The sequence below is a fragment of the Xiphias gladius genome, chromosome 10 (assembly GCF_016859285.1).
Source record: "Xiphias gladius isolate SHS-SW01 ecotype Sanya breed wild chromosome 10, ASM1685928v1, whole genome shotgun sequence".
Taxonomy (NCBI): Eukaryota; Metazoa; Chordata; class Actinopteri; order Istiophoriformes; family Xiphiidae; genus Xiphias; species Xiphias gladius.
Window position 1 is genome coordinate 11,811,533 of NC_053409.1, and position 125,605 is coordinate 11,937,137.

The 125,605-nt window shown below is 42.0% G+C and overlaps 3 protein-coding genes across 3 annotated transcripts; all 3 read right to left on the bottom strand.

Moving 5' to 3' along the window:
- Nucleotides 1-5,316: 5,316 nt before the first annotated feature.
- Nucleotides 5,317-19,480, bottom strand: lin52 (lin-52 DREAM MuvB core complex component). The gene is made up of 6 exons (XM_040138217.1): nt 19,367-19,480; nt 14,984-15,058; nt 14,850-14,887; nt 14,644-14,710; nt 14,348-14,431; nt 5,317-5,743 (listed from the first exon to the last, which is right to left on the bottom strand). The coding sequence occupies exons 1-6, from the start codon at nt 19,383-19,385 to the stop codon at nt 5,688-5,690; spliced, it is 339 nt and encodes a 112-aa protein (XP_039994151.1). The 5' UTR covers nt 19,386-19,480; the 3' UTR covers nt 5,317-5,687.
- A 911-nt stretch (nt 19,481-20,391) lies between these two features.
- pomt2 (protein-O-mannosyltransferase 2) lies at nt 20,392-27,808 on the bottom strand. Its single transcript, XM_040138221.1, has 21 exons — nt 26,985-27,808; nt 26,809-26,893; nt 26,634-26,738; nt 26,377-26,485; nt 25,938-26,046; nt 25,314-25,473; nt 25,108-25,214; nt 24,900-24,982; nt 24,458-24,567; nt 24,279-24,345; nt 24,104-24,164; nt 23,906-23,984; nt 23,531-23,682; nt 23,337-23,428; nt 23,160-23,236; nt 22,996-23,067; nt 22,840-22,899; nt 22,645-22,750; nt 22,400-22,540; nt 21,995-22,106; nt 20,392-21,124 (listed from the first exon to the last, which is right to left on the bottom strand). Exons 1-21 carry the CDS (start codon nt 27,293-27,295, stop codon nt 21,019-21,021), a joined length of 2,304 nt encoding a protein of 767 aa, XP_039994155.1. The 5' UTR covers nt 27,296-27,808; the 3' UTR covers nt 20,392-21,018.
- Nucleotides 27,809-31,058: 3,250 nt separating this feature from the next.
- On the bottom strand, nt 31,059-109,792 carry LOC120795847 (latent-transforming growth factor beta-binding protein 2-like). The gene is made up of 41 exons (XM_040138053.1): nt 108,965-109,792; nt 106,074-106,147; nt 95,275-95,545; nt 78,732-78,997; nt 77,525-77,749; nt 74,384-74,590; nt 72,763-73,046; nt 71,480-71,582; nt 63,025-63,099; nt 59,119-59,241; nt 58,858-59,022; nt 57,072-57,428; nt 56,211-56,230; nt 55,919-55,955; nt 55,370-55,444; nt 54,401-54,526; nt 53,787-53,915; nt 53,454-53,573; nt 53,023-53,142; nt 50,158-50,277; nt 49,845-49,967; nt 49,606-49,731; nt 49,367-49,492; nt 49,042-49,167; nt 48,730-48,855; nt 48,089-48,214; nt 47,024-47,149; nt 46,635-46,754; nt 46,358-46,483; nt 44,462-44,584; nt 43,754-43,882; nt 37,925-38,053; nt 37,050-37,184; nt 35,753-35,956; nt 35,562-35,654; nt 35,097-35,225; nt 34,673-34,813; nt 33,964-34,137; nt 33,566-33,844; nt 32,987-33,136; nt 31,059-31,416 (listed from the first exon to the last, which is right to left on the bottom strand). Exons 1-41 carry the CDS (start codon nt 109,432-109,434, stop codon nt 31,241-31,243), a joined length of 6,354 nt encoding a protein of 2,117 aa, XP_039993987.1. The 5' UTR covers nt 109,435-109,792; the 3' UTR covers nt 31,059-31,240.
- Between the last annotated feature and the right edge of the window lie 15,813 nt (nt 109,793-125,605).

Consider the following 125,605-nt stretch of genomic DNA (forward strand, 5'->3'; position numbering starts at 1 on the left):
AACAAGTCGGGCCTCATTAAACCCGCCTCTTACTCCCCGTTGAAACGCTGCGGGTTTAGAAAATTACCCCGTCCTCCCAGAATAAATCAGTATGTGTTACCTCTCGCTGAACGGTTCCCACACAAAGCCAGCTCTGATCCCCCTGCCCAACCGCTGGCTCACACGAATGGATAATTGATCTCCAGATGCCACGGGAGACTCGTCGCACGCGAAATCAAAGGCCCTCCCAAAGACGACAGCTGGACGCCACGGAGCCGCTCTGCGCTGCGCGGTCCTGTGCGGCTCTGATCCCACAGCGGCGGCGGCGGCAGCGGCGGCGGCAGGACAGTGCAGACTGGAGAGCAGATGAAATCGCAGGGACATTTCCTCGGAGGAGATGGGAAATGATACAGAATGTGGGCCAAAAGAGGGAGACTAATAAATAGGCTAATCAACGGACTTGTTTTTTTTAAATTAACAATTATGATTTTACATACTGATAGGCCTACTACTACTAATACTACTATTAATAATAATACTAATAAAAATACAAATAATAACCTGCACTCAAGTCATACGAGCAATATGCTGGTTTATGGCTCATGATGACTGGTATAGGATAATTATATAGGGCTCAATACATTAACATTGGTTAAATTCATGCAGAAAACTGAAAATATCTTTAGGTCAGGAAGTTGATGAGAGGCGCGGGTTTATTTAGATTTTGAATATCGTTCGTGGCATTTTTGTATTTGAATTTTGAGCTGGGGACTGTTTCGGATGTAAGCCCAATTAAAAAAACATCTATCTATCTATCTATCTATCTATCTATCTATCTATCTATCTATCTATCTATCTGTCTATCTATCTATGGATTTGGTTCCTTTGTGACTTAGTTGCAGAAAAAAAGAGAAACGCGTTTATTTTTGTTCGTGATTATTTTAATAACTATTTATTTTAAGAATAAAGATGCAGGCCAAGGCCATTCATTCTTCTTGGTCTTGCAGATAACGAGAGCGCTGAGGGTAAAAAAGAAAACAAGAAAAAGAGAATAATCTCCCCATCATAAAGCTAATTTTACATATTTGTGCTAAAAATTAAAATTCGTTAAATGGTATAAATGTGTGCTCTCGTCCTTACTGCCTTTCGGTATCGTTTTTACATTGGCACGGATTTGTTTGGAAATCATGTGTGAACAAAGTCAGGATTGGCCCCACGCCAGTGTCCAGCGCGGCTTCCGGTCGACTCACCTCGCCCACCTGCCATGCACGGGCATCCCGAAAGTGACGGCGCGGCGACAACGCGTCGAGGCCACGCGGGGAAACTGAAACGACGAACCGACACGCGCGCATCATGCCAGTGACAGGGCAGGGCGCGGAGAACCGGAGGGGACGTGAGGCACAACGTGACCTAAGTGGCTTTGAACTTGAGCTACATGAGTTGGGGCCGCCACCCTGTGCCAAGCCGACGGGCCGAGCCTCGACGGATCCGCCGCGCAAAGTCATATTTTATATCAACACAGTGCGAAGCGAGCTGCTGATTAAGAAGCAGGAAAACGTCGCTGCTGCAATTAGCGGTTGGCCGGTTGAAACTAATTAGGGCCTATTTAGTGGAAATTCTATTAATGAAGGAATCAATGTTATTAGGATATGCTAATGACACGTCAGCCTGTTGGGATCCGGTCATTTATTAACACGGAAGGGTGTGAGTCAGGACGACTGACCCGTCAATTACAGGCAAGTCGCTGCCGCTCCCACTGCATCATCACTCCTGCGTCAATCCCTACAGGCTCCTTCCTCTTTTCTTTTTTTCTTTTTTTGTTTTTGTTTTTGTTTGTTTGTTGATAGTGCCACACTTTCTCCTCTCTGCATGGCTTTTAATAATCCACCTCCTACGAAAAACGGCTGCATGCTGATTTACATGCAGGAGAGAGGCTGCCTAATAAGGCTCTAGATTAAGGCAAGATTTAGTTCAGTCATTCGTGTAGATTTGGTTGCCCATCAAAGACACGCAGGATCTGACGGCTGCAGATTAAAAAGCAAACAGCTGTTGGAAATTTTTTTGTTTATCTGCCCCCCCCAGCCCCGCCCTCTCCGATCCCCCTACACCCTCTTCTCCTTCACTCCTCCCGTTCCTGCCGTGGCAATTTTTTTACTTTTATTTTTTTCATTTCATTTTATTTTTTTTATGCTTAATGCTGAATTGGGAGCGAGGTTTCCTCAAACCTTTGCGGTTGCGCGTTAAAGCGCGCATTTTTGAACGGGCAGGTGACGAACTGACCCGGTCTGCAACCTTCAAACAGGAGTTGTCTGTCGGCTGCGGGTCCAACACGGACAAGCAGCTGAAGGCAAAACCCGCCCACTATCGTGAATATCATAACCTGCCGGTGTGAGCGGTAAAGCCCGAAATGCGTTTGTGGTAATGAAGGAACAGGGCGGCCTGTTCGTTTGCAGAGCCGGAAACATAACGGGAGGCTCTAACTGATCCCCAGCGGATCGACCGTCGACTTCTATTCACCTGACAGTGCTGCGTCCGGTTTCCCTTCCCTTCCTTAATGGATGACAGGGGCGTAAAACTATTCATCTGGTTGTTGTTTTTTCGAAACACAAACAGACTAACGAGCTATTCTGCCCCCTTCCACAACGACGGGACGCTAGACCCTTTACGCAAAGACGCCGGCGCGATCGGGTCTGCGCAGTGCCGAGTCAAGCCCGGGACCCGCGGTGTTGAAAAGGGGTGCGGGCAACTCGATGACAGCACACATGTAGAGCCGAGTCAGGGGGAAGAACTGAAGCACAGCCAGAGCCTCTGCTTTCCCAAAGCCCTCGCGGGGCGTGATGTGATTGCCCCCCCCCCCTCCCGTACCGAGAGAGTTTGCAAGCCCCGCAGCTTTTCTCATGGCTCCTCCACAATGGCATGTTTGGAAGCTGCCCGTCGGCATTGCTTAATTAGGCGAGGAGTTGATTAATTTGTACTAATTGACAGCTAATTTAAGGACTCAGGGCTCATCGGATTGACGTTTGCAGGGGCACGGAGGCTACGCGAGGTCGCGGCAACGCACCGCGGATGGACGTATGTATGGATGTATGGATTGGTAGCTGGCTGCATGAGCTCTGATCCCTGATCCCTGATCCGACTCCCCTCCCCTCCCCTCCCCTCCTCTCTGTCTGTCCATACGGAAGACCGGCTCTGCGGGGACTGACCCGTGTCTTGAAGAGGCCGCTTGGCTGGAGGGCGGCTGCGGGTGACGGGGTAGCCACCAGTGCGTGCACCATACTGGGGATGTCAGGTCGCTTGCCACGTCAACGCTCAGCGGACTGATCAATGTTCATCAGTCGGCGTCAACAAGTGTCCACATGCAACCGGTGCCGATGACAGCAGGGTCAGCCCCGGGATCGGATGCTTCCTAAAACCCCAAATTAACGCATTTTATAAGGAATTTACGTGCAGCTGGTGGCCTCCATACTCCGATAACACTCTCTGACAAGGAATGTAACTAAGTAGAAAGAAACAATCCAAGTTTGGTTGCATTTATGTGAGAGTGGTAGTTACTTTAAAATTTCAGATTAATTTTAAGATTTTATAGAAAACCTGGTGAGCTTTTACAATATGATGGATCGTAATAGATTAAACCCAACAGTATATTTGATACTTAAAGAAGCTCGACCTCGACCAACTGCAGCAGTAAAATGCAACCTACACATGCATCACTATTAATCAAACAAAGATCGCCTATAAGATCAACTACTAACACTCACAAGACCATTTTCCTGCACAATGAGTTCTTTGGCACAATTTGCTAATGATACTGATATCTCTTAAACAGTATCACAGCAGGGTTTTACTTGTAAAGAAGTATGTTTAGTCTTAAGTTTCTATTTTTATTTACCCAAAGAATCTGAATAACCCATGTTTTTACAAAACGAGACCACTCGGGTTGCCAGGTTTGATGTCGTTCATCCTCTCTCTTTGGTAATAATAATTAAAAAATGTTTGCACTGCATTAATACATTCAGAGGGGGTTGTCACTTTCTAATAGACCATCAGGTCTGCAGTTACAGATGTTAGTCATTAATATCCTTTTTTTTTTTTCTTTTAAAACAGGAATCCATAACTGCAGCACTTAAGTTTCCTCCACATACTCTGCAACTCGTTTCCAGAGGATAAAGGTGACAAAGCAAGTGTCAAGTTACAACCTAGAAATACTTTACAAAGGGTGCCTTAATAGAAAGTGGTACTTACCATGGTCTGGGAGTTTTACTAGGTCTAGTTAAGTCATTCATTTGCAACTACCAGTACTTGATCGCGTGACAGCATACAAACCTTTACGGCTATCAGAAAGTATTCTAATTGCCCATATTGTTGTATACAGCTCACTTTCGGTTGGCTGAACCTTCTTCGCAGTTGGATTACACATTGCGCTGTAAAACACTCGCTCCATCCACAGCTATTATTGATCGGGCGCTTTCTGCCCACCCCCCCCCCCCCAACAAAATCCACCATCTTTATGCCCAAAATTCCTGTCTCCCTGTCGCAGGACTGTCCGGGCAGCGCACACACGCGCGCGCGCACACACACACACACACACACACACACACACACACACACACACACACACACACACACGCAGAGGTAGCCACTGTTCCTGAAGGCTGCAGAATTGTGTAAATAAATCCATATTTTCTCGGAGGGGTGAGCCAGGGTCCGCGTGAGAGGCAGGGGGTTGAAGCCACTGGGGCAATGGCGGCCTCTGTCCGTGTGAATCGGAAAGGCGCGCTTAGGGGCTTATTAGCGGCCTGGGGAGAAGTGTAACTTGTTGAGAGTGAGCGACCAGAGCCTCAGCGACATCTCCAGCCGAGAACAGTCCGAGGCATTGTCTCACCTAATTATGGCGGATGGACTTCTTTTTGTTTCCCATTCGGCATGCCTGTCTGATTCCCTTTTTGCCTGGCCGCTAGCTCCGACAACGCTGAAGTGTGCTAATTAGAAAAGAAATGGTCCTAGTAATTATGTCAACTCTCATTAAAGGCGATGACAATGAGCAATATTATTTTTACGCAATGTTTTGTGTAGGGGACCCTGCTTCCAATGCTCATTAAATGGAAAACATGCCCCGGTAGCCGGGAAAGCACTCTCACGTCGGGGCTCCTTACATGTCCACAGCCGGGGAGGTGCTGGACTTTGTGGAATGGCGGAGGCATGAAGTTATGGCCCTAATTAAAAGTTGAACAGCCTCTAAAAACTGTTGCATCACCAAAGGTAGCTGCTTTGGCTGAAAAAAAAAACTTAATCGCTTCAAGGGGTCTCCATAAATGAAAAGGCAATCATCTTCTCCTTTTAAAACTTTATTATACAACCTCACAAATTGCAAAAAATGTAAATCATGTTTAAAATACACATAAGAATAAATAGAGAACATTTAATCGAGGCAGGGCTACAAGCTACAGAGAATCTCCGTGAAAAGTACCTCAATCTTTTTAAGTTTTCTGTGGGTGGAGGACAACAGGTGCACTGAGGAGCTTGGAGAGAAGACCTCAGCTGTGTGAGTGAGCATTTTGCTCCAGTTTGAACTCAAAAGTCTTTCAACTTTGCTGCGGAGGTCTGAACATATTCTGAGTAGACTGCTAAACGAATAGATCAGATTCAGCTTGAAATCCTAAATCTCTTGTCCCTTGGGGAAAAAAAAAGGAAAGAAAAAAAAAGATTTGTCACTTCTTGGGTCTCTCCAAGATGTTCAGGAATTTCCCCCTGGTCATTTCCCTCGCTGGAAAACAAGAAGACACAACATCACATATTTAACATAAACCACTGCACAGGCCAAGAGACCAGTTTTAATCACTATCAGACTTGTAAGAGACCAAGACTCCGGTTTGCTTTACCATCTTCCAAAAATCTTTGACAAGTTGGTAAAATCGGACCAAAGCTGTCAGTCTTACACAACATTTGCCTGCAGCGCCAACCACTTCTGAACTGTTGTTTAGTTATGCAGAGCATGTATTTAATATCTGCAGCATCACACTGGGAGGTAATTTATACAAACATCTGTTCATTCAGGACATGGAAAAGAACACAGAATGGAGACGTAGCTAGTAAAGAGTCTTGTGATTTGCTTGATTGCTGTCTCAATTTAGTGAGGCACAAGTATTCAGACCTACGCATGCATGAAAGTGTGTGTTTGTGTGTATGCACTTCACCAAGATGAGAGAAAATAGCAAAATATCAAGATGTCTCTCTTAACCTGAATTTGTGATTAAGGAATATGGCCATTTATAAAATAAGTGACAGATGATTCACCTAAGCAGTAACTAAAACTAAACAGTAAATATAACAACTTTTTTTAAATTGTCATTGCCAATTTTCCTCAAGTTCCAACAATTTTATTACTTCAAACTTAAAAAAAAAAAAAAACAAAAAACAAACATTCTAATAAAATGATTTGAGGGAGGAAAATCCCTTACAGCTTCCTACTCACAGTGCTGTATTGAAATTATGAGAGGGGCTCATAAATACACATTTTTGCTTTGTTTTAAAAAGGAAACAATCTGAAGGATTGGGGACCAATATGAGATGAGACGTCTCTTGGTTTTTGCATTACAATAAAATGCTAAAATTTCCATAAAAACTATTTAATTTGAATGAAATGATCAGTGAATTCATCCACATTCCACTCATTTCTTAGAAACTGTATTACTAACCCCTGTAAATTAATGTACCAATAATTATACCAAAATTACACTTACTTATTTGACATTATGGTACTGAGTGAATAGTATCTTTTTGCAAATGCCCAACATTTTACTTTTGTTCCCACACACTGTAGAATTGCAGTGACACCCCTTTGATATCGGTAAAATTGTTAACATGGGTAAACAAAACACTGAGGCAATTCCTTGCTGACGAGATGTCTGGGTGGGATCCAGTGAACTAGGTTTTTCATAAGTGTGTTAACTATGTGCCATAGACAGTCCTGAGACAGGATCGTCCCCGCTGAAGGCCCTCTGTGAAACTGGTCGTCACTGGGAGGGCAATCATTGCTGAGGCTTTTCTGTCAAAGACAAACCGTAGTGTCACTATGGAGACTGTGGGGACTTTCGTGCAGCATCATCATAAACCCCGGTGAGGCACCATCCAGGTACAGTCATTACTCTTTGTTAAAGATTAGAAGAGGTTCGGGCTCTCAGCTCCACTACAGGTTTTCTGACTCGCAAAGCTGGAATCACCTCAACAACTTGATTTGGCTTCTAACTAAACTTGCATATTACACAGATGTAGGACAACAGAGCAGCAGAGTGAGGAGTGATTGCAAATGGGCATTAAGCAGAAGGTCTTCCACCTTCACAATGCCTAGAAGAAGAATGTGATCAGGATCTCAACTGGCTGCTGTCTGCCTCTGCGCTTGCGTAAAGGGGCCCCGCCTCCCCTGCCCACGGCGGCTAATGACAAAGCCGGGGCAGTTAGTAATTTAGATGAGTCGCACAGCGTGGAATGATAATGGTGCGCCTGGGCGTGGGGGGCCACGTCACCTTGAGGTGTCCATCATCAGGTTAAAGATGATGCTAATTGGGATGGGATGGATTCATTTTGCACTTTGCTGTCTCTTCAAATCAGGCTAAACAAAGTCATCAGGGGACCCCTGGACATGCCTAGGGTGCTTCAGATCGAAATGAAGCCATCAAAATTATGAGGGGGAAAGTAATTACATTGAGATGACCCCAAAGCCGCAAGTAGATCGATGTCACTTTATTATTAGTAGCAGTTATACTAGGAATGGTAAAGGGTAGCAGTTAGTATTTTTGATTTTTAAGGTGTCATGCTTCTCTATCTCCTGTTATCCATTTCTACATGTCTTGATGAGCCCAAACTGTAAAACAGATCAAGGATAGCTGAGCCACTCCTCCTGAGACCCCTCACCACACTGAGCATCTCATTAATCACGGCTCAGTTGAGCCTCCTGCTACTCAGACAGAAAACCGTAGCATTGATATCATCACATTAAAGACCCAATTAAACATAAATCGGTGTTCAATTTATGTGTGGCCCTCTTTTTTTTTTTTTTTTTTTTTACAAAAAAAGGAAATACAGGGAAAATTGATGTGATTGGCAGGGTGAGGGTGGGGTGGGGGTGTCTTGTTTTGGTGACAGGCCCAGCCAAAATTCAAACATCAGAAAGTTATTACAGTATATGCAAGACATAGTACATAGCACATAGATAGTGGGACCACTGAAAGAGCTAAAGTAGACATTTTGACTGTGACATTTTCTAATAGTAAGAAAAGTGTGTGTTACCATTAACATTAACAACGGCTCCGAAATTCACGTGTCCCAGAAAGCTACCCCCCAAATTTTTACACTTGGCTGAGGTAGAACAGTCAGTGTATCAATATAGACAAAATGCAAAAAAGTGCCATGGAAAGAGATTTAGCAGATAATTCCTGATGTACGTGAAGCGTATGACTTAAATGTCCACTGAACCACCACTGAATAGATGAGAACCTTTGGCGTAGACATAAACATCACATTTGTGTGGAGCGATGAGGAGACTGTAACCTTCCTCAAATTAATACACAAAACAAAAAGAAATGCCACATTTCTATCACATTTTCCACCTTGTTTTCGTTTGTTTGAGGTTTGACTGGTGCTCTTCCAATCAAATGATCTAATAGTGCCCCGCTCTACTGCAATGTTTTAATTGCACCTGACTTGAGAACTCCTAATATTTGCATGTGAATGGAAGACATGCATACAATTCGCATTTGTTTTAACCGATTATCTGGAAATTTGTACAAAATTTGAATACATTTGGACGGATGGGTGGTTTGCTACAGGACAGTGAGCCAGCATGCGGCACCAAGACCCTGAAACTGGAATTCAGCCATTAATCATTTACACCTGAGACATGTCAAAATGTCTTCCGTGAAAAAGGCCTTTGCTAACAGGGAAATGTCTTGGAAAAACATGTATCAGTAAATGGTTGAGTTCAACTTTAATGCTCTAGCTTGTTACAGTGCTCCATTTATTATTAACTTTAATTTATTAAAGATTTATTTTTTCCATGAGTGATTGTATATTTTTGTAAGATAAACATAAACGGATGAGGTTAGACAGCCTCAAAAGCAAACACCCACACACTTGCACACTCACCCACACACACAGGCTTTGTCATACAACAAGGTAGATCAATACTGATTAGGGGGACTTAGAGATTTGTTTAGTTGATTAGAAAGGTCAATTACTAATTTAGCACTAAGTTAATCAGCATCTTGTTAGGACTGCCCTCCATACTAAATGACACCTTATGGATTCTGTGGGCCATTTCCTTGCCCTGTTGATTTGTTGCTATCTAATTATCATTTAGCCCTAACTGGTCTGAGATTTCATCATATTCTAACAGGGTAGTTAACTAAACAAAGCCATATTGTATTATATAAAACATCTGTACCTAAATTTGATATTCAGTGTTGCTTGACTGCAATCCCCTTTTTATCTAAGCAATTTTAAATCATTTTCATCCAGAAACAGACACGATACTGTTTATAAACAAACGGAGCTTAGCCAGGTTATCACCAGCCTGAGAGCTTATGGCATGTCGGCAGAGAAGCCTCATGGAGCAGATAACAGAGGAGCCTACTGTACCCCCAGCTCCCACATCAGGCAGATAATCCTCTGGATGTAGATTTGTGTCCGATTACTGCTGCAACAAAGGAGATTAACTTACACTGGAAGAAAAATATGCCCTATAACCTGAGGCTATTTAAAATTTTTCCTTTTTTTTATATTTTACATTTTACAATTAAACAGCAAGTAAAGCGTACACTACAGGAAATTCTGTGGTGCCACCCAAATGTTTCGGTCACTCTGTTCCACGCAGGCAAATTATTTTCATGCCAGGTGGCTTGAATGTAAATGCGAAGGAAACGCGGTGGTGTAACATCTTACTTTCCCCTTGTTTACGGTGAGTGAGCTGGGTGTCATTGTCACAGCCCACCCCCAGCCCCCACCACAACTCCCCTGTGTATAAAATGAGAGTAATCATCACTCTGCCCCCCCCCCCGGCCCGCTCGCCTCTTTAGATGGCACGCTCCCGGTGAGCCACTGGACCCCTGTTAGCTCCAAAGACAGATGACCACCTGGGTTAACTGGAGTCCTGGACCCCGGCCGTGACTGCCCCAATTCACTTTCATTAAGAGTTAAGAGGACTTATCTGACCCTCACTGCCCATCTCCAAGTGCTGCTCAGCCATTATGGGCTGTAAGCTTTATTTAATGGATTTAACATCCACTTTCACCGCCCTCCTCCCCGGGGACAAGGGAGACACAGAGGAGATGACACACACAAACACACAAGCAAAGAAACACTTGGAGGCACACACATTCAGCCTACACCCCCCTAAACACCCCCGCCTCGCAACACATACACCTGACGCTCATGTTTGTGTTCAAAATTCAATTACCCACTTATTGATACTTCACAGGGATATTTAAGATGCAGACACGAGCTGTGATTTCCCAGGGGAGCCACTGGTTCCTCTTTATGTCCCAACCGAGAGGGCCCACCCCATCTCTCCTCCTCCGCCTTCTCCAATGCATTTTCGCCTGGCTAACACACACACACACACACACACACACACACACACACACACACACACACACACACACACACACACACACACACACAAAAACAAACACATCTGCACCTCCCAACTCCTGCCCTAGCCTATGCCTGTTCAAGAGGTGTCCTTATTAATAGGCAATCAGTCAAAAATCATTCATTAAAAAGCCTAAAAGGTTTTACACTCGCACTATGATTAGCTGGGAGAGAAAATCCAATGAATTCCTAATGCCTTTATGGAAATGAGGTGTCATTTCCGATCTGCTCAGGGAGGCAGCAGGCAGGCAGAACTAAGGAGCGGTGTTTGTGTGTGTATGTGTGTGTGTGTGTGTGTGTGTGTGTGTGTTTGTGTGTGTGTGTTAAGCTCTGTCTCCCTCTTCTTTCACACTGCTCCAACACTGAACCTGTTTAAGATATGGACAAGCTCTATCAGATACAGCTGCAACCTTCTACACCGAAGGAAGGAGATACTTATGTTACCCTGCTGCAAAATCTGTGTGGAACAGCTAACAATTTTGGGCCATGACTATAAGTAGCAGCACTATTACGAAATAGCACACCCAATATTTTAAAATATAACTCTTCAGGTAGCCAATTTGAAAGACTACACAAGGTCCGAGGTTACTGAATATTAGGATGATAAAGACTGAGCTTGTGAATCATCCTTGATCCTTGTTTCACTTTCCTTCCAAGGAAGGTGCCACCTTCAAGGAAACAGACCACAACACTGCCATTCATCGCAACTATGAGCCCACAGAGCCAGAGGGAGGAGGTGAACAGACGAGCAGAGCGAGGTAGTGGAGGTGAGGAGGAGGAGGAAGGATGGTAACAGCACTGGTTGAGAGGCATCCCCTGTTCCTCATTCAGCGGCTGTCAGCTCAGGCACTTCATAACCGCCCGCCCCGTGGTCAGCCCATCCTGATGGATTGATGGAGGCACATTAGCACCAGTGGGGCCCAGTGAATGCAATCATATTCAGCAGCGGCATGCTTCTAATAGGCCGGAGATTGATCCTGAGGGCGAGGAGGAGGTGGTGGTGAACGCGGGCCCATTAGGAGCTGTCAGGGCAGGGCGACCTTCAGTCTCACCTTCACACAGGAGGATGCAACAGGGGTCAGCCTGGGTTTACACCGGGTGGCATCACGGCAGAGGAGAGGCGCTCTGTGGTGCTACACAGGCGACAGCAGGTGGTCTTACACACAGAATACACTGATTGACGCTCTTTTTACCTGAATATAAAAGTTTTTCCATTCTCATAATATGGTGACGTCACCTAAACGTTGTCTTTTTCCTGGGCTTAAAAGTGACACATTTTCTCTGATGTGTTTGTTGCTTTATCTCTGGGTGAAAAGAACAAAAAAAATTCTTATGTTACTCCGTGGGCCAGATGAGATTTCGGCATCACTAAAGATGGCAAAATGTCATGAGGTTTCACACCCACCACAATAATGGAATGGAATTTTAACACTGGTGCGGATCCTCTTTTAGGCATGATTTAAGGACCTTTATGAAGGCTTTACTCTGACATGTTTTGATATCATTTTAGAGGAGACGTTCTTGGCTTTAATTCAACATCAACTGTGAGTCTGTCTGACAAAGACACAGGTCACTTGAACTCTCAAAATCTAAATTATAGGGTAGAGTCTATATAAAAAAACTTTTCCTTATTAACAGCAAGTCCTAGCAAGACAAGTGTTGAATGGTAGTCAGTAGCCTTGAGCCCACAAGTGTGATAGAGCACCATCACCAACTCCAGCAGCCATGTTACCAGCCGTCTCAGTAGCTGCGGCCCTCCAGTGCATCCCAAAGGAGCACTCAGCTTTCAATTACCTCCAATAACAGCACTTATCAGAGTCCTCAGCTTTCCCCAGAGACTCGGGGCTTGATGCCCGTGCTCAGTGGCCCACGACAGGGGCATTCATCATGGGGCGGAGTAACAGCTGGGGCCTAAGGAAGAGGCACGCGTCAAGCCCCTGTGGGATTAGAACGGGCCAGCGTCACACAGCCGTTATTAGGGGTTCTGGTGGGGAGCGGGGCAATAAGGGGGCGTTGTGTCCTCCCTCAAATCTGTGTTAATACATGTGTACAAACATAAGTATGCCGGAGGATGTGCAGGTTGCACAATCTGCAAGAAAAAGCAAAAAACAGCACTACTACTGCTTAGGTGTAGTCTAGCCATAAGGGAATGTTGTTTCTCTAATGTCTGGTTCAGGTCCCCTTTCTCACCGCAGTAGTGTGGGTGAGTTTTCACCGCTTGATTGTGCTCTGCCCATTAACCAGCTCCCTCTTTAATGGTCCACATGTTGAAGGGGGAGGGGCAGTAAATCCTGTCCCCTGCCCTCGCTCTGCCGTGACTCTGCGGTGTCTCGTTTATGGGTAGTGAAGAGTGCACAAACATGATGAAAAAGTAGCCGAGATTTACAAGGCCTCCCCTGACAGCCAGGAAAAGGAGAAAATTAAACCAGAGAGCATTAAACAGGCACCCATTACAGGGCTGCTCCGACACCAATAATAACCGTCATTGTGTCCCGTCATCCCAAGGTACATGACATGATTGCAAAGCCTGCAGTCCTGCACCTATGACAGCTAACATCTTTATACCAGCCAGATTACATGCTTCTCTGGGTTCAGAGAAGTCGGGGAGATTAGTCACTTTTTCAACAAAATGAATTTCTGACTCGTGGTCTATGCAAATACAATATATGCTACACACTCTATAGATGCTTCCTGTAGCCTGTTAATATGTATTTACTCTTTTCTAGGCTTTCCTGACTCCTTTAGTTTGTCCATTTAGAAATTTGTGCATCATACCATCGCTGAAAATCTTAAACATTTCGCTCAATCTGGAATCAACTCCTTTGCCTAAAATTGGATGATCTCGTTAGATAATGAAAACGTTTCTACTTATGCATATCTCAAATTTTATCAAAGCCCTTCCAAATTTCATTTGGCATCATTTGACTCATATACAGGGTGTCTATATATGGAGTTGTACAAAGCAGTGCGCTCATTACAAGCCCAAAGCGCTGGAGGCCACAGTGCAACATTTCTACTGCACTTTCTCTAGATCAGGTCACTTTTCCATGACACACGGATGCTGGTTGAATTTAACTGATTTCCCTTCCATGTATATTTATTTATATATCAGATGCCGGTAAGAGGGCAGCTATACCACAATTCTTCACTGCTTGTGTGCTTTTTCACTGGAAAAAATAAATACCCATTTTTCTCTTAGGAAAATATGAGCACTTATCTACATCTGTCTAATCCACACTCCACAAGGATTATGACAATGGAGGTAGTGGGGAATGGATTAAAAACTAGATTTTGCTTCCATCAAATGCTTGAGCACTTGTTGTATGGGCTCTTGTGGGCATGCCCTTGTTTCTTACCGTTTCCAGTTTAACAAGATTGACCTAAATCCATTATTTTAAGACCTCAAGGTCAACTTATTTATACGCTTTGAAGGGAATGGAGCTGATTCTAATTTGCAAAGTTACCTTCTCTACATCTTTTCTGTCTTTGGATAAAAAAAACATAACCCAATATGCAGTCAACCTGTTTGGGTTTTGAATGTGAGAGCGCACAGGGATGCTGTGAAATCCACCAGCTAGATACAGAAAGGCTTTGAGCACCATCTAGTGGTAACATGTGACTATCATTTTAATATCAAGGCACCTTAAGGTGCAATCAACCCAATGCTTTTTATAAGTAATGTCTGTACTGTGCATTGCTCTGTTTGTGTTGCTCATGTACTTACACTCCTCTAAGCCCAGCTGGTAAGCGAGGTTCTGAAGTCCTTTGACCTTCTCCATCAGGTTGGCTGTGGTCAGACTCCCCAGCTCTACAACAGGACCCATAACGAAAGCGCTTACCTACATGTAACTAGTTTTAGCAAAAATTTTATCCCATTTGACAGGGTTATATGTTAATGCTGTTTCTGTCCACACTCACTACGATCTTCTTGTTTCACTCCAACTACTGCAGGTACACTAAAAAGGTTCCCCAAAACAACAAGTCTGTATAGAGCTGTGGTATGTATATACATGTACATACCTTTCAACATTTCAATGTCCTCAGTCTCTAGTTCAGCCATCCACTTTGGAGGTGAATTAGTGATGGGCTGTAATGTAAGACACAACAAAAGTCTCAGTAGACAACTCATGGAAGATTCATACAGCAGGCTTATATATTACAGGATGTCAAGCCTATTTAATTATCTAGTTTGTAAATCAAAGCGAGCCACAGTGAATTTAACTCACATTTTTACAAGATGCAGCAAATTCTGCAACTCCGGGCACTGTGTGAGAGATTACAGAATAATCAAGATGAAAACAACATAAATTATAATTCCATATCAACTAATGACACAAGAGCAGGGAGAATGTAAACTTACACTGTTCTGGCCAGAGGTCTGGTGACGCTCTGTCCAACTTCTCAAAACTCAGCAAAGAAGACTCAAAATCGTCACCTATCATGACACAAAACGTATTTTTGCTTTTTAACATTTTCTATGGAAAATGCATAAAGTTTGTATTTATAAACATTTCTTGGTGGTTTTGGAGGACATTTTTTGTTGTATGTATACCTCTGAACAACATAGCTGGAGGAATTATGATGAAAATGTTCTAGTGTTAAACCAATATACTTCTTAAGTAAGTACTTAGAAAAAAGTTTATTGGTTTTACACTACCTACTGAGTACTGAACTACACCTTACACAGTTACTTTCAATTTGTTTTCTATTTTTTCAGTTAATTAAATAAAAATTAACAGGTCATTAACATTTGAAAAAAGTGTAATTTTTTAATGTATTTTTGCTGCATTGGTTGTATTTATTTCTTCTCACTCCAAAAATCAACAAAATATGTAATTTGCCCAACTTTTGCTTTCAGCTGTAGGTGGCCTTTTACTTCATACTGCAAATAGGCTAAGCACTGTCGCTAAGATTTAATGTGTTACTTACAGTCCTGGTTGAAATTACTGGCATACCCTGAAATTGAAGTAAAGAATTTAGAAATACCTTCAGAAATAGATACAAATTAACCAATTTTATACAATCAGACTATTTAATAAAATGCCCAAAGTTACTGAACTACGAAAAAAAAAAAAAAAAAGCTTTCATATAGTCAAATAAAAAATGCATACATAAAATATATGCTTGGCACGGTTATTGGCACCCTCTTGATGAATTTAAATTAGTTCCTCAAACAAAATAAAGAACAAATAAAACTCACCTGTGCTTAATTTTCAGTGGTCACATGACCTGAATTAACCAATGAATGATGGTTTTGCTGCATAAAAAAGGGGCTGATTGTTTCCAGTTTCTTTTTCACAACGGCAAAGACAAGAGAGCTGTCTGAGAGCATCAGAAATGCTATTATCAAAAAACAATTCCAAAGGCTACAATCGCCAAAGATCTTGAAAATCCCTGTTTCAACAGGTCACAATGTTATCAAGAAGTTTCACAGTCATTAAACTGTTGGTAATAAAACGTGGTGTTAAGAGGAAACTCAATGAGAGAAGTCTGCAAAGGTTGATGCAGACTCTGGAAAAAACACCACGCAAGACATCTAAACAGCTTCAGGCTGACCTGGAGCAATCTGGAATGGTGGTTTCAGCTCGAAACGTATGCCACACACTAAACCAAGTAGGGCTCCATGGGAAAAGGCCAAGGAGGACACCACTATTGAAAGAAAGACACAAAAAGGCTAGACTCATGTTCTCAAAAACTTTCTTAGATAGGCCACAGGGATAATGTTCTATGAACAGTGCATCAGTTTGTTTATTGGCGACGAAATGAAGCCCATAAGAAAAAGACCACCCCACCTACAGTGAAACATGGTGGAGGTTCTATCATGCTGTAGTGCTGCTTTGCTGCCTCTGGTACTGGAGGCACCAAATGTATCAAAGGAACGATTAAATCAGGGGATTACCGAAGCATTTTAGAGAAAAATGTGTTACCCAGTGACAGAAAACTAGATTTGAGGCAAAGGTCTTGGGTCTTTTGGCAGGACAACAACCCAAAGCACCCGTGCAGCAGCATAAAAGAATGGTTGAAAAGGAAAAGATGGACTCTTTTTAAACTGGCCAGCAAATGAGTCCTGACCTAAGTCCCAGTGAAAACCTTTGGAGAGAGCTGAAATCTGCAAAAAGGACTCCTGCCAACTTAAAAGAGCTTGCATATATAGCAATGGAAGAGTGGCAGAAACTACCAGCAGACAGGTGCAAGAAGCTTCTAGATGGCTACAAGAAACATTTAGAGGCTGCCATTGTTTCCAAAGGATCTGCAAACAAATATTAGCGAAGGGTGCCAACAATTGTGTCTGGGGTACATTTTGTATTATTTCACTACTATGCGAGTTTTGTTTCTTCATTTTCTTTTGTTCAGTAACTTTGGACATTATTAAGATATTTTGATTATACAAAACTGGTTAATTTGTTTCGTTTTTTTCTGAAGATATTCTAAATTCTTTAATCAAAATTCAGGCGTGCCAATAATTTCAGCCAGGACTATATGCCTCCTGTGACTGAATTGGTGCACATCTGCAGTAAAAAAAACTACAGATGGGTGACTAAAGGCAAGACCAACATATAGTTTCTTACTAAGATGCTTAGCCACCAGTTTCTGACAGAGTCGCTTCAGTTCGTCTTGGCATTGATTCTACAAATCTCTGGAACTCTACTGGAGGGATGAACATAATTTTTCCAAAAGATATGCCTTCATTTGGTGTTTTGATGATGGTGGTGGTGGAGAGTGTTGTCTAACACATCGGTCCAAAACCTCCCATAGGTGTTCAATAGAGTTGAGATCTGGTGACTGTGAAGGCCACAGCATATGATTCACATCATTTTCAAACTCATCATACTATTCCGTGACCCCTCATGCCCGATGGAAGGGGGGCATTTTCATCCTTTTTCTCCATTAATTTTTTAGGTTTTTCCTTTAATTTGTCACCCATCTGTAACTATTTTAGTTACAAAACCAAAATAAAGCAGAAAAGCTATAAAATAATCCAGTAGTATTACTAAGTCCATTGCTTCAGATGAGAAAAAAAAGTGAATGTAGAGCAGCAGCCCTTTATGATGAAAACAGAAGTTATTGAAACATGTACATATTATACAGTACGAGAACATAACATACAATGTTTGGTCTGAAATGAAAAAAGCCACTTTCATTCAGATTTTGTTACAACATAATATTTCTTATATACTTGAATCCCTACATGTGTTGTATTACTGTAAGTTATGTCATGTATAGCACTGCAATAATTAGTTGATTAACTGATCGACAGATAATTAATTATTATTTATAATTTGATAATCAAATAATCGTTTTAATAATTTCCTACAGAAAAATGCCAACATTTGCTTATTCCAGCCAATCAGATGTCAGGATCTGATGCTTTTCTTGTCGTACATGACACTAAACTGAATATCTTTGGGTTTTGGATGGTTGGTCAGACAAAACATCTGAAGACGTCACACCTTGGGCGGTGGGAAATTATAACAGGCATTTTTTAAAAGCTTTTTTTTTTTTAAATCTCTTATAGACCAAACAATTAATCGGGAAAATATTCACAGAGTAACTGATAATAAAAATGATCATTAGTTGCAACCCGATTCATGCACTGCATGTCATATACACTATGCAAAACATAGCTACAGTATATGGTAACACATAAATATACATACAATATACAAAACCTATTAGGGGACATGTTTGTTAAACTGGCCAACATAATGGAGGGAAAATTAAATAAATATAAAGCTATATGTTCACATACATAGTTTAGAAGTTGTACTTTTAAAATATGTTTTTTTAAAAGTACAATTCGGTTAGTCACCTGGTTAGACAACTGCAGGTTAACAGGACCATGTACACTCAGTGGCCACTTTGTTACAGGTACACCTGATCAATCCACTGCAATTCAACACAACAGCTCTGCCATAAATTCTACCTTCGCGAAGTTTAAACTGTTTTTGTTGGCATTGTCGGAAATGTATAAATTCAATTAGATCCTTATTACTGAGGTCACAGTCATGGATGGTGTTGTTTTGGACCACATTAAATTAGGAGGTGTTTCTCATTTTGTATCCTCCCTAGGGGGCAGAATATTGCTAACACCCCCGGATATGATGCAGCCCAGTACAACACCACTACTAACTATGACCTCAATACTGAAACATATTAGAGCTGAAACAATTAGTAGATTAATTGATACGCTGATTGACAGAGTTTTTCAAGCCAAAAAACAAAACAAAACCAAAACCAAAAAGAAAGAACAATGTGTACAGTACACTATAGGAGAGCTTTACTGTAAAAGTGTTACAGTAAAAAAAAAAAAAAAACACGAGTGTACAATCTACAGTGACAATTACGTTGTTTGAGGCGAAGCGTGAAAAATCGAAAAACAACCGTGAGTAAAATCCATTACTAATTACTATATTGTAAAACAAAACACTGTAACTGTTACCCGTGATATAAACCGAGGTGACTGGACGCGTATGTGGTGCAGCAGCAGCAGCAGCAGCAGCAGCAGCATTTGTCTGGGTGAAGCTGTACGTTCGGTGCTGGCTCTCTGTGTCTGCTGTGCTCCGCTTTAGCCCACGGGGGAAAAACAGCACCAAACAGTAAAAATACAGCGCTAACATGTGTGTTCTGTCGCCTCGGGATGTTCGTGTCAGACGGCTTAGGAGTCGCTAACGGTTCAGTGTGCTTAATAATGTCAATTTTACAATTTATACACGGCATAGCAGGGTAAGGAATTAGAATTTACCTCCATTTGGAGACGCCATCTTCAGAATAAACACGTGACGGACGACAACCAATCGCAGCAGCCGTCCTCGGAGTTGACGTGTACCGGGGAACTTCGCAAACACGCCACCACACGGTTCACCGGGTTATTACAACTCTGGCATCAAGGTGAGGACAGAGGTAGGAATATACGGTATATACATTACGTACTAGACACTTTTCATGTTTTTTTTTTCTATCCCTGGATGGGCGGGGTCGGGTCCTAAGTTAGAGCCTTTTGGGTTGTTTTGGGGTGCCATTCAAGTTGTTTCCAGCATTAAAACTTCTGTATAATTTTAATATATTTTTTTCATGATTTTATTAGCATAATTCTACTCATTTCTGATTTTGTGGCATATCATGTAGTACTGCATCGGTCTTATTCTATTTGTTACTCCAGATTTTTGATTTCAGTGAGGCTCTCCGGGTTTAATAAGGTCTAATAAAAAATCATTTAAAAAAAGGAGACATACTTCGTGCCAGTGCACAGGAAATAGAAGCAGTTTTAATCTTAAACTGCAGACCAAGGTAATGCTTTGTTACTTGCTAAGATGAGGTAGCTGACAGTGACTGCTTGGCTGTTCCTTGGTGGGTGAAGCAACATGCTGTCCAGCTTGACATGGAGTTACCTGGTTGTAGCATGTTGGTAGCTGGTGATATTTTAGGAAAAAAAAGTCAATATAACCTGTTACGGGGGGCTGTGCTGAGTGCATCGGTGCAGGTGAAGACCCAACTCAACAAAACACAACTTATTTAAGGGTTGCCCACCTGATGATTGCAGTCTCACACTCACACACAATTCCACTTTCATACCATGTACCTTTACTTGGTATGACAGGTCAATGGCCATAGTTCATTCACTTGCTAAGTCTTGGATATTGATGAGACAATTGGAACCAAGGTGAAAACTTAAATTTTTTTTTACAAAATTATTTTAAGAATAAACACGGATGATATTAGCATAAGCAAGCACAGACTACAAGAATATCATAGTTTATTGATCACACTGAAATGAGACCACCGAGAGCACTGAGTCAGTAGTAGTCTTAGTGTCAAAACAGAAGCCAGTACCTGACAGCACTATCGGCTGAATACAATACAAAAATAACAGGCACCAAGATCAAGACAATCGCAAATGAAAATACAGCCTCTGATAGCCTATAACTATGTAACAAGTTTAAAAAAACAAACAAACAAACAAAAAATCTGATGATTAGAGAGATCAGATTTTCTTTCACTAGTTCCTTTCAGGCACTTTAGCTTATTTTTGAGACATATACAGTATGCACTAAGATCAGGATGTAGATGTGTTGTGAGTTAAGGCAGCTTGGTGATGATTATGTGTCTAGATCTTTATTCTCAAATACTCCACAACACTCTGGCTTTCATATTGCACTGATTCAAGTCTGTCTTGTCGAGCTTTCTTTATACCTACGATACTTGAAAATGTTGAAACACATAAATACTTGGACAGGTAGTATAGCAGTGTGTACAGTCAGTACCTTATGAAAATTATTTCTATATGTAAAAACTGTAAGTCCATAGGTCTTTGAGACACATGATTAATTTCAGTCCCTCATATTCGGACCAGTTGTTATATATCCTTTCACTGGTCTCATCTTTGTGCAAAGCTGACTAGAACTCCCAGGAGTCCATCCACTTCAGGCCAGCCATGGCGCTGCCCGGCTCGTGTGCCAGAGGTCCCGTCATGCCATAGGAGAGTGGATGGAACAGGTAGAAACTAATAGACAGGGAAGGGATTACAGTGATTTACACAAAGTAAAGGAAGAGCTATTAATCTTAAAAATATGTTATGAGTTCATCTAAAATAACAACGATAAAGTCTTGGCATGAGTCCCTCCGCCACTTTGGGGAGCTGTCATTTTGAATATTTAGTGACTGTAGCCTCAACTGATCTCACTGCAACAGACAAGTTGTGTTTAATGAAAGCTATAGGACTGTTGTTCAGGAATAGTTCAATGCTTTAGGAAATGTATACGCTTTCCTGCCAAGAGTTAGATGAGAAGATTGATACTACTCTCAAGTCTGACCATTAAATATGAAGCTACAACAAGGAGACAGTTAGTTTAGCTTAGCATAAAAACTGGAAGCAGGGTGAAACAGAGGTAAACGCTAAAAAGAATCCATCTCTAAAACTCACTAAAATAACATGTTATATCTTGTTTGTTATTGATCCAATGGAAATTTGATATAATGTGTTAAATAGTAGCTTTATACAGTAGGTTTCTCGTTGGCAGATTTATTTTTTTTCTTAACGTTTGGAGAGATCCAGGCAAGCTGTTTCCCTCTGCTTCCAGTCTTTGTGGTAAACTAAGCTAACTGTCTCCTTGCTGTAGCTTCAGAATGCTGCCAGCAAGGAGGCAAATAATTGTGATTCCCAAAATGTCAAACTTCCCAAGGCAAATAGAAGCAGATGTGTTTAGTGGCTTTTCAAAGGGAAAGTGGGTTTAACAAACGGTTGTATAATCACAAGAAACCTCATTAAATGCAATAGACATGACATACTGATGATATACTTTTCATGACAGCATAAGAATGAAGTACAATAAAAATTTTCCCTCACAGTAATAATAACTACTGATTGGCTCACCTGTAAAGAACAGTAAACAGAAGCACCACCTGCCCAACTCGCTGCAGCCAATCAGAGTAAGGTGGGCGGAGCAGCAAGTCAGCACTTTTCAATAGGATGTCTAGTGTGATTCCTGGGACAAAGAAACAGAATGCTTTAACCAGAACCCCATGACCACCGTGAATAAATCAGGGGTTTCCAAAGCCTCAATCCCCGGTAGCCAAAATTTGGGTTGGGGCAACAACCCAAACCCAACAAAAACTGTGGCAATCGCATTATGTGCAAGTACCTTATTACATCTCATGAAGTATCTTTGCCTCACATCTCTACCTCTGCAGCCCCCCTTCAACTCTCCCTCACAGTTTGAAAACATCTGCTCTATTTAATGAAACGAAGTAACTGGCAAAATGCAGTGGGATTTTATACCTGTTAGCATGGTGCTGAAGAGCATGGCAGGGAAGTAGTGGTGATAGTAAAGGACACGGCCCATAGTATAGAAAGGTGCATAGTGAAGCAGCCAGCCAAGGAGAAGCAGTCCTCCTCCTCTCATAAGCACATGAGAGTGCTCTGAAACACAGCGTGGAGTACAAAACATTTAGTTGATATTTTAATAATCCCTTTATTGCTACTGAAACTATGATCTAAAAAAATGCCACTATTAATAATTATACCCATTCTTTTTTGGCCCAAGGAGAAACCCCTGTGGAGGGCTACAGACGCCACTGCCACCATGATGAGGTACAATCCCAAACTGGCCAGGTTTATCCACCAGAGGACCTGAAAAAGAGTATTTAATCATAAGGGGCCTACTGTGCAAAGGTCAGACAAGAGCAACAATGGAAAACTGAGAAGAGCTTTAAACTTACAGGGTTCCCAAGCAGGTAAACACGATACTCTGTCTCATTCACTCCTGAAAACCTCAATCCCTTCACAGACATAAAGCAAGAACATTTGTAGTTAAAAATAGCATTTAATTTAAATTATCCAAAAATAAACTTTATACCAGAAAAAAATCAGTGCACCTGGTAGTTTATGGGCCAGTGCCAGGGTTTTGAGTTCATCTCATTGTCTTTGGGTTTCAAGCCACTGTTACCCTAAAACGACACATTTTAAAAAAAATTTCTATAAATAATTTCTGATAAAACATGTTCTTTAAGCACTAATGGACTTCCTCAATGTTTCTTACTCTGATCATAACAATGTGGGACTCCAGTAAGATCTCCAGAAAATGGGGCTTCAGCACAGACAGACTAATGTTGGGCACTGCCAAAACATACAAAAGGAAAAGAAAGAGGTTGGTTAATGTTTGACATAAAAAAGTATGTACAAAAATGTAGGAGCACAAGTAATGAATTCATCGTACATTTGGGATTGATATGATCTTCAATGTTCCACTGAGAACTTGGAGTTTCCTTCAAGTAGGGACTACAGGTCACCTCCACCTGTTCCCAGCCCCTGAATGGAAACAAAACCTGTAGCACGCTTAGACTGTCCACACACATAAAGAATCTTGAATAGAGGAGGAAGTTAAGTCAGAGCAGAGAAGACTAGGTCTACCACTTTGGAAGAGTCTTGCCAGAGGAGTAAAGCACGCAACCGGTAGCTCGGTGCAGAAAGCGTACTTTGCTGCGCAGCACCTTCACCAGGTCACCCTTCCGACCTCCACACACCTCCACCTGCCACAGGTCATTAGTGTCTCCTGTGCCGTTCTAGGAACAGACCGATGACACAGCGGTTTGTTAGGCTCAGGACATACAAAGATACAGTATAATGACATGCAATCACACTCTGATATGTTTTTAATGCTGAACATGTCAGTAAATAGTTTGGCATCTCCGAATGGCAGTGAAAGGTAACTTCAGCTTTACCTAGAGATTGTGCAACATGTCGTAAGTCAACTGTTGTGCTTCAGATGAGGTGGGCTTTACTCACAATGCCATAGCCTGTCACCTGGAAGTGTTTCTTGGTCAGAGGAGCCTCATGGAGGTGACTGTGTAGGTTGCGAGTTGTTCTGAAGGGACCGGAAAAAATTAACATTACAGAACACAGAAGGAGATTTCGAATAAAGTGAGATTTTATCATTTAAATTAGCTGGGATTAAGTATGACACTCCTTTGGTGTTAAACATACTCTTTGTGCTCCAATCGAATGACGTCACCATGTCGAACCAGGTCAGGGGTCCCAGATTGAGCTTAATAAAGATCAACGATAGAGAATAACAGAAAGAGGCTCATACATTGCTTCCTTATGACTTAAACCAATGTTATTGGTATCTCTTAACAGTAAATCAACCTCATCTTCTCACATTCATTATTATCCTCTTTGTGAACAAGCCACAAATTGTTGTAGTCCTTATGGAGATAGGCTGTCACCTGTAAGGAAAAAGCAAAGAACATGGTTTATTTAGAATAAATAAAATTACCACAGGTATTATCATAAATAGTTATGTTTGTGAATGTTTCACAGTTGAACCTGAAGCCTGACCTGCTGCTGCCTTGCACCCACGCCCTCTGGGTATAAGTGCCAATGAGAGTGCAAATAGCCTCCAGCAATACGGAGATTTTTCACAGTAATGGTGGAGCCATATGCAAGGTCTACATCATAAGAACAACAAGAGGACCACATCTTTAAAACACACGAAACAAGAACATTGAATGGAAAATGCTTTTTTAAACATCATTAAAAGTGGCAACTACACCCCCACAGCAGCCAATTATGGAACTGAGCATAAAAAAGAACAGTAAGCCTCAATAGTAAAACCCTGATATTTAACTTTTTGAAGCAAACGCCTCAGCCCATCTGGCTGTCATCATTACTAAGGAATGCCTACATTTCTCGTTGACCTACTTTACATTTTCTTATTAGGTTTTAAGTAAACACAGCTAAAACCGTCATGCGGTTTTATTCACACGTGTTTTAGACTCACACTCAGGCATGGACGCATTGTGTAGGTTGTTCCCGATTAGACGGGACTGAAAGGCAGAACTGAAGAAACCATCTCCCGGTCCACTGGTGAGATAAAACAATCATGATGACCCAAATAATGCAGTGGATGCATTATTGTCGTATACATGTCGTATTCTGTAAACTGAGCAGTAATCAGGCTCTCTCAGTAACAGACTAATCAGACTCACGTTTTGTTCAACACAACAAAGTGGATGGCAAATATTGTAACATAGAGGAAGAGTGGAAGCAGGATCAGCCCAATAACCCGAGCCAGGAAGTGCTTTGCAATGTCCACCTGGAGCCAGAAAACAAAGTCAGAAGAGCGGACAAACTTCAAGCATTACTAATCAACACTATCAGTTACCAGTACCATTAAAAATATGCTGTCGTTTACCAGTGAGAGGCTGAGCTCTCCCAGAAGTCCCCAGAGGTCCCAGACTGTGTTCAGTCCGACCAGGAGGATGACAAACAGACCCACAAACTTCACCCCCAAAGCCCCAGCTAGGTTTACACCAGTCAGTACCAGCCACAGCCACCAGGAGGCAGCAAAAGGCCTGGAAACAACAGCCACAATCACGTATTTACTGCTTCAAAAGATAGAGACATGACTACATTGCATATTATGCCTATGTACAACCAATTGAACACAGCAAGATTTGTTCTTATCAGTAGATACACCTATTGCTTTAGGAATTAATTAAAATTGGTGTATCACATTGTCATTATTTTTTCAAAGCAATCAGTTAATTAGTCCACAAATTTTTTTATTTTGGGGAAGAAAAAAAAAAAAAAAATCAGCGGTGTTCTATTAATACTGATGTGAAATGCAAAATAATCAAGTCGCTCAGTGAATGTGCAGCATTTTTACATGAAAATTAGTTGATGATAAACCAACTGAAATGATCAAGATATCAAACGAGTCATCCAATTAGTTATTGTTGCCCAGCCACTTGTTTCAGCACTAGACTGCACAGGACAAGATAGAGAAACTAAAATTAAAGTTCTAGCGGTGTCCTACCTTTGTCTCTGCTGGCTGAACTTGACCATGCTCAGCACTGCTGCCATGATGAAGAACATGAGTATTGGGTCTAACAGGATGTACTGGGAAATGGTGATGCAGCCGGTGTCTGTCAGGAGGGTGAAACGAAGCACAAATTCATGCTCCTTCTCACAGAAGGATAAATTCATGCTGCCAGATCTTTCAATACACTGAATGATTTGACATTAAAATAGATTTTCTTAAGATACAAGACACTTTTGATATTTTTCAAAATTGCTCTCAATTTCATAAAATTAAGCCTGTACTCCCAAAATGTATTTCATCCAAAGCTAAATGCTGTTCCTTTTATTTTTACAACAAAAACAAGGAAATTGGAAGGTACAGTAATCAGTGCATTGCAACTTTCACGTGTTCTTGAGTTGTGCAACCCTTCGAAACAATTAAGACGATTACTCACCAAATATGAGAAGACAGGCAGTGATGAGAGCAGCAGTGTGAGACTGAGACAACTCCAGCACTATGAGGTAGGCAAAGACTGGGAGAAAGGAGCCCAACACAGCACAAAACTGTAGGGCAAATGGGCAGGGCGGACACATCAGCAGCCATGATATACTGCATATTGTCGTTTTAAAACTGTAACAAGTGTATATATTCAAATTGCGTTATTAGAAAGTTAGAAAAGATTAGGTTTTTCTAGTGTGGAAAGCGGCATACCCCTCTCATCCCCCAGTAGTTGTGGTGTCCATATTTATCTCCCGGCTTTATGAAAGGAAAGGTGCCATCATAGCTGGTCAAGTAACCGGCGAGACCTATCAGCATCTAGGAGAGAGTAAAGGAGATTAATAACGGAGAGATTTCCCTGAACGAAATGGATAATATGCCGTCTCACTTTTCCAAGAGGAGGGTGGACATCAAAAAAGAAGGTCCTGTTGATGTAGTAGCTTCCCATCTTTCCAAAGTGCGTCTCATCCCAGCTGAAACACCGAATCAGTCATCATGTAACAAAGATGGCACACCTCAATGCTCAAAATCTTGTGCATATATTTACAAAGGACTTTTACTCACCACACATGAGGGGGCTCTGTTATCTTGTAGAGGCGTGTAGAGAAAGACAGCCCCACCACCAGCATCAGCAGCACTTTACTTGGAGGCTCGTTACTGAGACTTCCCCCGGCCGAAAACTGAGCAGATGTCCCATTTGAGGACAGGGTGTCATCTTCTGACGAGTGTCCAGCAGTTTGACAGTTTCTGTCCTTTGACACAGGAGTGGATGGGGTGCTGAAGGTCTTTTCTGAGGTGGGAAAGGTTTTCCTATTTCGTAGTGTTGAAGTGTCCCCTGTTTTGTTCCACTGTGTAATGCATTCTTCTTTTGCCATGAGGAAATAAAAAACCTGTAATAAAATGGCCAGACCCCCCTTCCAGGCCAGGAAAGTCCAGTCTTTTGGTAAAACTACTAAATCATACACAAATAGCTAGCGAATGAGTGATGTCTGGATGATGTGTAACCGTGCTGTCAGGGAAAATAACTACATTTAACGTAAATATTAATAAGATTTAATACTGACGCAGCGGGTATCCCAGTATTACACGTAATGTCAAAAAAGGCGAAGCTGACAGTAACTGTCTCACCTTTCCTACTCAACAAATTATCAGACATAATAGTTACAATGTCGCCAAGCTATCAGGACATTTTCAACAATAACATATTTATCCTAGCTTGCTACTTCCTAACCAGATATCCAGTCCCAGAGAATCAAAGGTAGCAAAGTGCCAGCCTTTCTCTATCGCCTCAAATGACCGTTTTATTATTCCAAGATGTACATTAGCAAAAGAAAAGCCAGAGCACGAGAGGCTGTGGCTCTAGTCCGCGAAGCACGTAGAGAGCGAAGGGGTTTCTGGGAGGTGTATTCCAATGTATTATTTATGTGGCCACGGTTATTACAAGGTAAACACATATTCCCAGAATCCTTCTGGAATAGCTCCTCGTCCCAGGTTAGCCAATGGGGGAAAAGCTATGGAAAAGCTGCTGGAAAAGCGGAGAACGTGATTGCGCCGTTCAATGTGGCCACTAGGGGGAGGTATGGTATAATAAATCATGTTTCTTTTTTAAATTTGCTTTTTTGTGTGCAATCTGAGATTCTGTTAATAGGAGGGATATTTACTGCTCCCCACTTCTGATTTATTTATATTCTAGAGGATAGACGGTATATATAAAGCCTATGGTTCATACCCGTAGTCAAATACATTTGCTCGGGTATTGTCAATACAATTTTAAAGTATATCCATTCTCTGCTGCTTAATTCTTCTACATCACTACTACTCAGAGCAATATAGAGATATTATAGAAATGTTGTACTCTTTATCCCACTACATTTATTTGGCAGTGGTTTGTAGATTAGGTTTTTACATTCAAAAGAAATTATGATTTTACGTAAGATGTGGCTTTGTTGTGCTTTAAACTACTAAATTATGTAAAATGAGCTCTGCCTTGACCAGCTACAACACTAGAATGCTGCTTTCATGCTTTTGTATCAAAAATAATACTTGGATAATCTGATAACACTAGTATTTACTAATATAAAAGCCTGAATTGGGCCATTTTGCATAATAAAAACTTTTACTTTTGTTAGTTTTGGTAGTTTACATTTGGTTTGGTGATAACGCTTCTGCACTTTTACTTCAAAATTCAGCAGAATGTTTTTACACTGTGGTATTACTACTTTTTATGTAAAGGATCTGAATACTACATCCACCACTGCCAAACAAGCACCACTGATCACAGCACAGTTACACAGCGATTTGACAGCGATCCATGTGCATACCTGCGCCAAACTATTCAAGAACTACACTGCTTGGGGTAAGAATAACATCTGATGCCTTTATTATCATTACTAGTCATAGAATACTACATACTACGAATCACAAATTTTCCTGGCAGCACTTTTCTATGTGGAACTACACGTGGAGAATGCAAGGTGTGTTGGGTGCCATTTTTCAAAGCATATCATCAAAGAGATAGACATTTTTTATGTTTTTATTTTGATGACTGATAGTGATTACAGTCAGGAGGTAAACAAAATGAATGAGCATGATATTTCCAATGACCACAGCTTTACAACAAGACATTTATCTCAAGTTATTTGTGGTTTTCAAAAGGCTTTAAATACTCAACCTTTGTCCTAAATGTTAGACTTCTGGTTCGGTTCAGGCGATGATTTGAACAGCGCAGTCAAGTACAGTGGACATCAAGTGGAAGCTTTTTTACAACTGTGGCTTTCTAGATTATGAATGCGGGTTAAGGGCATATGTCATCAACTTTAGTCATCCTCCACAGTAAGAATTGGACTTTTATGTTGGTGCAGAGCTTAAGAGAAGTTCAGTCCTTTAGACAATTAATGCCATAATTTTCTTAAACCTGAATATAAAAAGCAAAAAGGTATGAGAGTGAATTCAGGAACCAAGTGAGTAGGCTGTTACTGTCTATGATACATTCATGACAAAAGGATCCATCAGAGACGAAAAGAAATAATGTTCACAATTACTAATATTTAGCCATTAAGTTATGACGCACATAAGTGGGTGCTTGCATTTCAAAAGCATTGTCTTTGTAATGAACTTGAGGAGACGAAATGTCTGTGATAAGAACAGTGCTGCCACTTCCAAAAAATATATTTCATTGTCTGCTCCACAGGGCAGGGTATACACACAGTTCCTCTGGTACAGTGTCAGCCACTCTCCTCATACATAAAAAGATATGCTTTAAAAACATTTTTACAGACATGTATAAATCTACAAAGCTATAATGCTTGATATTTCTTACAGTTAATGTTTTATGTCAAACAAAATATTGGTTGTGCTATAATGCCTTGAGAGAATATGTAACAAAAATAATACATAGTACTAGATCTGTACAAAATAAACCAAACCTCTCCAACGAAGCCTTAGTCTTTACATGCATTCAGAGATGCACGCATGGGAATGGTCTGATGTGAGATATGGGATCCAATTGCAATGCAGTTGAATGCGAAATCTTAAGCAATAATAAGCAGTGATATTTGTGGACAATTTCAACTAACGTACCTTCTTATAGTTTCAGAATTTAGGCTAGAATGTAGCCTAGAATCATACTTCAATAAGTCTTGGTGCATTTGTTTTAAGTATAAAACAAGTTAATACTGTTAAAATTTAAAAAAAAAAGGGATCAGCAACTGAGTCCATGTTTTCCTACATCAGTGCTTGTATTAAGATTGTGAAAATGGTGTCAAACAGAAGAAGGCAGGTTATACCTATTGCACCTTTTTTTTCAAAACATTACATAGAGCATCATATACATCTACAGTCTTTCCATGTCCACATAAAGGCTGAAACTTTTAATGTGAAAGTTTGGCTGTGTTTGACTTCCCAGTTTTTGGTCCAGAGATTCTTCAACTTCAGCTTGTAGTTAATCTTGAAGTATAGAAAGGCAGCTGTGGGAAAAGTTCTGTCTTCGAATTTGTGATCTTTGTCAACCTTGGCATCCATTTAGTCCAAGGCCAAAGCTAATTACAATGACTGAGTGAGACAATATTGGTAGGAGGTTTGACAGTGATGCACAAGCTGTTTGATGAGTGACTGATTTCTTATGACATTCCTTCTTTTACAAAAGACATTTATTATCTCCCCACACTGTCTCTGAATCAATTGGTGACACAAATCAAACAAGAGGAACCGAGTATGCCCCCTGAAATAGGTTGCTTTCTTAGTTTGCAGAGGCCAGTCGTGTAGATGAAATAAATAACACAACAACAAAAAAAAAAAAAAGAAATGACAGAGAAAATAATGTGGAAAATATATCTGTATATCAAATTGCCTGGGGTTACTGAATAAAAAAAATCAGTCCACAAAAATCCCTTTAAGGCAAATGGATATCTGGTGAATACTAAATCCCATGTAATACATTCACTGCACTGTACTCCTGGTCCTCTTGAATGTGTATGAGGGGGGTATGAATATGTTCTGTGCTGAATGCGTTTGTTTGTGTGTGTGTGTGTGTGTGTGTGTGTGTGTGTGTGTGTGTGTGTGTGTGTGTGTGTGTGCGTGTGTGTGCGTGTGTGTGTGTGTGTGTGTGTGTGTGTGTGTGTGTGTGTGTGTGTGCGTGTGTGTGCGTGTGTGCGTGCGCTTTTGTATGTATGTGTTTGTATCTGTATGTAAAGAAACGAGTTTGGACGTTTCAGCGTTACTGTTGGAGGTTTAGTGCCAGGGCCCTTGGGGAAAAGGGCTGAAGGGCATGTAAGGTGACCGTTGAGGGAGCAGGAGAAGCCAGCGCTCCAACAGACACTGTCTCAGTTTCCTGTCTCCCTAAGCCCAGACTCCGGGATTGCCGGGATGCATTTGTGCGGTTGGGCAGAGGCCACGAAGCCCGGCAAACAGGTGCACTTGTACGATCCCTCTGTGTTGGTGCACTGCCCGTTCTGACACAAGGGCACCTTGTCGCTGATATCCTCACACTCGTTTATGTCTGCAGGGAAAGGAGACATGACGAGTTAGTCACCAGGGAGATTTCAAAGCTGAAACAGCTGCCTGCATCACATCTGCTGCTGATTGGCCTTATGGGTAAGAGAGGTGGGATACTGGAATGCTAAAATAATTCATACTAATGATTTCACTTTAACTGTTCTTTGGTCTTTCTTTCTTTTTCTTGTACCTGATCTAATCTTCTTAACTCCAATTTGAGCAATTTTAGTATTTTAAAGAACATTGAATTCGAGCTCCAAAGTTTATTCTTGGTCTTACAAACAGTAGTTGAGAAAACACCCTCCATTCAAGGTTCATTTAGTAGCTGTTCTGGAGCTTTGTATCATATCCCATGACCTTCATTAGCAGATGGAGTTTGGAATACTTTGAAGCTCAACTGTTCTCAGCTTCTCGAATGTGAGGCTTTGCTGCTTGTCTTTGTCTTACACTATACTAAAATGAATATTTTGGGGTTTTGGACTGTTGGTCAGCGCAAGACACTTGATTTTAGCAAAAAGCTAAAAGCCTCAGAACAGCTTCTAAATGGACCTAGAGATTAGATTTTTGAAAATGTTATACAATCTTGTGAGCAATAAACAAGTGTGTTTAATCGGTTCCATAAACGCTCAGATTTGAAGTTGCAAGGTTGTCAATGTTGCACAATACATCATCTTGTATATCGTTAATCAAACATGCTGTCATGTTGCGTGTTGGCTGGATAGGATCTGAACTTTACTTCCCTGCTATCTTGCGCACTGAAATGACGAGAGTGACGGTAAAATTAACAATGCATTGGATTACATTTCCTTTTGGCCTTCAAGAGATTTTTCTTTCCCTTTATCAGCATGGGAGGTCTGATTGTCATTTCATAGTGGTCAGTCTCAAATGACCCTTCTTCTGTTTATGTCATGTTCTGCTGGGGAAATGCAAGTGGTGATATTTATAAAGGCAGGCATGGCATGAGTTGCGTAGCTCCCACATGTTTCCACAGTGTTGGAATTCAATCACTTTCCTTGGGAAAATGTCTGGCCTTGGGGCTGAAAAGCTTGTATGCAGACAGAAGATTGTAAACATAGCATTTCATTACAACAAGACAGTCTCACTTTCTTACAAAACAAAGTACCCTTAAAAGATATAATATCTCATAATACACTGAGTGGCTAAGATTCAAGGCCTCCTTACCCTTGGCAGTGTGGGACTAGGGAATTTCAGACCAAAGGGTAACGCACAATGGTATTGAGGAGTACACCGCTTCCATTAGTTTCCCATAAAACATAACTTAATGCAAGGTTGTTAAATTTAAAGCTTATCCTTGAGCTCGATGATATACTGCATGAAGAGTTACCTCACTGAAATTAATCCAAGACCTGGCTCCAAAAGGCTTAAACCTGAAGGGAGAGTTCACTTTGGTTTGATTTCAAGACTCAACACCACATTTGAAACAAGATTAAATGAAGTGATTGATTTTCTATTGATTCTAGGAAGTCCCTGAACATTTTTTCCCTTTGTGCTCAGAGTCTCTGTGTGGGTGGTCTGCTGAGAGAGATATCAAAGATGCCGGGGAAAGAACCTACCTATGCAGGCCATCTTGTTTAGGTTAAGTTCGTAACCGTCGAAGCAGTCGCAGGTGTAGCCTTCTCGCACACGAACGCAGCGGCCGTTTTCACAACCGTTCAGGATTCCACATTCCTCTGCTTGGAGACCCTCAAAGCCTTCGTAGCGCTCTGGATTGGACACAGAAATATGTGAGAATAAACAGTGGTATTATTAAACGACAATCTTGTTCACTTATTTGCTACATTCTACAAGGAGGTTAGAGGTTGTTATGCTGTATGTAGTGTACGTCCTCAAGCTGGTGAGAACTTTCACACTTACTTTCACACTGTTGTCACATTGTCATTTGATACATTGTTTTAGTAATTTGCCATTATTCTATTGCTACTAATGAGTTTGACAACCATGTCTATCACTGGTTAACAAATGTTGGTGTTTTTTTCCGTTATGAAATGGTCGGTGGCTGAAGCTCACAGTTTGCCTGCATTTTATTTGCCAGTGCATTAGTGCACATACTATACGTTATTCACAGCTGCTCCAACTTTTGAACAAATTGGCTTTACAGTGTGTCCTTGTCTGAGGAGGATGCATATACACACCGGCATAAGAATCCACTGGTTGTGGCTGGTGCTCCGGTGGTCGTGGGACGGGGACACGGACAGGTGGCTGTTGAACGCTATAGTCATTATCGTTGAAGAGAGGAACGCTTTCGGGAATGTCATAGGGTCCTGCAGGGCTGCCATAACTGTCCCAGTATGGAGGGACAAAAGGCTCCGCAGGATCCTCTGGCCCCTCAAGGCCGTACTCATATCCTTGCCGCTCTCGCAGACTGTCTGAACCTCCTCGCCGAGGCAGGTTGCACATGATCGCATAGTCATCTGAAAACAACAGCACACAGGGAGGAGTCACATTTTGGAGATTAATAACAGTGATGCGTTGCTATAGAGACAATTATTAAACAGAGTAAGCACTGTCTTATGTGCATCCTGCTTCTCACCAGAGTCTCTCCTGGGACAGAAGGCACACTGTCCACTCCAGGCGATGCCGTACAGGCAGCAACACTCAGTATATGTGGTTCTGCGTCCCTGGAGGGGTTCCGAACACATATTGTCCCCCTCCAGACGCTGCCAGCAAATGTCCATGTGCACATCATGATCAGGCTCTAGAGTTTCTAGGAGACAGAATTTGCAGGGATTAACAAAGCGACTGAGGAAAAGAGGGCACACATCCAAACTGCCCATTGCAATCGCCCACTGCAATGAAAACTGCACAGATGCAGTTCCAAGGACTGGACTGGACCCCGCCTCCGTCCATGGAAAAGCAGCTGAACAGGCTGACAAATTCGAATATCTCATTACCAAGAATAAACTCCCCACTTCTTGTTGTTACTTTACAAAAGCATTGTTCAACCCACCCTGTTGTACTGTTCCCTCTGATTCCTCGAAGGGAACAAAAATTGACCTACACCTCACGTCTCAAATAACGATTACTTTCATTATTTATTAATCACCAGACTATTTTATTCATTCACTGATTGATTGTTTGATCTATAGAGTATCTGAAAATAGTAAAATACTGATTAGAAATTTCCAGAGCACAAATTGAAGTATTTGAATTGCTTTGTTTGTCTGAACAATCCAAATCCAAAGATACTGAATTTCCAATGATACATCTGCTGAGAAAGTGTTTGGGTGTGTGTGCCACACCTTCTGTGGTGTTGAGGCCAATGCAGCGCCGCCGTGTTATGTCCAAGACTAACGGAGGACTGCAGAAACAGTTGAAAGACCCGGCCGTGTTCACACATGCTCCATCCTCACAGGCATTTCCAAATTCACACTCATCATAATCTAAAAACACATACATGGAGAGGCACACAGACAATAATCATCAGTACTAATTCATTACATTTAAACACATTAGTTTAATTACTCAAACTAGATCATAAATGTGGTTAATAGCTCGACAACCTCTGAAGAACATTACAATGATTACTGATTCGGATTTTCTGTATGGTGGATTATACTGGTTCTGGATGCTGGATGGATGTACAGTACAGAGTACAGTTTATCTGTTATTGTTAAATGAATATTTTCAAGTGGTTAAAAAATATAAATAGATGCCATTTCTTACCCACACACTCAAGCCGGATGTTGTCATAGTAGAAGCCAGAGCGACAGTAGCAGGTATAAGTAGAAAAGAGATTTGAACACTGTCCATTCTTACAAATGTCTGATCCAAACATCTCACACTCATTTGCATCTGAGGGGAGACAGAAAGATTCACACCTCGGATAAGTGGTAACATGGAAGCTAACAACTCTGATTCCAAAAACACTGGCACCCTGCCTGAAATGTCATTCACTCCTCTTGTAAGAAGCTGTCAGGACACACTATGATTACAGTAATTAGTCAGGTATGCAGGTATCCCATTAAGCCTTGGCTAGCTATAGAGGCAGTCTTGCTAAAAGTTGCAGCAGGTAGAAGTAACACGGGCTGGCATTGCACCTTTCTGTGCCAATGTAAAGTGAATGAAGGGAAGCTTTAAAAACTCCGGGATATCATTAAAACAAGTTTGCATTTATGAAAGAAAGAGTACCTATATAAGGGTGCTGTTCTCCCATACTTTGTGTAGAGGAAACAGGCAGGGGTAATAATCCACTGCCATGAGGGCACAACTGGTTATAATCATCTGGAAAATAAGAAATGGCTTCATTAGTGAAATGCAAAAGGAGTAAAAACAAAAGGGGTCATAAAGTCTCAATACGGATCATCGGCCTCCTGTTGTACCTCTTCCTGGGAGAGGACAGGCATGGATCTCGCAGTTGTCCCCCCAGCCCGCCCCCACCGTGCAGCAACACTCCTGCTTGGTGGTGTTGCGAGACAAAACGTTGTCGCAGAAGTTGGCATCATTCAGGTTATAGTAGCACTCCTTCCTCTCCTCAGCTGAGGGAGCAGATGGAGGCACTTCAGCAGCGGGTTTCGGGTCAGTATCTGCAATAGGTGGACAAGGAAATTATTTCTTTAGCTCAGTGAGGTCAGAGGTAATGGTCAGCTACACAAAAGCAAATGTGGAGGTGGAAGGGATTTGGTAGGTCAGGAGGGCAAGTGCTCACTGATAGAAATGCTTGAACTCAGATTTCCCTATTGAGGTGGGATCACCCAGTACATAAAGTTACAGTAGATCCTAAACTTCAGTAGCACATCATCACACAGCAAAAGCGTCGAGTGGCCTCTGCTCTCGATCCGTCCATGCCTCCAGCAGGTAGTGCATTACGCTCGCCTGCCACTGCTGAGCCTGCTCATTTCTCCATAGGCATGGGCTCAGGCATTTCACCCTTAAGCTGCCGGCTTAGCCAAATGGAAACACTGGCATGTGAGTCAACACACCATTCACTCTCACATGATTGATTAACACACGTCAAAAGCAAACAGCGGAATGTGGCAAAAAGGTACACAAAGGCATAGCTGGGGTTTAGTGCCCAGGCAGAAGAAAAAACATCCCCGCTGAGGGCGCGCCGCTTAATAATGTAAATACGCCCAATTCGTGTACACATATGCCTATCAAGCGGGAGATGTGATGGTGTTTCCATGACTCCAAAGGCTCGGTCTGTCATTCTGAAATTGCAATATATTGCATATCTGTAACCTCTGCACTACAGATCATTGCAGCACGGAAGAGAGCAATGTGTCTTTAGCGCTAATTGCCAATAGCTACACCTTGTCATTGTTTGTCTTGTTGGGGAAATGGGTTTAGACTAACTAGGACCTTAGGGCATATGCTTGGCTCTACTGGAGGAGTTACTTCCTCATTTGTCAGTTACTTCCTCATTTGTCCGAGGGATTAGGCTAATACAAATTTCTGTAGGTAGCCCACCCATTCATAAGCCTAACCTATGAAACAAATAGAAGCAGCCAGGTCAAAAGATACTCTAAGAGACGTAAAGTAAGTTATGTCCACATCGTCACCCTTGTTGTTTGGATAATGAGAGACGGCTCATTAAATCAGGGAAAACTCCGTCTCCCAACGATGGGATGGAGAATTAGGTCCTGTGAGTAACTGTGAGTGCTAGTCCTGCTCTATTACCCAGGGAGCGGCACTGGCTGGTGATGGGATCAAATTCCTCATTGTCGCTGGGGCAGATGCACAGGAAGCTGCCATCAAAGTTCTCACACAGGGCCTCCCCGCACAGCGCCAAGCTCATCTCGCACTCGTTCACGTCTGAGAAAGACAGGAGAGGAGGGCGTGAGGTCAGTAAAGGATTAGGCACGTATGCACAGGAATGTGTTCAACATGGTCAAGACCAGGTCATGCAAAAGCATAGGCATGAAATAACCACCTTTGTCATTACTGAAAGAGTAATTCATATCCATGATACAGAAAAAGTTAATTTTATATATATATACGTTACTTTATTAAGTATCGTATACTCTAAATCTGTGCAATCAATCATTTTCTATGAAGGGGACACTTTCTCCCAGTGGATATCTGATAAATATAAAATGCTGACAGTTGCTCGAATCTGCTAAATACAGTAAAAGAGACCAAACATTTTTTTACACAAAACAGGTAAGTCTCATGATGTTCTATATTTTTCTTATTGTCAACAAATCCCACAAAAAGACCACAACCAACAATATGTTGGCATGATTTTTCTGTGACTCCCAAACCCATTTGTTCCTACTGAAGCTGTAAGTCTGGGTTTGGATCACAAATACACAGTACACTTTAATTTTCAAAAAAGTGGGGATAATTTCCTGAAACAGCTGGACACTGTAGTTTTTAGTAAACATTACTCAAACAGGAATAAATAGTGCTTTTGTCTGGGACTATTTTCAGCTGCAGATTAATACACACGTTGCTTGTGTGAGTATTTACGGCAGCAAGACAGTGTGTGGGACTGACTCAAAGATATTGCAATGCCCAATTTCATTGCTGTTTACTGGAGAGCAGTTACACACCAACACATCTGCTCATATCGCCGGGCAGGTTGGTGTAGCCTTGGTCACACTGGCAGCGGAATGAGCCATCCGTGTTCTCGCAGAAGCCGTGGTTCCCACAGATGGTTTCATTGACACACTCATCAATATCTGCAAGGCCAGAGCACACGGAGAGGTGAGCGCAACATTAATATTTACAGTGTCAGTCTGCACAATAGACTTTCAAACTGCCTCTGTAAACACGGCACTGCTCATTCAAAATAAACAACACTGCCATTCAGACCTTACAATAACAACGGAAATCACTTCCATCATAACATGTTAGACGCACTGTACAGATTATTAAGAGGGTTTTCAAACACCACACCACCAAACTGTGGTGTGGTGTTTGTCAATTAATTCAGGGAGACTTTCTCTCAGCATCAGCACAGGGTATTTGAATGCACTGTTGATCTGGAAAGCTGCGAGTGAAGAGTTTTTCAGTTGTGTTAATGGAGTGAGAAGTGACACTTAGGTCACGGGGATGCTGGCAAAATGTAGGAGATGGAGGAGTTTACAACATACGGCCACCATTCAGCGTTCACCCAGACACTTTACAAGCAGCTGGAGAAAGATGTCCGAGAGGTCATATTTGTTGTGAAGAGGTTTTTGACAGTGTTCTTGCAGGAACTGCTTTCCATTTTAATCGGTGAATTGGTTTGAACCCATTTAATTAGTTTGACATCGGCTGTAAGTTTCCTGACAAATTGAGACGGTCATACGAAAGGATTCTAAGCATACTGTAAGACTTGATTTTAGGCCATTAACACAACCAGTGGAGGAACGCTGCTATATGTCAGCGTATGTGGATAGAGAGAGACATAGATATTGAGACTGTCAACACTGAACCGTGTAACGGCACTTTAGATTCCCTACCACTCACTGTTTAAAGGCAACATTTGTTAGCAATTTCTGAAATACATAATTTAGTATTTCTTGGCGTCTTGAGTACAGCAGAGAGGCCAAAGACTGATACTGCTGGAAGGCAAGTCTGATTATAATTGTTTAATAAACAATCAGAGAATTTAATAATCACACTTTACTCACGTGAATTTGTCCTCTGGTCAGGTAGACTTGCCACTGGTCAGTATTAACATAACTGATTTTTTGGGATGTTACCAAATATGGTGACATAACCTAAATCTTTACTTGGTTTTTCAGTTCCACTGAACTGTATATTTAGTGAGTGCTTACTTGTTCTGAAGAATAAGTAGATATACAAAATGGCTTAATCGTCTGTTTTTAGACTTGCTGTGGTCTAGCATCTGTTCAAGATAAATGTATGAAAAATTTGTTCATCAGTTAAGGTTAGAAACCACATCTTGTTCTTTTCTGTTTAAATAAAAAAACAAAGTTATTCAAATTATTCAGCCAGTGATGTAGTCAAAGCAAGCCAGTTCTAGTATATTTTCAGCAAATCATTTAGTTGAGAATATTATGACAGACAGGCCTATCTTTTGATATGAACTGCACTGATGAAATTATACACCACTATGTTTGTTTTATCATGATAACATGATTTGATTTTTTGTTGACTTTTTAGTTTCATAACAACCCTCCATGACCATTCCATTCAAAGTTTCCATGACTAATAGTAACTCCACTGGAGTGATTACAAGTTTTAGAAAAACAGGAAGACCTATTTCAAATATGGAAAAAAACAAAACTACGGTAAAATCACAACAACTTGAAAATTTGCATTACAGTTTGATCAGTTTCGCTCAACAGCCTCAAACTTGTAAAGCTCATTCTGTATATGTCTGCTCAGTTGAGACAAAAACTCAAACCTAGTGGCACCTCAGATGTTTAAAACAAACGTATGTCCTGTCATTCACATGTTGTCTGAACCAGTTTTATTTTGCCTTTGAAAACTCATAAAAGATGTATCCATTGAAGAAAGGAGGAAGAGGGCCAGAGAAACCACAACCCATTTGACTTGAACAGAGCACTTGGCCAGGATCCCGTCCTCCCCTCCAACACAGACAACTGCTTTCTCAGGCTTTCTAGTCCTCTGTCAGTGTTCCTGTCCTGACTTGGCCACTTCTCTAACATGCCTCTGGGGTCAGAGACAGGGGCTCCCACAAGCTAATAAAACTGCAGAGACAAAATTGTCTTTGTCATTTGTAAAATCTTTCATAGGAAATGCTGAAAAGGACCAAAATTGCAAGAATAGACTTGTGGGCTCAAATGGCTGCAAGATGATAGAGGGGGAATGGATGGACACATACTGAAAACCGCCAACCCATTGGATTTGCATATTCCAGCTGAGGACTGAGATGCCGAAATAGTGTAGAAGTGGCATAGTGTTTTTGCATACGAGAAGAATATTCCCAAAGTTCTATCAATAAGGTTCTCTGGGTAGGGTGAAGGTTATTGTATTTGAGAGTTTGAGGAACATTTCCTCAAGTGTGAAGCTCTTTAGTGGAGTTAGGAATGTTGGAATGACAGCGGCCGCCAGCTGGGAGGTCTGGGAGAAAGGCGATGAAAGCTCCCTGCTAATATATGAAATAATCAGTGTCTGCAGGCAGCTTTTCATTCATGTGTAACATGGAACAAAATCTGTTGCAAACCACATGTTGTGATGAGATGCAATCAAAGTATCATCCCGGGGAGGAATGAGAGCATTGAGACCAAAACAATTTCAATGACCTTTGTTTTTCTGTGTATCTGACTGTGTATCTAGTAGTGTTTGAATGGCGGCATTACTTGACCAGCCATTTAGATCTTTCATCCAAGCAGAGAGTCAGCTTGCTCGTCACAGCACTAATGGTTTCTGGGGAAAAAATGAATAATACAAAATGAGATAACTCTACCAAGAGCTCGTCTCACACCAGCAGGATGTGGGCTCGCCTTTCTTAGTCTTTCCATGCAATAATGAGTTACGTTAGGACACATGCAGCGCTGTAAATTGCCTGAAGGGAAGAACTGAGGCAGAGAAGACGGTCAGGAGTTCAGATTAAGTGGGAGGAGCTGACGTTAAGGGTTGATCCAGGGCCAATTGTCACCTATCCCTAATGGTCTGACCCAGGAGGACCTGCTTCCTGGATCCGGTGTTGCCGTCGTTGGGGGGTGGACGGGGGTTAAGTGTGGGTTTCTGTGCCATGTGTTAATCTGGAGCACATGGTGGCCGGCAACAAGAATATAGGAAGAAGTGACTGCTGGCTCACCCTCCACAACCCACAGCTCTCCCATATTCTCAGGGCAACCCCGGGTGTGATTGGACCCATATGCAGAGGTTATTCCACACGTGAGGGGACAAAGATCAGGTGAGGTATTTGTTTTCAGTGAAGCATGTTAATGCGCTTTATCCAACATTAAATCTACGACCTCTCTTGGGTTAACCACAGTGGAGGTCAACCTATCATATCGTGTGTGTACTCCTAAGGAAAAACATCATCACGCATCTGCACAGCAGCATTAGCAATCACACACACATGGTTAAGTCTTTAGATTTCTATACATTTACAGGGGCGGGAGGTTGGCAAGAGTGTGACCGCAGACAATTTCCGCCCTTGGGCAAGTCTTATTAAAGACAAGGCATAGCTTGAGGGAATTTATGAGCATGATGGTGAATTAAAGCTAAAAACAAAAACCTGGGAATACACACATCTACACATACACACATATGATATGCTCTCTGTACAGTATCATGGCAGGGCTGAGTGTAGCCCCTCAGAGCACAGTTGCGGCTGACGAGCTGCTGCAGAAAAAACCCTATTTTTCCCTTTTGTATCATGGCCTTTAAATCTAAATTAGCGCTTTGAGCAGAGCCAAAGACAACCACTGCCCCTTCGAAGGCCGGTGAGTAAAAATAAAACAACGCCCCTCACAGAAACTGCAAATTACAGCGTCTCGCCTTTTCTTAAATATCTGATCATTTTTACAAGCAGACAAAAATGCCCTGGAGTAATTGAGCTCCCTCCCCTTGACTTTTATTGGGGTGATGGCAGCATATCCCAAACCTCCCATCTCGAGGTGAAACAAGCCACTATTGTGTGTAGTGTTGGGATTCTAAGGGTAAGAGGACTTGTTTCTAAAATTGGGGCTGTGAGTCAATGCTGAGCTTCATGAGTGTTTGTTGTGGGGTCTAGTGAAAACAGCTGGTGTTACAACATAGCAACAGGGGGAAGATGGTCAGACGTGGTCATAACTGGGCAACAATACAGACAAGTTAAACTGGGAGTTTTGGGAAACCAGACAGAACAATGTGAAGCTTTTTGAATCAGGTCCCACCTAAAGGTTTCACCATGCTCCACAGGCTATGTCAGGTAAGATATTGTGTAACAAATAGCATATAAGAATGTGGAAGTCTTTGGCCACTAATACAGTTCCCAGGGACGTATATTTAAATCACACATCAGTGTGCACAACACTGATTTGAACCTATACAAGCTGCTTAGTAGTGCTTTGACTATGAAGGAGCAGAGGTGAGCAGCTGGTTTCAATCTGGCCCTATCACACTACAGGCCCCTGCACTCTCCAGCTGGTGCCAGACAGACAACATCATAAAGTGCAGTGAGGAGGCAGCCACACGTAGCCAGGATCAGGGTGATGGAGGGGGTGGAAGTCTGATCTGTCACTGATCAGCACTGCAGCACCATATTCTTCCCCGATCTCCATCTGTTGATCGTCCAATAAAAACTCAGGGTTATGAGAATATGTGAAGCCGCACCGCACTCCGTGTGCATCTCTACAACCGTTACAGTCCCTGGTTCGTTTTCCCTAACACAAACACACGAATGAGGATGCAAAAACTCACGTTTAACTACATGCACACACACCCACACTCGCACTCACATTCACAGACAATCACCCACAAACACCCACGGCTTTCAAACTTCAGTCCAACACATCATTCCAATCTGATGCTCTCAGACTGCTTTCCCCTCTTCGCCTGTCACTCTCCAATGACTGTTTGGATCCTGTCTTAATATGGGGAAAATATTTGGCCTTTTGTTTTTGTCTCTCATAAACCCAAATTGTTGTTTTACAGCACTATGAGAACAACAAAGACAAGCAATAAAGCACTAGAAAATAAAGCGAGATAAACTCGCATCATTGTGCAACAAACCACATTAATATCTCAAGCCCAAGGTGTCTAACCCTGCCAGTAAACACACAGTAAGGCTCCATGTATTCTGGAGGTCATGGAGATGTGTCTGTTGTTGTTGGCCAGTTGTGGGTCCAGATGTAGCATTAGTAAAACCCAGCCAGGTGACTGGGCTCCTCCATAGGGGTTACAAAGCAGTAAGGGACCATATAAACTGGCCTGACAGTACTATCCCCTCTCAAAAGGAGAACGGCCGTGATCAGGTTCCACCTTGTGTCTCTGCCAGAGGCACTCCATTAGCTCCATTGTCAGGAGGATGAGACTTTTATCGGCTGCTCGACTCACACACACTGCCTCAAGTGACAGTGCACTCCTCTTTCTAAAGTGCCCCAATTTCAGGGGCCACTTTTCCTCATTTCCCCCATGGTCTCTTGCATAGGGGGGCCTCGAACAGAGGTTAGATTTTGGTTCACATCAGCCTCTTTGTGTCCGGCTGCCAAACAGATGTCATTATTAATGCACGGAGGGAGAGTCCTGAAGAGTATGTAGAGTGGTAAGTTGATTCGAGGCTACTCTCTACTCTTCCTCTCTATCCTTAACTACAGCCCAAATGGTAAATGGATTGAAATAGGGAACATATATGGTACAAGAATAGGTAAGCTCATTCTTTTGCTTCAGCCTGAAGACGGTTAGGCTCCAAATTTTTGCTTAACATACTTGTGTGTGCTAGTCTTTTAACTATATGCAGTTTAACCGCTCACCACAGTCTGTGGTGTCTTCTTCCCCGTGGCCAGGCTGGCAGCCCATAAAGCACCGGTAGGAGCCGATGGTGTTCTCGCAGCGCCAGGTACCACACACTGAGCTTCCAAACTCTTTGCACTCATCCTGGTCTGTGAACAGAGAGAGAGACCGACGTTGGTTAGTGACTGACAAACAGAGGCACGAATGCAACCACATGTGCAATTAGACACTAACACAGACACATGCACCCTGCACACACAGTATCATTCCCTCCACTGCTCCTCTGCTTCCAGTGTAATGGCTGTGCAGCAGGAGTCGTCCAGGGGGCCTGTGGTGTAGCTGTCCTCAGTAAATGCAGCAGGCAACAGGAGGGGCCAAGAACAATATTATCAAAGCAACTAAAGAACTTGTGAAGGAGCTAAAGGGAGACGTTCCAGAGGGAGAAACACCTCCTGCTCACAATGGGGTCATTCATACTTCCCCAGGGAGAGAGGGAGTGCAAGGCTCCAGCCACGTAATCCAGGCACCCCTCAGTCCTGAGATCATGGAGGAAAACCTCTAAGCCAGGCTTGGACACTTTCATTGGAGCCCAGTCCCAACTGGCTATAGATAATCAATCATAGCCAACTGGGCTATGCTGGGTACACTTAAACCTAAATGTAGCATGACGGTCAAATGGCCAACGCTGACATGTTGGTTTACTCAGAGAGGGTTTTAATCCGTCTTACCTTCACAGTCAGCCATGTCGGCGTTGAACTTGAAACCAGCCTCGCACAAGCACAAGAAAGAGCCATCAGTGTTGACACACTCGCCCCGGATGCATACATTGTCTTTACTGCATTCATCCACATCTACGGCAGCGAGAAGGGGAAAAGAGAGGCAGACAAATTAAGAGAGATAAATGGAGAGAGGTTGGGCCGAGCTTTGTTACATATTGATTATCACTAAATATCCCCATATATCCTCTGTCTTCATTAAATCCACAGGGAACACCCCTACTTTTCATACTATCACAAAAAGAATGTGTAATCAAGCGCTTGTCTGAACACGAGATGCATTGGCCATTTGGAGCAGTTATCAGTATACTGGCAAAAGGGAAACAAGGGAGAAAAAAAAAAACCTCTTCCTCAGCTTTTCAGGCTGAGAACATTTCCCTCCGACTCGTAAATATTAATAATGAATGCTATATGCTTGATTAGCTGTAGATTGGTGGATAATTGCAGCATTACAACATAACTTGTAAGGTACTTGGACCTGGGTAAAATGTGGGGGAAAGGCAGGAAAGCAGGAGAAAATTAATCAAAGCCTGACTTCCTTTTCCAGCCTTTGGTAATCATATGAATCTTTCATTGACGACAAAGTAAACACACATTTACAAATATAGGGAGAGGAAAAGAAACAATACTCCAGACTATAGGTAAACACATAAATATGCTGTGACTGGATGGCTTTGGAGTTTATTCAAGGACTTCAAAGCCTGTATTGACAGACACAGGAAGTCATGGCACAACCTGATGATTTAGATTGAGTTTAGATGTGTTTCAGTCTGCTGTCAGTCCCTAATTACGTATGTTCTGTTTTTGCTGAAAGACTGGCCCGGTTGAGGCCAAGCATCATTTTGGCCTCACCTGACTAAACCCATCTTTCATTCCTATACACTCACATACCCTCATCCTCCCTTCACCTCCCCATGCAGAGTCATGTCAGAGGGGTCTGGCTTTCATTGTGTCGGTACTGTACACACAATGGCAGACTGCAAGAAAATATACGACAACTGCTGAATTATAGGATAATTAGAGCTCAGTATTGGTTGTGGCAGGCAGCCAAAGTACCTGATGCAGCCTGGGCAGTTTGCTGAGTCTGTGGATGATGTCTAAGGCGCTCAAAGGCCAAAGCCTTAGTGGAAGAATGTACCTGTGCAAGGGGTGACCCAAGTCCTCTTAGTCACCCTCACCCATTACAGGACCATACCAGCGTCTGAACAGGGGCGTGAACCCTGAGATCCATCCCTACCTGCATCATATCATGACAGAATACTTCACTGCCAGACATCCCGCTGTTTACTTAACTTCACCTCTTACTCACAAGACCCACCAGAAATAACACTGATCCAATTCTGAAATCCTGGCCAAAGTTATTTCATGTATTTCGACAGCAAATGCTCCAGTTTGTTGAAAAGAAAAGACTTCCTCTGTTGATGATCAGGCTACATCCCCCCCCCCCCAATCACTGTGACCAGAGGGTCACTGGGTGCGGCTGGAATAACATCAAACTAATGTCCGAGCTAAGAGCGAGTGAGCTGAGACAGTTGATGAGGCTATGGCCCATTACACAGAAAGGCTCGCCTGAGCACCCATGCCAAGGGGCCCGGGCCTGGCCTCAGCACCCAGGGCAGCATGGTGAGGACACTGCCTGTCAGCCTGCCTGCACTGAATGAAGAAGCTTGCGCAAGCCAACAAGGTTACTGTAAAACGACTTTACCAATATCTGCTAAAAACCATTATTACATTACTACCAACTTTTTCCATTTTTGACTCTGCCTCACCCAGTTACACAAAACTCATAAAATCTGAAAAATGATTTCCCATTGCTATTACGGTTCATGCTGCAGTGTGTTACTGTACCTTGGCAGCCGGTCCTTCCATCGACGGTGGTATATCCATCAGGACAGATACATGAGTAGGAGCCATCAGTGTTCAGACAGTCTCCTTCTCCACAGATCCCCACGATGGTTAAACACTCATTGATATCTGTCACACACAAGCACAAACATACACAAACAGCTTTTTCAAAATGCCAACATAGGCTAAGCCACACGAAATGATTAACCACTGATGGTATATTTTATGTGTCAGATGAGCCACAGTATATTTGTGTGTGTGTATGTGTGCATGTATATACCTCTGCAGGATGTCCCATCAACCAGCTCCAGACCAGCCGGACAGGAGCAGCTATAGGAACCGATGGTGTTGGTGCACTGGCCTCCGAGACACAGGCTGGCGTCCTCACATTCATTCACATCTGTACTGACACATACACAGACGTCATCAGTATGACACATTCCCACCAGCTGTAAATCACTGGGTCTCACTTAAAGATTTACCCAATTTTTGTCATATGAATGAAGAGCTTCCAGACCGCAGTGAACATGTCAGAGAAGTCATGCATCATCTACATCAGCAAGTAATGACTTATTCTTACTATAGTGTGCTGGAACCGATGACTATAAAATGGTTTGCACAGCTATCGTAAATTTCAGTGACCACAGTGAGCCACCCACTGCACTGTACCTTCACATGAAAACCGGTTGGGTGCCACTGTAAAGCCTGGGTCACAGGCCGTGCAGGAGAAGGAGCCCTCTGTGTTGGTGCAAACACCCGTGGGGCAAACACCTGGGGTCTGGCACTCGTCAATGTCTGAGAGACAAAAGGAGAAAAGGTTAGCTATAGTCTATCATATTAAGCAAAGGGACCACTAGAGAGTCCACTTTTGGATAATTCAATCTCTTATCTGTTAAAAATTATTAATGGCTACGTGTGACTCAGCCCAACATACAGTACGCAAAGCCCTCTTTATTAGATCGCACTGACAGTGTTTTATTAAAAAGGGTGGAAAGAGAAGTATGCAGGATGGTCATTGAATCCAAAACAGCAAGCTATTACAGGTGGCGTATAATTACTGTATCTACAAACAGTCACTGGCTCGCTGTTATGTGATCATTGGAAATTCCTTGAGCCGGTGCAGATTGTATTTCTTACAGAGAAAATAGTGTGGGCCATTGTTAAGTGATTGAGACGTCTCCGTTTTGCCTTTGGGTGAACAGAATGAGTTCAACAGGGCGAGCCCGCTGCAGTACATGGAAGGCAGGGGAGTGGCTGACTTCATTTCAAATTAAGCCCTTAATATTTTCCATGGCATCAGAGACATCCATTAAAATCCTATCAGAGGCCGACTTGGACGTGGGCTTGTTTTGTAAAACTTTTTCCCAGCACAAAGACACATATCAGCGGGGGATCTTCCTCTCAGGCTAGATCCACACTTCCATTCAAAAACACACCGCAGTATACAGTATATGACTAACTGAGGCCATGTTTGAATCCATTTAAATAATCGTTTCTTTTCTGCTTCCCATGAAGTCATGACAGATCTAACCCCCCTGGATTCGTCAAAGCAGCCATTTCACTGCATTGATCTCATAAATCATGTCATGACAAATTACTGAGTACTGTAAAGATGTTCTGTAATCATGTTCTAGGTCTCTTTTACTGTGGTCTACTGTAACTTTGGTCTAATGTTCACCACAGTGACAGCTTAAACTATCCTAAGCAGGTAGGTAAATACAGATGTAGTTTTACCCTCACAGCTGTAACCGTCCTCAGTTAGTTGCAGGCCGGCTCCACAGCTCCTGCAGGAGTAAGATCCTGGCATGTTCAAGCACAGCTGGCCCGGGCACACATTAGCCACCAAGCACTCATCCACATCTGGACACAAATACACAGACACATCATAGCAAAGATTATCATCTCTGGCTTCAAATAAATAAAGCCCGCCAGTTGTAATCAGTTAGATCGGTAATCACTGGAACTAGGAATTACAAATGTCAACACCTCTGTCTTTTTAGCTGAGCGATCTGCAGGACAATCGCCTGACATCATCTTGTTCTATTTGAGGGCTGGTGTTTCATTGTGTGGAGCATGGATTAAATGAGTGGTGCCAGAGGCAGAGGGGTCCAGGATCCAGCTATGATGTGATGTCTAGAAGGAGTATTTTGGGATTTTGAGCACAGATGAAGGGACTTTTGGTCCAAGCTATCACACCTGATTCTGTTTACATACAACCTGAACCAGCTGGGGAACATGTTCAACAGAGTTGGCACATTCACCCCTAACCCCGACTTTGTTGGGTATTACAGCATGATCTGGCACGCTTGAAAAGAAGAAGCTACACACACCTGTGCTCAAGTATACAAACACAACAAAGCAGCCAAAAGCCTCACCATCACATTGTTGTCCATCCTCAGAGACTCTGAAGCCAGGTTGACAGATGATACATTTAAAGGAACCCTCTGTGTTTGTACATGTTCCCTGGGGGCATGTAGTGGGCAGTGCACACTCATCAATATCTGGCGTGAAACAACACACACTGTTAGACACTCTCTGCAGTACTGGAATGTCTCTACAGCCAAGAAAAAAAAAGATCCAAATTCATGAAGAAAGGCAAGAAGCATTTTAACTACCAGTGTTGGTTCTATGGGCCTGAATTTAAGATACATGTAGTGTCATGTTGAAGTGGTACGAAATAAACCAACCTTCACAGAGCTCCCCGTCATGTGATACTCTGTACCCTGTAGGACAGTTCTCACAGGTGTAAGAGCCTTCCGAGTTTAGACAGATCCCGTTGGCACAGGTAAAGAGGGACTGGCACTCATCAATATCTGAGTGAAACAAGTGCACACCAGCATAGATATGCTTGGACATTTCTATAAGTCTGAGTAATATATTGAGGGAATTCAGTTGCACAGCAAAGGAGTTCCAATGATAAGTTTACAAAATGACCAGATATATTGAGTACATCTTGAAATAGTTGTAACGGTATTAGTGATTTATACTGAATGAGCTGGAGACTGGATTTACCTTCACACCTCTGCCGGTCTTGAGACACTCTGTAGCCAGCCTTACACCTGGTGCAGGTATAGGATCCCTCCGTGTTGGCACACACACCACCTAGACACAAGTCACCCTGGGCACACTCATCCACATCTGAAAACAAAAAGACCAAATTCACCACAAATGGGTAGACAAATCATCACTATCTACCAACGTTTGTCAAAAAATGCAGTTTAGTGTAACTCATTGGGCGGCAGATTTCATACCTTCACATCTCAGTCCATCAACAGATGGTCCAAACCCAGGCCTGCAGGTCTGGCAAGTGTAAGAACCTGCCGTGTTGATGCAAATTCCCGCAGGGCACACATTACCAGTTGCGCACTCATTGACATCTAACAAAAAGAAATAATTTGCAGACATTATGCTGTTGTCGAGGGAGCTCCACAAGCGGAGGAGTATGCAATGATGAGTTACACCCAACAGCTCTAGATAATCCTTTGCAGACCTTCACAAGCTTTACTGTCTGAGGTGACTCGGTAACCATGGTTACAGATACATTTGTGGGTGCCGTCCAGATTGACACAGCGGCCTTGGAGACAGACTCCCGGGAGCACACACTCATCCACATCTGGAAGGAAGATACAGAGGAAAAGAAGGGGGGCCTCAAAAATAAAGACAACTGCGAGCTCTTTCTAGACTTTTTATAAACCTTCAATGGTGCCGGAGGCTTCTGTAGTAGCACTGTGGAGAACCATTCACAGAGCTGTTACTTTGATATGGGACGTTAATAATGTTCTGACCTTCTGACAGACAGTTACCTTGGCAAATGTTGTCCGGCGAGAGTTTGTAGCCTTGGAAACAGTTGCACGTATAAGAGCCCTCAGTGTTGACACACCTACCACTACCGCACAACGTTTGGTTCAAGCACTCGTTTACATCTGAGGACAGAAGGGATCAGGATAGGACACATGTATGAGAATAGGATTTTAGGTTTTATCCTGCCACAGTTACATTGTGTGATTAAACAAAGCATTGAAAAATTACATTAAAAACATTCAATAGCAACGTATCTTTTAAGAAACAATGTCCGGGTTAATCCACAAACATCACTGTTTGCAGATTTCTTAGGGACTATTTCTCTGGTAGAAAGTAGTTCTAATGGAAACTATTCATAGTAAACAGCATGCAGCGACAAAATACACATCGCTGTTAAATTTTCTACAAGTAATTTTAAAATGCTGTAAACACCACAAACAATGTCTACCTCCATTACATTAAGGCAGAGAACTCAGAAACAGATACCACCAAACTTGGAAAAAGGACGATCTGCATGGCTACTTGGTACCAAAGAAGCTCAGTAAGGAAATGTTCTTTGTAATTTGGCTGAACCAACCCTTCAACGTAAGATTAAATGTAAGATTCAAGGCTGATGATCCTTCTGGAAAAATTGAGCCTTTCGAGCAGCAAACAGCATTAAAACACAGAGAAAAAAAAAAGACCTGTATAAACTGGGGGTTGTATAAGTATATTACAGCAGTAAAGGGGAAACAAATAACAGCATAATTAGTGTACAAAATAACTGCAAACAGCAGTCATTAAATTACATCAGTGCACAGACCCAAACCTCATTCATGAAGGCCTTTTACTATTTGTGGCAGTAGCTGTCTTTTCCATTTCATGAGTCAGAAAAGTTGACCCAGGAGATATGTGGAAAACCTCATGCAGAAACAATGTTTTATAGTGGAATTTACCAAGTGTTAACAATGGCAAGTTTTTCAGGTTTCATGAAGGTGCGGAGAGAGAAATCAACTGGAGTCCGATTATGTGTGTGTAAAAGAGAGAAATTTAGACATTGAAACAGGAAGGGGAAGGGGGGAGAGGAAGGGAAAGTATTTGTCTGCAAAGGGGGTGGAGAGAGGACGTTACTGAGAGGTGATAGAAATTCTGAAACAGAGAGATCACATAATGAAAACATAGTTGAGAGTCACAGACTGGGTTTTGTTTTCCCAGCCGTGGGCACTGCCAGACGTCTGTCAGTGTGGCCTGATGCTTTGTTTCTGCAATCATCCGGCATCTCTCAGGACCTCTATGATAAGCCTTGACAACGGACTGGAGCTGTTCTCTCTATCACACCAGCAATTAGGCTTATCCACGATTCGCCCAATTGGGCCCAAACTACTGAGCTACCGTCAATTGACTGAAGCAAATACTGGAAACCCAGCGCTCATGTTGCCTGTTTTATGTGACTCCCACAGCGCCAGATGTATACTGTGGGACTGTAAGTGCTGCCTGAGTGGAAGTTGGGAGTAAAAATATTTACCTCCCATGTTATCCCCTGTTTACAGGGTTCCTCCAAGTTGCTATTTATACACCACATATTTACACGGAATGAATAATAATAGTGGACTGACAAATAGAAAGTAGCTTAAGTTGTGTTTTGTTTGAAGGCAAGGAAGTCATGAGACTTCAAACAAGGGCTTCAGTCTTCAGACTCACTGAGAAAAATAATATAAAGAATTACTAGTATAGTTAATTTCCATATTTTCCATCATCATTCAGTCTTAGGTTTTCACATTTCTGGAATCCTCACTCCAGGGGCTGAGGTTTCCAAACAAATTAGAGGGGTGCAAGGTCTTAAAGAGGGGATGTGGTAAGTAACACCAGTCAGGATGTTATGTAACAGGGACGCTTTCAGGCTGGGAGCTGCTAGCGTGTTAGCTTAAAAGCAACACAAACCGAATGTAGTTTGTAGGCCATTTGTGTATTCATTCTAATAATCTGCAGGAAGAGTTTTACAGTGAACCACGACGGCACTATGGGTGAGTGAGAGAATTTGTTTGCGTGTCGAGAACTTTTCGCAGTGGGGAAATGACCATCTGACATTCTCATACATCTCCCGTGACTGCCCCGTCCTCTCACCTAGCTCAGCAGTGGTAATAAAGCCTTGCTGGCCTCTGCCGGGCCCAAGAGTACAGTGGCCGGAGCTCTCCAACAATAATACGCTGTTTGTTCAAGGCTGTGGCCAAGAGAAAATATTTGGACTCTCCTAAATTGAAGTATTATAAACAATCTTTTTTCGGGGGCCAGTGAAATCGAAAGATCAGCAATAACACAGTGAATATGTTTAAACAATATTGGGGATATGCAGAGGCTGCTGGGTGGAGGAGCTGATATATCATACACGGAAACACAGAATGGAGAGTGAGGGTGGAGGGTTGTGCTAGGCCCACAATCACTAGGGTTTTGGACTCTCATCTGGGCCCAGTAGTGGTCCACACTGGACATAACATCCAATATAGTCTATATTGGATGTATATAAGTCTTTTGAAGCATAAAATAAAGTTTAAGTTATACAATTTGTGGGAACATCAGCAGTCAGAGTGTCCCTTTAAGCGAAAAGATCAGCTCAATTCAGTGAAACTAATTCAGTTTGTGCTGTTAGGTGAACTGTTCTGCATCACAGGCTGTCAACAGGTCTTCAAGGGCACGGCTCGTTGCCATGTTGCCTTGGTTATTTTGGTGATGCCAACCAGCAGCACCAGTTTTATCTACGGAAATGTTACCTAATGCAGGAAGCTTTTACAGTGTGAGAGCTTATTTCCATGCAGTGGTCTGAAAAACCCTTAGGGGTTTTGGTAGTTGTGGTGGTGCAGCTGCTATGATGGGGTGCGGGGTTGCCTTACCCACACATCTTTCACTGATAGGCCTGAAGCCCGGGCCGCAGGCCTGGCACTGGAAGGAGCCGAGAGTGTTGACACAGACACCGTCGGGACAGGAGCTGGGATCTCTGCACTCATCTACATCTGCTCAGGAGAGGGTGGGAAAGCACAATAATCATTTGAATTAGGTGTTACTAAAACAATGTGCACATGCATGGAAGAAAGAGGGTGTAAAGTCACAAATGCAAATACATACAAACACACAATCTCTCTGTCATGAACTGAGCATAGCTTTCTCATGGTTTTCTTCCTGGCTTCAACTATGGGAAAATTCACGTGTTTTGTTACCGGGCCACACATTAACTCCTGGCAGCAAACAAATAGGTCTGGCTAGGATTGTGCTGTTATAAGAACTTGACTGCGTGTGTAGGTGCTTGTGCGTGCATGCATGTCACCTTCGCACAGGCCTCTCCGAGACTTGGCGTAGCCACCGTTGCATTCACAGGTGTAAGATCCTTCTGTGTTGATGCATTTGCCGTTCTGGCACTTGTTGGGCATGCTGCACTCATTAATGTCTGGCAGTTTGAATGAAAACCAAGAAGAACGGAAAAGAAAGTGATTATTGTGTTCCACGGAAATAATTAGAGTGGGATGCTTTTTAAATGAACAGCGCTGACAGACAAGAACTTGCAGAGCTTTAACAGAGTTACAAAGCTAACAGCAGCTTGTGGTGGCTTTCGTTTATTGGAAACATTACATCTCTTACTGTCACTTGGGCTGTGTCTCACCTTGACAGAACTTCCTATTCTGGGTGATCACCTGGCTGTAGCCACTGTGGCACTGGCAGGTGTAGGAGCCATAGTTGTTTACGCAGCGCCCCTTCCCTTCACATGGGTCCTCGTCACACTCATTCACATCTGCGATGAGAGACAGAGAAAGAAAGTAAAGATAGAGAGGGGGACTAGAAAAGGTTGAATGGAACATCATATTGCAGTTCCATTTTAACAGCAGAGACCATACCAAGCCCTGACTTTGGAGTTACTCTACTATACAGGCATTCCTCACTGGTGAGCCAGGTGGAGCAGAGGCTCCAGCCAAGGCCTTCACTGTGAGGTAAGGGATCACAGCTCTGTGGCAGCTCTTTGCATGGCCTGTAAGCTGTTGTCAGGCATCATGGAACTGGTCAACATAAACAAACGGATCCCTTTCATTTTGGCTTGCTTCATTTCTCAAGCTTCTGTCTTGGTGCTGAAGACTTGCTTGCACTGAGATGATGATAGACAGAGCTGCCGGGGCCTCTGTTGTCAGCATGTGTATGTCTGTGTGGCCCTCCTTCTCTCTGAGTGTCCCACCATTACCCCTGTCTTACTCTTATCTCCCTCTCGTTCCTATGGTTGCTTACCAATGCAGTTGGTCTGCAGTGCACTGAGCTTGAATCCCGGCTCACACTGGCAGGTGTATCCAGTCTGCACAGGAATACATTTCCCATGACCACATATGGTGGGGGTGGTGGCACACTTGTCAACTCCTAAAAGAAAAGCCACATAGATGTGCACAGTCATTACTCAGAAAGTAGACAAGAATATTTTGGACCTAAGGTTACACAACATTACAAACACTGTAAAAAAAATAAAAAGCGCATTCCAGTAACACATGTTGTTCTCCATGGGAACCCATCTTGCTGTTTTATAGGTGGAGTCTTGGAAGAGAGGACAGGTTTTACAGCACTGTAGTGTTCTAACAGGTGGTATGGAGCACTTACAAAGGGTCGGCGAGAGACAGGTCATGCACAGTAGAGCCTGACATTAGTGTTGTTCTTGTCTTTTTCCATCCAAATGGACTGTGGTAAAACAAAGAAACTAAAATGGGCCTCTGTGTATGGCTGAGGAGGAAAAACTAAATACGGTATGTCTTTTTTTGTAATTTCTCCTAACTTTCTTAGCCTCCCCTTCGCTCTTCACCTCACTCTCTCTCAGTTTCACGCACTCTTCCCCTTTTCCTGCATTTGTCATAAATCTGGCCTCTGTCCACCCCTTCCAAGAGGCACACTCTTTCTTGGTTTCTTGCCCTCTCAACCTCTGTGCAGTGCAGCATCTTCAAGCCAGCTCGGCTTTGAGAAAAGGGGCCAAATAAAAGAATAATACAAGCTCTCCCCAACTTAACTTTTGGTCATCCTGTAAAAATGCCTCATGAGATACGCCGCTGTTTGCCAGCAGTTGACGGAGAGCATAAAAAATGAAGAGTTCAGCTTCATGCTGTTCTTGTGCATGGTTGTCCTACAGCTCCATACCCACCTGGTGATTTTAGATTTGTATCCAGTGTTTCAAAAAAGCCCCAGTGTTTAATACATGTAGTCTAATGTGTGTTTTACCTGTGGCTGAGTCTGTTTGGGTCATGTCCTTTGACTCTGGCCTCAGGTTGATGGTGGAGGAGTCTGGAGAAGTCTCTGTGAAGAGGGGTCGAGGGAGTGGGTGAGGGCAAATACAAAGAACCACTAATGTTTTGAGTAAATTATCATTTTCCACGACCATTATGATAGACAGCTTGCTTTCCCAGCCACTACTGCCTTCGCTGTAACTCACTGGGCAGCTGTATGAAAAACGATCTACTCTTTTCACCAGGCTAAAAAGAGTACAATGACCAAAATAAATCAAGCAGACTCAATGAATGCAGGCAAACTTCAGACTTTAATGTCAATATTTTCACTGACGTGAGGGCAGAGCAGACAAGGACTGAGACTGCAACTGAGTGAGCAATTTATAGAAAACAAATCACATGTCTGTGCCTGACTGAAACTACTATTGGCCCTTGCGCTTAGAGATGCTTCATAAAACCACGAGAGGAAATAAACAGCAGTGGTGAGGCACTTGTCAGGGTAGTGTTATGTGATCTATGTGAGTAAAGCCAAAAACAAAATTACCTGGATTCTTCAGTGGTGAGTCAGTCACAACAGCTGGCTAAAAAACAAGCAAATATTACTTGTCAAAAAAGGATTTTAATTATATTTTTCATTGCCATAATTATATTCATACACTATGTCTGCTTTTGTCATCATATTTAGTACTAACTAGGTGAGTGTATCTACCAAAATGTGGTCTGAATAAGTTATATAATCATAACAATCCCTCCAGCTGAGATAGCTAGAGCATATCGCTTTAAGATAAACATTTCAAAAGCATGTGCCAAGAGGTTGACAGGGAGGGAGAACTTACCGGGTTCAGAATTTCCACGTCTGCCACCATACAGAAGAGAAGAGGAAAAGTTTATCAGTAGCAAAAGTTGACTTTCTGTTCGCATTAACAAGTGCCATTACTGACTACAAATAACATACTCAAAAACCCATGTTCTCTTTAAGCAATTGACTTGCAGCTTTGGAGGTCTTTAATTCCAATAAAACAAAGCTTACAGCACATTAATCCTCTAAACCGGACAGAAAAAGATGTATCATAAAAGTAGTGCAGACTACTGGCCAAGGAAAAATGCAAAGAGAGACAAGGAAATAGATATCTCTGATAATGAAGACAAAAATCCCTAAATATTTACAGAATTGTCTGCTCATATAAATCAAAATGTCAAAGCTGTGCCAGTAAAGTATCTTACAAGCATTAACTCAGGAAGATCCATTTGCAGAAAATCCTGAGGATTTAGACGTATGTGGGCCAATGTGGATTACTTGTGTGCACTTCTGTGATGCTCACTGAGGTTTCACTTTGATGGATGGCGAACATGAATGCTCCTCTGAATATGTTCGATGTTGGAGCAAGCATTTATTTGTGGAGCTCAAAACATCCTGCTGATGTTTGGATTCTTACAAAAGAATCTAATCCATTTACATCCCGTAGGGAAAAATTCATATTGTGTAATCATTCAGCTGCCCTTCATTGTTTATGTCATGGGTTGTGGTAAAAAAATCAGGTGGTTAAGTGAATCCCATGTTTGGTGCATAATAGGATAATATGTACGGCACATTCAGCAGCAACAACTATTCATCTTTTTTACCATTCAGAGTAAACATTTATCAACCTAAAAGTCAACTTGGCAGAGCTTTCATGTACCAAGCATTTTATTCTCACCTTCCGGCTGTTTAGGTGTCTCTCTGGCTGGATGAGAGGGATGGAGAGGCTGCTGCGGAGTCAGAGGGTACTGGGGTGCTTGTGGTGTCTCAGAGTACTCAGGGTATTGGGGCACTTGTGGTGTCTGTGGGTAGATGGGGAACTGTGGTGTCTGTGGGTAGATGGGGAATTGCGGCCCACTGGGCACAAGCAGTGAAGGCTGGGAGGATGGAGGCTGAGGATAAGTGGGACTCTGCTCCTCCCATGATACTCCTGTGCTCTGCAGATCATCTTCTTCCAGCTGTCTGAGAGAAATCTGCACATCAGAGCGCGAGTACGTATATCCATGACCAGCTGGGCAGATCTCCTTGAAATGGTCTGCAGGGTAGGAAACACATCAGCAAACAATGAGCCATAGAAAACATTGCATCTGTATCATGCTCTCGGACTTCTAAAGCTAACATGTAATTCTTCATAAGTGTAATTGTGGTTCATATTTCTGTTTGATGTTGATAGCAATACCATAAGCCATCCGTGTAATACTGTTATGTCTAGCATGCTGTGCTTTAATATGTGCTGTGAATGTGGGGGTCAGGTTTCGGCTAGTGCTACAGAGCTAGCAAGCTGGCAAGCCAGTGACAGCTGTCACAGAGGGCCACCAGGGGAGGGATTTGGAGAGATTGGGGGATATCTGCAAACAAACAGACACAACCATGCCAGTTGGGGAAGTAGAGGATTATGTAATACTGACTGACCTCTGAACTCTTTGCGGTAGAGGCATGCGAGTGAGAGGCTAATGGAGGATTGGCTGGTTACTTAAAAGGAGGGAGACTGCGCCTCTTTGTGTCCGAGCCCAGCAAACCTCAGCAATGGTGAATCCATTACAAGTCAGAAGCACTGTGTCCCCTACCTGACCTGAAACCAGCAACTATACGCCAAAAGAGTCTGGAATAGAGATACAAGTAATGACAGATATGTGGTCGCTGTAAATGCTTGTGTAAATGCAGGAAATGTGGATATGATAAGCTACTGAATGATGAATTTAAAGTGGAGGGAAATTAGGCTATATATGATCAGGGGCCACATTAGAGAAGTAAATGTGGAATGAAAGTCAGTGGGCTCCTGTTACCGAGTCACAAGAAATGGGTCTGGCTGCTTTGTTCAGAACATGGCACTAACAGCTTGTCAGGACATACAAAAGCCAGCGTCCGAAATAATCAGAGGCTGTGTGTCTGTGTACTGTGTCAGTCCTGGCTGAGCAGCACCATGGAAGTCTGTGTCTGTGATATCTGATCTATGACAATCCCCATGAATCACGGGCCAGTACAGACACTCCGTGAAACCAGCCTGTTTCTCTCAGAGACTTTGAAGATTAGATCGGTATGAAAAAAAAAAAGATGACAACTACTTCCCATGTTTCACTTGGCCAAGCTATTTAGTTCTGCTGTGAAGCTTTGCCGGGCTATTAGTGGGGTTTCTCTCTGGAGGCTGGAGTGATAACACAAGACTGACTCCCACTATTATGTAGCCTCCAAAATATGAAAACTGTTATGCTTTTGGTCCTTTTCCACTCCAAACACATTTGGTTATTTTGAACTGCTTTACATGCCTGGCAGAGAACAAAACAGTGACTGACTGGCAAATATTCTTTGTCTGTGCTTTCACTACCATTGCTAGCCCTTGCATAAGATTACATGTGACGTAAGAACCAGATATGGACAGTTAAGTTTGCAGATGGATGACAAGCTAAGGCTTGAGGAGAATTTGGATACATGCAGGAGCAGTATGGGGTAACTTTTGACTGTACCTGATCCTGGCAAAGGGCAGCGATCACACCCAACACCCCAGGCCTTGCCCACTCGGCTGCAGCAGCAGATCTGCTTGGTGATGTGCTGAGCAAGCGGCAGAGAGCATGTGCCCGCTGACACTGACCGGTAGCACAATGCCCTCTGCTCAGACACAGCCTTGTCCGCTGAGAAGAGAGTTGATACCATCACGAAAACCAATGCAATACATAAGAAAATACTCAAAGCCTTAGATATAATGCGTAGTTATGAGCAACACTTACAGACACAGTGACTCCTGGCAGCATCTAACATGTAGCCCGATTTACATGTGCACCTGTAGCTTCCCTTGGTGTTGAGACATTCAGCATTCTTACAGATCCCAGGCAACAGGCACTCATTGATGTCTGTGTAACATACAATACGTCAACCATCTAGTAAATTCTGATTATGGAAATATCATGAAGTCATGTTTTTCCCCTGGCAAACATTTTTTGAACTCCTACTGAACCTATCAATCCATCTTGCTACAAGTATCAGTATCAGATTTAGTGTTCTGCATTTCACATAAAGTATACAGTGCTTTCAGGCTAACCAACCAGCAGAGATGATGTAAGGCTTTAGAAAACATTTACACCTTGAAAGGTAACAAATTATATTGCAATAGATCGTGTAGTCAAAACCACCAGCTACTGGGAGATGATGAAATACGGAAACTTTAAGGTTACACAATTTTATGAAAGCAAGGAGCAGTGACGACATGGGGGAAACATGCATAATAAATTTTACCACTGTAAGCCAGAATACAGTCAAATTCATGTGTCCTTCTGACGGCACGACATTACAAGCTCTCAGCAACCTTGACTTAAAATCTGGGCAGTCAAGCAGAGAGAGATGAAATCGCAGAATGTTTTCAGATGATCATCTTCCTCAGCATCTTTTCCATTACAGTGTCCAATAAGGTCACAGCATTCTAAGTTTACGTCAATGACTGAATGTAAAATAAGTTTTTTCCTCTGTCTGACCTGAAGTATATGCCGGAGTGATACGGTGGTCAGTGGACTTTGCGTATTGCTCCAACAGCTCCTGAGCCACTAAGCTAAATGGAGGCAAGCTGGCCTGTTTATGTGCCAGCCAGGAGCATAGGGGGACATATTTCAGGCGCTTAGTCATGCGATCACACTGGGACCAGGCGAAGTTTGTTGTTCTACCGTGTTAAACAAAGAGTACATCATTAGGTCTTTTCCCATTGCTTTGACGACTGGAACTCGACAGCCTGCCACCACAGATTTTCCCAATTCTAATTAATCTGCTCTTGTTTTGTTGTTTTGCTTCCTGCTGGAAAAAGTGAGCTTATAAAGGATTGAGGCTGATAAATTCTGTGGACTGAAGCAAATCCAGGGAATGCCTCAATGTTCCTTTTGTTGTGTAGTTTTTTTCTTCTTTTCTATCTTTTTCCCTTTATCTTTCCATTTCTCTTTACACTTTTCTACCTCTCTTAGGAAGGACTTGTTCGAAAGCTAGAGCTGGCCTTATAATGACAAAGCCTCCAGCCTCTATGTTATGTCATCGTAAACAAGCCTACGTCTCCGTTAGCAGAAGTGACCCGTTTGGATGAGTACGGATCAGGCATGTACTGTGAAGACGGTGATGCAGATCACAGATGTCAAGCCTGTATCTGCTAATATGCACACTCTAAAGACTGGAACAACAATATTGTGTGGTTTAGTTTAAGCAGCATGCTATCTGGTCAGAGTTCAGGTCAGCGTTGGGCTCAGCCTTCATCACATGGGGTCTTTAATCCATGGTTCGGTTGAGTCCCAGATTAGTGCTATTGTTACAGTCTGCTGGCGGGTTGATTGGGATTGAAACTGACTTCCATGACAACCTGTCATGACCAGCACTAATCTCAACATCTATTTTGAATTTATAAGTGGTTGCGCTCATTGACGAGTCGTCACAGTGGTAAAAACTCACGTGTCCATCAACAGCTTTTATCATGATTGTTTTTTATTGTTTAGTGATACATATTGATGACTGCAATACTTCCAAAAAGTTCCCTTAACTCTGGCTTGAGTGTCAAACAGTCTGCTGCGACCTTACTTGACCTCGCCTGCTCTTAATTTCTGGAAAAACCAAGACTCATAAACACCTGCAGAATTATTTATGGAGACTGTAAAGGAAATTGGCAACATGACTCTCTTTATTATGTATTGGCTGTTATGGCCAAAGGGAGCACATTATGACTACTTTGAAAGTCTCAAACTACACGTAACTTATGGAGCCAAAATTAATCCATCTAGAGACTGTGAATAGTGAATGCACATTCTCAAGATACAGCCAAAGCAGGCATTACTGGGAACAGTGGGTTTTCACAGGCAAATTACTACGTTATAAACCTGATATATCGGGGTCTCACCCTGTTGACCTAGGCCATATTCAATATAATAAATGTCAAATGTCAGTGTTTTAAAATTGTTTGTAACCTTTATTAAGTTGATGCAAAATGTCAAAAAAGTTGCTCCCAGCACCAGTGTATCACCCACAACAGAGACTGCGTATGCAACTATGTGGGCCTTTCATCCAACAAGCAAAGTAACAAATGGCCAATTCAGCTGACCTAATTTCTGAGAAGCAGCTTCTGAAGTTAATGAATCATCTCTGAAGTCGGAGTGCGCCGTATGGCTCTGATGAGGATCTTATCGTCTCATAGTAAGGAAGTCACTAACTGTAAGGGTCTGCCAGAGCAGTAAATCTTGCCTATTACAGAATATGAGACAAGCTCCGCTCTGTTCCATTAAAATACACTGCAAACAGCTCAGAAAAGGAGCAACAGTTTTGCAAGTTGACACCATCCTGATAATAATGACAAACTCAAAGAAAAAACAGGTTTATGCCTCAGTGGCAGTTGCTGCAAGACCTGAAATTAGAAATAATTTTTGGGAATGGCACAGCATTTTAACGGGACAGAGACTTAAGAGCGGTCCAGCAAATATTGTGGGTAACTGTCTGCTTTGCTTTTATCTAACTCAACAAACGAGCAACTGAAAGGGAGGAACATCTTGAAACAATCATAAATGAAAAGCATGAATAATAGAAAGATACATTTCCACATTTGTTGGCTAGTTAACACACTATTGGAAAATAAGTGTGTCCTTGTCCACAAGTCTTTGCATTATTAAAATATGTTTCCCAGCGCCATCATTACCTAAAAACATTAATAGGCCAATAGTGATAAGAAAACATGTTGAACTTGCTGAACCAGTGGATGAGGCTTGTTATTGATGTAATCAAAGCTGTCCATTGGAGCATTATGTTGTTACACTCCATAGGCTTCAGTAAGCATTGCCCTTTGGATTATGACACCATTAATCAAGTCACTGATGGAGCTCAAGTAGACTGTCAGAAAAGGTGCACTTTGTTTCTCAAAGTGTCAGCATCAGTTGCCCTGTTCAGAGATCAAGCTGTGCGTTTTTTCCTGTCTTTGAGCCAAGGTATATTTGTTCGTGTTGACTAATTCCGATGCTGTACACTAACACCACCAACAAAAATAAACGGTCCAAATTCTCTAGAGGAATATAGTCTACAGAGTTTAGTGGTTATTGCTTTTTGAACCTCCAGCCATCTGACATCACACCTCTGGGATGCTGCAATGAAGGAAAAGTGTATGTCCAGGAATGATCTGAGTTTGTTTTCAAATACAGATGAATGAGTGAGCTGGTCGTCATACAGCTTTTCTTCTGCTGGCACATTTAGGAATGCTGAGCAACAAACAAGTCTGCAACTAAAGCTCCCTCAAAAATACTCAGAGAGCCACTATTACCATAATCGCAGCCTACCGTACCATTCTCCACTTAGAACCCCAAAGACCAATTAGAAATGCTGCCCCAGGCGCTTATTGGCTAATGAACTCTGACCCTGGACCAAGGCTAAGTGTAGTCTTGACCTGGTTCCCATAGGGGCCAGACATACAGCAAGGAATACTTTTATAGATGTCTTCAGGGGTCCATGTATGCATGTAAACCAATGGGCAGTAAGTTTTTATCACATCCATGCCATTATAATTAATATAAGCTAGGTTTTTATTATGGATAAACTCCCTGTTAAAATTTGCAGTGGGATAAATCATATAATAATAGTCAGAAAATACTGAACTACATAGACATTTTTCAACATATTTTATAGCTTACCTTGACAGTGTGTCAGATTCATCCTTTTAAACCCTTTGGAACATTCCACTTGTCCATTTGCAATCACTGCATATGCTGCAAACAGAAAGGAAAAGCACAGCTTTAGAGGAGCAAAATGATCTTACAAGGCCATACCTCTCTGTCACAAAGCATTGCTTTCATCGCAGAGAGAGAAGAGGAGCTCAGCTTTAGGAGGGGACCATATAACTTACAGATGTGAGCATCTTGGCAAGAGGAGAAATGAGGGGACCCAGACCTAGGCCTCGAGGGACTCTAGAGTGAGTGTATGGAAATGGATCCCCATCAACCACATTTATAAGACAGCACTGCCATCCAGCAGAATGTAACGATAACACTCGACGTCATTTATAATCATATTACCTATAACTCTCCTCAACCCGCAGGGACAGATGAAGGAAGTGCTTATATTATAAATATGTTGAGGAAGTCTACATGACAGCCATGACCTTTATCATCAACCACAGTGCAAATCTACTTAAATAAGAAACTAATGCTTTAACTGTGCACACTAAGAATGACGATTAATGTATGGCTCAGAGGAAAGTGATTTGCCCAAATTGGATTGTTTTGCCAAAGCAATAAAAATCATATGGAGTGTGCTTTAGGTGTGTACATTAGAGGTTCACAGAAGTGCTACAGTAAATAACACGATGTGCTGTTAATGTCCCAGTGTAGCCATACTATCAGTGGCAGAAAACCTCATGTCATTACTCATTTGGCACCCAGTCAAGCCCCAGCATGCTCCATTAAATGTAGAGAGGGGTCAATGTGACTATCATATGGTCTCTGACGGTCTCTGTTTGTGTTTGAGTGTGTGTGTGTCTGTATCTGTGTTTGACAGAGACAAAAGAACTAGTGTGCATGAAGATCTATAGGTTTCTTAAAAGAAACAGGGTGATTATTAGTAGCAGATCTTTCCATGACATAAACTAAGATGAAGAATTTTGCTTCATATGATGTTGAAAGGAGAAAATCCAACTTCTGATTCTGGAGGGGAAAATGTGTGTTTGGGCGAGGAGAGCTCTAAAAATAACAACATGCTTATTAGTACGGAACAGTTTCTAACTGTTACAGTCAAAATAAATTACAGTCATGAATCAGACAATTTAAAGCCATGTGGAACCTTGCTGGATATAGCTTCCTAATCATGATAGCCATGATTCTGTTTTGCACTTTCAGCACATAAACACACTGGAAAAATGCTGTGTCTGTCAAGATTTAAAAACAAATATTTGGTGGCATTAAACATGTATGACACCAACAAAGTTTACTACGTCTCAGCTCAAGTGGGCTTTTCAAATTCATGAAAATGAAGAGGCATTTTACTTTTCCAAAATATGAAACAGGACTTGATTTTTTTAAATATATAATGGCAGAATTATTCTTGGTCACATTCATTTTCACTTGCATCATCATCCAAAGGGAGCAAACTCAGAGAGAAATCGTGATATCCAACGTTTCCCACTCATAGAAAACAGGAACAAATGACAGTGATGACAATCTTTGGATTTACACCATGGCCAGAAAAAATAAGATTTTACCAAGTACAGCATTTATTTAAACTCGCTGCCACAGCGACAAAGAGTTGAAAACAGAGGTGACGCATGCAAGAAACTATGGTCACAGCCTTGCCAGCAAAGAAAACACATCTCCTTGCCTGGCAGAGTGCTCTGGGAAAGGGAGAAAAGTCACACTTTGTTGGTGACCAAAACTCCAGCAAACCAGATTGCTGACTGAGTGGGAGCTCTGGTCAGATGTAAATGGCTATCTGGAAGCCTGACTGCGGGCAAGCAGGACCAGACAGGGCTACATCTCTACAACCCATCTGTCATCTTCAAGCAGATGACAGAAAGCAATAGCAAACACATAAATTGAACCCTCCAGTGTTTCAAATCCTCAGTCATTAATTTTCAATGTTGAAAACTGGAAAGAATTATGTACTGTATGGTTTGAGGTTCCAAAATCAGTGACCAGACAAAGAAGACTTCATCAGCATTCAATATGTACAATATTCCAACAAAACAATCCTGTAAATTTATGCCATCAACACAAAACCCAGCAATCAGTCATGAGTTTGTGTCATTTTCCCAGGAGTGACTGGAATGTGTGCCACATGGAGATTTTCTGGGAACAATGTCCTGGAAACTGAGTTATGTTTTGGTCCAGCTGTGACCCAGTGGACCAGGCAGGGTCAGTGTACCTGAGGGTTGACAGAGCATAAGTGGGTCAGCATGAAGGGGGCAATGGGAAATGGGGCGATACTGTGTCAAAGTGACGCCCCTGTTCCTGTCTGCCCACCTCCTCATCTTCCTCCCCACCCCCTCTAATCCCCCTCCGAAGTTTCTGAGTAATGAGCTGTTGTGGTAGGGCGGTGGGCACGCCCTCCTGTAGTGATGGGATCAGGGAAAGTCTGGCCTGAGTGACAGCAGGGCGCACATGCCAAGGGAAGCCCAGTAGGGGAGGTTCAGGAGTCTCAATAAAGCTTATTAGCAGGGAGGAGCGGACCTCTGCAGTCAGTAACAACTTCAACATGCAACTGAGAGACAGCTCATTTCAAACTCTGCTTGTCTTAAAACGTCTTGAGAGAAAAGAAAGAGATGTTGCAAAAGACTTGTGGAGATTTAAAACCTAATTAAGTAAGAAGTATTGCACTGACATTAAGCAGTGATATGAAATTGGCATGTTTCCACATTATCAGAGTATAGCTCAGTAGAGCTTTATTGTTCCCTTGGGGCAATTTGTTTGCAGTAAAGTTTAAAAACGAGCTGCTTAAACTCAGCACACAGAGGTTGATAACATCCCTCCTAAATACTGTTTGTCCTCTATTGGATGCATTTATCATAAGATGCAGAGAGTCTTGGCTGTTTGATTATCAACTAATTTTGTAATTTTGGAGCAAGGCTTGATAAATCACTGTCGTTGAGTCTTCTGTCTTAATCCTAGGCTACTGTTGCAAAAATCAGAACCAAGTCTTATGGACATTCGCCTCAAGCAAAGATGCTAAGCACCAGGGCTAAAATTCAATGATAACTAGGCCATATAATTTTAAGTATTATAAAAAAAGCCAAGAATTATGCTATCCTTTAGAGGATTTAATGATGTTTCCGTTCTCATGCTTGTTTCTACAGTTATTTGTGTAGAAAACATAGAGTGACACAGCCAGTGGCATGCAAGAGTGAGCTCAAGCTGCGCATCATTAGTGTCACCCTTGGTTACAAAGACTGTAGACCCAGACTGGTCTGTATCCACTGAGGGTACAGACAAAAACTTCCAATTGTAGTCTATCCATTTAGTCCTGTTCAACAAAAGACTTTGTCACCCTTCACTAATTTATTGTCCGTCTCCGTTCAATTGTGTTGTGCATTCCACTGGCAACTTTTCAGTAATATTTGCTCAAATTCCCTTAATTCAAATTCCTTGGAGCTTCTTGATTGGTGGTGCTGTCCTAAATCAAATCTGAATAAATCCCTTAGGTCTCTTAAACATTAAGTAAAACTGGCTCCATTGAGGGAACTTTCAATTAAAAGGACAGCTTATGCAAAATGAGAGAGAAAGTAAAGAGAGAGGGAGGCAGGAGGCTGAGAATGGAGAGAGAGTTTATAGTCAAATGGGTTCCTCAGCTGTACAGAAATCTTTCATTGCAAATTCGGTACAATCACTATGTGGACCACCCGGACCGGGGGCTGTTCTTCTAAGACGATTGAGAGGTCTGGTCCATCAATCACAGGGCTCAGAGCCCTTCACCAACTTCCCCCTGGGACCTGCCCGGGAGACAACCTCAGTGTTGGGCTTCTCTCCTTAACCGGCTGGAAAACCTGAGACCGCATGGCAGACAGGAGGGAGGAGGGATGGATGCCATCCACAGGCAGGAACAGGAGACAGTCTTCCTTCCATTCCATTGGGGGCTACTCTATAGGAAAACAACCAACACCAAAGCCAAGTCCTCCTCAGGACCCTTTCCAGCAATTTACTTTCTGAAATGCCGCCACAGGACAAACTGGTGCTGCCGAGAGAAAACCAGGAGCAAACAGAGCTCTTTAATCATCATCAAAGGTTTCAGGTCTTGTGAGTCTCTAAGACAAGGCAATGCCATCTTTTCTTGGCCTTTGAGCCAGTGCTTGATTGGAGCAAACAGTTTAAAGGAAAGTCATTTGCTTTCAAAACAGAATGTCTCCTTGGCACACGTCAAATTTGCCATTCTGGCATGTACTATATCGCATGCCCTGTATATAATGCGTCCCTGCTCGTGAAGAAAAGGCTATTGTGTCTATGTCTGTATCCTGCTGATACAGACATAGACACAAAGCCAGTATACAAGCTACTAGATATTTGCTCATCATTAACAGTCTTAGTGGTGTAGCTGTATCATATTGCTTCAACATGACCATCCCCCAGCACATGGGCATCAACAGCAAAAAGGCTTTGATAAAGATGTTATTTCCTCGTTCTGCAGCATTAAATCTTTACTCAAAACATAATTTTCATTGTTTCTATTCATGAAAGTATGCATTTTACATCTCTGTTTGCAGTTTGAAAATTTTGCTTTCAAACACATTTTGCATCAAACACATTTAAAACAGATCCACATTCCTCTATAATCTGCACTTCACTGTGGAACATTAATCACCTGGGCTGGCTCCAAAATAAGCCATGCCACGGTACAGTCCCAATAAATTCTTGCTTAACTTAGCTTGTATCCAATTAAGAAATGTAACACAAATTTCATATCATTCTGCCTCCAACTGGGATTTATTTCTACTGGTGGTTAGGTCTGCTCAGCACTAATGAGCCACACTGCTGCCCAGCTAATAGATTCCAAAGTTCTAGTTGTGAAGGGATAACTTTAAGTCAACATTAATGAATCAAATGTTGTCAAAGAGATGTGATGTCTCTCTCTAATCACAATAAAAAGCTACTGTGGAGCTGATCCAATGCATCTGTTCGTTCGCAGCTTATTTCTAAAGCAAAGTCACTGCATCTCTGTTTTTTGTTGGTCATTAGTAAGTGTTCATGTTTGATCAGCGCTAATAAAAAGCAATAAGCGCACACTTTGGCCCCTCAGTGGATGTCAGATTAAATGTTTTGGGAATAGATGGGATATTTGGAAGGGATGAGTTCATGTGGGAATATCTGGAAGTCGTGGAGCTGTTTGGGCCCCCTCCTGCTTTGCCTCATCTGCCTCTCTTGATATAAACCTCATGAAAATAAGTGTCCTTGTTACAGAGAGATGAGAGGGGGTTGGGGGAGTGAAACAGGCAGACAACTCCCACAGATAGAGGTGGAATAGAGGGCGGGGCAAAGACAGCATGAGGGCACTGACATCATGATAACCCTGATGACCCAGGTAGGTAGAGTTAGAGGAAGCCAAGGCTCCTGTGGGTGTGGCGGTTACTTTAGGCCCAGGGGACGTCTGATCTAGCTCCCTGGGAAGCTTCTCAGCATCGCAGGCAGGGAGAGTCACATAGAGGGAAGCTGCCCAGCAATGACAGATGGGGAGACATACGGCTTGTGGAATTCCATTAGCTGTGAAACGCACAGTGAGGGAGGGGCTGCCAGCAGAATTATACAGAGTTATGCCAACACTACAGTATGGGTCAGACTGAGGCCAAGCAAATGGCCTTCAGTTGTCTTAGAGAACCTCAGATTACCTTACTGAAAGAAATGTAGCCTTAAATCATCCCAGATTGCACAAACAACCCTATCATGCATCTTTACTTCTTAAGGATACATTTCATCTCACTATGCAGTGGATTCAGTTTCTGCTGTGTGCTTCTTCAATCCCTCACCTATTTCCAATTTCCCTTGGGACAAGTCACTGGTTATCCCTCATACTTGAGGACAGTTTTGATCACCGCTAAGTCAGTCTCTATCAGAAATGACAATCCTACCTCGAACTAATTTGAAATTGAAACAAAGTGCAGGGCAATTTTTTTTTAACTCCTCCTCATCATAAGAAAACATATTGAATCCCCCCCCCCCTTCACAACTTGCCCAACCTTATGGAGACTACTAGATCTAACTTATTTAACATTTACTGAAAGTTTACTGAATAATTATTGTACATTTACTCAAGTTGAATCCAAACTAATTGATACCACAGAAGTTATCGGTGTGGCTGCACTTTATTAAAATGGATGACCAAAAAGTGTAAGCCAAGTGTAAAGCTTGCAAAGAGTTTATATTCCTCAATAGTTCTTGTGCTGGAATCACCAGTTCATATAGTTCTATTTTTAGAAATCATATGAATATGGGCATGTGCACACTGGTTGGCTGAGTCTGTTGTTATCATTTCAGTATTAAATAATTGAGTTAGAATTATTTAATTTGGTGCAAATAATAGCTTTTAATATTTCTTTACAATTCATTTAAGCTAATAAGGCTACCAGGTAGAGTGCACTCAATGCATTGTGGCCAAGTAAGTTAATAACTTGCAGATTTTCTTTTTTCCACACGACCAATCGATTTGCTGATAAATAGGTACTATTTCAGTCGACCAAAATGTTCTTTGGTTGACTGCAGCCCTAGAGACGGACACACACTGGCATTCATGCCTCCATAAAGTCCTCTGTGTATAATAATAAATAATATCTTGCTATATAATGTCGTCAACTGTGTTGAAATGTGTATACATTCACAGAATTCACATAGACTGCAACAACAGCAATATATTATGAGCCTATATCAGTAGACTGAGTGAGGCTGATGCAAATATACTGACAGTAATGTGCTGAATGGACGTAGGATAGGATAATAGATTCAGATGTCTGAAGTGAATCCAGGAAGCAAAGACTAAGAATCCTGTCTGCAACAGAACCCAGTTAAACTATGGTCATAATGGCATCCTCTGTAAATGTAATTACAACAAATGAACTAGCAATGTTTTCTCTCCATCAACAGTGCATTTTGTAACCAGCTATAAACTGACCAATGGGAGCATTACACCCCTAAATTCAAACCGGGCTTTCATGACATCATTATCACATAGTCAACAAAAGACACAGGAGACTCTTTTAAAGCTATGACTTTTCTCCACACTGGCCCAACTGGCCTATTCACATTGAATAAAAAAAATAGCATAATTTTTCAGGGGCTGTTGTCTCCAGGTTGCACATCATTCCTGTCAAACACGTAAGAAAGCATTCTTGTAGGCCAGTAATGGAGGAATGCAGCTAAAAGATCTAGCCAAGTGTCTAAACTGAGAACAATAACACTCTGGAGGAATTCAAAGCATTTCTCTTATTAAAGCTTCCTCTAAGACTTCTGGGACATAGTATATGACTTCATTTTGACTTCATTTTTCCTCTCTTTCATTCTCTCTATCCTTTCTTCCCCGGCTGCGTGTGACCCTGGAAACAGGCCTACAGTATTTTGCCCCCCAAAACGACCACAAAAATGAGTGAACTGGGTATTCATTCCGTTTCTCCTGCTAACTTCAAAGGAGGGAGCAGAGGAAAACATCTGGGAGCCAAAAGAGATCGTGCCGGGGATTTAGGAAGAGCAGGAATCGGGCATGCTGAGGGAGATAGAAAGTGGGAGAGAAAAGAATGGATCGGCATCTAGGACAGAAGGAGGAGACTGAGAGGGACGATGTCTGCTTCTGATTAAGGTCCGGTCAGACATTAAACAAGGTACGAGGACTTTGAAAGCCAGTTTGATATCTGCTGGCATGGTCATAATATGATTAAGAGTGCCAGGAAATAACTGAAAGTAAATTGTCAACATGTGCCACCATACTGTAGCTGCTGCCCATGAGGCTTTAATAGCAAATCCTGGACCAGTACAGGGACGTAACCATGCCCTCCAAGAGCTGTGAGGCTCTGTGAAGGGTGTCCTCAGTCAAAGGTGTCAGCACCCACCGTACCAACCACCTTGCTACTATTTCTCATTCCTACCACAGCTCTGGTTGAGTTGTTCATTTCCTCACTCTTTCTAGGCCACGTTAGCTCATTCTGCCCTCATGGTGGATGGCACCCCTGCCAAACTCTCATCTTCATGCTAAATGTGTTTTTATTTGCTTTCCGGTTTTCGTTTTACTGAAGAGCAAACAGCTTAATTTTTACAACTGGGTGAACAGGAACTCACACAACCTACTCAAAGGAGTTTAGGAATCTAATGATGACTGCTATGTGCTAATCAACATCAGTAATCTCTATTGTTTAAGTCTGTGATAAATGCTGTAAAAATCCACATAACATAAATATCTGCAGCTAAGGAATATAACAGGCATCACTGACTAAACACCTTAGTCTGGCTGTTTTGAACAAATGTGTATAACAGCTCAAGAACACCAAGAGATCAACATACCAATAGCATGACAGAAAATAATACCAACAGAATTAGACCAGATTAGAAATAGATTAGATTTAAGTATGTAATGGAACAGAGCAGGACAAAAAATTGGTCAGATATGATGGCTTTAGTCAGTAGGGCTTACCTGGTTTGGTTGGACACTTTTGGCACTTGTTTAGACCCCAGGAGGCGCCAACACTTCCACAGCAATCATCCTGTTTGGTTAGGCCAGGCAGAGGCTTGCCACACTACAACAACACACATCTGTGTTAAATCTAAGAAATTAGGTTTGAGAAAGAGTGTTACATGTTTGTGCATTGCATGCTTTTTTGTGTGCAAATGTGTATTCGTAGACAAGGGCCGAATTCATAAGTTTGTTCGTGTCAGAGTGTGCCTGTATACCTCATCTATGAGGACAGAGTGAACTAGACACATCTGAGACTAGTTACTTGGAGGAGGACGTAACACTGAACCTCAGGATCAACTATGAACTTACTGGCATGCCTCCTTAAAGCATTTGGCTAATTGTGAAGACCTTACTTATTGGGTTTTTAGCCAATTGAAATTTCTGAAACTAAAGAGGCAACAGAGACGACATTCTTCTGCGGAACACCAAACTGGCATACTGGCAGGAGAAGAGGAAAAACTGCAAGCTAAAGCTTTTGTTCACTTCTTGTCTGGGGCAGTTCCGTTGGGGTTCTGAAAAATCACTATGACTGGAAGGTTTAATTTCAAGCTCTCATTCTATGAAACCAGAGTAGTGAAAGGAGCTGCAGTTCAGGCCACACAAACTTGTTCAAGGAATAATGCTGGCAAAAACAGCTCTACTGCAGATCATTGTGTTGTTGCGACTGCAGAGTCAGACATAACACCTTATCATAGCCAAGCAGACAGATGCTGTATTAAGAGTATTAAGCCTTTGATTAGCCAAGCTCACGCACTGCCACTTTAGTCCTTCCCATTCCCAACTTCTTTTAGCCTTCCAATACATGTCTGTTGGGACATCCATACATTATCTTGTACAATAAATCTGCGGTACGTGCCATACCTGGTACCATACAGACCATGAAAGTCTGCCTGTTTGAGCCACAAACAGAAGGACCAGTGGGGCTGGATTTCAAATTTAACCTTCGGCTTCTGAAAGCATCCTAACTCATAAAATGCCTCTGTTGGGGAACTGTTGGAACATGAGATGACCAGTGTGGTCAGAGCTCATAAATCCTGGACATTACATAAATCATTCTCACAGGCCCACCTCCTGTTTGACACAGAGAAGTTGAGTGGATGTGAACATATTGATACCTGTGATAAAACAACACTTTCTGCCACTGGTTTAAACAACTACGATGCATCAGAACACACCAGGTGGCTTAAATCAGCTTGTGATGACAGTGTACGTGTGTGTGCTTTAAAGACTTAGCACAATACCTGTCCATCAACTGTTTCCTGAAAGCATCTTCCCACATGTCCGTTCTGACGGTTGTGCACTCTGGAGTGGCCATTTCCATTCTCATTGATGTGTGAGTGCCTGCTGCTGTGCTCATTGGTAGGTTCATGTCCATTTCCAGGCTGGGACCGTTGCTGGACAGAGTGAGCCCCCTCTGTGGTGGCCAGTCTCTGCCCTGGCTGGACCCGGGCTACTTGGTGGATCTGGACCTCGGCCTCTGGAGGGTGCTGTATGTGGACGTTCACCAGGGATGGGTGGAGAGACACTGGACAGGGAGAGCCACACAGTTTATACAATACAGCGGATAGTTTATAGTTTCAAATTTTGAATAATGTAGGTGGAAGCATCCTCAGCCAAGGGATAAAAGCTGTATATACATACTGCAGTTTGCGAGCTATCAGCTAACATGCTGCACAAACGTATTCAACACAAACCAAGTTTGCTTCATCACCAAGTTATGAAATCTACATGGGGAATTCCCGGCAGTGAAGACACTAGTAAGATACTACAAAACAACAACAACACAGAGTTTTGGATTCTTTGGTTTAAATCAAATCGTCTTAAAGACCAAAAACAGATTTGTTTCGGAGCTGAGGACATGTTGCAATGAGGAGAATGAGCTCTTTTGTCCTACTGACAGGGGAAGCATCTATCTTCAGAGAGTGCCAGGGTTTTTTCCCAGAATCCTGACCCACTCTCATGAATCATAGTCTCACAGACTATGATTCAGGGAGGCGTCAGGGAGAGTCCAAGGAGAAGAAATAGACCTTATCAAGAACCCTTGACATAAAACTGCCTCTGTGTATATATAAAGCATGCACAGGCTAATTTCTTTGTGGTGACATGACAATGCAGACATTGGACTCATGTCATTTAATAATGATTATTCATGTAATTTTTTTCAAAATAGACGATGGAAGATATTTGAATGGAATTTAAATGATCTAAGACAGAGCTTCTGCTTCTACTTACTGTAGGCAGAGTGCGATGCTGAGCGAGTCGTGAGGAGGAAATAAAAAAAAATGATACCAGGAGAGATGGAAAGCGACCAAATCATTCTCTTTTATATTCCTTCTTATAGTTTCATGATGTTGCCTTGCTCTGTTTCTAATATTCACTTCTGTTTGATAAAATCAGCATTGTGTCAACAATATGAGGACTTCCACTGAGTCATTCATTACTTGTTCTGCTCAAAATAGTGTCTGACCTTCACTGCTGGCCCATGGCAGAGTGCAACACAGTGAACAGAATTGAAAATCAAGGAGTACACTCGTTTGCATTTGAAAGAAGGAGGAAAAGTGGAGCAATTGGCAAAAAATAAAGGCCTCGTCACACCAACATTTTAAGAATTGAATTTTCGTGGCAAAGTCGCGGGGGGGAATTTTTTGTGTTGCCGTCAACTGACCAATAGCAAGCCGTTTTGATAGTTCTGACTGTGCTGTGTTGCACCTTCCACTTTTTAACCCTCCTCTGTCAGAGTATAAGCTACTCCACCAAAGAGGAATGGCTTGGAGACAAGAGTCGAGAAGCTAAAGTCGATGTGAGAAAAGCTTGCTAACTGTTAGTTGGCAAGCTTAGTCGGTCACAGTGCTGAATGATTACCTTGCTGGTTAGACAGTGGCAGTGTGTACATGGAGTGGGAGGGGGATTTTGGTCCCTGATGGCTGGCATCCTTGTGGCTGTGAGGGGTGGGTCTGGCAGGAGTTGGCGCTGGCAGATGACAAAACTTCCCTGTTGAGTTTGATGGACACCAACACAGGTCCCTGCCGATGCATCGGCCTCCATTAAGACAGGGGATCTGACAGAAGACTGAATGGAAGAAGAAAGGAGAAAGAGAGGGATGGATGTGACAGAGGCAAAGAGAAAAAGATGAAGAGGTTATTACAAGTGAGAGATTGGTTAGAGAACACGACACGCCACATTTAATTGCATTGATTGCAACTCATACACAAGGATCCAGTAATAAGAAACAGGAGTAGTCCATAAAGGAAGGGCATGTGCTGAGGCTTCATTTGAATGAGGTTTGTTTGTAAACGGTTAGCAATGGTCATGCTGTTCTATACTTAAGCACTACCAGACACCTAATTCCAGATGATGTAAGTTTCAACTTTTTTCCTGAGGGCAGAGCCGTGGCACTGCCCCTCATACTGCACCTCCTTCATCGCCATGTTTTGCCTCCCATCAGTAATTACATACTCCTGTGCAGGGTGATGAGCGATGATTCATCCTGTAATAATTCGGAGAAAATAACAAGTGCATGCATATCTTTATGGAAGACTTGCTGGGCTAGCAGTAGGAAAAGAAATGAGAAATTAACAAACTATCAAATATTGTACAACATTTCAAAGGAGGGCAACTGGCTCTTAACTATGTTAGTATATTGAATCCCAAAATGTGCTCAGTCAGCACGTTGATTTATAGTTTGCAATTTACCATGGAGAGAAAAAGAGGAAAGGTCAGAACAGGCCAGATGGTGTTTGACAGTACTGCTTTCACAGTCTTTTCATTGGTCTTATCTTTTGGTATAACGGATAGGTACCAGCTTAGCACCCTTACATACCTGGGCCTGCTCCCATCTACAGATTCAGTCTGACCTGACCTCTCCTAACTCAAAACATCAAAGACTATCGAATGAAAAAAACCTATCCAACCGTGACGAATAAGAAAAGAACCGTTCTGGGGCACACAGGATAAAAAAGTTAAGCACTGCACTTTTCCGGCTTGGCAATATAGTACACCACAAATATGAGGACTGTTTTACAAGACAGTTGGCGATATGAATGGCCCACATACTATGAGATAAAAGTTGATGCTGGTGATTGAAACATGCTGTGAGCTGCATCCTCTCTGTCTCAGTGGGACAGACAATAACACTGCTGGACAGTCTCAATGGCATGTAGGGAATGAGCTCCCTGTCACATAGCATTAACAACAGTGTGATTGGATGAGGAAGAGAGGGAGGGATGGAATAAGAATAGAAGAGTAACAGATAGGGAATGAAAGCGATTAGAGAGGAGAATGTTAACAGAATAGATTGAAAACAGAAAAGACACAGGGATTGAAGAGAAAGAGGCAATAAAGATGTGGAAAGGCAGACAGAGAGTCCAGGAGGGGTCCTGCGTTGGTGTCCAGACACACAGGAAGGCCTCCTGTGATTAGACATGCTGGCTAAATTATCAGCTCAAGGAGGCTATTAAATCCCCTCAATGTGGGATGCAAGTCTGCACTACACAGGTCAGTCCCACCCCAGCATGGGGCAGGAACTATTCTTAGACAACAGCCTACTGTCGTCTCTGCACTCCACGCTCCCTGTCTGCCTATCTGTCTGTCTATTTAATAACCTCTAACAACCAAATAGACACACACACACACACACACACACACACACACACACACACACACACACACACACACACACACAGACACACTTCTCACTCAATAAACAGACTTCTACCCAATCCAATATTAGGCTTTAAAGTAATTGTTGTACACAGGGTGCGTATCAAGGGAGCCTGTTATAATTATCCAGCCAGATTTTACTTCACTGTGTAGGAACATAACAACAGCATGAGATAACTGTTTGCTGTCCACTTGACATTCCTCAAAGAACACGCACACCCAAGCATTAACAGGATGCAAATGGAAAGCAATATCTTTTTAATGCACTACTCAACACATACCTTATCAAAATAATGGGAGATTTCTATAGAATAAAAATGGGGCATAAAAACAAACTGCTGCTCGGGAAAAAGTGGAGGTGCCAGGAATGTAATCTCGTGAAAGGCCACTGCCAGGATGCTGAAGTGTTTGGAATATCCATCCACGCTCCAAAACCCCATTAATGGGTACATAAATCTGCAACATCAACCTGTTTATGTATTCATAAGTCAGCTAGGTCCTCCCCATAGAGCCTTGTGCACTATGGATGGTTGCATGTTTGAGTGTGTATTCATATGAATTGTGACTTGTACGTGTATGTGTGTGGTATGTGCACCCTTCACCTCTAGTCCACAAGTAGTAATTAGTCTGAGCCTTGGTTCGACCCTTATAACTGATGCGAAAACTAAGAAACATGAAGGGGTATGACCCTCCCTTTGGCATGGACTGCCCCCTCCCTTCCCATAGACACTCCTGTGTGAATTTGGAGCAAAGCCCCCCGGATAAATGGCAGGTTTAATGTAATCCCTATAAAATCCTGTTCCTGCTGCTACTCTTTCTCTCTTTCTGCCTCTCCCTCTCCTCTTTCATTTGTTCCTTCTCTCACAGGGAGCACGTTAAATGGTTAACAGTGGGGCCAGCCGCGAGGTGTAAACCGCAGAGATGGGGCTAAGTGTTGGGAGCGTGGGACCACTGCATGTGTGTGTAAGCGAGGGGAGATTAGTCCCCTTTTACAGAGCCTGCTTTTAATCTGCTCTACCCTCGTCTCTCCTGCTTTCTCCTTCTACTTCTTTTTGACAGTGAGAGTTTTTAGTGTAGCTCTCAGCTTTAATCTCCAGCACTCTACCTCCTCTCTGAGCTTGGTATTCAGAACAGACAGCATGCCACTGGGAACCCATTTAGTCATGCTCACCCCATATAAAAGGAATGAGAAACTAGGATGGAGACACAGGGGAATTGCATGAGAATCAGAAAGTAAGCAAGACAGACAGCAGGAGGGAGGAAAAGAGAAATTAAGGGACAAAAAGAAGCAGATGAGAAAGATCAGCATTAATGACAATCAGAGGGCCTGGAGTTGACACTCACAAAGTCTGAAGCCCTGGTTCTTTGGCTGTTGCTGCTGCTGCTGCTGTTGCTGCTGCTGCTGCTGCTGCTGCTTCTGCTGCTGCTGCTGCGAAGTCTCGCTGTAGACCGTGGTGATGTCTCCCTTCTCACAGCTGTTGTAGCAGCGCCCGCTGCTGCACATCCTGCGGCACAGCATAGGCGTGAAGATGATCTTAATGCGGTCCAGGTTGGAGGTAAGGTTGGCCCCTGGAAAACAGACACACACCTGGTTGAGAAGGAGCAGCAGCAGAGACAGGCTAGAGACGAGCTGCATCCTTTCTCCGTCAGCCTCACTGTGACACACTCCCCGTCTGGGCAAAGGGAGGTTTATAAGTGAGTGAGGGTGTGTGCTGACGGCTGGCCAGTGGCACGTTGCAGTTGAACAAGCGATGTGCCACAGGCCAGCAAATGGGGGAGAGGATACTATTAGGTATTGGGCTAGCCTCCAAGCCCTGTATCTTTGGGAGAAGGTGTTTTAGATGTGTGTATTTGTGAAGGAGACGAAGAGAGCGTGAGTGCAAGTGAACATTGTGTAATGGTGGGAAGCTGTTCAACAGCCGTTGCCCTGGTACAGGCCTGAAAAACAAGAGAAGCAGACAGCTGTGTACGCTCGATAGTGGAACAGAGTAAGATGAAATACTGAAAGGAGAATAAAAATTGGGGAAGACAAGATCACAATTCTTTTTGTTGTGGGTAGAGGCACCAGTGTCCAGTGCCTGACATGTCCGAGAGGTGACAGTGCAGATTCCCAAAGATATCTAAGCATGTAACTGTGCGAACAACAAGAACGAACACACCGCCCATTGTCCTCTCCAACAATTACGTGCTTGCCGACCAGTAGCACATACACACACATGCTCACATACTGCGTGCAGCTTTGATATCAAACATCATGTTTGGTGTGATGCAGACCACAGAAGGAGTGGCGTGGGTGGACAATGGGGGAAGGGAACTGCTGCCTGGGATGCGGCCAATTTTTGTCTTTGCGGCTAATGTTCCATTTAGCGATGACACCATAGGATGTGTATGTATGTATCTTAGCCTCTGTGGATTGAGCCAGGATGGGCCTCTGTTTGTTTTGACGTGGCTAGGGAGAGTGGAAATGCTAAGTATGCATGTAAAGTGAGAACTGATAAAAGTTTTATGATATTCATTTGTGCAATAGATATGTTTAGTTTTTTGTCCTTACCAGCTGGTAATAGTGCATTGTTGAACTGTCCGTGTAGCTGGCTGACGCTGGCAGGCCTGTGAGTGTTAAAGGAGTGCACATTTCTTTGTCCATTTCTGTTTCCATGCCAGTTCCTGTGCTCATTGCTGTGGCCGTTACCGTAGCCATTTCCACCGGGTAGAGCGTTGGAGGTGATAGGCCCAGAGGATGATGGGTAACGTTTCACAGTGCGGGAGGTCCCTGTCTGCTGAGGGGAGGAGTCAGGGGGTCCCCGTCTCACTTGGGTCCTGTCAATCACATCATCACAAGACCATAAACATATGACCTCAGACAAAAGCTAATGTCCTGCACATATATACACTCACAAAGATACTCCCATCAGCAATGTATGTGCATCACCGTGAAATCCATTTAAGCATGGTCAATGTGTGCAACAGAAAATAATATCCCTAAGAGACAAACATGCTGTCTTAGGTCATAGCTTTGCTTAATTGATTTTATAGATAAGACAAAATGATTTGGAAATAATTTTGTTTTAATTAAATTAATGATACCATATCATTCTTTAAGCTTACAGGGTTTCTCGACTAACATCTGCTCTAAGAGCCATGACCCTCACTAATTAATGAAAGATTCTGTGTGACATTAAAGACACTTCGCAAGAGAAGATTTTTCATCACTGATTAACAAAAAATAAAGGCAACCAAAGGGAATAAAACTCACAGGTTTGTGTGGGTGTGTATGTGTGTCTGAGCGTGGCTGGTCTGTTTGCCTCGGAGAAGAGTGTGTCATTAAACACATTAGATCTTTCCTTCAGGACTACAAAACCTCTCCATCACCTATGTGTCTGCTTGACTAGATTGTGAACTCCCTGCTCTGTCTGACTGTGGCAAACCAGGGAGCAACATCCTGAGCGTTGCACTGGGTTGATGGAAGTATTAAAACTAGGGTCGAAGAACAAAGCTCGACCAGAGCTGCAAGGGGCACGTTTTTACCGGTGAGCATTTGATTTGTGTCAATTACTGAGCCTGTGTTGCGCGACCTGGAAGCTGAGCTCATGTGAGCGACCAGGGGGAGGTCCATGCCTCTCAGACAGACAGGCAGCAGGCTTTCCTTGGCTCTGGAGGTCTAAGAAAGCTCAGGGGAGTGCTGGGATTCAGCCCTGCAAAAAAAATTCTGGATCCAACTGATCTGCCCTGACAGACAGTCAGCAGAGCAAGACAAAGATGAACCATGTCAGGTAGATCAGAAGAACAGTTCTACAAAGCACACCTGTTGCCCTGTAATGTAGTTGAGGCTGTAATCAAAACCCAAATGAGGATATAAACCATGCGTTAACATTTATTACATGTGGTTTTTAGCCACACACCAGGTACTTATACACTGAATCAGCTCTGCCGAATCACAGACACACAACAGTGATAAGGCAAATAAACAAACCTGTGCCTGCTACTCAAAAATGCATACATGTACACACACTTGCATATACAAAAACACACACACTCCCCGTCCCAGCTGTGCTAGATGTAGCACAAGCCTATGCATGTTTCTTTATTCACAGTACAAACCACATTCCTGCTGCCAAGGGGAATGGGACACTAAATGAGAAGGGGAAAAAAGAAGACAAACGTTTGATAATGGTCTCTGACATCATCTTTTTGAAAGACCACAGCCAGCACCTATAGCTGACAGCTGCTGACCCAGATCATGAATCTCAAGGGCCCCGGGATGAGATGTGTCACAGGGAAACAAGAGGGGTAAGGACAGACAGGAGGTGGCTAACCTAGCTACACCGTCCACTCCAATTTATGATTGGGTTTTTCCATTGCTAACATTGACACCTGGCGTGCAAGCATCCTGCCTCGCTTCCTTGGTTTAGCCAGATGTTGCTCTTTCTGTCTCTCTGACTTTCAATGGCAAAGTAACTTCCTCCCAGCATGAGCTCAGCACTGCCCTGTCCGCCTGCAGATCAGGGGGTGACGAGGGCAAGCACGACTCACTCTGCACGTTTGATGTCATCATTAGAAACTTCAAGGCCCCAGCAAGCCAAGGAGGAACCATTCCCCCGCCTTGTTCCGGGTGACTTGAAAGCTATTTTAAAGACCTCTGCCAAGATTACATGGAGCGTGGTTTGAACAGACAGAAGACAAAATTGTTTTGGGTATCAAATTATGGCCATACAGTTTTAAATAAATCACTGATGGGGCTGATAAGAACGCTGCTGAATGAGCATATGGTGTAGACATGAGGCAAATAAAAATGATGAGAAAAATATATTGAATTTACAAAATGTTTCTTTTCTTTTGAGTCCATATTGCTGACGCTGTTCACTGCTAATTGAAAGCTTATATTTAAAAGTTGTAAGTTCAGCAGTCCTTAGTATTACAGTAGTTATGATCACTGGACTCTGCAGTTTTCCTTAGCTCTACAGAGCTACATTGGTATCAATCTTCAGATCTAACTCTTGGAAATAAAGTGAATAAGCGTATTTGTAAACATTTTTAACAATTCATTTAATTAAATACAATAACAATGGCCAAAGACAAAGCAGTATGGGCATACATGATTTTGAAAGCACGAGGCCAAATCATGTTTTATTATTTAGACACCCTTAATTATTTAGACACTTGGATTACATTAGGGAGATTCACTTGCATACAGTGTGACGCTTGACTTGGTTCAATACATGACATGTATTATATGATGTTCAGAACATGTGCTCAATAATTATGCTCACAGAGAAACAGTTCTTGTGTGCTGATAAATCTCAGTCCAAACACTTGATCAAAGCATCAGTTTATATTTTATATCAAAGGAGGTCTCCAACTAAGACAGAAAGCCATTGGCGCTGTCCAATTTCACTCATCATTATTAATTTCACATACTGAAAGCAATTAGGAATAAACCGCATCACATTTGAGGAAATTACGAATCAAAGTAATGGCCAAGAGTCTACACTGTGCCTGAAACTTCCAACGCATTGCATAAGTATTACTTGGAACTCTGTTGCTACATATCTTTGAACTCATGGCAGCATTACAACATATGAATATTAGTTTTCATGAAGGCATGACAGGCAGCATGAATGGCAGTTCCAGAAGGCCTCTTGATCCAGATGAGTTGGAGAGGAGGCAGTTTTGGAGCACAAACAGCATATAGTCAGGCACTGTGAAAACACAAGCCAGGACCAAGAACTGGAGGACAGTCAAAAAGTCTACAAACCCTCTGATCTCTCAGCTTCTGCCGATGCCTTACATAAACCATGTTGTTAATAGAACCCGATGAATAACACTGCCAAGCAAAACAGTAGGTACACTTTTGATGAAAGTGAAGGGGGGTTTACATGGAGAAATTCAGTTATGTGGCTATTTTTAAGTGCCAGGAAACCCCCCGTAATGGGGGCTTGGAAAAAAACACTTCCCATCATCCCAGTGGTGACTATGTTGTTTCTGTAAGTTGCCCACTGGGCAACTGGAGCCTCTTAGATAGACGGGGAAATTCTGAATTTATCTCATGATCCTGTTCACCCTAAACATTCACACACACACTCACACACACACATACATGCAGTGACCCAGATCCCTTGGAATTGTTTACATCTTAAACCATCTCTGTAGCCCACTCAGCATGACGAGGCCAGAACAGTGTTTATGTGAAGCACTGCGCAGTAACGTATGGGCCACAGCTGATTCATTCACTAACAGTTCAGTCTCCGAGGTGCTTTCATTATCTGTCTCTATAAATCTCTATATTTGTCAGTTTATGTATTTCAGACAGAGTACCTAGTTTGTCTGGGCTTAGGATACCAAGTAGGTTGGAAAGAGGGTCAGGTTTGTGATATTAAATGGTTTTTCACAGGCCCTCTCAGCACTTGAAGCTCAGCACAAGTCTACCTTGGCAAAGCTCATTTTTCATTTTGATTTGTTTGAGAATACCAAACTCCAAATCCACATCTAATGGCTTGGATTGTTGGCTTATGGCAGCTAATGCAGAAAATAGACTGATATGAAGAGCTCGTCTGGTTGTTGGATGGAGCCATTTGGCTTTGAACAGACTGTCTAAACAAGACAGTCTGACAGCAGGCAGAAATGCCAGGCATGAGCATCCCAGTCTGGGTCACACCGCACAACTCAATAGCTCCCAGTTTTGTCACTTTGTTCCTTCATAGATCTCTTTGTGTTGGACTGGACAAGACCTCCAAAGTGATGAGTGGCAAACCTCTGGATCCATCAGTAGGTTTACAACAAGTCAACACAAGACTCTCTTCATCCTGCTAAAGAAATTCAAGTCATTATTCTTTTTATTTAAACAAAATGTTTAATGGTTCCATTTACCTCTTTCCAACATGGCGTGTCAGCCAAAAACCCTTATTACATAAGAACTGCACATAATTAGGGCAATTTGAAAGCTACTTGGTAAATGGGAAACTAAATGACGGTCATCAAAAACCAAGTGTAAATCAAAGTTTACACACATTCATCCCATTCAGAGAAAGCGTTAAAGACTATTGTTCATTTCAAAGTTTGCCCTTAAATATGCAGATCATCAGTCTTACTGGAAGGGACAGCAGAAATCTAAAAAAATTGTGAAAACAGCAGCTGAACAATGAAAACTTTGTACGGCTCAACCACTGCAAACACCATTGGCAACAAAGGAAGAGAAGATTTACGAGTGTATTTGGGACATGCACTTTTGCAGTCAGAGAAGTAGCACTGAGAGCTTTACAGAGCACCGGTCAAAGGGTACAAACAGTTTTTGGATACAACAAATGTTGGCCCTATTCCAAAGCTTTTAAGTGGTATATCAACAGTTACGAGATTTGGATTCAGATGTTTTGTGATGAAACAAATAAACCATGCACCCCAATGAGTTTCCAAAAACGCTATATTGTTCAGGGGAGGCAATGTTAAAATTGGAAACACCTTGAAATTGACTGCTCTTCGTTTTAAATTTGAGAATGTCAAGAGAGAGATGTTTTTCAGCAAAAGGCTCTACAACAGATGGTGCTTCATATTTCACAGACTAAAGCTTGCAGACAAGGAAGGAGAGGGCCGCCTGTTGAAACTAGTCCCAGGGGGTGTTATTCAAGAACATTAGCAAAGACATACACACTTGACTCTTGTTCATTTTTTGCTATTCAAAGCCCAATATTGTTATGAATCTCTGTGACGTCCGACTCATTAACTACAATGTAGCTAAAAAAAAGGAAAATATTCCAGATTAAAAAGATGCTATCATAGGTAAACTAGGATTTCTGTTCCAAGTATTAATTTTTTGCTTCAGAATTTGATTTAGCAAAAAGTCTGCTTTTATATCTGATATTTGATAAGAAAATCAATTACTAATTGGGAATTTTTAGGTTGATTTTGTTTTTTAATTTGAGAAAACAGGCCTGTTTTTCCATGTTTGATCTAACTCTCAGGTCTCACAGGCAAAGAGGGGAAAAGTTTAATTCATTATTTGGTCTGTTTTAACAACCTCGGTTTATTTTATGAGCTAAAAGAAGTCTCCTAGGGCTGAGAAAGAATCAAGTCTTTCTTACCTACCCAGTCAGTGCACCAAACCTTCTGTACCACCAGTGGTCAAACCCCACTGTGGTCCCACATCTCATTCCTCAGGCTTTATGCAGAACGCGCTCATCCATTCATCATTTGCCACTGAAGTCCCTATGTGTTTCTTTCAATAAAATCCTGAGGTTTGATCCTTAGTATGCACCAATACATATAATATCCAAACCCATCTTCATTATATTGTTGTTGTGTACTCCTCGTAGCAACAAACCCATGCAATGGCCTGGTGGTAAAGTTTGAGTTCATTGGAAATTCAAAAACAACTCAACATGAGCCTCTGTCACATTAAAGTCTTACCCTAAATACCCTAAATTACAGCTTTTTGTGGATGTTTAATCTCTGGTAATAAATGTTTTAAACAGAGTCGTGGCTTTTCTCACAGCTTGTTTTGCAAGATCTTCTTGGTGCTGAACATTGTTTTAGGGGAATAGTTTTACTCTTCTGGAAATACACTTATTAATTTTCTTGCTCAGAGTTAGACGAAAAGATTGATACCACTCTCTTTTCTTTACACATGAAGCTACAGCCAGCAGCCAGTTATCTTAGCTTAGCATAAAGACTGGGAACAGGGGGAATAAGCTAGCCTGCCTCTGTTCATAGGTAACAAAATCCACATACCAGCACCTCTATAGCTCACTAGCTGACATGTTAAATCATGTTTGTTTAATCAGTGCAAAAACCAAAGTGTGAAAACATCATGTAGTAATTTAACAGATTTATGTACCAGACTATTTCTCAGCCAGGACTAGTAACTTCCTAGAGTATCTGCTAGTTATTTGGCAAGAAAAATAGTCAAGAACATAACTGCTCATAAAACAGCCAATTGACATTTTTACACTTCATTTTGTGATGAAAGATTAAACAAACATGAAATAATGTGCACATTAGTAAGCTTTAGGGCTGGTATACTTGCTGTTTCCCCCGTTTCAATCTGTGCTAAACAACTGCTGGTTTCAGCTACATATTTACTGCACATACATGAGAGTGGTATCAATCTTCTCATCTAACTCGCAGCAAGAAAGAATATAAGAATAAAAATCCAAAATGTTTAACTCTTCCTCTTGAGTGATTGCATTATATACCACTGGTTAGATTTCAGAGGAAAAAAATCAAAGTGCCACATAGTAGAATGTTATGTTTATTCATATGCATAGTATAGAGGTGCACAACCTAAGCTATGTTTACACATAAGAGAGAGAATAAGATGCAGAAAAAAATGACTGTAAGGCTGGCAATCGATCACCACCACAAAACCAGCGGTGAATGGGTGAAATAAAAAAATATGTGTAGGCACAGTGACAACAAAAAACAGATTTTACTCTGGAAAAATTAATAATGAATGAATAATGCCAAAATAGTCAGAATACAGGAAAAAAAAAACTAAATGAGGAAATTCTGACTGAATGCACCTTGGAAATTTAATTTAACATTGCCAGTAGTGCCAGTAGTCCCATATGTATCCCATATGATAAACAAGGAATAACAGGAAAACACCTGGTCACAGAAACATGTGCAGCATTTTAATGATAAGCTCCTTTCTCCTGAAACAAGTTCTTCATACGTGGCTGCATAAGGCCAAACATCAGTGAGCAATTAAGGCCCAGTCTTTCTTTGATAAAATCTCTAGTCATTATGACTTGGATAATTGTGGGTCCTGGCAGAATATTCCCTCTTGTGAAAATCTGGGTGTGTCTGAGGGCTTATCGCACCAGCCACGGAGGCTGGATTAAGTCATGTTCTCTCTGTCTGGACGGCCTTCCAGGAATCCCGCTAGTAGCAGCCAGTGCCTGGGTGAAATGAATTACAGTGGGGTTGGATTGATTCAGAAAGCTTTTTTTTCTCTCTCCCCAGAGGATGAGGTTTATATTAGTGCAACAACTGGGCCTAGTGCACCCTGGAACGCAGAAAAGGTTCTTGAGAAATTTATTTAGCAAAAGACTGTTATTTGGATCAGCCAAAGTGCTACACAGACAAATGAAGAGATGAAGTTCCACTTAAATTTATAGGTATTACTTCCCACAATGCCAGCATGAAAATAGATTTTCTGTGAATTTAACCTCATTGAGGTTTTCAGATACAACATGATCAAAACATGATTGCTGCAGTCTACTCAATCAAAGGCCAAAAACTATGAAATAAACAGTTTCCTTTTCATCTCCAGGGGGGCAGTAGCAGTGGCAACCTGTAGTTTTCACCTCAGCATTTATAAAGTGGGTTTTTCAAGTTATAAGGAATCAAGAAAGGCCTGATTCTGGATGGAAGCAAAGGAGTGTGGTTGCTGTGGTTCAGGGGCCAGAATCAAAATGTCCTGAGACATGGGGCGCTGAGAAGCCATTCAGTACTTTCCAGTTTATTGTAGTTGCTCTGATCATTCACTTAGTAAAATGCCGCAAAACAGGTCAGCAGGAAGAGCCATTACAAAGTGTTGACTGAGACTATGCCTACACTGGTCAGTGTCATATGTCAGACTGCTTTGACTATTAGCCAAAGAGGGTTTCCACCAAGAGAGGTGATTAAGGAAATTTTTGAACAGACCTGTAACATTGGTTTGAAAAGCAATTAAAACTTTAGCAGAGGTTCACAGAGAACACAAGGGGAAAATGCAGACAGGAAGACCAACACAAAGTTGAGTTTTGATGTCTAGATGTAAAAGAAGAAATGGGAACTTGAGCATGTTGGATTTGTATGTTTGGCCCCTTTGGTGGTCTGCTCCACCGCTCAGTCCCACAAGAACCACATCCTGACATGGGAATAAAGTAACTGGTCCCGTGCACTAATTGCTAATTCATACTTTCAACACCTTGCCCAATATCTGGGAGATGAGTCTGAGTGATGCTGTCTCCATCTGCCTCAGCTCTGGAGCTGAGGCTGTCTCCATCTGCCTCAGCTCCGGAGCTGGAGGCTGAACTGCACTCTTGGATACGCGTCTGTCTTCCTATAACTGCCGTACAGTATTTGTCTCTCTGACAGCTGCATCTGCACAGGCCTGCTTGATGAGATGGATTTGGCTACGGACGCTGAGCCTGCTGGCACTGCAGCACTGAGAGTGTGTTTCGGGTGTGAGTTGTGATGGAGAGAGAGAAAGACATATCTGTCCCACGCTGAGTGCTAAGTTCTCTATGGTCCTTTGTTCCCTCTGGCTTAGCAGGAAGCCAAACACTCATGGGACTCGTTTGGCTCTGTGTTTGTAGAAAGAAAAAACACCAACTCTTCCTGGCCTGGCTCGTTCAATATTGTTGTGTGTTTAGCTCCCTCTCATTTGAAAATCTACACTACATTTAGACACACATTTTAACAACATATGCTGAATCAATCTTGGTTAATTTCTACCGTTATTTGCTCTACAAAATTTAACATTTCATTTTCCTGGCTTTTCCAGCATGTAGAGAGTTCACCTGAGGACAAGGTGGCCTCCACAGCTGAGTCTGCACTCTGCCATGCTCTTCTTAAACCCTTAGTAGCAGAGGTACACAATGCCCACTCCAACATCACAAAACCACGGCAGAGGATGTCCAGCCATGCTCCGGAAAGCCCTATCCCATTCATATCACAAGTCAAAATGCTCACCAGGGACCAGGGTCAGGGCAAAGGTCAAGTTTGTGGCACCAGCACGCCAAGACAAACACGCCCGCAACCCACAAGCAGAGAGCCAGTTAACCTGACCCCGTTCAAGTTCATTCCCAGTCTATCCACACAGGGATACAAATCACAGCTCTGGACACATGGTCATATGCCTGGTTTAGAATAGAGATAGAGTCCTATTCATGTGAGAGCAACACATATAACCTGTGGGAATTAACGCTGCACTTCACTCCTCAGCTTTATTTTAGCCCATGACTCCCCATCTGCAGGCTTCCTCTGTTTCTGCAGAGGCCAAAAAAGGACACATAAGGATGACTCTGTACATGTCCTCTTTGAGCAGCAAAGCAGACTGCCAGGTAGCATAGTAGGAAAACCTTCCCAGGCTGAATGTTTAGATATATATTTTAGTTCTAAAAAACCCTTATCTGATCAAAGTTGAAGGCATCAAGAGTTTTTATGAGATGGAAAGCTACTGTGGGATCTGGGCTACTCTTAATTTATTATCCTCTCAACTGAGTTATGAGAAACTTGTTGAGCGAATTTCCAGTCCCACCTTTCAAGCTCTGCATTTCTGTATTACTTGGAACCTCAATTCTTCAGTGAGCGTTACAACCCAGAACAGTGGTGATAATAGTAAAACAATATTTCGATACAGGTGCTGAGGTCACCGAGAGGATTTTGACAGAGGCTCCCCGTCAGCACTGGTCGTGTGGTTTGTCTGGAGCGGGAGTGAAAGCAAGCAGTGATCCATGATTAACATGGAGAACTCCCACTATGACCACAGTTTCCTCTGAGAAACAGCTGTGTGGCTATGTGCAAAGCCTTGAGTCAACAAGCCACATAACCACCAGTCCTATTAGTCACCAGGCAAACAGTAGCGCTGATATAAGCATAACAAATAATGCAGAGAAAGCTGTATGCATGACTGGTTTAGAGATCTTTTGCTCCATGTTAATGGGTGTTTTTGTTTTTCTTCAGGATGTTACTGGGTGTGACCAAATTTGTAATCATCCCCGAAGCAAATCACTTTGCAAAACTGTACAGAACAGTTACTTTCAGTAATGGGCCAAGAAATTGATGCACTGAAATTAAATTTGAAACATTTTAAATAAGAACCAGTGGTGATAAATAGGGATACACTGATTCGGATACTGACTCAGATATCTGCCAATTCCAACTACCTTATTGTAAGTAAAAGTTTTAAAATACACCGTCCCACCCGTGAGGCACTTTGGCTTTGGTAGCTCCAATTTTGGTGTGTTTTGGTTTGTACTGGACTCAATGTATACACAACCTTTATAAATGATCTGCTTTTTGAAAGCTCTAAGTCTCCTGATTCTATATGTGCAAAGCATTTTTGGATCACCATATCACTGCAATCACTGTTGATGCGGAATTTTTATGCCAAAAATTTATATATATATACATCTTGATCCTGTGTACTAGATCATTGCATTCCTACTGTGGAATGATATTTATATTAGGCACGTAAAAAATATGTATCCTTCGTGATAGTGACAGTTTATCAACATACTTTCTGTACCAAATATTGTATTGTATCATATCATCCAATATCATATCGTATAAGTATCATATCCATATCATATTGTATATTGTACTGTACTATATATCACAGTGTGCTGTATGGTATATGATATCTTAATGTATCAAAACATATAGTATCAGATCACAGTGGATCAAATTTCATTGTACTGCAATCAGAATCAATACATAATTGCCTCACATAAAGGAAGGTTATTTTCCTATTTTTTTGCGACAAATTGGTATATTTACTGTACATTATGTCTAAGAAGCACTTTGGCACACTAATTGGCTGGCAGTGTCTTACGCTTAGCTGCCGGGATTTCACACTAAAACAGCACTGTGTTAAAAAAAACATAACGGGCTACAGTTGCCGGCACATGTTATTTCAAGTCCTGGTGTTCTCTCAGGTGATGTCGCATTGGATTGTGGCAAAAGTTGAGCTAGGTTTTACTTTTTTGTCAAAAAAACCCCTGCATTTCAGTGGCCTTATTTAAAATGAATTAAGTGGCCTTGTTTTATCACACAGCGCTATTGTCTGTCTGAACGCAGCCTTAGAAAAGGTTGATAGTGACTATCATTACCTTTTCCAGATGTGATATCACACTGAGGGGTAGTTCAGATTAGCTTGTTTAAATGGTGCAATTTCCTTATATCAAAGAGTTGGTGAAGCAATGAAGAACCCCACCTTTAGCAGACCGTGAATAACAGCTCTAACTACAAACTCCATGCTGAGGACTAGACAACGCCTGTTCTCAATAATGCACCGAAGATAGAGGAGTCCAGTTAATCAGTTAGTCATTAAATCCATTGTATGTTTAAGCTCTAGTTCAAAGACTATGGCAACATGAACTGCATCACTGTACAGCTCTGTTATACAGGTAGTTGCTGCCAGCTGTCCTGACTTTAATTGTGTCACAGAGACCAGGGAGAGATTGGCGGGATGACCTGCATACTGCACACACATCCTGTTCTGCCCTGCTCTGTTTCCTGCAGAGGACTGATGTAAGAGAATGACAGGGGTGTGACGCTGATATGAAGGACTCATAGGAGGTGATGAATATATATATATTTATATATATCCTCTATGTATCACAGTTCTAGCTGTGCTAGGAGTGTTCACCACTGGCCCTGACCTTCATACTGGGAGCTGATGGACCAGCTGTGATCTACAGGATCTCGTGCTGACAGGGACAAGCCTTTCACTACTGCTGAGCACATCGCTGACAGGAAACGCTGGGTTACAGTGAAGGAGGAAACAGCTACATGTTTGCCAGCTGCATATAGGATGTACTTATTTCAATTTTTACAGTTTTAACCCAACAGAACAGGCAGCTGAGACATTTAGGACAAAGTGGAAAGGGTCAGAGGAAAGGTGGAAGACTGGAGACAGGAATACAAGAGGGAGTTGGGTATGGAGTTGTGTTCAGATGTCTCACAATTTTCACTGAAAAGGAGGCTCCTTATATGTTTTGTCCATCCCACTAAGTCTTTTATCCAAGGGTGTCACAAGGCTGTGATAAATGTGCTGGATTCATTGAGTAGGGCTATTTATGAAAAGTTTATTGTCTAAAATAACATTTCACAATGGAGGTGTGCCTGGACAGGGCTGACAACATGTCTACCATCATTAGATTTTGACAGAGAGAAATTACAGCTTTAACAAGCTAAACTTTTGGATGTGCAGATTTGTTACTGTAGATATGAACATAGATATACAGCAAGCATTACAAACGTGTGTTCAGACAGAATGTGCTGTGACTTGGGCACTAATAGTTATCAAGTCGCACGGACTTGTGCCAGCTATGGCATGGATGCATCACCACAAAATAAAAAATATTTCAATTTAAGTGAAAATTTCGCACTTATCCCTGGGCTTTGTTTCGCAACTTAAACAACAGGGCACATTTTATACATGCCTGGTTGTTCGTTGCATTATGTTAAGTGTTTGATTTACACTGGCTTTTGGGGGACAGATGGATGGTTCTGTTGTTGCAAACAGCAAACCAAAACATGTACTGTGGCTGTTAGGCTAGGCCTTTATATTGTAGCTTATATACACAATTTACTTTAAGTTGTAAGGGAAGCTTATTCTATGTTCCGTGTTCTGAAGGTGATAAATGTGTCTTAAAAAAACGGGTTATTTATCAACTTTTTGAGACACCCCCAAACTCAGACTTTTGTTGCTTCCTGGGAGCTAAAGTCTCTTTTGGAGGAGCCAAGCCCCACATGGCTACCCTGTAATTTGAACATAAATTATGTTGCTAGCTAGCTTACAGCTAATGTCTGTACGGTGAGTACAAGCTTGTTTTGGGTGAATAAACAGAGACAACACAAAAAGTCAAATTTGCACAAAAAAATCTATGAAAGTGACGCGACTCAGGGACTTGCTGGCTAGCATGCTAACTTCAGTAGAAGAAAAGAAGTTATAGAAATAGAAGCTAAACAAGAGTTAACACTGACGTTGCTTTCACTGCTGAAGACAGCTCTTGGCAAGTAAAGAAATGAACTCACACCTTTCCTCTGGACTGGTAAGTAAACAGCTGGTAATGCTAAAGTTGGCTATGTAGCAATAGCAAATATTTACATATAGCACCTTTAAACCCTAAGGAATTCTGAATTCCATTGGTATGCTATTGGGTAAGCACAGAAAATATGGCTACTGCAAACGAAGTCTATAATGATTTGATGCATTCAAATGTTGCTCAAGTCAACAATTTCAGTAATTAAAAACACCTACTATTAAAGCCTTGCCAAAGAAAAGACAGCTTCTCTAATCAAGTGTTTACGCAATGATTCTTTTGCTGGTAACCATGGAGACAACAGGAAAATGTCGGAATACTCAACATGTGGTTATTGAGTGAATAGTTTTAAACACTTTCTCTTTAACAGAGTAACCAGACTGCAAAATCTCTTTTAGTTGCTCAATGCCTCATCAAAGAAGCCTGTGTCTAGTCACACAAATTTTAAGTGCTGGCCAGCTAAAAATTGAGTTAAGTATCATCTTTACTGAGATAATGACAACCCCCTTAAAATCAACCGCAGACACTACAGTCTCCCTTTCTGTCGCCTGCTGACATGCAGAGAGTGGGGTTTCATAGCTGTGAACCAGAGCTGACTGGACAGTGAGAAGTAAGGCAGGTATGGACAGCAGAAAGTAAATTATTCTAGACTTTAAACTGGTCAGCAACTTTCCCTTGTTCAACTGAACAAACTGCTTTCTCTGATTGATTATATCTATTATCATTAGTTTTGTTCTGTCCCTCCTTGTCTGTCTCATTCCTTCCCTACACTATTTCTTGTTCTTGGCGCCACTTGACAGGCTGGGTCGGTGACAGGGTGCTCCTGACATAATAAGCCAAGCCTGCTCCAAGAAAGACATATATAGTACCTCACACCTTCTCTAGTAGGGAAAAATGAAAGGAGACTGGCTGGGTGCTGCATGTACGGCCTTTGCTCCCTCAAGTGGGGGCAAGACCAACATGATCTGGTTGAGCCTGAGCGTCTATGCTCCCCAACTCTTCTTCTTATTCCTTACTTGAGCCTTGGCACTGGTCTTGTCTCTCTATCTGACTCTCACTCCCTGTGACCTCACATTGCTCGTGCTTTCCTGGCTTTGGAAACAGTCAGTCAAACCTCAGCCTGATATATGAAACCGAGACTAGCATCCACCACTTCTCCAGGGGGAACACTGTTCCAACCCTAAAAGATCGTTCTGGGACGAGAGAATGCAGAACATTTGCAGCAGTTCGCAAGTGCTGAGCTTTAAATGTGCATTACACAAGCATTCAAATAGCTTCCTGGAAGTACCAATGAAAGAGAGTCAAGTATTCAAACAATTCTTTGACTAATGTATAAATGAATACATTTTAAAATTTTGGCATAAATTTTTACTCTGTGCTAAGATTTCAGGGAACTCTGTCAACTAGTAATTGGATTAGTCTGAGCTGTGTGCTTGGAAAATTTGCACTGCAGCAGCGGAAAATGGCTCATCTTGAACTTAACAGCACTTCTTACAAGCAGTTAGTTATCTTCAGTAGAAACATGATGGTGAAAATGGTCATAGTTTGTGACTCAAGAACACTGTCTGCTTCTTACAGTGTTGAACCTGTAGCCTTGGGTCTTTCTATTTGTCCCAGATGTGACTCAGGACGCAAAAATGTCCTGTGACTCAAGGACAAGGAAAACATATGCATAGCAACTTCGCACTCTACAGAGGTCTTGTATGGATTAGAAAAATTAATTCCATTACACCAGTAAAACTACAAAATGTCACAAGACCCAGGAGCACCATAAAAGTCAGATGTAAATGAGAATGTTTAAGTGGTTTGGTGAAGAGAAATTACCCAGATGACAAACTGGCTAAAAATTGAGTGATGACCTCAGTGCCCAAACAAATTATGGCACTTTAACCAACTGTGAGCGGATTAGAAAAGCACTGGGCCTGAGTCCAAACTGGAGCACAATTTGACAAGATAAGTCTGGACCTGTAAGCAATAATGATCCATCAAAATATTCCCGGAAACAATTACTCCCTTTCAACATTCTTGATCAAGAATAAGGTTGTAGCCATGGCAGAGTGATTAATCAAACCATAAAGTTATTTCCAACAAGATTGGAACTAAAACAGTCATATGTTCAAGCCAAAAAACTATTAAGCCTGTCTGATTAACAGTCTTTGGAGAATTTACTGAACGCATTGAAAGAGGCCTTAGTCTGAGCAATTACTAGCTGGATACATTATAGTGACAGTTATTCCAACAAATCAAAGAACAAACTGAAAGGGTCGAAGAGAAGAAAATATAATCTTCCTGCTCTATTTTCGTAACAAATAGCATGGGTTAATACCTCTGTCTGGTAAATCATGTTATATTTTCCTATATTTTTCAGATTTACGTAATACATTTTCAGGCATGGCAGTAAATGGCAGCGAAAGCTTGCTTGCTTTACTTAGTATTTTTTTTTACTTAAAGTACATTAAAGATTTAACATATGAACCCAGTCATCTGGTTTGATTTATTGCAACGATAAACACAGCCAGCATTGAATAGGAGTGTAATGAACTACTGTTTTTTCAAGAGCCTTTAAAAAATTGATCATAGGGTAGTGTGTCAATTTGTTTCTGCGAACTTGCTTGTATGACAATAACGGTAGCTAAAACTAATATCTCTCTGTGGAAAAACCCAAGATACCATATGTTCTCCACATTAAAATCAATTTTTAATATGCTCTGAAAAAGCCCAACTATCAAAATAAAGAATGAGACTCTGTGTGAAAGTCAGTCGGTAAATTAAGACTTCTACTTTTATTCAACCCCACTTTGTTGACGTATAAATAGGAATGGTTTGCAGAGAGTTATGAAACAAAAGCTGTGAAAGTGAATTAATTGCCCCATTAGTTACCTAGCTAACAAGCTTGCTAACTGACAGTTAACGCTTGCATTAGTTAACTGACAAGCCAGCTAACTCTGGCTTTTTTTCCCTCGTTAATATCTCTTAATTGAATGAATGTTATAAGCGTTATCGCTCAGATAATTTACAGTCATGAGAACAATGCCTGGGGGAGTAAACGGCACAGCATGGAGAAAATAGAAAGAAGCTCAGAGAACTATTGTAACTGACCGGTGCTAGTCAGTCAGCGCTTGCTAGTGTGTTATCCATTAGCTTGCTAACTACCACAGTTCACAAACTACCTCTACAAGTAGTCTCTCCATCGTTTCTTTCTGGTATGGCTAGGCAATAACTTCTGTTCATTTTTTTTTTTTTTGCTTATTTGTTGTTGTTTTTTTTACCCATTCTTATTTGGCATAGCTGTGGGGCTCTTTCTGGCTATAGTGTGAGGAGGTAGGGAAGCACAGTTGCATCACTTACACAGTGTGGACAGGCTGTCTGGTGGTTGCAGGTCGTGGGGTCTGGACCTTGGTGGTATCGATGACCTGCCTTTCTGAGGGCCTTCTCCATGGCTGGTCTTTCCGGAAAGGGTTGGTGCCGGGCTGAACACGCCTCAGGGCGCCTCCGTCGCGGACGTACACCTGCTCTGGAGCCACCTCCTCACATCGGGGCCCCTGGAAGCCTGAGCGACACACACAGGTATGTGGCCGGCTGCAGGAGCCACGGTTTTGGCAGGGAGGCTGGCAGTCAGCTGAAGAGAGAGCACAGATGGAGATCAAGCTTTCAGCAGGTCATGTTAGAGCATGTGCCCCCTTGTATGAAGGAGCAGTAGCAGGAAGAGCTGCTACTGCTCCTTCATGGCTTTCCCTGATCTCAACACTGGGGCTCACTTTAAATTGATTCAGTCAAGGGGCCATTAGTTTCACTTCTCGACCTTTATTGTCTCTTTTTTTTCAGCAGAGAGCCTGGAGGGGCTGTAATGTTCAATTTATCTTGAGTCTTTAACTGCCCTGTGTAGTATAAATGTATATGATTACTTACATTAAATCCTTTTCCAACTTCAAACTGAAAAAGCCTCAGCTTCAGGTTCATGGCTCAGTTTGGTGCCGCTGGCATTTCTACATGAAGTGATTTCCTAAAAATACCTTTCGTCAATTATCTAGAATCCAGTGTTTGCTTTCACTGTAACACAGGCAGCTTAAAAAGGTAATAAAAGTAAGAGGTCATAAAAAAATGAGCAAATGGGAAAAACTGCAAATAGCTGTAGAGCTGTATCTTTTATTTGAAAAACAAGCTGAATCTGAAGGGGCTTACTGTACTTAAAAGATAAATTTGTGCATAATATTTATCAATAGTCTGCAAATGCACAGTGCTGAGGTCATTTCATGGTCATGGAAAAATAATCTGTGTCACTCTACCAGCCCACCCCACACCCTCCCATCACACTCCAGATACTTGAAGTACTGAAAGACCTGTGGCATGCAATTTAAAGTAAACAAGCTCTCGATCTTGTGACACAAATGTATGTAGTAGACGGCACTTGAGGATTTATGATATTGTCCTCAAACAGTAAATCAGGCCACTGGTCTGTGGTGGCTAAAACAAACAGCGGCACTCTGTCAACAGGGCTCTGGAATGCTATTGACACAGATGCTGTGGACACTGAGAGATCGCAGGCAGGAACGCTGCCACGGCTCTTGGCAGTGAGGAGTGCTGGCAGTCCACAAGGGCCCCACTGGGTGTGAACAGCGCTCTACCTGCTGCACACTTCCTGTTATTGCGATATTTCTCACAATCCAGGGCCACCTAATGTTTCTTTAAGTCTTGGGTGAAAGCACAGTGGACCCCAAAAATGCTGTTCCTGATGAAATGAGCTCAAAACTGAGCTCAGTTAAAGAAGGAAACATGATAGCACTTTGTAAAAACTGTCACATCAGACTTTAATTTCCATAGAATTATTCCCACACAGTGAGCCAAATTAAGCTCTGTATTTTTGTTTTGCCAGATCATGATGTATGTTAATTGAAAGACCACTGCATTACGCATTGGCAGCCTGTGGTATGATGAGAAAAACCAACAAAGTGAGAATTTAGTATCAGACAATCACCACTCTCTTCTTTTTTATGGTAAAAAAAAAAATGTATTTAGACCAACTAATTCACTCAAGCATTTCATTTTAACTACCCTGAGGAAAATGTCGACCCTTTTTTGATGAAGCATACACATTTAGATAAATGTGGTTGTGGACGTGTATAACAATTTTCCATCATGGGATAAAATAGGAATTGCCAGAGCTCTGTTTGGCAAGGAGTTAAATACACCATCTCACTAAAGTACAGGCTGGCTGGGTGCCATCCCCTTGTCCGGAGTCTGTTTAACCTCAAGTTTGGGGATGAAGCAGTGGATCAAATAGGCCAAAGATTCCAGTGACATTATGCTGCAGGGGGAGAACTTGGTAATGTGTGAAACTGCATTCTTCAAATAAACCATCTGAATTAAAATGAGAAACAGAGTGGGGCAGAAAAATAACCCAATAAATGGTGCTTCATGGCTGGCTTACAGTGGGATATGTGTTCACTCGAGTAACGTGTGACCCGTTTGCAGCTGTGAGGCACAGAATTGACACCAGACAAACACGTCCCCTGCGCTGACCAGAGAGTTGGCAGGTCAGTGACTTTGGGCCTGACATGTGCCCCACATGAAGCCTCTTGCATAGCTGCGGTATACAGTGTCACTGCCTCTCTGTGTTGTCTCATAGCCCTGCCTCTGGACTGAACACATTGTCGCAGTAATTGCTGTCGTACAGATTTGTCTTTCACATCATTAAAACTAATTGCCTCGCATTCCACCCATTTCACAAATATGTGCAGCAATTATTACTTTGCGAGAGTAATAATAAAATGAGAATCCATTGGAAATAAAAGAGGAGAAATGGCAAACATTCCTGGCATTGCCACTTCAGCCTTAATTATGGCTGAGATAGACTGGCCAAGTTTTGGGAGATTGTGTCCAGATCCAGTCATCTGAAAAGAGGAGACTATTAGACTGTTGTTGGCAGCTCTGAACCTTCCAAACAAACATGCTGATCCAGACAAATCAATATGAAACAATGTGTAACAAAACACATTATTAATATGGAGACATTTGGAGATTTTCTGGGGGCTTAGCTAAAATATCTTCAACTTCATACTGAAGTGAGTTGGATGTCTTCAAATCCTCTCAAACTTCAGCTACATGAGGCTACTCATTGAGAAAGTCTAAGGGGATCTTTACTGCTCAAGTAACATCTCTAAAGAAATGCCCAACAGCTATGGTAAATGCAAATATCCATCCTTCTTCAAATAGCATTCACTCGGGGTTAAAGAAGCACTTTTCAAATAATATAAGTTATTCCTACTGTCAAAGTTCTTAGTTGGCTTTTAGGCGATCACACAGGAATTCTGTCCATATATTAAAAGCAACCAGGGGGTCCTTATTGAGTTAAGTATTGTTAATAATTTCTCTAGTGGGTTACTGTTACCTTTTATAAGCTTAGGTTTGCATGAGCGTGTATATCCAAGGAAAATTGCCATTCCTGTCCCCCCTCCATTGGACTCTCTTTTCCAACTTAGCACTCATTTCCAGTCCATTACAATCCACCAGATTCTCCTTTCCCTAGTAATACAACCCAACAAATCTTTATAGTCCTTTCAGTCAGCAAAAGGCAATTTGAGACCAATAGCTGAGATGTAGACAAATCTCCTCACTTTACATAGGTCAATAGTGCTAACAGAGGAAACCTGACATTTCTGAAAATAATATCTATAATGAAAGCATAATCGTTATAATCTTGGGAAGGACTCTCTACAGGCTGAGGACCATTATGAGATTTAGAGGCTGAGAGCTGCTCCGGAGATTAGAATTTAGTAAATATGACAAAAGGGTGGACTGAAGGCCCTTTCAAACCCTGCAAAAAGAGAGAGGAAGCTAGGAAATAAGAGTGAAAGGAAAAATGGCATTAAGTTAGGTTGGAGAAACTTACCTCTGATTGGCTGTTGCATTGTGCTCATCTCTGAATGTATTCTAGTAGATAGTAACAATTTTCATACCATATGTAGAATGTGTGTGTGCTTGTACATGCATGTAGATGCAATGCTTGTGAAGCCTTGAATGTGCAGTTTAAAATAGGTTCTAAAAATGGTTGCAACTTTGCACAAAACTGCACAATCAGAGACAACTGTAAATCTCTTGTGACGGAGTATGTGGTCTGGGAAACCTCCTGTGATGACAGCAGGAGCCTCTCTGTAGGAGTCACCACAGAACCTAACAGATCTCATGAAATAGGTCAAGTGTTTAAGATTGTGGGAGGCAGCGGGGAGAGACAAGCTTAAGAATTTGCCTCTCATCCGGACTCACTATCCACTGAAGAAGTAAGAATTGGTCTATTGAGCAGTTAATACAATTGCCTCTCAATGCTAATCATTTCAAGTGAGTGTTAATCTCTTTACAACATGTGATTTCCACATGGTTGCCAGTGTAAGTGCTATCATTTCAGGCTTGCCAAACACTAACTTTGCTGTCTACAACCAAACTGATGTTAGTGTAACTCTGCATGCTTTCATTAAAAGTTCAGAATCACACTTCTCTATCGTTCTTATCAGAGGCAGAAGGGAGGGAGCCTGACACTGTTTGACTGATCCTTTATTTTCTCTTTGTGGTAAATATTACCAGGGTAATACTTCAACAAATTAAGGTGCCTCTGTTAATGATGCACATTTTTTAAACAGACTGTGGGTTTTTCGGTCCAATACAGTAGTTGAGCTTTTTTTCTCCTCACCCACCTCAGCTCTTATGGGGGATTGTGTTAACCTACATCTGACCAATGACACTGTGTACATTACATTTAGCCATGTTATACCGTGCCTCCACTGCACCCCTCAGCTGCTAATGAGCCTCATGCTGGGGCGCTCTGTGGAGGATATCTGGATTCGGGGGACGTGCACCCACAACTTGTAAAGCTGACTCTGTGAGACGTGGTGACCAAAAATCCACAAACCCTCCTCCTGAGGGATCACATCCCAACAACTTCCATATGGTCTTAAAGCAGGAGGGTGCTATGATATATGGTTGGCTATGGGCTGCCCTAACAACACTGTGGCCTCAGTGATTGTGTGTGACTGAAGGAGAGGGTTGCTTGTTGTTAATGTTGCTCTGTAAGTCAATAAAGCCCAGTCTTGCTGTTTTTGGGCTTTCCACTGAGAGATCTGCGAGAGCATGTGTACTTTTTTGCATCATGATGCCATAAAAAAAAAGAGAGAGAGGCAAACAAGTGTTCTTAAAGAATGCTTTTGAATGCCACATTTTTGTCTATGGTAGTAATTAGAAAAACATGTGGCACAGGAGGCCAAAACTAGATTCAATTGCAACCTACAGACACAACAGCTGGAGTGGAGAAAGTTGCACTGCTGGTTTTGGGAGACAAACTGAGAGCGAGCTGTCCAGCATCTATGTTAATGAAGAGGTTTGGGACGATGGGGTGTGTATTGATTACAGGATCTGTCTAATGGGCCATAACTGTCTACAGGGCTGCCAATGGAGTGTTGTGCCCCTGAACTGTGAACTATGCAGCCCTCACAAATCCACACATACAGACAGCCAAAGAGCCCTCTGTCTGTGTTGCAGTAATTCCAACCCCAGCTCAATGGCGTCACTAGAAACACCAGCATATTAAAAACCTCCTCCTGTTCTTGTAAAACAGAGTACTCCGCTCAGGAGGCTTGGTTCTCATCAGTTTTTTTTCACCCTTTGGGAGAATAAAGTTTCTTTCTTTTTCATTTTTGTAATTCAAATGCTTCAGTGCTTCAGAATAATTGCAAATGTATGATTTAATTAGGGCGATATTACTCTTGCTCATTATAAAATTCATTTTCATCAAATAAACTGAGGAGTAAACTCTCAGCTCTGCTGCTGCCTATAACATGCTGTAGATTAAGTACTGCACACAGGATACTTGACTGATCATATCTACAGTAACTATGCTGAAAAACAAATGCATTTAGCAGTGCTATTCAGCAGGAAAGTCCAGGTGACTCAGTGGATCGTGATGCGCACTGTATCACGCGCTTGGCTCTGTCTCGGGATCCCTAGCTGCATATACTATCCCGTGAAGTGTATATTCTGTGACAAACCTTTAACAGTGCAGTTCAAACATTGGTTAAGCACAATAAATCTCTTCTGCAAATGAAAACATACTACATGTGGCTTCTTGAAGTTTAGCATGAGTGCAGAGAACAAATCTTACTGTAAGATCAGGTCCACTATATTTGAATATTCAGCTGTGTGTAACAAAAAGCAAACTGAGAAGGCTTGTATCCGTTAGGTGAAGTTGGTGAACTTGCATTTTCGGGTACTGTTTTGGAGATCAGAAAATGTTAACACATGTAGGTCCTTGATACTTTACCAGCTGCTTCACACATGTTTAAAGAAAAGAAGAGCATCAAATGCGTTTCACACACAAAATCAGGTTTAATTCTAAAGGGAAACTGTGATAAATGACTCAACGAATACTGTAAAAAAAGGTTGTTTTTATACTGCGAGTATAACTTCATTCATTAATTCACATAAAACCTACATTGTAATGGCGTTGAAGTTCCTGAGAATTGCATTTCCTCTCTTGGATTTTAAATGAGCTTTCACTAAATCCAATCAAACAATGTTATCTGTGTAGAATGACATAACAATAAAAATGTTGAACAGCTAAGTCAAGTTTTTAACATCACTTACATGGCTCTCAATGTGTTCACGCTACAGGGCTTTAATCCTGCTCAAACTACACTGGAGACATGATGGTATAAAGAATCATGCTACATTGTACATTTTTGTTTACAAAGACAGGAATAGTTGTCTTGTGATGGCAGAGGTAAACAAGAGTGAGAGAAAGACTTTCTGCTTGAGGAGTTATTTTAGGGTTGGGATGGGGCCCTGAGTGGCACAGCAGGCCAAAGAAAGCTGGAAGGCAATCAAAAAGAAACTCCTCTCCACCACGTTTCACTCTGTCAATCACCAACTGCTTAAGAGACTGAAAATAACTTTATTCCTCCATGTGAGTGATGTACCTTTCATCTGCACTCTCTAAGACAGCAACAGGTTTAAATCAAGGGCCATGTGTATGCTTTTTTGGGGGGAGTCGTGCTCTCAGAATTGGCTGTACTTGCAGCATGCTGCCATATGTAGTGCATGCTTTCCCAAAAACATTGTGATGTATAGCGTGGTGAAATGGATTCAGCTGCAGAGTCAAAAAGCTTGCACGTTAGGGAGCACTATGAGCTCAGGTAAAATGTAAAGCCAGTTTCTGCCTTTGCTGCAGGGAGTCTTTCCCCAGTCTTTCCCTGTCCCGAAGTATTATATATTGTCCCATACATTCACTCTGTGTGTGGTAGACCATGCCATTAATCCAATTACTAAAACAGCCACGTCAACTGGAGAAGCCAGGGCAACATGACATAACTCTGATGCATAGTGACCCTACCTGTGGTACGCCAACACCTAGCACTCCTTTTTAACCATGCTAGCGGGAATCTTTTTCCACCACTTTGGTCAAGAATGAAATATCTCAGCAGCCATTGAATAAAATGCTATGAAAAGTTCTACAGACATTTGTGGTCCCCAGGGGATGAATCCTAAAGACATTTCCACTAGCACCATCATGGGGTTGATATTTTTGATATTTAATGACATAACTATTGGAGGGATTTCCCTAAAGTTTGGTACAGACCTTCATGTCCCCCTCAAGATGAATTGTAATAACTTTGGCACTCCCTTAACTTTTCCTCTATTGCCACCATCTGGTCAAAATTTCAGTTTGCCAAATACTTTGGATTATGAGCAAATACATAACCCTCCAGCCTCAGCCATACTTTGTGTTTAGTGCTAAATAGCAAACATTGCCATGCTAACAAGCTAAACTAAGATAATGAACATGGTAAACATTATACCTGCTAATCATCAGCATGTCAACATTGTCATTGTGCGCATGTTAGCATGCTGATGATAGCATTTACCTCATAGCACCATTGTGTCCAGAGTAAGTACAGCCTCACAGAGCTGCTAGCACGGCTATAGACTCTTAATCTTGTTGTAAAACTAGTAGGTATAGCTACACTACTCCCACCTTACCAAGGACTCAAGTAACTCAGACTAACAGTGTGTGTCCTACCTGGTAACCTATTGAGGACTCCAATTACAGCCAGGTTTGAATGAAACCCACATTCAAGAGTGCAAAGTTAAGAGTGAAGCTTCTAACAGCAGATACAAAGGAGAAGAGAGGCATTAGAAGTTAGTATTATAAAGGTTTTTTTCCAAGAAATGTTGTGAATCAAAACAGTAATTCTACACTGATACAAGACATCTAATTGAGGGCTACTGTATTTATCATAAAACATGCCAGCAATTCAAAAGTCCATCCTAATTCCACAGCTAAGTAACTTACTATTTTGTAAACAGATTTATGTGGTCATTCCCAGTACAAACAACAGCAATAGTACAAATTTTTCTGAATCAACATGCTGTTTTCTGTTTTTGGCAATTACTGTTTAGGCAGGTGTACAAAATCCCCATGGCTAACTATTACTGGCATATTTTATAAATGATCTGTTGTTGATGTGTTTGTGTAGCATTGTTTTAAATTGGTGAGAGATTCCAAGAAAAACATTAGAAAATTTTATTTGGAAATTTGACAGTGACCTGGCGATCTGCAGTGTTGACAGTTACAGTAATGCAGCTGACAGTCTTGTCTTATAACTCAGGCAGGACTGCTGCTGGGCTGTTTCTAGGCGAGGCTGCAATAGGGCCTCCCTGTGCTCTTCATCTAAGGAACAATACTTTTGATGAACAGATGTGAATTTCAACACAGTGGGGGAATAAATATAAGTGCTGTCCCACAAACAAGATGCTCCATTCATCTCAACAGGAGCTTCGATCCTGCTTGCAAGTAAACAGATGGAAATACAGCCAAGCTCACACCTGGCCTTACTTAACCAACCAACCACAACACACACACCTTTGGTTCTTGGCCACCATGAATAAAATCAGCATTAGTTAAATAAAACCTCAGTTGTAAAAACTTATTAAGTTTTGCCTCTAATTACAGCGGTTAAATTGACTAGAAGAAAAATAAACATGACGCAGCAGTGGAAATACAATGTCCTTAATGGATCAAAGCTCACACAACACTGGCTATTTTCTGCTTTCGGAATTTGCTTTAATACACAAACAGGTTTGCTAACCATCCATCCTGAAGTCGAAAACTGAGACAGTCAGCACCAAACCTGCCAGGACATGGGCAGGACCAAGTCTTCAGAGAGCCTCCAACCAGCAGACCCAGGGAGACCCAGACGTAGACCTTTTTACAAAAACATTTCTAAAGAGATGTAGGCGCACTCCCGGGACAACTAGTGATCCAACTCCTGTAATATATTTGTTCTGAGCTCAACCCAATTGAACAAGGAGGAACTGTTAGGAAGCCATAACTCTAGACATCCAATCCAGCCTCGCGGGTGAAGCCTGCAGCTGACACTTTTAATATTAGACGTTACTTCAATCCCTTCAGCGAGAATTTCCTAGACGCAGTTCAGCTACGATATGTTTTTACTTATGTTCACAGCCGACAGGTTTGTTCCTTTTCTTTTCCCCACTATGAACATGTTTTCTCATACTGCCATCTCCTAATAAAGCAGCCAGGGTCTCAGGCGGCGACGGAATAAAGACAGCCGGAGCCTGTTTTCTTCCACGGAGGTCTTCTACGTGGGGGCTTCCAGTCCCAGCTCAAGTCTGGGGCTCTTGTGTTGGCACCCTGCCTGCCATGGGGCTTCACTCAGCTGATGATAGCATAGCCTCCAGTCAGACCTGGGTGAGGGCCAAGCTGTAAGAGGGTCCAGATGGAAGGACAGACCCTTGGCCTGCTCAGATTCACTGACTTGTTTAACATAGGCGCGTTAGAATGGACCTGTTACTTTCTGGCAGATTATAAGTATTTACTCTTTTAATTTGGGTAACTGCAGCTCCATGTTAGATGTAATTTACACCTTGGTAACTGTGCCTTTAGCTGGGACTTGGGAAAAAAATGGAAGGTGGCTTTGCACTGTGCAGGAGGGAAGGAGATCTAATGAGGAGGCTGCTGTGGCCAGTCAGCTTGTTGTGTAATCGACTGCCTGAAATGTGTGTGAAATGTGTGTGCGTGTGTGTGTGTGTGTGTGTGTGTGTGTGTGTGTGTGTCTGTGTGTGTCTGTGTGTGTGAGGAAGATTACAGAAGAAACAGAGAAAACAGTAAACAAGTCAAAAGAAGTATGTAGCTGCTAGCTAGTTAGATAGATAGATAGATAGACAGAGAATGAGAGATAGAGCTTAAGTCGCTATGTTAGTGAAGAAATGTCACTTGCCATGTGGGTTTTACTTCACTTGTAAAATTTAAAGATAACTTTTTCAAAAAACAGACAAACAAACAAAAAAAACTCCAGTTCCAACCTGTTATTTCAGTCTGCGGCCAACAATGGTGGTCATAAACGTGAAATTGACACATGACATACAATGAGTAAAGCTTGTGTAGCCATTTCTATTTTAAGCTCAGCCTCTTTATCAAGAACTGGTCTAAAAAAAAGGTTTGTTGTGATGGTCTAAATACAAGTTAAAGACAGAAACATCAATGTTATGATGAAAAGTAACAATTTTAACCCGTCTCTGTCAGTACTGAGTTTAAAGACGTGGACTAATATTATTTCACAGCCAGGGTATTCTACTGCACTTTTACTTATCTGGCTGTTAGGATATCTAATACTGCTGTGGTCAAGTAAAAGAAGGAGCAGTTCCACCCATAATTAAGGGTTTGTGTCAAAAAAAAGTCAAAGTGCTTGTAATTTCCACCTGAGGATCTTAGATGAAAAAAAAAAGGCAAACACCACATGATGAACATTGACCATGGGGGCCATAACACCCTAGGAAAACTTTCATAAAGCAATTCCACTTGACGGGATAGTTATTAGTATCCGTTTACTGCATTGTTTTCCAGTCTGTGTGCATAAGATTGTAAAGCCTCTCTGTCTGCAAAGTTTTCTATCTCAAAAAGCTCTAATATACTATACATAATGCTTGTCAGTGTTTTTGTGTGCTGTTTCTAGACTTCACAAAGATGTATGACCTTGGTTGCCAAGCAATAAAATTGTTATCTTTAGTAGCTTAATGAAAGGATATTCATGCAAATGACTTTTATTTAAAATTTACATAGGACAATTAAGTTTTTTCCTTACCTTTTATGCAGCGGTTGGTTCCTGGTGCCAAAGCCCAGCCAGAGCAGCACTGCTGACCTCCACAGACATTCGGCCTGGACAAAGGAAGACATATAGAAAAACCATTGGGAATTAAGACACTGACAGCACTGTTTCAAGTATACATTAATATATAGATCTTCTTAATAATCCATAGCGCAATAACAGTGAGTGTGGAAGGCCTCAGACCTTTGCATGACAAACACATCTGACTGCAAAGGCTGTTATAGTTTCAGATTATCCTGATGTGGCTGTCCAATTGATATGAACACCTATGAGATTACGCTATAATTGCATTTTATTTGATAAAAATTTCAGGGCAAGTCACGAAACTCTATCTGAATGTGGACCCACAAGTCCCTCACTCTGTTATGCGAGAGTCCAGAGTGAAAACAAATACAGATTTATCTGAGCCTTGAAGGGATTAGACACACGGGACATGAAAAGCACCCTGCATCTTCTATAAATCACTGAGCAAATGAGAGATGACAAGTTTTAAACAGTTATAACTGGATTCTTTGCACTCTTTAATCCTCACTTGCAGTGCAGGCCAATTTTTGCAGCAAGAAAGATGAAAAGGCACCAGACCGCAAGAGCAACTTCGGGGCAACAGTCAACACGCTGGCAAGGATCTGTGCCCCGTCATCTTTTCACAAGATATTACAGTAAGTGGATGTCTGACTCATGGTGATTTGAGAAGATAACGGGGATTGACTCATTGACCTCAGTCGGATTGCGCTCATTAGATACTGCAAGCATAACTGAGGCGTCACAGGGATAACATGCAGTTGTTTGGGCCCTCTGGCAGGCTTAGCTTTGTCATAAATCAAACACATCAGGCCAGGCCCATGCCAAAGTAATCAGTCATCACATTCAAATTCCATCATGGGATATGCTGTATGACTGTAACGGAGAACTTTATACAACATAATCAGGATCATGCCCCAGGTTAAAATATATATAACACTGTGTTCACACCTTGTTATAATTTTATATAAACCTCAACATAAGGAGATGGAGATTATTTCACCACTGAGCTATCTGAATCAGTCAAACGTCTGACAGGTGCACTGAAAACAGAAGGAGAGTCACACTGAGTCAACTTGAATGTAAAGGAGAGTTAAGTGAACCCAGCACGGCCAGTGCCGCGGGGTACACTAAATGAGTAAACTGAGTGGGAATTCCAAGAGGAAATGTGTCATGAAAGCACTTTCTCTAACAAGCAGCAGATGATTCATCTGAAGCTAATGAATCAAAGTGTTAAAATCACCGTGCAGAGCACTATAAGGTAATGTTCCCGCAGATTTATGTAATACTACTTTTATGCTTCTTTAAAACTCAAAGAACCCTATTCATTTAACATTGAAATATGTTGTTTTGGCAGTGTCAAGCAAGGCATTTGCCCCATGCTGCAATAAAGCATGTTGGATGTAATAGAACAGGCAGTTATTTTCTTTATGCACTACTTTAAATAGACAGCACCTCAATTCATCACTGCAGCTGTCTGAGTGACGGATATGTTGAGAAATGTTGTTTTTAATGTGTGATAGATCAGGGCCTGTCGGTGGTACATGGTATAACTCATTTATTCCATGGACAGAGTCAGTAAAATGCACGTATAAGTACTAGACAAGATCCCTGTCCATCACTTCTCTTGCATTTTAAGCGGTGAGTGTCACTTTTCAGGGTCCTGCACCACAAAGCCATCTTTAAGGGCTAAAGTATTAAAAGCAAGCAGGATGTATTGGCCATTAGTCACTTTCTTCTTTGTTTTAGGCTTAACATAGGTCATGTATGACTAAAGATGGCAAACCAATTGGCTTAATCCTACCATTGCTTGTAAAGCGCCCCCCCCTAAATTGGCCATATAAATAATCCATTTCCTAAGAGGCCCTGTTATGACACACAAAAGAGATATTTCATTTTTATTTCACCGTCCGCAACCCAAGGTGAGCCATTCGAATTCTCCTCTGATTGTTATGTAAACTCTCTCCCCTCCAGTGTGTATTATGCTTTGTCCCTATGGAACAAAACGGACTGGATGGATGAGGGTTCGTTTAACAAAAAGAAAAGAGCTCTAATAAAGAAATAACCAACCATCCTGTTTGGACTTTAACAGAGACAAAAAATTTTGGATTTGCAGCACTGAGAGAGGGCCATTGGAGAAACAGGTGTTTTTGATCAGTAAGCAAATTTGCAAATGTTCACCAGAAAGTGCTCCAGTTAAGCCACTACAAGACATGGCCACAGGCAGCAGCACAGAACTGGGGCACACACATTGAAGTAGTCTGCAGCCACTCTCCTATTACAATTTAAATATACTGTAATGTGTAGTAATGGGAGAAAATGGGGATAATGCAATCTTGCATGAGTCTCAAAACAGTTCAAATACAGTTCATCCATTCATATACACATTTGCTGTTCATTTCAAGCATCCACTATCGGCCCAGTAATCAGTACGTTTAACCTCAGCCATTACTCCATGTCCTGCCATGACCTCGATGACAAAATATATAGATTACAGTAATTCATATGTAGTTGGAGCGCAGCTCTTTTACCCGTAGTGGATGACAGTTTCATGCACGATATCCAACGAGCTTTGTACTGATATGGAGCAACACTTTCTTGCCATTTTTCTGTGGGTTGTTAAGTTACATCATCAACTGGTTCTCCTTACAGGAAGAACGATTCTGTTTAAGCGGGCCACCGCTACTTTATAGTAAACCACATGGACTGATGAACAGTAAAATAGGTCACACACATTTCCTCAGAAGTACTGCGCACACAGTGAACTTGAATGGCTTGAACAGCTCGGCAAAGCAAGGTGAAACATTTTTATATTAGACTGTAGAACACTTTGCTGTCACTCTTACCCAACAAGTCTCCTTGTGTTGGCAGAGCTGGGCTTGCTGTTCTGCCTGCGGTTCACTCTGGTTCTGTGCTGCTGGCTGCCTGGTTGTCTGGCGGTGCGCTGCGCGCGGTGAGGCGGCGCAGAGGCATGGTCTTCCCGGGAGACGCCTGCAGCATGAGCCGGTCCTGCCCTGGATATGTGCCTGCCATCCACCTGGGAGGATGTGCCTCTGGGCAGGCGGACCAGAGTCGTAGATTGGCTGGTACCGGGAGAAGTTTCAGCGGACGGTTTGGAGGATGCACCGTCCTCTGGTCCCCTTGGCGAGTGACCTTGACGCTTAACCCGGGACTGGTGCTGGTCCCAGACCGCCCGGTCTGCCCCTGCAAAGTCTTTCCTCCCACCTGTTGGTTCCTTGTGACTGTTGCAAACTCGCATGAGTGCAACAGTCAAAACCATTAAAAAAGCAAATCCTGCACGGTCCATTTTGGGCATGCAAAGTTTTGAAACTGGCGCGTAAAAGGGCAGATCGAATTACAGTTTATCGAGAGCCGCTAAAATATAAGCAAAGTATTAAAAAATCCGCGATTACACTACAAGAGTTCAGCAAGACGGCATCCTTTCCCAAGAATGAAAAAAGCCTGGATACCTCTTCATAATGCCCAGGTAAGACTTACAAGGGATGTCAGATCAGCTTCTAACCACAGTCCAAAAGTGAAAAACTCTAAAAGCTTTTCTCCTTCCAGTGCTGAAAAAAAAAAAGTTATTTTAAGCAAACATTATTCCATCTGTTTGGGTTTATGTTAAACAAGAAAAGGGGCGCAAAGAGAGCAGCGCGTCGGCTCCAGGGCTGCTGAGGCTGTACTCCTACTCCAAGTGAGAGAGTTTGAATCGTGCTCCCATGAATATCACCACCTCCTTGGATCTGAAGTGACCGGGAATTTTTGTAGGGATTGCATGCGCTTTGCAAGAAGAAACTCCCCCTTGTCGGCGGTGTTGTTGCTTCCACTCACTGCACCGTCCATGTGCCCACACGCACTTTCTCTGCCAAGTTACATCATGTTACTGTGCGTCTTTTCTGATTCCTTTGAACAGGACTATTAAGGTTAGTAGAAGTTATACTTGACTGGCTACCACTATATCACAAAAATTGAGAGATGTTTTTCTCAAAGACTCAACAGCACTATGGCTCGATTATTTAAGCCAATGCTGGCACAGTGTGAGGACGGTGTGATTTCAATTTACAATGCTGCAGTGCGACTGGTACAGATTACAACATATTAAACAGGCATCCTGGCAATGTGTAGGCTTACATACTCACAGCTCAAACTCAAACGGAAATCTTGGAAAACTGGTCAGGTTATGTAACAAATCCCATTCATCTCCCCCTCTCATCCATGCTGCATCATCACTTTCCCTCTCACTGTCTGGAAACAACACATTACTCTTTTTCCATAAGATCTTAAACAACCCAAAGAGAGGTGACTCCCTCCTCTCATTCAGCCCACAAAGACGTAAGCCCGGGTGTCTCTCTCATAAGTGGTCCATCCAGCATCATTACCACTCACAGGACTGCCATCCAAAACACACAGCAGCAGAGAGGAAGACTGGTAGTCTGTCCATTCTCATTCTCACCATAGCTGAGATAAACAACCCTCTGAAAAGTGAGGTTTAACCAGGAAAACTTAAAAAAAAAATTTAAAAAAAAAAGAGTCACTGTATGAACACTTTTTAAAAGACAGATTGTCCTTCCACCAGACTCTTGACCTCGTCTTTTCTGTTGGCTCGTCTAGCAAATGTAAGTGGAGACTTGGACTGAGTACCACAGCTGATTACAGCTCATCTTTCAACCCATGAGAAATCTAATTAGAGAAGGAGGCTGCATTTGTCTTGTCTTATGACTGTCCAGCAGTCTCACCCCACCCCCAGGCACGCTGCCTGCATGGTGTCAATGGCACCTCTGAAACTGATCATGGGCAGTTGACCCCAACACCCTTGAGGGTGACCAGGGCGTGCACAGACAAATCCATTAGCTGCATCTGCTCATTGACCTTTGTGAGTGAGCAGCTCAAGTTCTGCTGTACTACAGCCTGTAAGAGTCTCTTAATCAGTTTCTGTATCATTTTATAAACTCCATGTTGTACGTGCGTAGAGCAGTGGTTCCCTGTCAGATGAATTGTTATTTAATACAATTACTTACATTCAAGTGAATATTCTTGCAATAATATTTTCACACAATTTTGTCAATGTGGTCAAATTTGTATTTGTACTACTTGGATTGGCAGAAGCAGGACAACAATGTACATGTATCCATTTCTGCGACTGTCTACACTCAGTTGAGATTTTATTAGAGTACATGTAGCTAAAACTAATGCAGTCTTGGATATAAGGTTCAGTTTTTGATGAAACTATAGAGAGGTGTTGATTCATCTGCATGGTGATTTTGGAGGACGCAGCTTGTGGTGCTGTTGAGCTGTATTGCGTATGTATTGTATACTGATATATACATGCTTTCTACTATTTTGTCATTTATATCAATAAGGGTAGGCGAAATAACAGAAACACCTCTCTGTATAATGCAATACAGGTCAACAGCAGCACAAAGTGAAGCCTCCAAAATGATCTCAGACGCCTCTATAAAACAGAACAAAAACTGAAAACATTGAAACCTTCATGAAGGCAGGCCTGTGGTATTAGACTGATTCAGTTTTAACTACTGTATGTGTATAAACTGGCAACTGAGTTGCCAGCTATAACTATTTCAAATATTAATTATCCATCTCTTTGAGCTAACTATTCCAAATGTTATCCATCTCCTTAAGCTAACTATTTAAACTTTTCATCCAACACCTTTAGCTAGCCAGTTCAACTGTGTACCCATAATTTAGCTATCAAGTTTAACTATTTATCCATTACTTTTAGCTCACTGTTGCTACTGTTCAGTATTTTCAGCTAACCATTTGACCTCCCTGCTCCCTTGCTAACTAGTTTTCACGCACTCAGGCGCAATATGTGGTTAATGCTGTTACAGCTGACTTAATAAGTGGATATATTTTTCACAACAAATTCTAATTTCTATCTTTTCTTAATTAGTTGACCTACTCAGCAATCTTTCACATACCCCATGCCAACTGCAGGAGTACCCTTGGGGGCACAAGTACCCCTGGTTGGGAATCATTGAGGATCTGTGGAGCAGCTCTCCATGTTATGAAATTGGGTCTTAATGTGGCCCAATTTGATACAATTTGCAGCATCTGGAGGAGCTCTAGGATAAATACCAGGAGGATGTCTCTGGCTATGAACAACGCTTTAACACAAAGAGTCCTTTGAAAACTCTGGCATGACAACCAAGCCACGCCTATCATCTTTCAAATTTAGAGCAGAAATATAACTGCATTACACCACAGAGTTTCTCACAAAGCACGGGGTCATAGTAACAATAAAAACATCCAAGTCTTGTAATTACACTGACGCAAACAGCTTGTGTGTGTGTGTGTGTGTGTGTGTGTTTGATGAAGAAAGCTAAAGGTGGATATGATTTATCTCCAGACTACTTAATGCTTTCAGTTTCTCCGCTTCCTAGATGTGTAACTGTGAGGCAAATGTTTTGAAGCTACTGAACACACATTTGATGTCTTCTGATGAATTCTATCATAGGAACAAACTCTACATTTTAACCTCTCAGCATGAATGTCCCAAGAGAGACATATTTGCATTCATTTAGTTGAGAGTGACTTCCTCGTCACTGCTGAGCGACTGAAGGGTCAGGGTTCAAGTGTACCCATTGGAAAGCCAAACAGTATCATTGCACCCAGAATGTAGGGTTCTCATTATAAGCAAGTATCAACAGTGTATTCTTAGCCTTGCCACCAGAATTTTAAGTGATCCATGTGAATCAGTCTCTGTGATGACTTTCAATGGAGAGCCCCAACAAGGAACGTCAATCTCTTTGCTAGCTACCTTTTGCCGTTTGTATCAAAGCCCTCAGCTCTCCTTCCTCTTTGCCCAGCAGCTAACATAAAAAACGTGGAAAAAGGAGGTTCATTTGGCAGAAAACCGCTTCGTAAAAACTGAAATTGTGTGCTTTGTTAATGTAGTTTTTTTTCATTGAACATGACAGCTTTTCCTTGGAAGGGATATTACAGAAGACCTCCATCGTGCTTCGTAACAGATTGAGCAGTGTACATAAAACAGGCATTCACGCAACAAGAGGAAACAGTTGAAGATAGAGCAGGATAAATGTAATGTGCTTAGGCCAAGGACTGCAGGGTCTTTCCCAGTTTGTATGAATGAAGTGCTGTCGGCTGGGTAATAGAACTAGGTCACATGGGTGCTATTTAAGACAGGCACTTCCACTTTGCCTTTCATGATATTCATTCTTGTTTTTTTATAAGGGTGTAGCAAGTACTGGCTAGAGAAAAAAAAACGAGGATTGTATGTGTATGTGCTTCAAAACCATGTTGTACATGCAAGCCTTGCAGGGCACTGTTATACATTGCTGGAGACAAAATGAAAATCTATCAACTCTATCTACACTTTCAAACTGTGGAACGAACCAGAAACATCATAAAGTTAGACAGACTTTAGCATCATTTTTCTGATGCATGTCATAGCATTGGCAATATGTCCACCCCGCATTACTACACGGATGAATGATCAGCTCATTCATTTACGGGTGTGAGTTGTTAAGTTAACAAAGGATTTAAGCTGCCTGGGATGTCAGTGCTAAAAGAAATAAAGAAAACTGTAACAAAGATTAGATTAAGTACTTCCCTTTTTTTTTGGCTTTGGTAGAGAAATCATGACATATCACATGCTAAAGCACAGGCTGTGATATAGATGGACTGCTAGCTGTAGACTAACCAGCCCGCTGCCAACTGCATCAAATGAAGTCAAGCCTGGTGTCAGAGGTCTGGAGAAACAAAAGACTAATTTCATCTTCCTATATTTTAGGCTCTGTTGATTTACTGTATGAGTCAGTGATGAGCATGGTTCTGTGAGGTTTAAGACCTGATGAGATTTAATGGATAGTTTTCTGCCTGACTTGATGGGGGCTAAATGTTTTATGGGCAAACCTTAGAAGCTTCCTTGTCATGCTCTTGATGTTCAGGGTTAGCCGGCAGGGGCTTATAGAGCAGACTAGTGTGTTTTCTGCTGGTGTAATAAACTGTGTAGTGGACAGAAAAAAAGGCAGCCATTTTAGTTATCCACTGGCACATGAACCTCTATGGAATTGGGGCCCTTAATAGCTCTGCTCTCTAAATATTAATATAGACTCTAGTTCCTGAGATAGGAATTAGAAAAAACAACAACAATATATATATATATATATATATATACATATATATATATATATATATGTGTGTGTGTGTGTGTGTGTGTGTGTGTGTGTGTGTGTGTGTGTGTGTGTGTGTATATATATATATATTTAAATATATTTCTATATATATATGTAGAAAGAAAGGCAGATGGTGCCCTCCTGTTTCCATCTATGGGCTAAATATGCAAAAAGTAAAACTCGTTGGTTTAGTTTTATCAGGGTCAGTTAGCGGACAGAACCATCTCTGCTATTTAATATTATCACCCAATATGCTGCATAAAATTGTAACCAAGATATCTGATCATGACTGTCCATTTCTCTCATTTAACCAAAAGCCAAAGATTCCTGTGGATTTAATATAATTTACAGTTGTAGTTAATCACATAAAAAATGTTTTATCCATGGCAGCCTTGGTTGGCCTTTGAGATATGCACTGGCTGAAATTTTAACTCTGGTCAGTTAGAAAATCTGCTGCTAAATACTATAAACCCTCCACTCTAGCCTTGAATTTTGTGGTGTAGTCCCTCTGTCTCTTGAAATTTGATTTAATAGTGTCTCTGATGAACAGTACACAGAATGATGTCATGCTACTGCATGATAAATACCACTAGAGCAGATTCAAAGGGTGGATCATGCTGGCAGCCGACTAGGTCAAATAAGAACTTGCAATAACTTTCCAGAAAACATACATTTTCATAAAGATGTGGGGCCTTTCAGTCATTAGCCAGATGTAGCCTAAAATATTGAGATTCACATGAAATCGATCACAGCATAAATCAATACTGACGGTAAAGTCTAAATAAGAACGGGATGGAGATTGTGCCCTCTGCGACATGCATTCTTGTACATTCTGAGTGTATAGTCGACTTGTTTTCTTTGGCTCTTTGCAGAATTCACCAAAGAAAAAGCAGAGGGTGGAGTTAATGTGTGTGATAGATCATCCTGGCTATTCAACCATAGCTTTCTGCCTCCGTCTCCTCAGTTTTCTCTCCCCTCCCTTTCAATTTTCCTGGCCCCTCAACCTCGATTCAGTGTGCCTCTCCAGCCACTGGCCCGGGCCCCATGGGCTCTCCTCCTTCTGTTCTTACTGGCTGTGACCTGGCCACAAGGCCTGCTGGACTGGCTCAGCTACTATTTGTCCTGAAGGGGTGATAGATGGCTGCTTGCCTCACAGTTTCAGTCCCCGTTCACGTTGTTTCACGGTGTCTCCACCATGGTGTCTCCACCTTGATTTTCCATGGTCGGGTGACCATGGAAAATCAAGGTCAAGTATTTTCCATATTAGCAGCTTTACCAGGAGGATAGAAATGGATATCTGCTGCAATTACCCTACATCCCCCACCCACCACAGGAGAAAAACACTGCTCCACACACTTATCTCCCAGAAGTACAAACTGATGGCTGTATTCAACACACTTTCATAACGGACAACACGAATGATGCAGAGGCAATAATAGATGGGATACTCTGGAAATTGGGGCAAAGGTGAGGCAGGAAGCTAGGAGCTCATGCCAACTGTCTGGCACCAAACTCCCAATGACTTTCAAGTAGTTAACCATCTAAATCCAATGTGTGCAATTTTCAGACATACAACTGGTGAAGGAAAGAGCACCAGTTGTATGAAGCCTCTCTGGTGTCATACTGTAAAACAATTTCACAGATTTTCAAGTTTTCTTCTTTTTATTTCTAGCTTTAATGAGCGTCGTGCTTATAAAAGTGGTTTTATTTTTGAAGCAGGACCTGTAAAAATACTGCTCACACTTATACAGGAAGCGTTATATTCTACTCACTTAACTCCTTAAATTGCCTCTACAGGGTCATTGCTATTTCAACACTTTTTCAACCAGGTATCAACAAAACAGCCTAGAATGTTAAATCATAAATAATGTTAAAATTAAAGATAAGTATGATAAACGCTCTGTACACTTGCCTTTAAATCTTAGTGTGTTTACAACACTGTCAGTTGTAACTCACTCTTGTGGAAGTTTTAAAACCTCTTGTTTTTTCTACAGGACCCACAAAATCATTTTAGGGTTTCTAGAACAAATAGCTGTGGCATAGAAACTGTGATTGTCTGACACTGAAAAACAGCTTTTTTTATTGCACCCCAAAGCTGCCTAGTCAACAGTTTGACCGCACGCACAATAAAAGCAAGATTTTCCAAATTGTCAGTTGTTTTGATATTAGACTGCAGCCTGTTGAGAAATGCAAGTTAAGGTCTGTTTACCTTTACTGCTAGGATTGGATGATGCACAAAACCCATTTTGGTCGTTGACTCACTGATGACACGTGCCTTCTGGCCTTTAACAAAACAGCTCAACAATTTGCTATGGTGTGTAGTTTGGGCCAAACTAATTGCTAGCAGTGTTTTCAAGCAGTGTTTTTTCTTCCCATATGTAGCGTTCATGTAATGTTCACATTTAACGGCTGCTGGACGGGCCTCTTGCTTGGCTAGCTCTGAGCAGAGAATCATGTGCTCTCCTCAGCAACAGTTAGGTGAATGAAAAATCTTCTTCACTGCTCCCAATTAACAGTGAAGGTCGAGCGCCAGAAAGTTATGATGCGATTTAACCCCCTGCATGAGGTAAATTTGACCTGAATAGCTTCCTATTAAGCATGATAAATTTGTTATTTTTCAATCCATTAAACATTTTCCCCATAGTCCATTTAGTCAGAACAAACCATTGGCCTGCCATAACCTACGTCCTGTTTACCGCGAGCAAGCTTCAAGGAAAAAGGAGATGACACGACAATTAGCCGAGATGACTTCAAAGTGTTTTGTGCCACAGGCTTTCGCTAATTATCAGTCACCAGTGTCGGGTGGGAATCCCTCTAGCGCGCGGGTCAATAGGGTAACATCAACAGCAGCATATAACAGAGACTAAACTTCAATCCAACTGGTGTGACAGCCATCAATGAAACCTTGTTACGGCCATGGGATCCATGGGACAGGACTGAGGGAAAGAATAGGGGTGTGAGGTTTGGGGAGGAAGCCTCTCTGACTGCACTGACCTGTCTGCAAGAGCCCCCGGGGCAGACAGACACCAAGGACCCCGACAGATGTTTGGGAAAATTGCCCCATTCATCATGGCACTTTTGTGGAATCTCTTTGAACTTCTGTCATATTTTGTGTTGACGTTTCCAGAACCAAATAAGTTCAGAGTAGACAAATAGATAGATAGATAGACAGACAGGCAGACAGTCAGACAGACAGACAGACAGACAGACAGACAAACAGACAGATAGATAGATAGATAGATCGATAGATTATTCATAACAGCATTCCAATCACTGTTAAGCAGGCCTTAGTTTCTGGATGTCTCCTGTCACAGGCCAGGTTGTAAATCACGCCCCTGAGGGAGCTATTGGGCTACATGTGTTATTGTGCAACACTGTCTACAAGCCCACAGCACTCTCAGTTTTCTCCAGTGTTCTCACACACACAAAAACAAAAAAAGGGGCATGTCAACATCAGAGTGTGAAGTCATGGCTTGGTTGAAGGGTCTCAATCAGTCCATGATGGAACTGCCTTTTCCTCCCGCTCTCCCATGTTGCAGCAGTGGGGTTTAAATCACCCAAGGCAAAGATGACAAGATGACAACAAGATGACAAAACTGTAAACAAAAAACAGTTGCAATGAAAGTGATCTCCCCTTCAGATTGCAAAATTAATTTCAGCAAAAATAAAACATGGAGGAAAAACCACAGAATTTATTTTTTGTTAACATTCCAGTTCACTGTAATGTAAAAGTATTCATATGACTCTACCCAAGCCTGCCGGTACAGCTGAGTTTTATACTCGAGCACTCCGTAGGGAGCAGGAAGAGAGGCCCCGTGTGTCCAGAGCCCCGTCTCCTGAGCAGCACTAAGCACTCAGCAGGCTTCAAGGGCGAATGTTCATTAGGGAGCCAAGTTTTAATAAGCCCGCAGACAGACATGCTGCTACACAGCCTCAAGTGCCAGAAGAAGTGAGTTTACTTATCCTGCTGATCCTCATGACTTTACATGGCATCATGAGCAACGTATCTATGTACATGACCCAACGTTCACCTACACCGTTTAATAACAGGTGAGGGAGTAGAGTAAAATATGTGAAATGTATTAGATACTTCACTAGTGGAATTGGAGTTGGATAGATGCAAGTGGATTGAGGCTGATGGGTCAAGCGATGTTTATTTCAACCTTTATTTATCAAGTAAAAGTTGACTGAGCAAAGTGCTTCACATTTACACCAGCTCCGTGCAAAACACACTCTGGGTTTTGGGCGCAGTGCCTTGCCCAGGTGTATGTAAGAAAGTGAAAGACGTGTGTAATTCCCTTGCCTTAAATTGATTCCCAGTAGGTCATGGGGTGCAAACCAGCAATTAGCTGGCACTCTCTGCCACCAGGCTTTTATATTTCTCCAACAGTTGGTTAAAGAAGTCGCAATTTAAAGATACTCCACTACAAGTAAAAGTCCTGAGGTCAAAATTTTACTGAAGAAAAAGTACGACAGTATTATCAGCACAATGTACTTAAGGTCTTAAAAGTGAAAACCACTCATGCAGCAGAATGACCGCTGTGAATGAAATATGGATCATATTCTATGAACTGTTCATAGGTTTGTGTATGGTATGTCTCTGGTAGGAATATTAGCTTAGCTTTTTCTCTCTTTCCAGTGGTAATGCCAAGCTGAACTAACCGGCTGCTTATTGTAGCTTCATATTTAACGGACAGATATGAAAATGGTATCTCTGTTTCCTAAAATAGCATGTAACTATAGTTTTCAAATGAATGTAGTAGAGCAAGTAGTACAATATCGTAAATGTAGTGAAGTATAACTATTATAAAACAGAAATACCCAAGTGAAGTACAAACAATTATCACTAAATTGTACACAACTACCATAGGCCTACTTGAGTAAATCTACTTAATTACAATCCACTGCTGTTTCTCATAAATCGTACCAGATCTGCAACCGTATCATATCTATCAACTTACTACAAAAACAGCCTTTTAATTTAAAAGAATTACACTCCACATCCAAAGATAAGAACGGGGTTGCAACAGTGGGAGCTTTGATTTATTTTCTATGACAAATGTTAAGCTGCAAGACACCAGTAATATATAATGTAATGAAACATGAAAGCACAAGAGCATATCAAGGGTGTACTTTATCACTCTGTCATTGTGGAGTGAACTGAGTATGGTAACTGATCCACTGTTATTGCAATGTCAAAGTGCTATCCGTGCAGAATGAGCACCCAGCCCCTTTTCTTCATGGATAATCTTGGCACAGTCCAGACTAATGTTTATCCGAGGAAGAGGTAAATTAAAAAATAAAAACAGGATGACAGCTGAGCAGAAAAATACTTGATGATTGACAATGACGATTATCGAGAGCTGTTAACAAAACAATAAGGTCATAAAATTGTCCTTCAACTGTTTCTACTTAAGTGTGCCAGCCCCAAGCTAAGATAACCCAGAGGAATTAGTCACAGGACTTGTATATTAAAACTTTCATGAAAGACCTTGATGTAAGTCCATTCTGCATGGGATGTTTAGCTAGATTACAGAGCAAAATTTGGCTTAAAATAATGCACACTTTGTTCTGTACCAGGTTTTGTGTTCGGGGATTGTCAAAGGCTGCAGGGGATTTCATACTGGGCAAAGGGAGAAAGGAATGGAAGGGTGTATTCACAAACAACCCAGTCTCTGTTTGTTGTTCGTAGATTGATCCAGAATATTGTAAGCCTTGCTCTGAAAATAAGAAGATTCTGTTGCATTTTGAGCAAAACATCAAAGACAGATGCAGTGAGTAATATTACCCACAAAAGGCCTGGCTAATAGCAGAGGCTGTGATGGTCAAATTCGTATTAGTCCTGCTACTTTTTCCCACCACCTTTTTGTTTTCACCTCACCGGTTGATAGTATGTGAGGAGAAATTTGGTAATCACTGGCTGGGATTGCTCGCAGAGGGATCAACCATCTGTCCACCATTTAGCATACAGAATGATTCCATGTTTGCAGCTAGCGCTCGGATCTACTTATTAGATCACTGCGTCATCTCGTATGATGATGGATAGTGTCAGGTAGGGTCACTCTTTTATTGGTTAGTTGATCAAAAAATTTACTGAGTTTGTGTGTGTGTGTGAGGCCAAGCCACATCTGGAGGCAACCTGGGGGCTGTTAATCACAAACCTAAACAGAAAATAGCTCAATCTCCTTGTCGCAAACACACTGAAACTCCTTTAGTTGCATAACAGCCTTTATTATGTCATTTTCATACTTAGCAAATGACAGAAAATGGACGGTTTTCATATGTATATATTTATGTGGTAATAAATACAGGGTGTCAGTGAGTTGGGACTGAAAAGTTAGGTGTTATACTGTATTTACTTGGACGGTTATTTCCATACAAACCTCTTTCGAGAAGTGTTTCAGGGCAAATTCTTTGCTGATGTAATGTTTGCTTTGCCACAAAAATCTTGTTGTTGCATTCTCTAATGATTGTAACAAGATCAAAGATTTATTCAGTGGATGGAAAGTATCTCAACCGCAGTCCACGGACAATGTTGGATATCGGAGGAAATTTGTAGGTCCTTGTTGTGCCATTGCCCAGTTATGCAGAGGGTTTTGAAATGATGACGGCGGTCTGGAATGGACGGCTTCAAAAGTTTCAAAAGTGGGGGGATTCCATCAGGTTCGTGAAATACTGTATGTTGGCTAATTGGCAGGAGAGATGCTGGGGGGGGAAAAAAGCAACATCTTGACAGCTAATCTGACTGATTATGATGACAGCATAATGGCAGAAGATACAATGAATATGAGTGTTTTTGTGTGCGTTCACAGCCTGGACAGTTTCACCGGTGGGCCACGTTCCCTGTTCTTAAGCTTTTTCCAAATGAAACAAACAAAATTAGAAGCGTGTCGGCATGCCTTTCCTCTGTCTATCAGCCCAGACCAGGAATATGTATTTTCTTTCATGGCAAAAAGCCCTTTCCTTTTGGAGTCCACTGCAGTCTGTTCTGTTCATTTTACTTTGATGTGTCTGTTGAAAACTGTACCGCATAGATGCATTCTTTGTCTTGTCAGTACCACAGACTCTTTGAGCTGCTGCTCAAAAAGACCCCTAGAACAGACATATTACTCTTTTGTTTGAAATTACTAAAAGGGAGTGAGTCAAATTTCTCATCATAAACAAGTGAGTAAAGTAAACGTGTTCAGAAAATAAGGAGGAACAAAGAGTCTTCTCAAAAACACACATGCTTTAAAGATATTGCTCAAAATACAGATTTTTTTTTTTTTTTTTTACATGTCTCTCCCTGATATTCTTGGTGTAGCGGTGTGGTGACTCTTGATGGAGGTTCCTCTACAGAGCCTGGTTTAAACCAGTCACCATGAAAGAGAAAATATACAGGCAGATCCTCACATAGCTCACACCCAGAGTAAAGCAAACACTCTCTGCCATGTCTGTGACCTCTCTCATGTCCTCACTTGTCTCTGGTCTTTAATGTCCTCCCCAGAGTGTCCTGGATGGTATCCTCATCCTCCCATTGGGTGGCTGACACCCTCATACACGAAAGGACTCCTGCCATGACCCACCGTGCTACAAGAGTAAGCAGAGAGGAGCCTGGAGTGAGTTACATCATATCCTCTTTGGGCTGATTTGGACATGGAAACTGATAATAACTTTATGAGAAGGGAGGCCTGCAGTATTCCTTTATATGGAGATAAGATTTTTGATTCTTGTTGTGTGGCTTATTCCCCATGATTACATACAATGAATTTATATTTTACCTGCAGCAATAACTGTCAAGAGGAGTTGCTGCTATTCATGAGAACATAGCTGAAATGAAATTGGGGTGAAAACACGCAGACTCTTTTCCAAAGGGTTTAGGCGGCAGGCTGCCATTATCTAAATTAGGAGCTGGGCACGTTTTAGAGGCAGCAGCTGATAGGATGCAGTCAATCTCTCTGTCAGTCCAAACAGAGCCTGACCCTGTTCCCCTCTCTCACCGGGATGGTCCAAACTGTGCCGACCATCTCTGTTTGGGATGATTTGGCTGGGTTCGTCGCAGCGGACAGGAACATGCTTCCTCTCAATCAACAGTTCGAGCAGGTGTGCTGTACCTCTCTTTTCTTTCGTCCACATCTATAACTCACTGGCTCCTGGCAGTTCCCCTTAAATAAATTTAACAATACGTAGTGTGGCATGCGTTGCCAGCCTAGACTCTCAAAGGCTGGCCTCCATGGGCCAAGCAAAATGTATGTGAATGCAAAATCCTTGTTTGGCTTATTTTTAACATCCTGTCTTTGATGCTCCTGTCAAACAGTTTTTCTCTCAACAGATTTGACTTTGACAGCACAGAGGTGAAGGTGATATGTGGCTCTGGACTGTAAACACTGTAATCTGGCCATTGCTGATGTGTACACAAAAACAGATGGCACATACACTGGCCAGATGTGGCTACTATTGTTGTGGTTGCACAGTTGTGGTCAATGCAACTCATTTAAAACCTCATCCACTAACTGGAGAAAGTGTGAATGAACGAATTACCCTGTGAGCTGACAAACTCTATGAATACTCTTAGCTCAAAAGATGACTAAAAGCTGTAGGACTTCCACATTGTTGTGATGTGGCCCAAACCACAGACCAACACAGTGTTTCATTCACAGACACTGAGCCTGAGGTATTGTGATGTGGTGCTCTTTAAATCTCTATACATTTAAGGTTTCTGTCTGCGATGATATGGATTGTTATATCCCTCTTAAACTGCAACATCTTTGCTAAGCATTCCTAATAATTTACAAGTTGTGCAAAGTGTGTATGTAGATGTATGGCCAAATATGACCTCTCTGACAAGGTCTGGCCTGGTGAGGAGTTACAGTGCTCAGGATCAAACCAGTAGCCTGGAGCTCTTTACTGGCTCGCAGTGGCTGTGGTTGGAAAGAAGTCCAATGCCAGGCTCATTACTGGACTGTGCCAACCAGATTTTGGCACATTTCTAGACCATCAGGGTGGCAAGCATCCCATCAAGTCTTGCTTATTTTTCTCTTCAGTATGACTGTGGGAGTCAGGATTAATGACAGTGATTTTGATGCTTACTTTGTGAACCTAAGCCAGAGCTGTGCAGCTTTTCATCGCATTGGAAGAACGTGTTTCAAGCCACCCTGTTCTTCTCTATGGTTCAGGAACTTTATGAAGCAATCTTGCATGGATGTACAATTAAAGGGACAATTTGAAATGGTGAAATTTATGAACAGACAGTCAGAAACAAAACTAAGATTCCACAGCTATGCTAGTGGCTCTATGAGGCTGAACGGCAGATCTTTGATCTGAATACTCATGTCAGCATGCTAATATTTTCATATTTAGCATGTATAACATTTGCCGTGTTCATCATTGTTATGCTAACCTTTGTTAATCAGCGATAAAAAGCACAAAGTACAGCTGAGACTGTTGGGGATTTCATCAGTCATAAACAAAAGTACTGGACTGAAAATGAAATTTTGACCTGATGATGGACCTAGATGAAAAGTTAAAGGATCACTAATGTTATTGCAACTTATCCTTAGGGGATCATGAAAGTCTGTACCAAATTTTATGGCAATCCATCCAATAGTTATCAAGATACTTCACACAAAACCTCACAGTTGCACTAGAGGAAAAGTCAGGAAAACGCTAAAGTGATTAAGCTTCACTCTCTGGGAACCTTGAATATCTGTTTCCTTCTAGTACATGCTGAAATATTTCAATGGATGAGGGAAAATTTTTGAACTGCTGGTGGCAGTACAGGAAAATTCACAGGAAGTAATCAGAATTCATCCTCTTGGCACAATGAATGTCTTTACAAAATTTCATGGCAATCCATCCAACAGCTGTCTAGACATTTCTCTAAAAAGACTATGTCAAAACTTAGTATACAGCTGGAACGCCCTTTATCTGTTTGCTTCTCTCCTACTCTCTGTGCTCACATATACAGTATTTTAAAACAGCTGAATTCCCAATAACGCTGTTCTCATTTACAAGTTTTTCTGTTTCTTTTGTCAGACAACGGAACCAGTAAGAAATATTGAACGAAACGCGGCCCATAAAGACTACATGTTAGCCAGGATCTAATTTTGCCTAAAAGACGCTAAATTGGCACCATATAAACACCCCCATGATGACACAATAGAAACCGTTTGCGCCAGCTCCTTTTGAAAGAGCAACGACCAATGGTGTGACTTTATCAGTCAGTCAGCCAGTCACAGACGTTTTTGGCTGGACCCGCAGGAGCAGGTCCAGCCAAAAACCAAAAATGTCAGCCTCACATGTGTTGCTATGAGAAAACTTTTGCCAAAGTCAGTAGGATTCCTCACTTGAGACCTGTGAATGTCTGTACAAAATTTCATAGTAATCGATGAAAAAGTTGTAGAGATATTTCAGTCTGGAGCAAAATGGTCCACCAAACAACAGACTGGACATTGCCCTTACTGGAGTCATTGCTCTAGCATGGCTAAAAACATTTCATCTGCACTTAGACCGTAAACATACAGAGAAACATCAGGATGAATCTCACTTCACAGTCCATTTACACCCTCTATGGAGACAACCATACTGACAATAAGGGTGGAGTGACACGTGAGAGGTGGGGGTTGGGGGGAAGGCTGTCAACAGTATACATTAGAGGCGCTGTCTTTGCAGATAAAATATAAGATCTGAAATCTTTCCCGACACACCGAACATGATACAGCTGCACATCCCAGCAGGACAATTAAACCTTTGAATCAATAGCCTCTCTCCAACATCATATATAACATAGACAGCCATCAGCTGGACGACATTTCATCTCCACACTAGCAGTTTTTCAAGACCGTTTGGGGCTGTAAGCTTCTGCTTGTCTCTGACCTCAGCTGTACGCATAGACGTTTATATCGTTTTCAAAACAAAGCATGTGTTGGCGGTCCTGTTTCGGCTAGGGAAACATATTTTAATGGGACCTTTTCAAGTATGTGTGGCCGCTCGTACATATTGCTCAGCTTGGACTTGCTGCTTGTTGAGAGCCAGATCTCAGCACTTAAATCAGAAAGGATTGATAAGAGCAAAAGAGAATCTGTCAAATATAAAGAGACGGGGGGAAAAATCTCTTTAATCAGCAGCACATCCCATAAATACTTTGCTGCCAGACCATTGTCATCACTGTGATTCGCATTTCTCACAGCCGTTTTCCCTATAATCCTAAGCAACATCCATTGCAGAACCACACTGTCACCAGTCACAGAAAGACCCAGTTAAGACCCTTATAGCGTAACTGCGGAAGACACAGCTAAGGCAGAAATTCCCTCCAAAAAGCCAAGCAGTCAAAGTCAATTAAGTGGTCAA

What these genes read in the sequence shown, in the direction of transcription:
- lin52 (XM_040138217.1), bottom strand. An exon ending in AGACCTCTGGCCAGAACAGT is followed by an intron (nt 14,888 to 14,983) that starts GTAAGTTTACAT and finishes TCTCTCACACAG; the next exon opens with TGCCCGGAGTTGCAGAATTT. An exon ending in GGACATTGAAATGTTGAAAG is followed by an intron (nt 14,432 to 14,643) that starts GTATGTACATGT and finishes GTCCTGTTGTAG; the next exon opens with AGCTGGGGAGTCTGACCACA.
- pomt2 (XM_040138221.1), bottom strand. Translation starts at nt 27,295, where the DNA reads ATGGCAAAAGAAGAATGCATTACACAGTGGAACAAAACAGGGGACACT. An exon ending in CAATGCGTCCATGCCTGAGT is followed by an intron (nt 24,568 to 24,899) that starts GTGAGTCTAAAA and finishes CTTATGATGTAG; the next exon opens with ACCTTGCATATGGCTCCACC. An exon ending in ACTGGCCCATAAACTACCAG is followed by an intron (nt 22,900 to 22,995) that starts GTGCACTGATTT and finishes ATGTCTGTGAAG; the next exon opens with GGATTGAGGTTTTCAGGAGT.
- LOC120795847 (XM_040138053.1), bottom strand. Translation starts at nt 109,434, where the DNA reads ATGCCCAAAATGGACCGTGCAGGATTTGCTTTTTTAATGGTTTTGACT. An exon ending in CAATGCACTATTACCAGCTG is followed by an intron (nt 77,750 to 78,731) that starts GTAAGGACAAAA and finishes TCTGTTTTCCAG; the next exon opens with GGGCCAACCTTACCTCCAAC. An exon ending in TGCCAGGAGTCACTGTGTCT is followed by an intron (nt 59,023 to 59,118) that starts GTAAGTGTTGCT and finishes CTCTCTTCTCAG; the next exon opens with CGGACAAGGCTGTGTCTGAG.